The following is a 144,179-nucleotide window of genomic DNA, read 5'->3' as shown; positions in this document are numbered from 1 at the left end:
ATGTTTATCTGCTCCAGAGAGTCCTATTCTATTGGCAGTACTTTTCTACAGGGCCCAGACAAGCTGTGTGTGTGCATTTGCACATCTGTGTCAGCAATGGGCGCATAAACGTAAAGGAGCCGAATGCATTTGTTAAGAAGGGGCATCATCATCGCTGTACCAAGACAAGAACATACACTACCGCATGTGGCTCACTGCCAGGGTTTGAATAAGATGCCGTGCGCCACCTTCTTGAAAGCCGGTCGATCTTTTAACCATTAAGCAAACTGCGATGCTGGGCAGTCAGCTTTTCATCTAAATCGAGCCTTAAATGAAACCTAATTTGCTTCACTGTTATGATGGATGCGGTTCCCCGTGAGGCCTTCATTAGCACTGCCCGCTTCAAAAGGAGATATCGACGTGTTCTGCAGCCTTAAAACAACAACGCTTCAGTGAACAAGCACCAACACCTCAGTCTAATCGTCTTTACCGCGATTATTCAGACTGGCTGCCGTCCTTTTTTTTTTTTTTTTTTTTAAGCCCCTTCCAATAAATTGTGCTCCAACTGTAATAAAACCACCATGACAGTCATTGGAGGTCCTGACAGGAGGTCCAGTCACAGTTTAATCATATGACTCTGAATACTGCGTTAATAACCCTGCTGAAAAATCCAGCTTCTGCTGGTAGCTGGTTTCAGATGGCTGAAATCAGTCCTTTAGGGTCAAGCTCTTGACCAGCACAGGGCACAGGGTTTTATCTCGAGTGTAATGGATTAGCTGGTCTATCAGCCAGTTTTCAAGCTGGTCACACTGGTTGACCAGTTTGGTACAGCTGGTCCCACTGGTGGATCATCATATTCAGTTTGGTCATTATTTACTATTTGGACAAAAGTAATGGGACACCACTTCCAAACTTGGTGGTACACTGGTCCACAGCTCAATGCTGGGGGGCTTTATACCCCTCTAGCCCACGACTGGCATTAGGCAGCATAGTGCCAATAGGCTCTTGATTCTTATCTGCTGATAAGAGTCCTGAGTCCTATTCTATCGGCAGTACTTCACGACAGGGACTAGACAAGCTGTGAATAAACTGGGGAGGGGTGAAGACATTGAGCATGAGATAGCGTTTTCTAACCGATCTGTCAGTCTGGCTCCTCTGCCTTCAGTTTTATGTGGAGCAGTGAGCCTCACTGTATTACATCAGCAGGCCCCTGCTACGTTCCACATGGTACAGTCCAAAAATACAGGCAGAAAGCTCCAGCAGGGCCTGCGGGGCCACTGTGTACTTGGCCCTGGTGCACTATGGGCTGAGCGAAATTCTGCTGAGCCAAACATAAAGAGCTGATTAAAAGAGACAGAGCAATCCGGATACACTCTCCACAGTTATCTGTAAACACAGATAATAAAGTACATGGTTTGTTTGGTGCTAAAATAAATGAGAGGTTCTTTAAAAAAGCCTTAATAAAATAGCCTTAATAGCATATATAAACTAGTTTAGCTGACTGTTTACCATAAGGCTACACGACACCCACATCAGACCTCCATGACAACTGAAATACGCCTACAAACATTTAAACAGGCTTATTAAAATACATATCAGCTGTCTTTAAAGTATTTTTTTTATGCTGATAATTGTTTATATGCTGTACAACATGACCCCAGCAGCCAGTCGTTGGCTAGAGGGGTATAAAGCCCCCAGCGTTAAGCTGTGGAGCTGGAATGATGGTTGGTGCTCCATCCAGTACTTCTGGGAAGTGCTGGGGAGTTGGGGATGATGATGTGGGGTGGTGATCATCCAGTATCCTAACCAAATCCTCACAACAATAGTTGCTCTAGAATCTTGGAAAGCCTTCTTTCCTGGACAGTAGGGACAGTTACACCAACAAAAGCAGTACAAGAAACAATAAATGGACGAATGAGCAAGTGTCCCAATACTTTTGTCCCTGTAGCGTGCCCAATATCTAGTCAGACTGAGTTTGACTCTTGTATTAAAGCAACACTATGAGAAATTGACATTTCTTGCTCACATCCTTGCTCCCCCTACAGTCGGAAGGTGGAGTTTGCGTCTCGACCCACCCATAAAGGACATATTTTTCTGGACGAGCTGAGAGATACAGGACCATCACTGAAAGGTAGAGAAGCATGTGGACCGAGGCGGTACAGGTGGTAGGCTAAATCCTGTAGTGTAGAGTAAAAATGCCACATAATGTTGCTTTAAGTAGTCTGGCCTACAACAGCTCTCGTTAAGGATAACCTCCGGGTGGCTTTGATAGCTGATGTAGTTTGGTAGAATCGTTATGTCCTTGAGTGAGTATCAGTCTGCACACTAACATCATGCAGTGTGGAATTAGGCCCCACAGGGGAGGAACCTGTCACCTAATGTGACACACCCGATCCATTCTAATCCCCTTTGATAGCAGGACAGCAGGTCATGTTTACAGTCATGTGGTATAATGCAAGCTCCATCTGGGAGACATGTAGTATGAGTGTTTACATGTATAGCTCCATAACTGCATATGAACACAAATCACCGATTGCACTTGTGCTGTTCAGGTTTAGTTCTTAAACACACCGGCCAGCCGTAACATTAAAACCACTGACGGTGGTTGTGAAGTGAATAACATTGATTGGTTCCAAATGCCCAGTTCTTAAGGGTGATTAAATAGTGTTAACAGCAGGAATACTGGGTTAATACTTTGACAAGATCCAAACTGTGATGTCTAGACGACTGAGTCAGAACATCTCCCAAACATAAGGCAGGTCTTACGTGGTGTTCCCATGGTATGCAGTGGTCAATACCTACCAAAAGAGCTCCATAGGAGGACAACTGGTGACCTGGGCTCCTAAGGCTCACCAATGCAATCTATGGAGGCTCCAACTCACAACTTATTGGACTTAAAGGATCTGCTCAGTACATCTTGGTGACAGATACCACAAAGCACCTTCAGAGGGCTTGTGGAGTCCATGTCTCAATGGAGTTGGGCTGCACAAGGTTTTGGTAGCACAAAAGGGATCTACTCAATATTAGGGAGGTGGTTATAATATTTTGGCATTTGCCCTAATAAATATAGGCTAAATATCAACAACAGCATGAATCTAATGTCATCCTAATGTAATAGTCATGTGCATGTTAATTAATTCATATAATTACAAATAATTAATAAGACTGCCTGAACTTTAGTCCATTCCTCATGGTCAGTGGCCTCCACTTCACTAATCTTCCTAGGTTTGCGGCTGCAGCTGCCTTCTTCAAACCCACCCAAGATTTACTATAGAGTTTAAGTCAGGCCACTGTGAAGGCCACTCCAGAATTATTTAGGTCTTCTTCTGAAACCAAGCCTTGGTGGACTTTGAGGTAGGCTTGCGGGGTCACTGTCCTGTTGCAAGGTCCAGTGATGCCCAAGCTTCAGCTTCCTCAAGGAAGGCTGAATTGTTTTCTCCTATTGAGATCATTGTCCTGTTGCAAGGTCCAGTGATGCCCAAGCTTTAGCTTCCTCACAGAAGGCTAAATTGTTTTCTCCTATTGAGATCATTGTCCTGTTGCAAGGTCCAGTGATGCCCATGCTTCAGCTTTCTCACAGAAGGCTGAATGATGTTTTCACCTTTTGGGATCATTGTCCTGTTGCAAGGTCCAGTGATGCCTAGGCTTCAGCTTCCTCACAGAAGGCTGAATGATTATTTCTCCCTTTGGGATCATTGTCCTGTTGCAAGGTCCAGTGATGCCTAGGCTTCAGCTTCCTCACAGAAGGCTGAATGATGTTTTCTCCTATTGGGATCATTGTCCTGTTGCAAGGTCCAGTGATGCCCAAACTTCAGCTTCCTCACAGAACACTGAACAACGTTTTTGCCTAGGGTTTAATTCGCTAGGCTTTATTCGTCCTCCTCCAGACATATCGCTAATCCATAGACCTGGAGAGTTACAGGTTTGTTTCAGATTGAAGGGGCTAAATAATGGGACTGCAGTCGTCATTAAAAGCAGCATTTCTGTTGAATTTAGCATTTCTGTTGCAATAGGTGTTGAATACTTTTGAGTGTAACTCTAGATACAGAAAGTCTCCCTCTCTCTAAATATACTGTACACACAGCATTCCTCCAAAGACTTTGTATTTGTGTTACCATGTGGAATGAACAAAGATCTCCAGCGCTGGAGGGGATTGAGGAGAATTGAGCACGTGGCTATTTGGGTCACTTCGGGCTAGCAGTGCTAGAAGCGCTTAGCAAGCAATGCAGCAGGAGAGGAAGCAGCACTGCTACAAAGGCTAAGTAAACCGTTTAGTAAAGTAAATCAAATGACAAAGTGTACTGACTGCTGCATTAATGGGAACGAACAGGACAGCAGCTGCTAGATGCTAACAACAGGTCAACACAATGGATCTACTGAACATTGAGCATGTTAGCATTCTGTTAGCATAGATTGGACATCCAATACAGCATACTCATTACTGTTCAACAGCCGATTGCTATGTACCGACATGCCTCGGACACAATCTAACTTAGAGTGGTCTCTAATCATTGCTGAGTAAGCCGATTCCTTTTAGAAGGCAGGGTTACGACGGTGAGCTTGACAGTGGATTAGCTCTAATTGCCCGGAATCCAAGACGGCAGCACAGGCGATTCCCTCATGGCTAAGTTTCTATATTCAGCCGTAAAGAGAGAAAATACTTAAGTAATTGTAGTGTTTTCATCACTACTTGTACTTTACTCAAGTATTTCTGAAATTGAATACTTGTACTTTTACTCAATTACATTTCCAAGAGGAAAATAAAAACCCACATTTTTTACATTTAAGCTTTGCTGTTTGGAGACTAGATAATTTATCTGTTTTTCTTGTGAAATTAAATTATATTGCAAAATTATTAACATCCAACCAAATTAAATGTGTAAAATGTAGCTTCACTATGCTAGGCTTGTTCATCATTGTTTATGTATCAATACTGCCCGTTAATTACTATATCCCCACCAAATATTAAAATATATAATATTATATAATTCTATATAATATAATTAATTTATAATAAATCAATATAACATAATTAATATATATAGTGTATAATTAATAATTAATATAAAATTAATTTATTACAATATACCCTTTTTACTTTTACGTGAATACTGTTGTATATTTGTAAATTTATACTTCCACTTTACCTTAATTTAGTGTAAATAGAGTTAAACTGAATTTTAATTTGAATTTTATTACATTACAGTAAAATGTGCTGTGCTAACACTCTTAAAAAGGCCATAATAGAACCACTTTGGGTTCCTTAAAGAACCATGGTTGCAATAAAAATGTTTAAGTGTGAAGAACCTTTTAAAGTTTTAAATAAAATTTACTCCCACACATTTCTATTACACCCACAGTTCTTTATAGAACCAAAAGTGGTTCTTCTATGGTCTCATTTCTGTAAGCACAGCATATTTACTGCACTTTAAGCACTGCACTTTTAAGTTAATCATTATAAATATATAAAAGTATTGATATTTAAACATACAGTACTTAAGCTGAAGAGCCGTTAGTAAAATTTACTTGTAAGAGTGTACATACCGTTTTTCCACCCCGTTCAGCCGAAACTACTTGCAAATGCATCATGAGAGCGAGACATGTAGAACCACTCAAACAAATGTTGACAAGCCAACACCCATAAAGAAGCAGAGGTAACCATAACTGAAGCTTCTGCAAACAGTTAACCACAAAGTTCTTTTTGTGTGAACTACAGATTCACAAGGAGATCTGCAGGTGATCTTTTTACACAAAGATGTTCCAGATATTATGTCGTTATCTAGCACCAAAGATATCACCACGTATCTATTTAAAGCAAGTGAACACATGAAATGCTCCAAACCGTCCAGAGCAGAACATTCAGGCAGATTCACAATCCTGTTGCATAACAGCTAAATTCACTCATCGTACCCGGAAAAACAAAACGGTAGGAAACACCGTTAGGTACATTCCTACCCCAGCCAGCAGCCCAGGAGAAGGGCCTTCACTTAGTATTAGTAACACTCTGCACATTCCATACACTTACCCACAGCGAACCCATCCAAAAGGTGTGATATGGCCTTAATAAAAGAAAAATATGGAAAAATGCCCCCAAAAACCCTCCAGGTGAAGTTTCTTATGGAGTCTAATTTCTGTTGTTTGAGACCTTCAGTATAGGCGCTGTGTGTCTTTGTGAGGCTTTGGCTGATTTAGTTGGAACCTAGGCACCAGAGAACCCCTCTGAATGGAGGAGGGATAATCCGGCAATGTTCTACTTGAATGGCTTATACAAGGCAAGGGGTTGGGGGAGGGAAGAGCAAAGAAGAAGGGGGTAAGAGAGAGAGAGCGAGAGAGAGAGAGAGAGAAATTCAAAGTTTGAAACAAGCAGCCACTTTACAGACAGATAGACAGACAGATAGATAGATAGATAGACAGGCAGATAGACAGACAGATAGATAGATAGATAGATAGATAGATAGATAGATAGATAGACAGACAGACAGACAGACAGACAGACAGATAGATAGACAGACAGACAGACAGACAGACAGACAGATAGATAGATAGATAGATAGATAGACAGAGAGGCAGACAGACAGATATACAGAGAGACAGACAGATAGATGTGTGGGCGGATGGATAGGAACACAGACAGACAGATATACAGAAAGACAGATGGATGGATAAGTAGGCAGAAAGAGAGACAGACAGAAAGACGGATAGATAGATAGATAGATAGATAGATAGATAGACCAATAGAGAAAGACGGATGGACAGAAAGACAGACAGACAGACAAATGGATGGATGGATGGATAGGTACACAGACAGACAGATAGAGACAGATAGACAGACGGATGGTTAGGTAGACAGATGGATGGGCGGACAGTCAGACAGACAGACACATAGATAGATGGTGGATGGATAGATACACAGACAGACAGAGAGAGAGATAGAGACAGATAGACAGACAGATGAATGGATAGACAGACAGACGGACGGAAGAAAGAAAAGCACAGAATGGTTAACAGATAAACTGAGAGAGAGTGATGAAGGTAGGCAGAATGAGAGAGAACAAGAGACTGAAAGGAAGGATGGGAGAGAGAGACAAACAAGGAGAGCGGTTAGAGAGAGAAAGAGGGGAGCTGACAGAGTGAGAGACAATGAGACAGAGAGACTGAGAGGGACAGAGAAACAGAGAGGAGACAGGATAGAGATAGAGACAGAATATAGAATGAGAGAGAGAGAGAGAGAGAGAGAGAGAGGGGGACGGATAGAGAGAGAGAGAGAGGGGTAAGTGTTTGGTAGATCCAAGTGAAGGAGAGATAACACTCCTCTGTTGAGGGCATGTGAGCACAGGCTGATTGGTTGCCATGGTAAAGGGAGAGGCTGTGAATTGTGGGCTTTCTCTGAAAGGACAGCAGAAGTGCCTGTGTGTGTATGTGTGTGTGTATGTGTGTGTTTTAGATGGCACTCATCAGCTAGTGCACATTGAGAGAGAGAGAGAGAGCGAGAGAGAGCGAGCGAGGGAGGCGACAAGCAAGAAAATGAAGAGGCAGGCGGAGAAGGCATTCCATTATATGATGTATTATTGCATTACAGCTCCTGCGTACTGATGCGGGCCCTGGAAAGGCCCTGAAGACGTGATGGACGACAAACACAACACACACACACATACACACTTTACACAAGTAAATCACAGAGACCACCAGTAAAATCTGTGATGCACTGAAGAGCACGGAGATAATGAATATACAAAGACCTCTGATAGCAAACAGACTGCTGTTCTTATTAAATCATGGCCTGCAATGTGTGTGTGTGTGTGTTTCTGTGTGTGTGTTTGTGTGTGTGTGCCCAATCCCTGTTAATTGGATCTCATTGGGCCTGTGTTGACCAATCAGAGCAGAGGAAAATGACATCATGTTATACGCATGGCCGTCAGCTGGCGACGACAGTCACAGTCATTGGTGGAGCTGATGGCAAAGCAGCTCTTTCACCGTGAGGCTGTCCCCCTCTCTCTCGCTCTCTCTCTCGCACACTCTCGTTGCTGCCCTCATTAGCTACATCTATATTTAAATATGGTGTCTTTTCTCTCCACCCTGAATGAGGTGGCAGTCATTATTCTGACTGCTGCTTCCTCCAAAACTGATAACTCGCCACAAAACCACCACCACCAGGTCAGCAACTTCAGTATGCAATAATGCAACAACGCAATAGCGCGATAACGCAACAACTGGCAACACCCCAGAGCTGTGATACAACCCAGATAGCATGCTCATGTGGGGCCTGTATGGGTAGCCCGACTGGGAACCAAAAAGTTTTGTCCATGGGTTCCATGTTGGCCCCATGTATGCATGCCCACCATCCATAAGCGGGGCCAACGGGTATACACATATGCAACAACCAGCCATAACATTAGCACCACTGACAAGCAGAAGGATCTGAGCCACTTCACCCAGGGCCAGATTTGTCATTTGTCTCACAGCATTTTGTGAGACCTAGACGACTAAGCCAGAACATCTCCAAAGCATCAGGCAGGTCTTGAGGGGTGCTTCCAGTATGAAGGTGGTCAGTACCTACCAAAGGCGCTCCAAGGAAGGATAGCCTATAGGGTCATAGGCAGCTAAGGCTCACTGATGTGATCTATGGAGGTCCCACCTCACCACTTACGGGACTTAAAGAAAGAAGATCTGCTGCTAATGTTAGTCTTGCTGAGACGAGTCAGATCTGTTGTGGCGGCACAAGGAGTCAGGTGTTACTAATGTTATGGCTATATATATATATATATATATATATATATATATATATATATATATATATATATATATTGGGAGGGAATATACATATATATATATATATATACAGATCGGAGGGAAAAAACTGGATGGGGACATCACTGCTTATCGTGCAGCTCCTGCTGTCACATCCCGCCGGACTCACACCTGCATTACACTGAACAGAGAGGACGGCGGAGGCAGCAGCGGATGCCCTGTCACTTCTGGCTAGAATGAAGAAGAGCTGAATGGAGTACAGAGATGATTTTTTAGTCATGAACTCTGACGCTTACGAAAATAACAGCATAACTCCTGCAGCTTTTCCATTTCTGTATTCGTACAGCGCTCTGTACAGCAGACACGGTCCCAGACAAGCAGCTTCCGAGCCCTCTAATGAGCATCACAGAGGGTAACACTAGAAATACTAGCGTTAACCAGTCACACTAGCCTGCACCAGTGTTGGTACAAGGCTGTCATGGTAACCACGTAGCACCAAAGTACGAAACAAGCTACTGAGAGGGACCAGCACTGCTATTAGGATTAGGGCCTGAGTCATTCTACATTCTGCCGCTTGCGTCCCTGATGTCTGATGAGACGCGTTAAGAAAACATGGGCCGAAGTGTGTTCCCTAAGCTGAAAGTTATTAAATCAAATGTTCTAGTTAACAGAATTTTCTTTTAAATATAATATATAAATATAATTAATGAAATATAATATATATATATATATATTGTTATTTTTAATTTTCAATATTATTTATGAGTTTAAAATTGTAATAAATATTTATAACACGTATAAATAATATAAATAATGTATAATTATTTATAATACAATTTTTAATCATTTTTCATGAATACATGGCCATTTTCAAATATATTCCATATTGACCAACATGACATTATAAATTAATTAATTAAATAAATACAATTATTTGTTTAAAAAAATATTTAAATATAAATATTAATTACATAAGACACATTTATCCAAAATAAAAACCTTTAATTTTGTGTAAAGATTTTATTATTTTTCTCCATGCCTCAGTTGGACTTACCACCCCGTCACACTCCAACTTTTGTCTGTAACTACTATAATGGTACATTACAAAGAGGAAGTGACATCATTTGAGCATACACTGTTTATTCATAGCTATTTCATGTTATTGACAGGGCCCGTCAAGCTCGACCCAACCACCCTGTCACGCAAAATACATACATTTTTGTACACTATTAATGCAAAGAGAACAATATTTCAAACTGACTGACGTGTGCGAGGTCAAGCGCTGGACCACATGAATACACCATACCATACACATACCACCCCCTCATGTTTTATTGTAAAAATGGCTCCCATGTCTGAAACAAAATAGATATTAATAAGGATTTTATGCCTGAGGCATAAAAGGCCTGTTCACTGGCCTATATGCTATGCCTATATGCTCTGGGGCCTTTACGAATGGACTTGGAGGCGTCAAATACATTATATGTCCAAAAGTTTGTGGACACTCCTTCTACTGAATGCGTTTACTCGAATATCATGTACATGTGGGGCCTGTATGGGTAGCCCAACTGGGAACCAGAAAGTTTTGTCCATGGGTTCCATGTTTGCCCGACATATGGATGCCAACAAGGGTCCCACCAGGGTCAGTGATTGGACAATGAGGGGTTGGACATGGGCCTTATCTGGGCTGTACACTGAGATTAAGGCGAGCTGTAACGATGGGGCTCAACCGGGTCCCAGTATCAACACATGTACAAATCTATTCAGAGCCTATGCCCATGAGCATGTCGGCTGGGCAGCTACTTTAAGTTGCACCCACTGCTGACACAGATGTGCAAATGCACACACACATCTTGTCAAGTCCATGTAAAGAAGTATTGCCAATAGAATAGGACTAGAATAGGACCATTCTATATCATACCCTTTACACTTTAAAGAGCAATATGCAACAACCAGCGTTCCAGTGTGATGCGAGCATCTGACTTGTGTGGTTTGTTGCCTAGCCAATAAGGACACACACACACACACACACACACACACATACACATGCAAACACACACAAACACATGTAAACCTATTATAGTAAGCAGATTTCAGAGCCGGTTTCTAAGTTTACTACTCCCATCCCCCAACAGTGACGGTGCTCGGAAGACAAAGGTTTCCTTCCCAGGTAGATTATCCAGCCAATCAAGAGGCTTTCCTGCACTGGTGGCTCACTATTTCTAAAGCATCCAAGGGCGTTTTCACACCTGACAATCTGTACCGAGCTTCATGTTTTTGTTCCATTGTTTAGATTAGATAGATCTACGTCCTGTGGTCATCACCTATGTGGGCTGTGTCTCCCTGTACTTGGCACTGATTGGTCTGTAGAGGGTCATACATCTGATGCAGTGTGTTGTCATGTGGGCTGGTGTCGCCATTCCCAGAAAAAATGAATGACCAGATTGATCTGGTTCCACTAAACTGCTGATATTACAGCGGTACTACCAGCAGCATCAACCTCAAGCCCAAATTACCAACCGTTATATCATCTTTAACAGATACAATCGTCCCCATCTGCTCCAGACACTCATTTTTACATTATTTAATGGGTGAAGATAGCCTGCCTTAGATTTCACACTCCAATCTAAATATACTATGGTTTAGTTTGATCCAAATTTGGTTCCGTGCTCCGTATCGTGGTCCGAGGTACCTTTAATACCTGCTATTTTATCTCATACTAAACTGAAACATGATTCAGAACAAACAGGGTAGGTATGAAAGCAACCAGAGAGATCAGAAATTAAAGCAGCATTATGCAATAACTGATATTTTATGCTCCTTGGCTCCCTCTAATGTTCGGAAGTGTGAATTATGTTTTTTAACATGCATTTCTGGACAAGCTGAGAGATACAGAACCGTCACTGAAAGTGAAAAAGCATGTGGACTGTGGAGGTGGTAGATTATTATCACAGGATTTTACACAAAATAGGACTTGGGTTAGGCAGCATTACGCAGTCCTGCCCACTTCTCCAGAGTTACATAGTGCAGTTAGCTTGGAATAGCAACAATATCTGCGTTATTCTCCCTATTCCAGGTCAGTGTAGCGTCACCATGATTTTGCAGCTGTTACTGTAAGGTACAAATACTACATAAAGCTGCTTTAAGCCTTTAAACAAGTGTCTGACAAAGATACTGTACATGAAAAATCAGAAGCAGCTCTTCTAAATGATAGTAAACGTCACCCTGTTTTTCATTTAGGAATGCTACTGACAAACTCAAGGCCAAATTTGAAATACTACAGTGTTCTTTACTGAAGAGCCCCAGTTGTGATGAGTTCAGAGGCAGGAATGAAGACTATGAGGCAGAAAGTGAGTGAGTAGAGCCACAAACAAAGAGCGTATATGAGAGCAAGAGAGAAGCCAGGCTGTGTGATTGTGAACGTGGAGGTGTAGCAGGTGCTCTCGCTGTTGGAAGCTGTGGAGGACAAAGAGAGAGAGTGAAAGAGAGAGAGAGAGAGTGATACCGAGAGAGAGGGGGCGGATACAGAGCAGGCAAATGAGTAGGCTTGTGTTTGACCACTAAACAACTACAGCAGAGCATGTAATCACTTCAGCTCAGAGCGTGTCAGAAGGAAATGGTGAAGGCCACCATGTACAGGGTTAGAAAAACAGGGGCTACAATCTGACAAGTACACAAAAACACAGTCACTGGAATATGGAGTAATGCCCTACGTCACTGAAAGCTCATGTGACGTCTCTGAGTGGCTCTTTAGATTAGGATCAGAGGACTGCGTATTCAAATCCTAGGCCACACTGCTTTGACATCAGCAGCCGGAGCCTAAGAGCGCACAATATATGGATGGGTAGCAGGCGCTGCTGTGATGCTGGTGGAAACAGTTGTCTATTGGCTGATGCTGCATTGCCAGCAGACAAACTTTTAGGGGTTCTTCAATTTGAAACCTTGGAGGAACCTTTTTCTTTAAAAAAAAATTCTTGAATGTTCCTTTAGGGTTCCTCCAGGGTTTTAAACTGAAGAACCTCCAATGGTTCCACAAGAAACTTATACTTTTAGCAGAGTGCTTGTCCTCAACCTCCTAACCTGTTAAAGATATGAGTTCCTTGAGGAACTTTTAGGGGGTCTTCAGTTTGAAACTGTAGAGGAACTTAAGATGTTCCTCCACAGTTTTAAATGGAAGAACCTCTAAATGTTCCACAAGAAACTTATACTTTTAGCAGAGTGCTTGTCCTCAACCTCCTAAACTGTTAAAGGTATGAGTTCCTTAAGGAACGTTTAGGGGTTCCTCAATTTGAAACTGTAGAGGAACTTCTTAAGGTGCTCTGAAGATCTTAAGGGGTTACTCCACAGTTTCAAATGAAGGAACCTCCAAAGGTTCCACAAGAAACTTATACTTTTAGCAGTGTGCTTGTCCTCAACCTCCTAACCTGTTAAAGATATGAGTTCCTTGTGGAACGTTTAGGGGTTTCTCAATTTGAAACTGTAGATGGACTTCTTGAGGTGATCTGAGGATCTTAAGATGTTCCTCCACAGTTTCAAACTGAAGAACCTCCAAAGGTTCCACAAGAAACATACTTTTAACAGTGTAGTGTCGGGAGCATTGCTAGTGATAGGGGAAGCCCTAGTGAGTGGGTGGGTTAATTGGTTCAGCTAAATTAAGGAGAAAATTGGGCAAAAATGAAAAATTACATATTGAGAAAATATCATTATAAATATAAAACCTACTGAAGGTGTCTTAATCCACTGGCAGATCACTTTGCTTGTTTCAAGCATTATTTCTTAAGAAAAGAAGCCTAAATTATTAGTTATTTAATCAGTTATTTAAAGCAAAATTATAGAATAAGACACTTTCAGTAAATAAAACAACTTCAAAAAGTCAATATCAGTTAATAAATCTTAAAATGAGAAATTCCTGAGGATTTCACGCATTTTCTGCAGTGAACTGCTTGGCAACCGTTGTCTACTTTAAACAACTGCCTTGCTTGGTTGGTTACTGTGATCATTATTCAACTAAATCTGGAGATTGCATCTTTTTTTATCAGGCCCTGTGTACACATGCAGGGAGATGCACCATGGGCCTAACAACATCCCTCACAGCCTCTCATGGCTTTGTTAGAAATCCAGCAGTATTCTTAGCTTAGCCAGATATACATACAGTAAGTGCAGGCACAGCACACACGAGTACGCCTAAAATGAGCGTCTGATTTGCTAAGCCTGTAGTTAGTCAGCTAAACAGTGTGCAGGACTGCAAGGCTGGAGCCATGAGTTAAACACTGGGGGGATGAGATCTGTAATATTCGCAGGAAGAGATACAGGTTTTGCAAGAGAGCCTGAGATCGATACGAATTACGGGAGTCTCCCGGCCAACTGCTCATTTGAGGCTGACCAAAAACTGAGGAATGTCAATGCCACCCTTGCTCTCGCTCAGGACCCACTTACATGATCTGTATCTGCTGTCTCTGTCAATAAGATGTACATAATATAATGTAATGTAATGAGTAACATCTTCAATCCTCCTAAAAGGGGGTTCTTTGACACCTTCCTATAAAAGACCCATGTGCAAGAGGTTTCCCACCATAGAGAAGAACCACTTATCCAGGCAAAAAAAACAACAACTAAGCATTCCAATCATTCATGGTCCTACATGGAACATTATCTCTGTGAAGAACCTCTGAAGAACTCTCTAAGATTGAATGTGCTGTGCAATCCCACCCAGGTCCTCCACGCTCACAGCCCATAAGCTGCACTTCAGAGCCCCACATGATGAATTCAGCTGCAGAAATGAAAAAATGTCAGAGTGAACTACTGAGCATTGTAAGAAGATGCTGCTGGAGCAGAACGGACACAGCCTGACAGACAGCGCTGTGGCTAAGCCAGTCATGTGACCACGGGCTCTAGAGGTCAGATGTGATGAGATAGCTGTGGGAAGCTGGCCATTAAAGGGGATTAATCAACCTGGAGAGAGAGGGGGCTATCTATACCACACTGAGATCATATGCCGTCCAAATGATTTGCTCGTATGTCTACTGTTTTATCACATGCAAAGCCCTACACTGAATAGACAAAAGTATTGGGACGCCTGCTCAGGTTCAATTCATTGCTTCTTCTATAATCAAGGGTATTAAAAAAAGAGCTTACCCTGTTTATTTGGCTGGAGGAACTGTCTCTACTGTCCAGGGAAAAAGGCCTTCTACGACATTTTGGAAGAGCATTGCTGTGAGGATTGCTTTGATTGCATTCAGCTATGAGAGCGTTAGTGAGATCAGGATGTTGGATAATGATGATCACCACCACACCTCACCATCTGCAACTATGCAAGTATTGGATGGAGCTCCATCATCCATCATTCCAGAGAACACAGTTCTTCCACTGCTCCACAAGCTCCTCAATGATGGGGGGCTTTATACCCCTCTAGCCCACACCTAGCGTTAGGCAGCCTGGTGCCAATACTAGGTTCATGTTGGTCATATTTGATCCAGAGAGTCCTATTCTATTGGCAGTACTTCTCTACAGGGACTAGACAACTTAAAGTAGCTGAATGCATTTATTAGAAGAGGTGTTTGGACATAAATATTTGGACATATAGTGTGTTTCAAAGCATGGACAGCCAAACGGTTGAATGTAAGAACTGTCATTTTTGTCCATATTATCAGCTGGTATATGAAACCCAACAATCACATCTCTGACTGCCGAACGGACAGGATCATGAATCCACCAGCAGCGAGGAGAAAGGAGTCATGGGTGGAGATTAAGATGGCTGCGTTTTGTTTGTGAACAGGGAGCGGGATGCCCTGGGCTTTTTCTCCTCTGCTTGCTGATGTGGAAGGCTGAAACAAATCCAAACTGACGTGCACGCGCCCAGAGATGGGGGATTCGACCGCCCTGGTTCAGAGAAAAACACACTGTCCCCAGCTCCTCCTCCTTCTTCTCCTCTTCTTCCTCTTCTTATTCTTCTGTGATCATTTCACCAAATCAAGCCCTTCCTTAACCCACATTTCTCTCCACTTCACAAACCCTGCCGACATTACAACAATATTAGACATGTGCTGACTTTCAGAAGCAGCTCAGGCTTCACAAGCCCTTCACAAGCCCCCTCTATGCTGCCCCGCTGTGATCCCATGCTTCACTGGATGTTTGTGCAGCTGTTTTACTGTGGTATTGGGCCAAGCACCTTCACAGCTCAGTGCTGTCCTTTTAATGTGCTATCTAAAACACCAAGGGCCCGATCTTACACCCTGCGCAAGGCACGTAGAGATGCTCATTACTATCCTCCACCCGGCCAACAGTCTATTTTCCTGCATTGTTTAAACAGCAGCTCATGAATATCTCTACGCTAACTCGAAATGAGGGGTGTTCGGGTCAATTTCTGCCGTATTGCTACGTATCTCGGCAATGGAAAACACAGGAGGAGCTCCACTGCCTGAAAACAGCCTAGACAGACATTCGTCAACAGTCAGACGTTCGTTCATTGCTATCTTGGCAGTGAATTGTCAACACAGGCACGTGCAGCCCGACGCTCGTACACCCCCATTGAAATAGCAACCCGCCAAAGTCAGACCGCACCTGGCTCCTAAAAGGAACGGCGAGAGACACGCTGATTGGTTTATTACTGCATGTTACGCCCAAACAAACACACCCATGATTCATTAAGAGACTCAGTACGTGACTTTTGAGCATTTTGAGACCTGCAAGGCGAACTTTTCCCGGTGTTACCATAGCGAAGACACACCGACACGCCCCCTAAATCAAGCTGTGCAGTGCACGATTGACGGCTCGCCTAGGGTTCTATCATCCAGTCTGGATACAATAGGAGAAACCAAAGACATGATGCCCATTCAGACAGCCAATCATAAGCAACTAACGGCTCTTTTTCTAACTGTCTAATGATAAAATAGAGATGTTGACTATTAAGGAAGCCCTTGCTCCTCCAAGCTTGGCCAAAGCCAGGGTTACGCTATGCGATTATTACCCCGATTTTAGCCCCAATCTGGTAGGTTCTAGTCTGCAGATTGTTCTGAGTCTCCAGTTGAATTTTTTTGACCCAACTCTAAGCGTAATCTGGTGTATACTGGTCGGCGACTTTAAAGGATAAAGGATAAAGGATAAAGGTGCACGTATTCGTCACTGTACAGCGTGGACTGTACAGCGAAATGTGTCCTCCGCATTTAACCCATCTGGTAGTGAACACACACTCACGTGTTAGGGGCAGTGAGTACACACACACACACCCAGAGCGGTGGGCAGCCAACTCCAGCGCCCAGGGAGCAGAGAGGGTAAAGGGCCTTGCTCAAGGGCCCAACAGTGGCAGCTTGCCGAGCCCAGGAATCGAACCCACAACCCTGTTATCGATATCCCGGCGCTCTAACCGCTGAGCCACCACTGCCCCTTTATAACCGTGGAGGCCGACCACTGGCCGAAATATGAACGGGAGTTCTCGTAACGCTTAACTCCTGCCCTTCAACAAAAAGAGCCAATCAGCTTGCTGATTACGCCACGAGAGGAGGCGGGTCGACTGTATTGTGGCTTTGGCCAGGCTGTGTCAAAATAAAAGTCACTAATAGAAATGTAGCAGCAGCACAACATGCTTTCAGACTGAAGCAGAAATTACTCTCAAATTTTTGCAAATCAAACATTTTTTTTTATATTTTATTATTAGTAATTATTAGTTATATTTTTATGCTGCTACTTTGCAGCAATTACATTTTTATTTATAAAGGGAAATGTTTTAGCAGGAATGGTAAATCTTTGTATTACACAGCTTCTTTGACATGCTTGGTGTCTAAAATGTTCCTCTTATGCTTTGGACTGGGAGCAAAATGCTAATGTAGCTAACACTTAATGGAAGCTGGTAGCTAACAGTTAGCATTGTGCAGACTGCTCGAATCATCACAATTTGGGACGTCAAAGGATGTCCAATCATCTCAGAAAGACTTGCCTATGTGGGTTCTGACAATAGGTGTGAAACTTTGACAAGGGGAAGTTACACTATAAGGACAAAAGTATTGGGACACCTGCTTGTGCATTGTTTCTTCTGAAATCAAGGCTATAAAAAATATTACACAGATTATCCTGCTTTTGCTGGAGTCACTGTCTCTACTGTCCAGAGAGGGGAAGATTTTGCAGCACTGCTGTGAGGATTTGATGGATTTGGTAGATTATACGACTATTAAGACAGTTGGCCCAATATTGCCATGACATTCATGTCCTTGATGTCCAAAAGTATTATCTTACACATGTTGTGTGATGTCAGATTTGTATATCAGCTCATGCCCAGGCAATACTATCCAATGAGAACATTATGAGCTGACCAGCTGACCTTCAGGACTGTTATGGTTGGTATTACTGTCATCATTGAATCAGTACCATACCGAGCGCTTGACATTTCCATGCTGAGGTAAAGCCATCCCTCTTCTGTGAAGTGATAAGAAAGTGAAAAGCAGAGAACAACAAAGCAACCTTGAATTTACACCACCTTCTCAGCCTCTACCCCCCCTCGCTTCTCAAACACGCTTGCCGGTGAGCCGGAAAAGCTGGCATCCCGTATCAAATATCCTTTCACTGATTTGCCGTGCTTCAGTGGAAATGCACTGTGCTTTGTCATCCCAGCCAATGCGACCTGACGTGTTCATCGATAAGAAAACCCTTCCATTTCGTCCCAGAGACGTGAACAAGTGAGTCACGGGCCTTCCCCACCACCGGGTCACCATTCAAACTCGAAGCCTCGGTGGAGGACGCCCTCTTCAGAGGGCCAAACGCAGTGACATCTCAAATGAAGCACGTCGGTGGTGTGTGGAGGTTGGCAAATAGCCCTCAGTGGTCCTGCTGATGCTGCTGGTCCAGCTAAATTCCAGCGAATAAGGTTTAGCTTGTCAAACATGTCAAACTTCCTTGGCATGCTTGGTGTCTAAAATATTCCTCTTACGCTTTGGACTGGGAGCAAAAGGCTAATGTAGCTAACATCACAGTGAATCATCACAGTTTGGGGCGTCAAAGCATGTCCGATCATCTCAGAAAGACTTGCCTGTGTGGTTTCCGACACTGGGTGTGAATCTAAACAAGCAAACTTTGAAAACCACACAAGGAAATAAAAGGACAAAAGTATTGAGACACCATCTCATCCATTGATTCTTCTGAAATCAAGGGTATTAAAAAAGAGTTTATCCTGCTTTTGTTGGAGTAACTGTTCTGAACTCTACTGTCCAGGCAAAGGAAGATTTTGGAGAGTCGCTGTGAGGATTTGATTGCATTTAGCGATTGCAAGAGCGTTAGTGAGTTACTCATCCCAAAAGTATTGGATGGAGCTCCACCATCTATCATTCCAGAGAATACAATTCTTCCACTGCTCCACAGCTCAGTGCTGGGGGGCTTTATACCCCTCTAGCCCACGCCTTGCAGTAGGCAGCATGGTGCCAATAGGTTCATGTTTGTTTATCTGCTCCAGAGAGAGTCCTATTCTATTGGCAGTACTTTTCTACAGGGACTAGACAAGCTGTGTGTGTATGCATATGTGGAGGCTGTAAAGTCCTCTAGCTCACACCTGGCATTGGGCATAGTGCCAATGGGTTCTACTGACAATACTTCTCTACAGAGACTAGATAAGCTGTGTGTGTGTGTGTGCATTTGCACATCTGTGCCAGCAATGGGTGCAACCTAATGCTGAATGCTAATGCTAATGCAGAGTGTCTGTCTGTCTGTTTCTACAAGGACCCCAGGGTGTGTTGGAGAAACAGCGGTGGTGGATGATGTTTGCTCACACTCCAGAAACGCCGTCTCCCTCCTGGTGTTCCTCACTTTACACATTCCTCATCCTGGCTTGGTCTCTGACCTTCAAGATAGGGCAGAGACTGTCCATTTATTTGATAACATAGCACCTCAATGGCCTCCCACCATTTCCTAGATTTCAATATCCCAAAAATAGCACATCACACGAGTGTAGCTTTACTCGAAGGTCATGAGCATGACTGCCTCTGCATGGCGAGGAATTCTGAGCAGTCTTTGCCTTCCCCTTCCTTCTGCACAGGCAACCTTCTGTCTTTGAGACCGCTTAAAGAAGTGATATAGGCCTGTCACTAGAGCTGGGCGATATGATACGATAATATTTTATCATATCGTGATAAATTTTGTGTATCGTGAATATCGTCAGTGCCGAAAGAGCACTGATTATCTGCACGATTGATTACAAAGAGTGTAATCAATCTTATTTAATCCAATGGTAAGAATCACGGTACTCAGTATGGGAGAGTATTTGGATAGCAGGTTTTAAAGATTTGACGCTATTGGTGCATTTTGTCTATGTGACGAAATATTGTGATAAATATCGAAAAAAATGTAGTTAAATATCGTAATATTACATTTTTCACCTGAACACAATTAATGCATTACCTTTCACAATCATATTGTCACATATGCAAAAACCTTGTATCTCCAAAATTTACAGATTTACAGGAGAAGGGAAAAAAAATCTTCCTAACTTTCAATGGAAGTCGATGGAAAAAAAGATCTGATTCCAGGTCATTTCTATTCCATTGGTCCATTGATAAATTGAAATTTTACCACAATGTAAAAAACAACAGCCACGTTCAAGTCAAAACGTGAAACACGGCAAAATGTGGACAAAAGTATTGGGACATCTGCTTATTTATTGTTTCTGCAGAAATCAAAGGTATTAAATGAGCTGACGCTGCTTTTGTTGGAGTCTATATAACTGTCTATAAGGTCAGGATGTTGGATAATGATCACCACCCCACCTCATCATCCCCACCTGCACCATCCATCCATCATTCCAGAGAACACAGTTCTTCCACTGCTCCACAGCTCAATGCTGGGGGGCTTTATACCCCTCTACTAGCCCACGCCTGGCATTAGGCAGCATGGTGCCAATAGGTTCATAAGATTGATCTACTCCAGAGGGTCCTATTCTATTGGCAGTATGTCTCTACAGGGAATGCACAGGCGGTGTGTGTGTGTATGTGTGTATGCATGCATTGGCACATCTGTATCAGTACAATAGGTGCAACCTAAAGTAGCTGAACGCATTCGTTAAAAAGGATGTCCACAAACATTTGGACATATAGGTCTATTTTGGAGGGTCTAAAGGAGAGAGCTACACAGCAGATCAGTATGAAAATATAATAATTCAACTGCTATTTATTAAACGTAATATATTAAAATAATTATTCATTGATGTCATTTAATTATGCACCATTTATAGAAAATCTAACACCTAATGTGCAGACTAGGTCTCTCTCTCTCTCTCGCTGGTGAAGGAAGCTGGTGACCACTCGGCTGCATGGTGAGTCATCCAATCACAGTCATTTTCAACCACATTTTGTGCTTTTCGCAGCGACTCGCTCGGCACCTGTAATGCACAGTCTCGCTCATCGCCGGGCTCTTTCTGTTAAACGAGGTGTGCCGGCCTTTACCTGCCTCTTATGTCTGAATGGTTGCTGCTCTGTGGGTGAAAACACTCAACAGAGCTCACAGGACACTCTGCGCTGTAACACAACAAGTACTGACACATACACTTATCAGCCATAACATTAAAACCACCCGCCTAATACTGCACAGGTCCCCATTCGTTCCACCAAAGCAGCTCTGAAGGTGTCCTGTGGGATCCAGCACCAAAACTATCGCTAGCAGCAGATCCTGTAAGTTGTGAGGTGGGACCTCCATGAGCATCAGTGAGCCTTGTGTGCCCGTGACCCTGCTGCTGGTTCACTGGTTGTCCAGTGAACCAGCTACTACTAGAAAATAAGCAAGTTCAGCCCAAGAGCAGACCGGCAAGATACTGTGTGTAAAGAAGTCTCCAACACTCTTAAAATATCACCAGGAGCTCTCTCTTAGCCCAAGTGATGTCAAAGTACAGCATCCACCATCAGAAAGGGACCAAACGGGGAGGGAGGTGAGCAAGGAGGGCCCAATAATAAATAAATAGGGTTAGGCCAGAAAACACCATGACAAAGACCAGGACTTCTGGAACGGCAGATGAATCTTTAGCCTTGCCCTAGTTCAAAGACACCTCTAAGCGTAGACATTACTAAGCCAAGTCAATAAGGTGACCATAGTACTCTCAGAAGAGGAGGGTCCACAGTCTGGGTTATAGGACAGCGAGCGTTGGACTCTGCTGTTCGGACACCCATGGGAAGCTCGTTCCACCACTTCGGTGCAGGACAGAAAAAAGTCTGCAGATTTGCGGGTCGAGCCGAGCCGTACTTGAAGCTGGAAGGGCTCTTGGTGCAGATCGGATTTTGACCATTGCCATCAAGTACGGAGGGGCTGGCTGGTCCAGTCTCTGCTTTGTAGACCAGAGTCAGGGGTCTGAATCTGATGCAGGCAGCAGCTACAGGAAGCTACAGTGAAGAGAGAACGCAGCAGTGGAGAGACATTGCTGAACTTAGGAACGTTGAAGACGACCCGACCCGTGCCGCTGCATTCAGGATAAGTTGCCTGATGGTGCGCAGAGGGAGACCAGCCAGAAAAGAGCTGCAATAGTCAAGTCTGGAAGTGTCGAGAGACTGAACAAGCCCCTGGAACAAAAGGCTTCCACCTTGCTGAGCTTGGGCTGACCTTGCTGGGACGTCCTGACCTGGCAATGCTGGCAGTCGTATTAAATGTTCTCCACTGGTCGACAGTGGAACGGCTGAGCTCTACATGTTCAGAGATCTTTTTAAACCCCTTCCTGGACTCCCCCTCCTCAGAGAGCTCTTTGGAGCATCTGCAGCTGATTGTGTGTGTTCAGCTGAATGACCTCCATCTCTCAGTTTTGTTCAAATGAAGATCAGATATGCAGGTTGTCATGGGGTGCCATCTCACCCTAGAGGAGGTCAGATGATTCAGACGGCTTTAGCCCTACTGGTCCTTTCTTCTTTCTATCCTTAAAGGCAGAAAGGTGTTCAAGTGCCTGAACCCTCAGATATTACAACATAGTCTGTACACAGAAAATACAGAAAACACACACACACACAAATACTATTATTAATATATTATTATTATTGTTGTTGTTGTTGTTGTTGTTATTAGTAGTAGTATTATTGTTATTATTGTGATTATTATTATCATGTATTCTCATTATTGAGAATACTAAGGGTTGCTATGGTGTTGCCATGTGCTGTCTATGGACACACACACGTATACATTCTCGCTCACATTCCAGTCACATCCTCTCCATTGAAAGCACATGGCAACTCCATAGCAACCACATAGCAACACACCACAGCCACCCCTTAGCAATAATGAGAAAACATTCTAATAATAATAATAATAATCATAATAATAATAATAAGTGCCTGAACCCTCAGATATTACAACACAGTCTGTAAACAGAACATACAGAAAACACACACACACACACACACACACACACACACACATATACATTCTACAAACACATTCCAGTCCCATCCTCTCCTATCTACTCGCAGTTTCGAAACCCATTCACAGAGTCGCCATAGCAACAGGGAATACCTCCCTAGTAACATACAGACCATATACACACACAAGCACACGTGTGTATGCATGTGTGTGTGTTTGTGCGTTTGATCTCACACTCATGCCTCACGCAGTCAGTTGCTTTCATTCAAACACACACACACTCACACTCACACAAACACACACACACACACACACACACAAACAAACTGGCCTGTCGTCTTCGCTCAGCACTGAGGAGACTGCGTTACATTTCAGTGCACATATACAAACACACACACACACACACACACACACAACTGTAAATGAGAAAACACTAGAAATAGAAAGACAGAGAGAAAGAGAGAGAGAAAGCTTTATAATAAATATTAAATAATTATTATTATTATTGTTGTTGTTGTTGTTGTTGATTTTGTAGTAGTATTATTGTTATTATTGTGATTATTATTATCATGTATTCTCATTATTGAGAATACTAAGGGTTGCTATGGTGTTGCCATGTGCTTTCTATGGAGTTGTGTAGTGGTTGCTAGGGTGCTTGATTTGGAGTTACTTACTCACAAACTAAATTATATCAATAAGCCCTTTAAAATGAGCCAAAATGAGACTCCTATGCCAAAATCATAGAGGGGTCCAACCCCCCCCCCCCTACTTTTGGGATGAGTTGGGGATGATGAGGTAGAGTGGTGATCATCCAACATCCTGACCTCTCTAACGCTCTTGTCGCTGAATGCAACCAAATCCTCACAGCAATGCTCCTCCAAAATCTAGCAGAAAGCCTTCTTTCCTGGACAGTAGAGACAGATACCCCAACAGAAGCGGGAGAAACTCTTTTTAATACCTTTGATTTCAGAAAAAGCAATAAATAAGCAGGCGTCCCAATACTTTTGTCCATTCAGCTTGCAAACCAGCACTCTTAAAGGGTAAAATTATCACTAGGCTATTAAACGTGGTCACCAGCCGAGGTCTAAGCCAAACACATGCAGACAGTGGGGGTTGGATGTGTACATTCAGCCAGCGGACACAGGCGCTGAGTAACGCTGTGCTCAGGTCAGTGCAGTGCTTATGTAACCTCATCCCTCCTAGTGACAGTGACAGAGCGAGAGAGCGAGAGAGAGAGAGGGGGAGAGAGAGAGAGAGGGAGCTACATGTATATAAATATATATATATATATATGTGTGTGTAGAGAGAGAGAGATATAATAATAGAGAGCTATATACACTATGTCCAAATGTTTGTGGACACCCATTGCTAAATACAGATGTGCAAATGCACACACACAGCTTGTCTAGTCCCTGTAGAGAAGTACTGTCAATAGAATAGGACTCTCTGGAGCTGATAAACATCATCAACCTACTGGCACCATGCTGCCTAACGCCAGCCGTGGGCTAGAGGGGTATAAAGCCCCCCAGTATTGAGCTGTGAAGCAGTGGAGGAATGCGCGAGAGAGAAAGCGAGAGAGATAATCTGCTCGCAAATGGTCAGTTCATTTATTCCTGCACCCACCCGAGCTACAATGCTGCCTCTCTCGCTTTCCATCTTTCTCCCTCACCCGCTCCCTCCATCTGCCTCTCCATCTCTCTCGCTCGCCCATTCTGTCTTTTAGCACTCCCAATCACAGCGTACAAGAAACATGGAGAAGGGGGGGGGGGGGGGGGGCTGCTGGGGGCGTTTGGTTGGTGTGATAATAAATCCACAAGCCTACCATCATCTCTCTCCCTCTCTCTCTCTCTCTCTGTGTCTCTCGCTCTCCCTCTCCTTCTCTCTCTTTTCTCCATTTAGCTAAGCTTCAGTACAGAATACAAATGGAGTCTCTTCAAAGGCAAGGAGAGCTGCTATGACTTTGGCTGACTGCTCTAATCTGTTTCTCTGCTTATTTATTTATTTATTTGTTTGTTTGTTTGTTTATTTGGAGTATTTTAAATATATGAATGCTCAACCAAAATTCAACCGTGTTTCCTGTCATGCACAGAGAAAGAGAGAGAGAGAGAGAGAGAGAGAGAGAGAGAGAGAGAGAGAGAGAGAGATGACCGTAAGTAATGTGTGTGTGTGTGTGTGTGTGTGTGTGTGTGTGGCTAAGGCCAAGGCTCAGTGCTGCCTGTCTCTGAAGTGCAAATCTTACTTATGACTCAGACACCAAACATTACAGAAACACCCCCAAACCCACCCACCCACACCCACCCAGCCAGCCCGGCTCAGCTCGGCTCAGCCCGGCTCAGCTCGGCTCAGCTCGGCTCTTCGGGGCTGTTTAACTGTTCGAGGGCACTGACAACATTTGACAAGGGTTCCACGAGTTAGCTACAGTACCTGGACATAAATATTGGGACACCTGCTCATTCACAGTGTATTCAAACAGTTCGTCCTGCTTTTGCTGGAGTCTCTACTGTCTCTATTGCCCATGGACGAACTGTCCAGGAGATAACTTCAGAAGGAAGGCTTGGAGGAGCATTGCTGTGAGAATTTGGTTGCATTCTGCCACAAGAGTGTTGGTGATCATCCTCAACTCCCCAACGTATCCCAAAAGTACTGAATGGAGCTCCACCATCCATCATTCCAGAGAACACAGTTCCTCCACTGCTCCACAGCTCAATGCTGGGGGGCTTTATACCCCTCTACTAGCCCACGCCTGGCATTAGGCAGCATGGTGCCAATTGGTTGATGTCTCTGGTTGATATCTGCTTCAGGGAGTCCTATTCAATTGGCATATGGGTGCAACTGAAAGAGGTGTCTACAAACTTTTGGACATGTAGTGTAGTGTATTCTGGCGTTTCTGTCCATGCCTGGCTTCACTTTTCCAAAAGCATTGCACTGCTCAGATCATGTTCTCGGGGTTGAAGGCGATGCTCGCTCTAGCATTTTACAATGTTCTTCATGCTCTGATGCTTTTTTGAAACTCGCCCGTGTGCAATCAGCGAGAGAGAGCATGGCTGTGGATCCGCACTGGCTCACAGGCTAAAAAAAGAAGCGATGGGACACCAATAACTCTTTTTATACATCTTATAAGCCGGTAGGCCAATTAGTCTGTGGGAGTAAGGACAAACTCTTTAGGAACACTGCAGATGTTCTTGGATTTTTTAATAAAGGACTGTAAGGAAGTCAATAGCAGCAACACAGTCTCCAGCCTGTATAGAGAGTCAGTTGCTAACGTTAAAGCTAACAGCTGACCCAGGCATTGGACCAGTTGCACTAGTACCAGTACTATAGGCTTATGTCACTCTTATCACTGCAGTCAGCAATGCTATCATTTAATTCCACCTACTCTGTAGGGACAAAAGTATTGGGACACACACTTATGCATTGCTTCTTCTGAAATCAAAAGTTCCTTAAAGGAGTTCATTCTGCTTTTGTAGAAGTAACTGTCTCTACTGTCCTAGATTTTGGAGGAGCATTGCTGTAAGGATTTGATTGCATTCTGTAACAAGAGCGTTAGTGAGGTCAGGATGTTGGAAGATCACCATCCCACCTCATCATCCTCAACTCATCCCAAAAGTATTAGATGGAGCACCAACCATCCATCATTCCAGAGAACACAGCTCTTCCTGGGGGGCTTTATACCCCTCTAGTCCACTCCTGGCCTTTAGGCATGGTTCCAATGGTCCTACAAGGACTAGACAAGCTGTGTGTACATTTGCACATCAGTGTCAGCATTAGGTGCACCTTAAAATAGCTGAATGCAGTCATACGAAGTGTGTCCACAAAGATTTGGACAGACGGTGTACATCTATTGTGCACTATAATCAAAACAGTAAAGAAATTCATGGGCAGATTGCTCATTAGTTAAATATGAAGGCCGATTCTCACAAACCCACACACGCCGTTCGCTGGTTTGGCTCTGGGGAAGGGTCTTACAGAACAGGGACGGCGATAGATGCGTTCTGAGACTTCCCTGTACAAACACTCGTCTCTGGAACTCAAACAGAGAGCCCTTATTACTCTGGAGGGCCAGCTCACTGTCGTAATACACTGTTTTTAAACTGATGTCAGTAAATCCTGTGAAATCATTACATCGCTCTTTTTTCGGCAGGGATGGCAGGGGACTGCGGTAAAAAAAAAAAACTAACAGGGGGTATATTTCACCCAGCTTTTTAATATAGTTAGCCCTTAGGGCAGATGGAAAAGTGGGGCTAGTGGGGCTGCGGTTCAATCTACTCCTCTATGTTAACACATAAAAAACCACAGCAGCACACAGAACAGCTCCAGTCCCACCAACTGGACTGGTGGCAGATTTACATGAGTCGCTGAATGGACTGCCAAGGCAAAGTACAGCCTCCATCAAACAGCTTAGCTTTAACTAACCTAGGGGAACTCCACCAGTTCCTTTATAAAAACTATGAGGTTTAGAGGCTGAAATAGTGAGTTTAGTGTGTTATTAGCCCCCTTTGACCCTGTTCTTCAATGCTCAGGACCCCACAGGACTGACCACCACAGAGCAGACTGTAGTATTGGGGTGGTGGGTCATTCTCAGCACTGCCGTGACACTGACTGACTCACATGGTGGAGGCGAGTGTGTTAGTAGTTTGTGTAGATCAGACACAGCAGTGCTGCTGGAGTGCTTAAACACTGTGTCTGTCCACTCACTGTCCATTCCTACGTAGTCAGTCCACCCTGTAGAGACAGTAAAGTCAAAGACAAAAGCTCTAGTCCTTCATCAGTGCTGACAGGACGCTGTTGGCTGGATGTTCCTGGTTGGTGGGCTGATCTCAGTCCAGCAGAGAGAGAAGCTGAGGTGTTTAAGCACTCCAGCAGCACTGCTGTGTCTGATCTACCACTCGTACCACCAGCAGCGCAATACACACTACTAACACACCACAACACATCACTGTTACTGCAGAGCTGAGAATGACCCACCACCCAGATAACACCTGCTCTGTGGTGGTCAGTGCTGTGGGGTCCTGGCCATTGAAGAACAGGGGGAAAGGAAGCTAACAACGAATGCAGAGAAACAGATGGATGCAGTCTGGAATTGTTCTGCGTCTGAATTGCCACGTTAGCTCAACCAAAAAGCTGCAAGGTCCAGCCGAGTTCAGAGCACAAACCGTGTAATTACTGTTTAACCATCAGTAACTGATCATGGGAATGACCTTCCTGTATTTTGCACATGCTAACTCCTTAATAAAAGATATTTCTAAAAGAATAATTAAGCTTGTTTGCTCACCATACAGGTTTCCCTGTAATAACCTGTAATGACAGGCTGCAAATGTAAGTTCAATCTAATGGAACTGTTCTTTTTTTAGTTTAATTAGGAGCCAAGTAATTATACACTCAAGTTAATAATGGATTATTAGAAACCATTAAACCATCCAGTCACACAGGAGCGCGTCTTAGCCGTGAACAACAGCTGGAGAGATGTTATTGTGGCTGAAGCTCTTATCCAGAATGCCTCTCATTTCATCTGAATTATGCTACACAGGTAGGAGAATGCAGCATTAGGTGTCTTGCCCATTATCGGTCAGAATCGGCAGAATGGTGCTCTTGCTCTTTCTCTGCCAGGGGAATAGTGGTGATGTTATCCACTACACTACACCACACTTATCTTGTAGACCATCAGTTCATTCGGCTTCTGTCTGTATAGAGATGTCATAATACCATAAATTTGGTAGTCAGTACCAATAAATAAAACCACTAAAATGAATTAATTCTCCATACCAATTTTGATACAACAAAATAAATAAATAAATAAATAAATAAATATCAATATAAAATAAATTACAAAATATTTATAGGAGAATGTCCCACATGCCAGATATTATTTTCAGGAGAATGTACGCTACTGAAATATGATCATTTGAAATATTAATTAGTACATATTAACAGAATTTAGGCCTTTACGGCCTTTACGCCTGTATTTTTCATTTTGTTGGCTAATAAGAACTGCAATACACAGTTCATATCTCATAGTTCTTGTTAGAAATAAATAATCTAGTGTGTTTTTTAGCAGATATTTCCATTGATTAGACTAATAAGGACATTTATAATATAAATTAATATATATATATATATATATATATATATATATATATATATATATATATATATATATATAAATATTATAATAAAAAATATAAAAAAATGAAAAATAATGAAATTTGAACTCAGAGCCCCTCCCTTCTCGCTTTTCCTCACATCTGATCGCCCCTCCCACCTTGGGCTCGTTCATTGCAGGCACGAGCCTATTACTGAGCAGTGTGGATTGTCTTATTTGCTCAAAAACGTCAGAAACAGTTAAAATATGGGATTTAAATCTGATATTTCTTCTGCTATTTACTGAGGAAACATGTCATTTGTTGATTTTGGTCAGTTTTGGGGCTCAGGAGCAAGTTATGGTAGCTTCGGCACCATATACAACAAGTACCGAAAGAATATTAGAATTTTAGCATTTACTGAAGCACCGGTTCTTCTGACATCCCTTTTTCAGTGTCAGTCATACAATATGTCGTACTGCATGATTCCTGTATTATTGTGCATCTCCAGGACCTTCATATTTAAGTGTGTTAAATAAAATAACCACAAAAGACTCAAATAAATTGGAATTTGTGTCAGTCATATCATTCCCAGATGACTGGAATCAAGCTTGAAGAACATCAGAGAGCAACAGGCAAAACCCTCCATCTGTTGATGCTGCTCCTCTGTAGCTCCCTGAAGCGTCTTAGATGAAGCGAGAGCGCACTGGGTGATGTAAAGAGAGCAAAGTGACCTACCTTCTCCACCTGAGGACAAACCAGCTTCCCATACACCCAACAGAGTGAGCGAGCGAGACAGAGGCAGACAGAGAGAGAGAGAGAACTGCCGGTCTGTCAGTGGACTCTACAGGAGATTACCTGGGAGAATAAAGAAAAGAGAACAGTGGAAAACAGAAAGTGGTCAGATTCTTCTCTTTTCCGCGTTCGCTCCTTTGTGGGAGCCCTAGATTTACTGTCTGAAAGGGCCTGTTATCCCCCCCCTCCTCCTCCTCCTCACTCTCACTGGTATTTGACCTTGACAAGATGTATAATTGGAAGAGCCAGTTTGGGCCACCTGAAGAGATAATGGAGCTAATCATCTCTGTATACTCTTCTGCTCGGAGCTCGGCGCAAGAAGCTGAGAAATGGCTGACCTGTTAACATCTCTGTAATAAATGGGAACATTTTACACTAAAGGTGTCCTAGAATGGAAAACTCTATTCATCTTGGCTGTGTTCTGTCGCTCAGTCAGAATCCAACGTAAGTACGCTCTCCATAAATCCATTCAGAACTAACTCTGTCTCTTTACCTTCTCCTAGTAAACGATCGCCCACTCATCCAGCCCAAGACCAGCTGGAAGACTGACCGCTGGGAGTCCCTTCCACCTGCGTCAGACCAGCTACCACCTTCCAGTCCGACAACCAGACCCGCCCCCCATCGCCACCACCACCACCCATGCCAGACCGGCGGCACACCCTCCTACCACTGCTACCTGCCTAATGTTCTACCATGTTTAAACCTAAATGGATTCTATTAATATCTGCCTCTATTAATATCACCACTATTACTCATCCTTACTCTGAACATCACCGCTATGACTATATTAAGCTATATGACACCATGATTATTATATTATGATTATGAATATGTTGCACACCAGAGCAGTTCAATGGTTTCAGTGGTTTAGTGACTTTTATCAATAATTAATAAATAGTTCTGATCAGAGGAGGACGGGTCAGGTCCCACTTGTGAGTCTTGGTTCCTCCCAGGGTTTCTTCCTCCAGCTCTGAGGGAGTTTTTCCTTGCCACTGTCGCCGTTGGCTGCTCACTGGGGGTCTTAATTAATTAATTTATTGTCTTTTACTAATTACGGATGGTGTAAAGCTGCTTTCTTACAACACCAGTTGTAAAAAGCTACTCAAATAAATTTGATTTGATTTGATATGAAGTAAAACAGGCCAATTCTGAAACCCCCAAACTGTTACACAACAGTCTTGACTCATTATATTTACACCACCAAAATATACGTACGCCCAACCCACCAGTGAAAGCCATTCAAGGGTAAGTACAGAATCAAGGCTAAAAAAGAAAGCTTATGCTAGCCATGAAACATCACTCAGGCCCACTGCAGGTTTAGGGAGCACCGTACGCCCCAGGGAAGTCGGTGAAGCAAGTATCAGGCATCAGTACTAGGCTAAAAGCTAACTCTAGGAGAGCTTACTACAGCTCCTCAGCTAGCTAACCAAACACCACACTGACTGAGGACACCAAGAGAACACCAAGAGGACACAGAGACAACCACAAGACTATTCAGTGAGACTTTATAGTTATATAATGATTTTAATTATTATAATAACCACGGACATGAATGAATCTAAAAGTCTTCTTACAGGTCTAAAAACCAGGCTATGCTATGCTAGGCTAAGCTATGTGGCTCCTGTGAGCCATCACGGTGCCGTAAACCAGCCGATCGTTTTCTTTCACACGCCCTCCCTAAAACAGCACCATAAAAAATCAGCATTCGTCATGGTGAGGTAACGTAACGGGGTGGTAAATGTGCTTGTAAACCCACATCTACACATTTTTCATTCAAATAAATGCATTCTATGGTACTGAAGAGAGCATCGCTGTCTAAAACAAACTGTGCAGCAGCTGTACATCTGTAGACCAGCATGGTGAAGCCACAAGAGATGGAAGGCGGACAGGGGCGGGGGCCTGATAACGTGGCCTTCTACTAAAATATTGCACACTAATCCTTTAACGAATGCTTCTAGGTTTGTGTGCAAGTCAGCATTCTTAATCCAAATGAGATCTGCCCTTTGTGTCCTGTCTGACCAGCCTGAGGACACGTGGCAGTCTGAGACAACCTGTCCGCTCTGTTCACCTCTAACACCCCCACACACACACACAGTCAGACTCACTGTTTTGTCTGAGGAGACACAGCGGCTGGGCAGGACGAGGGGAATGGAGGAACAGGGCTTTGGTATCACGCACTTCAATCTCACAGTCTGGTAGAAATGCTAAATCAGTCCACTTTCAGACCAAAAACTACTTGTGAACGTTGGCAGTGCAAACAGATGAGGATGATGATGATGATGATGATGGACATCATCTTCAGATATATGTACCTAATGGCGAGCATGTACATATATGTAGTGGTAGTAGTCATACTTCTGCTGGCACTGCTAAACTACTACTGCTACTTCTATTTTACTACTGCTATGACTAGGCTAGTATCACTAATAGCAGTATTACTAGACTACTACCACTGCTAAAAGTAGTAATAGGCTACTCTTACTAGTATTACTACACTACCACTGCTACTACTACTACTACTATTACTAAAAGGCTTTGATGGTTTCTACAATTATTACTTGTACTACCAGACTTCATACCGATACTACTGCTACTAGGCCAGTACTACTACTAGTAGCACTACTAGACAACTACCACTACTAGGCTACCACTACTACTACTACTACTCCCAGGCTACTACTAGTACTGCTACTTCTTCTACTAGGCTTGTACTACTAGATTACTATCACTACTAATAGTACTAGTAAGCTACCAAGGCTACTTCATGCTTCTACTATGACTACTACTACTACTAATAATAATAATATTACTACTACTACTACAACTAGACTATGGCGGGTACTAGTAGTAATATTACCACTACTAGGCTACTATTATTATTATTATTGCTGCTGCTACTAGCTGTACTACTATAGTACTACTACTAGTAGTAGTACTACTAGACTGTGGCAGCTACTACTACTACTATAACTACTAGGCTAATAGTATCACTGTTACTATGACTATTAGACACTACCAATAGTACTACTAAGCTACTACCACTAGTACTAGTACTAGGCTACTGCTGCTACTACTTCTTCTACTACTAGTGCTGATACTAGACTATGGCAGGTGCTACTACTACTACTACTCAGAGGCTACTACTTTTCCTTTGGAGATACAATGTTCCAACAGCAACAAAACATCAGTAAGCATCTTTATTGTCTTTCTATGCTTTACTGTATACTTTTACACAGTGATGAATGAAAGTATATTTTATTTTATACATGCATATCACATGTTAAAATGCTGGGGTCAAAGCCTTGCAGCAGGGGGAGTCAAGGGCCTTGCTTAGGCTGGCAGCTTATGGGACCCAGGTATAGAATATATGATAATATTCCCCAATATTTATTACAATTATGTAAGTAGTGGACTATAATTACTACTACTTCTAGTCTACTGCCACTACTAGGCTTCTGCTGCTACTACTACTACTACTAATGCTACTACTGCTATTTGGCTACTACTACTATCACTTCTAGTAGACTACTGTTACTGTTACTACTCTTAGGCTACTACTGCTACTATTACTACTACTTCTACTAGGCTATTACTACTACTAGTAGTACTACATGGCTACGTTCGTCCCTCAGGACATCACACAAACCCTGGTTCCATCAGCCAGCAGTCTAGCAGTCTATGATCCTGATATATAATATAATATACAATAATATTTCCCTAATATCTATAACAAATATGGAAGTACCTAAATTATATATGTTTTCAGGACATTATTGTTCATGGTGTCCTGAAAATGTATGAAAACAAGCACATCAGCTTAAACACGAGCAATATCCAGCTTTGTGTTTTCTCCTCCTCGCCTCCTCCCAGCGTGGAAGAAACACACCTACACACGAGTGCATAATAATCACTGAGCTCCATTATTCACAACAACAGCCTTTCTCAGAGGCTCTGGCCATATCTAGATGGCTGATGTTTAAGCCTGAGCAGTCCCTCAGAGCCTCACACACTCACACACACTTAGCTACAGCTAATTATTAATACACTTGACTGAACTTTGAGATCTGGACAATGAACAGTCAAACATCTCAAAAATCAATATGATATTTCTACAGAGTGGATCAGTTGTGGAGCGATCTTCCCTCTGAGAGTAATTATTTTATGACTTTCAACACATTGCTATGCTCTATGTTTTACTTGTTTTATGTAAGTCTGCTTGTTTTAGCTGGGATTTGCAGTGTAGTGTAAATACATCTAGGCTACAACTACTACTAGTAGTAGTGGACTACTACTACTGATATTAGGCTACTACTACTACTGGGCTGCTACTACTACTACTAGGCTACTACTACTACTGATATTAGGCTACTACTACTACTGATATTAGGCTACTACTACTACTGGGCTGCTACTATTACTGCTAATAGGCTACTACTAAACTACTACTACTACTGATATTAGACTACTACTATTGGACTGCTACTACTACTAGGCTACTACTACTACTGATATTAGGCTACTACTATTGGACTGCTACTACTACTAGGCTACTACTACTACTGATATTAGGCTATTACTATTACTGCTAATAGGCTACTACTACTACTACTAAACTACTACTACTACTGATAGACTACTACTATTACTGCTAATAGGCTACTACTACTACTAAACTACTACTACTACTGATATTAGACTACTACTACTGAGCTGCTGCTACTACTACTAGGCTACTACTACTACTGATATTAGACTACTACTATTACTGCTAATAGGCTACTACTACTACTACTAAACTACTACTACTACTGATACTAGACTACTACTACTGAGCTGCTGCTACTACTACTAGGCTACTACTACTATTGATATTAGACTACTACTATTGCTGCTAATAGGCTACTATGAATACTACTACTACTAAACTACTACTACTACTGATAGTAGACTACTACTACTGGGCTGATACTACTACAAGGCTACTACTACTACTGATATTAGACTACTACTACTACTGATATTAGACTACTACTACTGCTATTGTGCTGTTACTACTAGGCTAGTACTACTACTGGGCTGCTACTACTAGTACTAGGCTACTACTACTGCTATAAGGCTACTGCTACAACTATCACTTCTTGGCAATTACTGCTACTACTATTGGGCTATAGCTGGTCGACAACTACTATTATGCGGCCACTACTACTACTACTATTACCACTACTTAATGTTACTAGTAGCAAAACTCCGAGGCTGATGCTTCTGTACTACTATTACTACTACTAGAGGACAACTACTACTGCTACTACTACTTCTAGGCTACTACAACTAACAGACATTCGCTACTACTACTACTACTGTTATTAGGCTACAACTACTATTATTACTAGCCTACTACAGTTGCTACCTCCAATACTACCAGACTAACACTGCTACTTCTACTACTATTACCTCTAGGCTTCTACCACTACCAGGCTACGTTTACTACAACTGCTCTTAGGCTACCACTAATTCTACCACTAGCCCACTACTGTTACTACTACTCCTAGGCTACTACCAATACTACTTGACTAGCACTGCTACTATTACTACTACTACTAGGCTACTACAACTACTACTGATGCTACTTGCTAGATGCTAGATGTTCGTCCCTCTGGACATCACACAAACCCTGGTTTTATCAGCTGGGATTTTATTTTTGCTGTGGTGTAAATGCATACAGCCCGTTCTGAGATTACATCAGAGTTTAATAGTTCAGTGACCCTGGAAACCACAAGTTGTGAGTGTTTCTTAATTGAATGTACTCTGGTGGAGCTCATTCCCAGCAGTCTTCTTCTGTTTTGTGGTTGCTTTACTCTCACAGATCTGATTCGCTCTCCCTGCTGACCGCTGGTTCTTCTTCAGGCAGGTTTGGGTGATGCTCTTCTCTCTCAGAAGTAAACGTAGTTAATTTTGGGATGAATAAGGATGACATAGTATGACATACTTCAAGACACTGTTGTTGGATGATCACCACCCAACTCATCCCAATAGTACTGGATGGAGCAACAACCACAGTTCTTCCACTGCTCCACAGCTCAATGCTGGGGGGCTTCACACCCTTCTAGCCCATGCCTGGTATTAGCAAGCATAGTGCAATAGGTTCATGTTTATCTGCTCCAGAGAGTCCTATTCTATTGGCAGTACTTCTCTACAGGGACTAGACCAGCTGTGTGTGTGTGTCTGTGCATTGGCACAACTGAAAGTAGCTGAATGCATTCATTAGACAGGGTGTCCACAAACATTTGGACATATTGCGTAACCTTTTCATTGGTGCATGTTTAGTGTTTTGCAACCACACTGTTTAATAGAATCTGGATAGTGGTGTTTAGTCTGTATGACGCAGCACTATTAAAGACTATTTGCAAGCTGCAGGGTGCGTCTGGTCCGAGATCAGCAGTTTGTGCGAGAGAGGTGTACGGGTGGTTCTCTCACAGGGCCGTATAGGTGTGCGGCAGGCTGTGAAAATGGGAGGAGGGTGAGGACGACATGTTCAAAGGGCGCAGTCACTGTCTCCTCGCTCAAGCGAACGTGTAAACGCCGCTAAAGATGGAGAGCACACAGAGCAACAGAGTGAAAAGCTCTGTGGGGAAACTGGCGATGTAGGCTAACTCTCCAACACACACACAGGGGCAGACCATCTGAGAGGCAGTAAGAGACGCTGCTCGATGCCTAAAAATGATGTTTTTTGTAAGGCACTTTTAAGGGCTATGAGACTGGTGATTGCAAGGATAGTGTTTATTGATAATATTATGAATCAGTACTGTTAAAATATGTGAATAAAACTATATTAAAATAAAAACTAAAAACTATATTAAAAGAGTTATATATATGTATATATAGCTACTACTACTGCTAATAGGCTGCTGCTACTACTACTGCTACTAAACTACTACTACTACTACTACAAGGCTACTACTACTACTACTACTGATATTAGACTACTACTACTACTTTTGGGCTGCTACTACTAGTACTAGGCTACTACTACTGCTAATAGGCTGCTGCTACTACTACTACTACTAAACTACTACTACTTCTGCTGTAGGGCTACTGCTGCAACTATCACTTCTTGGCAATTACTGCTACTACTATTGGGCTATAGCTATAACTTCTACTACTGGTCAACAGCTACTATTATGCAGCCACTACTACTATTACCACTACTGAATGTTACTAGAGGCAAATCTCCCAGGCTGATGCTTCTGTACTACTATTACTACTACTAGAGGACAACTACTACTGCTACTACTACTTCTAAGCTACTACCACTAATAGATGTCTGCTACTTCTACTACTACTATTAGACTACTATAATATCATGAATCAGTACTGTTAAAAACTATTAAAAGACAGTTATAATATATATACATATATATATATGTATATATAACTACTACTATTGCTAATAGGCTGCTGTTACTACTACTACTACTAAACGACTACTACTACTGTTATAAGCCTACTGCTACAACTATCACTTCTTGGCAATTACTGCTACTACTATTAAAATACTGTACTGTACTGTTAAAATATGTGAATAAAACTATATTAAAATAAAAACTAAAAACTATATTAAAAGACAGCAGCAGACTTATTTCCTATATACATACACCACATGTCCAAATATTTGTGGACACCCCTTCTAATAATTGCATTCAGCTACTTTAAGTTGCACCCATTGCTGAACACAGATGTGCAAATGCACACACACACACACACAGACAGCTTTCCTAGCCCCTGTAGAGAAGTACCAGCAATAGAGTAGGACTCTCTGCACGTGCAGATTAACATAGGTCCACAGTCACCATGCTGCCTAACGCCAGGCGTGGTCTAGAGGGGTATAAAGCCCCCCAGCATTGAGCTGTGGAGCAGTGGACAAACTGTGATCTCTGGAAGGATGGATGGTTGGTGCTGAATCGAGTGAGGTGGGGTGGTGATCATCCAACATCCTGACCTCACTAACCCTCTTGTTGCTGAATGCAACCAAATCCTCACAGCAATGCTCCTCCAAAATCTAGTAGAAAGCCTTCTTCTTCTTCTTCTCCTTCTGGACAGTGGAGGCAGTTACTTCAGCAAATAGACTCTTTTAATACTCTTAATTCAGAAGAGCAGGTGTCCCAATACTTTTGTCACTATAGTGTATATATTTCTTTGGATTCTACACAGGAATTAGCAGTAAACAGATCGAGGAGGCGGAGCCACAGAGTGAACCGCTTTCCCAGGGTTGTGTTTGAGTGGTCCCCTACAATCTCTCATTACACTGAACCTGCATTTGTTAGCCAGCGTGGCAACAGTTGCTACAAAGAAAGAAGCATTTGTGGGAGGAGCTCATCTCTCATCTGTGTTGCAGGAGTGATGTCATGCTGAGGGACGAGAAAGCAGCCGTGGAAAAAAAAAAAAAAAAAAGAAAAGCTCATTATAATCTATCTATGGCGCTGCATGACTCCTCTGGATGCTGAAAAGCCATCGCAGTCACCTCCGCTTCAGTGCCAGCGTTCACGCTCGTCTGATACCAGCGAGTCCCATTACTGGCAAAATCACATCCCTTGCTATGCGGCCACACAGAGACCTGCCAATTGTGTGTTGCAAAATGAACTCCACGTAACCTCACACCCAACATTCATACAAGTGTTTCCGATATTTCCAGAATAGTCGATTACCTTCATCAGTGTGTGTGTGTGTGTGTGGGGGGGGGGGGGTGCAGGGACAGGGGGAGGTCACAATGAGGGACAAACCTCAAAGGGCAACAAGATAGCAAAGGATGTCTCTCTCACTCTCTATTCTCTCTCTCTCTCTCAAATAGTTATCTCATGTCGTACCCAAACAACCCGAGACATTGACGCCGCATCCCAATAAATCTCCATCTGAACCTTCTGCCTGGACCAGTCTGGAAGCACCACCTTGTCGTTAACTTGGACAAATCAAGGACAAGCACGTATACAACCACACGTGAATGACAAACAGGGAAGTAAACCATGCCCCGGACTTAACCCATGCCATGCCTCCTCCTCCTCCTCCTCCTCCTCCATGTAAAGCCAGCCACCACTCCTTTTCATGGTCGGAGTAAAGCTCTGGGTCCACCGCACCACCAGCTAACAGATACCTGTGCCGGCCAACATCGCTCAAGAGTGATTGAGGGGTGAGAGCGCCATCTACCCACCCGGAGAGAACCCGGCCGATTGCGCTCTCCCAGACTCTGGCAGCTGATGGCAAAAAGGGCATGGCTCGGGATTCGAACCCACGACCCCTTTGGACACAGTGGACGACTATGCCCACATTAGACTGCTGAGCCACTCGGCCAGGAATCCATCAGGTCTTCTCTCTATACATCTCACTCACTGTGAGAACGGAAAAGCTGCACATTCAAGTATCACAAGCAGTTCATGTGCAATTCCTCAGATAACTGGAGAAGGCATTTACAGATCACATATCAGTGGAAAACGACAGAAATGCCTTTAGCAAAGCTCATTTTCGAGGCATCTCTGCTTTGATTGCTCATGATTTCAGTGCTCTTATTTGGCTGCTAAGCGCAGGAATACATCAGATGTTTGTAGGCTGGCTCAGGAAATTAATCAGACCTAATTAAACACCAAGGAAGGAACCTCTTAGATTGAAATGATGACAAATGAATAGTTCCAGTAATTATTCACATTATTTCACAGTTGGCGTTCTTCTTTCTTTTCAGCCCTCGAATACGCCGGAGGAAAGTCAAGCTAAACAGACGAAGCTTTTCTGGGGGTTTTCCAGACGTTTTTTTTCTGGTAGTTCAATGAAAATCCATCTCATAGACTATTGGGAACTTTTTAAAGCATGGTGCTTTCAAACACCATATCTGTACATGTGTTTATAAGGGGTCTACAACAGCTACAGCTATAAGGGTTCTACAACAGCTACAGCTATAAGGGTTCTACAACAGCTACAGCTATAAGGGTTCTACAACAGCTACAGGGGAAATTTGGTAATGGCAAGGAGAGGCTCTGCACTGATACTCCCCTCAGTCTCTTTCAATGGAGTCTTTCATGGAGACCACTGTCACTGACCAAATGTTCATCCTATAAGAGTAAAACGGGCAGAGAGGGGTGTGGCTTATACTAACTTAAAAATGACATTTTCATGCATATTCAATGTTATTTGAGGCTGGAATAACAAGATCTCGTAAAATCTGTACATGTACGACGACAAGTATTGAAAAAAAATTTTAAAAGTGGCTCCCATCCACTGGTGGCACTGTTTTGCAGATATTGGAACATACTGTACCATTCACAAGGTTGGGTTAATGATAGAATTAGATTCAGGTGTAGTAGGTTACCTTTATGTTGAAGTTTAGGTGTAGTAGGTTAAGTTTAGGTTTAGGTTGATGTGTAGGTTAGGTTATGCTTAGGTTAGCTTAAGGTTAGAGTTAGGTTTAGGTGTAGAAGGCCAAGTTTAGGTTTAGGCTGAGATAGTAGTAGGTTTAGGTTCAGGTGTAGTAGGTTATCTTTATGGTGAGGTTTAGGTGTAGTAGTTTAAGTTTAGGTTTAGGTTAAGGTTAGAATTAGGTTTTGGTTTAGTAGGTTAAATTTAGATTAAGGTGTAGGTTAGGCTATGGTTAAAATTAGGTTTAGGTGTAGTAGGTTAATTTAGGTTTAGGCTGAGGTGTAGTAGATTAGGTTATGTTTAGGTTAGGGTAAGGTTTAGGTATAGTAGGTTACCTTTATGTTGAGGTTAAGGGGTAGTGGGTTAGATTTAGGTTAAAGTGTAGGTGTAGGTTGGGTTAAATTTAGGTTAGGTAAAGGTTAGAGTTAGGTTGAGGTGCTGTAGGTTAGGTTTAGGTGTAGGTTGGGTTAGGTTTAGGTTAGGTAAAGGTTAGAGTTAGGTTGAGGTGCTGTAGGTTAGGTTAGGTTTAGGTTAGGTAAAGGTTAGAGTTAGGTTGAGGTGCTATAGGTTAGGTTTAGGTGTAGGTTGGGTTAGGTTTAGGTTAGGTAAAGGTTAGAGTTAGGTTGAGGTGCTGTATGTTAAGTTTAGGTGTAGGTTGGGTTAGGTTTAGGTTAGGTAAAGGTTAGAGTTAGGTTGAGGTGCTATAGGTTAGGTTTAGGTGTAGGTTGGGTTAGGTTTAGGTTAGGTAAAGGTTAGAGTTAGGTTGAGGTGCTGTAGGTTAGGTTAAGTTTAGGTTAGGTAAAGGTTGGAGCTAGGTTGAGGTGCTGTAGGTTAGGTTAGGTTTAGGTTAGGTAAAGGTTGGAGTTAGGTTGAGGTGCTGTAGGTTAGGTTAGGTTTAGGTTAGGTAAAGGTTAGAGTTAGGTTGAGGTGCTGTAAGTTAGGTTTAGGTGTAGGTTGGGTTAGGTTTAGGTTAGGTAAAGGTTAGAGTTAGGTTGAGGTGCTGTAAGTTAGGTTTAGGTGTAGGTTGGGTTAGGTTTAGGTTAGGTAAAGGTTGGAGCTAGGTTGAGGTGCTGTAGGTTAGGTTTAGGTGTAGGTTAGGTTAGGTTTAGGTTATGTAAAGGTTAGAGTTAGGTTGAGGTGCTGTAAGTTAGGTTTAGGTGTAGGTTAGGTTAGGTTTAGGTTAGGTAAAGGTTGGAGCTAGGTTGAGGTGCTGTAAGTTAGGTTTAGGTGTAGGTTGGGTTAGGTTTAGGTTAGAGTTAGGTTGAGGTGCTGTAGGTTAGGTTTAGGTGTAGGTTAGGTTAGGTTTAGGTTAGGTAAAGGTTGGAGCTAGGTTTAGGTGTAGGTTAGGTTAGGTTTAGGTTAGGTAAAGGTTGGAGCTAGGTTGAGGTGCTGTAAGTTAGGTTTAGGTGTAGGTTGGGTTAGGTTTAGGTTAGGTAAAGGTTGGAGCTAGGTTGAGGTGCTGTAGGTTAGGTTTAGGTGTAGGTTAGGTTTAGGTTAGGTAAAGGTTAGAGTTAGGTTGAGTTGCTGTAAGTTAGGTTTAGGTGTAGGTTGGGTTAAGTTTAGGTTAGGTAAAGGTTAGAGTTAGGTTGAGGTGCTGTAAGTTAGGTTTAGGTGTAGGTTGGGTTAAGTTTAGGTTAGGTAAAGGTTAGAGTTAGGTTGAGGTGCTGTAAGTTAGGTTTAGGTGTAGGTTGGGTTAAGTTTAGGTTAGGTAAAGGTTAGAGTTAGGTTGAGGTGCTGTAAGTTAGGTTTAGGTGTAGGTTAGGTTAGGTTTAGGTTAGGTAAAGGTTGGAGCTAGGTTGAGGTGCTGTAGGTTAGGTTTAGGTGTACCTGAACCTGAGTACCTGGAGGAACCCCAAGACATGTGGAACAAGGATCGAACCCCTAAGAGTTCTTTCCACATTATTCATTTTCACATGACTGTTACCTTAGGCTCCCTTCACCTTCCTCAGTCTTTCTGCCAACCCTGCCTTTCTCCAGCCCATTACAGAAGCCCTGCTGACAGGTAGTCAGTCCAGCTCATGCTGAGAGGTCAATACTGACTTCAGCACCCCGGACAGCTCTCAAACAACACCACGAACTGAACAACCTACAAGCCACAGCGTAGCAGCTCGGAGCAAACCACGCATAGCCAAGCTTACCAGCCAGGCCAAAGAGCGTCGTCCTATTGACCATCACATTTTAAGTGCATAACATGTTCAATGGTTTTCTTAAAATGTGTTTAATACCACAGACAGATGATTCTTGGATCAATAGGAGTGAGTCACTGGCATTCATTGTAGTATTCTCAGAGCTCATATTCTAGCGAAAGTAAACACCAGCAACTTCAACCTTCATCTTAAGCTCAATTATATTTTAATCTCTTAAAATCGGTGGCTTATTACATCCTAATGCTAATTATTCAGAAATGATGTGGTCTACAGGGCAAACTGGCTGAGATGTGCTTATGTTATAAACGGGGGTTTTGGCTTTGGCTGGATTTTGGAAAATCTTGGAGAATCAGATCACATGCGCTCTTAGGAGTAAATTCAGGACCTTGACTTGGACTAGGACTCAGGATCTAACACTAGGACTGATATAGAACCCTTACATTATGCATGGAGGTTCTTTACACCCTATAAAAGTCCACCCATTCAGAAGCATTCAAGGTCCATTATGGAAATAAATGGTTTTTGGATAAGCAAGAACCAAAGAACCCTGTTCTGTACCGCTTGGTTCTTTGAATTGACATGATTCAGATGAGTCAAGTGGTTGCACATGAGTCGAATACGCTACGTCCACACAATTACTGCCAAAACAAGCCAGGCTGATGGAACAGATGTTTTTCAGAGCACCGTATCATTCAGAAGGGTCCGAAATCACTGAAAAACTACAGGTTTTTGAGTTTTTGATCAGGACTTTGTACAGTAAAGATAGATGCCTTTAAATACTGTGTGTTCAGGAGTCTAAAACCTCGGCACAGTGCTTGCACAGTCCTGCTGAAGACCTGCTGAACAGCCAGACTGGCCAGCTGTGTGTCCTGTGGCGCGTGCAGAAGGATAAAGATATCTGAGGCTCTTTGATGCGTCGACTGCCATGTGTATTATGACAAAGTGTTACATAACCGAGTCAGGATGTCCTCACTGGCGTTCAGCTCGACATCGAAGCAAATACACAGTGCTAGTGTCTCCAGTGCCAGCTCCCATCAGTGTGTTTACCTATTCTCCTCTAAGATAACAGTGCTGGGAATGTACCAGAGCAAGAGCAGAGCAAGGACCAATCAAACACGCTTCTACCAGGAATTGTGGTGTTGACCTGCCCTTAAACAGGACATTACGACGCACTGTCACAGTAGAGGTGGTCCCAAGCATCAAGACCACCACACATGACGCTATACGTGTCCGTTTGTTGTGCTGGACAGCAGCTGGCCATTTTCTGGCCATTTTTCTGGGCAGCAGACCTACAGTAGCAGTGCTACAGATGACAGTTTACAGAGGACCGTTTACAGCATCTCCTGACCAAGCTGCTGACTTTGGGCATCCTTGCAGTGACGAGGGGGCTGAGCTTCTGGGCTTCTCTCGCTCGAATGCCTCGTTCCACCTTAAACGGTGCAGCAGAACGGGGCTACTGCACCATTTAAGGTGGAATGGCGAGTTAGAAACGAGGACTTGAGCTTTAGCTTAATCGGTTAAACATTACGACACAACACACCATAAAGACTAAGGAGAAGCAAAGAAATCAATCAATCAATCAATCAATCAATAACGACTCAATCTGCTGGATTTTGTGAGGAATATAGGACACGAGAGCATCTCCTACCCTGCTGTGCAGTAAAAGGCAGCAGCTTCCTCCTCCTGCTGCAGCAGAAACGGGTGGAAGGTGACCCCTGTGCGCGTGCGGCTCCTTCTGCATCCGAGAGATCACGATGCAACGATGGAGGGGGGCGGTGGTGATGGTGGGGGTGGGGATGAGCATGTGTGTGTATGTGTGTGTGTGTGTGTGTGTGTGTGTGTGTGTTGGAGAGGTGGGAGGAGACTCAGAGGAACACCGTGCATGCTGTAGGCTTTGTTTACGTCAACATGCAACGTATTAGTAGCAGGAGCACGAGACGTGATTGGATGCTGTTGGGTTTATATGGCTTTTTAATGGATACCCAAGCCTTAATGTGTGTTGACACATTATATTCTTCATCATCATCATCATCATCATCGTTTGATTGCAACTGTAAAAGGCAGCATTGTGCTTCTTTGTTTACCTATCAATAATGCATCATGTCTGTTATGCAGCTGATAATGGAGTGTCTTGTTTACCTGTAAATAATTGATGTCTAATGACTTTTGGCTAGTTGAACATATTGGCTGCGTCCCAGTTGCATACATTGCTGGTTGGTGTGGTGCAATGGATAACACCACCATCTGCCAGTGAGCTACCCCACCATTCCTGGTCTGGGTGATTATGTCCTTGGGCAAGACTCCTAACACTACATTGGCCCACCATACGAGTTCCACTTGAAAGTTGCTGGGTGAGTGAGAGCGTCAGCAAAAAGCCGTAAATGTAAATGTATGGGCTGCGTCCCAATTGCATACCACATACTAATACTAGGAGGTGTAGTGTGCACTAATTACTAATACTGTCGTATAGATAAAACTGCCAAAGATGAGTATTCTCAAATATCCAAGAGGTAGCTAGCTGACTTGTTCACACTGTCTCAGAAGGCAAGTGTAGTGATGAAGCAGTGTCTCACTGCTAGCTGTGCTGTCATTTGCTAATAGCTGTTAGCTGTTAGCCCAATAAAATATAAGGCTAGATTACTGAACTTGTCTAGATGACTGCATGTCTTCCTGCCTCAGAGTCCTGTCTGAGCAGGCAGCATTCCTTACATTTCAGACACAGTCTTTGATTGTGGCTACAAGGGACACTATTATCCCACAATGCAATGCAAGAAAAGGAGGTTAGGACACCCAGTGCTGACACAGATGTGCAAAAGCGCACATGAAGCTTGTTTGTTCCCTGTAGAGAAGTAGTACCGCCAATAGAATAGGACTCTCTGGAGCTGATAAACATCATGAACATATTGGCACCATGCTGCCTAATACCAGGAGTGGGCTAGAAGGGGTATAAAGCCCCCCAGGATTGAGCTGTGGAGCACTGTGTTCTCCGGAATGATGGACGGTGGTGCTCCATCCAGGACCCAGTTCGGGAGCTGGGGATGAGGTGGGGTGGTGGTCATCCAACATCCTGACCTTACTAGTGCTCTTGCAGTGCTCCAAAATCCAGAAAAAATGATACATGAGCAGGTGTCCCAATACTTTTGTCCATATAGTGTATGGTATTTAATATGGTCCTGCACTGTACCCCTATTATACTATCATTAACCCATATCGGCAGCTGCTCAAGAGGGCCTGCCTGGTGCCCTTAAGCCAGATTTGTTTGTATTATGATGATTTTTTTATTATTTATTTAACCTTTCATTTGACCAGGCAAGTTCATAAGTCATATTTGCAGGGGCAGCCTGGCAAGCAACAGAGGCTACTTGAGATGGAGGGGGAATAGAAAGGGGTTTGTGCCTCAATCAGGTCTCCAAACTTATGGTCCTACACTGTACCCAACCCATCATTAACCTGAATGGGCTGCCGCTCAAGGCACCTGCACTGAGACTGAGGACAAAATGAGTCAGGTCCAAAATGGGTCATCTTGTTGGGGCCCATCATTTAGCCCACTCTAAACCCACATGGGGCCCATATGGATATGCTGGATTATGTTGGATAGTATGGAAGTATGATGGATGAAAGTAGGCCTCAGTGATGTAATGTGCTTCCTCATTCACCCCAAAACGAATGCATATTTCATCACAGTGACCCATTACTTTGTCTTACTGAGCTTTCCCAGGACGTTTCCTCGCTTTACTGCGGTATACACATCTTCAGGAAAGAAAGAAATGAGTAATTCTGCAAAAAAATAAAAATAAACCTTGACCGTCAATCATCACCTCATTTCCAGTGTCACTAAAATGTATACTGTACTTCCTTGTTTACCTATAATTCATTATATTTCATGCACAACAATGAATGACTTACACAGATCATCAGCCATAAGCTTAGCACCACCTGCCTAATATTGTAAACGCCACAGCAGATCTGACCATTCGAGGCATGGCCTTCACAAGACTTCTGAAGGTTCTCTGTGGCACCAAGACTAACATTAGCAGCAGATCTTTAGATTTTTTAGTCCTGTAAGTTTTGAGAGATGGGGCCTCCATTGATTGTCATCGGTTCACCGGTTGTCCTTTCTTGGAGCACTTTTGGTAGATGCTGACCACTGCAGACCAGAAAAGCCCCACAAGACCTGTCTGGAGATGTTCCGACCCAGTCATCTAGAACATCACTGGGTCTCACGTCTGGTTCTTGTCAAAGCGGCTCAGATTCTTACACTCGCCCATTTTTCTGCTTCAACTTCACACACCACCTTCAAGAACTGGCTGTTCACTTAGTTGCTGCCTAATATGTCCACCCCTTGAGAGATGCCACTGTAGATGAAGATGATCAATACAATCAGCGTTTTTCACATCACCTGGTAGTCAGTAGGTGGTATTAATGTTATGGCTGATTGTTGCAACGGCGACAGTGGCAGAAAAAAACTTCCCTAGGAGCTGGAGGAAGAAACCTTGGGAGGAATCAAGACTCACATGGGGGACCCGACCCGTCCTCCTCTGATCAGAACTATTTATTAATTATTGATAAAAAATTACCAAACCAGATACAGCAGATATTAATAGTGTGATATTAATAGTGGCAGATAGTCACAGAGTCCATTTAGGTTTTAACATGGTCACTAAACAGGTAGCAGCGGTAGGAGGGTGTGCCGCTGGTCTGCTATGGGTGGTGGTGGGTTGGGGGCCTGATGGTCGGACTGGTAGGTGGCAGCTGGTCTGACGCAGGTAGAGGGGACCTCTGCGGGCAATCTTCCAGCAGGTCGGGCCACAACCCACAGTGGTTATTTACTCGGAGAAGGTAAAAAGAGAGAGAGTTAGTTTTGAGAGGATTTTATGGAGAGCAGAGAATGTTAAGCAGTATTAGAGTGTGTCTGATGACTCTGGCAGGTCTGACTATAACAGCCTAATTAAAAGAAGAGAGCCAGAAGGTAACACAGACAGGGAAGCACTCTGAAAACGGCAGTATCCATCTGCTCCACCGTCCACAAACCTGAGTGATTGCGTGTAAGCAGCGAGACGACAGCTCCAGCATCTCAGTGTACTACAATTCCGTGTGTCTGCGAACCCCTTCAATATGTCCCTTACACTGATTTCTAGTACAAACATGGTTCTTTATGGAACCAACGGTGGTTCTTCTATGGCATCACTCATATTACCATTTAAGAATGCACCAAAAATACCTTCTCTCTCTCTCTCTTTCTTTCACTGTCTCTCAACATCTCTCAACCAGACACACACAAACCACAAACACACACACACATATAGAAGAGGCAATTTCATGTTGCAGTGAAAAGGACAAATAGTTCATCAGCTCGACGTTGGGGGGAGAGATTTGTCTTTCGCTGGCCCATGAGTGTCCTCTCAGTCAGCGTCATTTTTCTTCCTTAAATAGAAATGAAGATGTAACAGGTGCAGAGGAAATCACAAAGACTGAAGTTGCAACATGATGACATACATCCAATATCTGCAGCGCATCTCATTCATCACATAAAAATCTGGATATTAATAAAGTGAGAACATGGAGACAATAATAGGACAGAAATGAACATGTGTAAGATATTTTGTCCTGGTTTATCAAATAATCTGACTCTTATGTTCTAGGCATTAACATTTTGAGAATTGACCATTCATGGCCAGTGTGGAAAGGTCTCTGGAAGACGAACAAAGATGAAGAAGAACAAAGAGGAAACTGTTGTCATGAGAATCCATGCTTTAGAGAAGCTGTTGAGATGCCTTTGTCTAAAAAAAGAGTCATTGAACGATCATTAGCTAGGATAGAAGACCTTTACTCAAGAAGGACATCAGACGAACGTACCCGTGGAAGGGCCACTGAGAGTCCATGATCTGAACGAGTCATTGAAAGACCAGTTTCTAGGCAGAAAGGCCTTGATATAAGACGGGCATTAGAAGAACATGTTCATGGGAGGACCATTGTATAAAAAAAGTCACTGAAAGGTCATTATCTGGAAAGGATGGACATCTTGACATTAGAGGAACATTAAAAGAACGTTCTCCTGAAAGGACCATTGAAAGACCATCACCCAGAACGGACATCGGAAGACTGTTTAGAAGGACATGCTCGTTGAGAGGCCATCGTCTAAATGAGATACTAAACAAACATTATCTAGAAAGGAAGGCCCTCACGTTAGAGAGACAATAAAAGAACATGCTCTGGTATGGTCAATAAGAGGCACTTGTCTTAAAGAGTCATTGAAAGGTCATTATCTAGAGAGGATGCCCTTGATATAAGAGAGACATTGGACAACCATGCTCTAGTAGGGCCACTGAGAGACCTTTGTCTGAAAGAGTCACTGAAAGGTCACTATCTAGAATGGAAGGCCTTGACATTAGAGGAACATTAGAAGAACATGTTCCTGGAAGGACCATTGAAAGGCCATCACCCAGAAAGGACATCTGGAAGACTGTTGTCTAGAAAGGATGACCTTGATATTAGAGAGACATTGGAAGGATGCTAAAAGAAGGCCAATGAGAGGCTTTTGTCAAAATGAGACACTAAACAACCATCATCTAGAAAGGAAGGCCCTCATATAAGAGGAACATTAGAAGACCATGCTCTGGTATGGTCAATTAGAAGGCACTTGTCTAAAATTGTCACTGAACGGTCATTATCTAGAATGAAAGGCCTTGACATTAGAGGAACATTAGAAGAACATGCTCCTGAAAGGTCCATTGAATGAAAGGCTATCACCTAGAATGTACATCTGGAAGACTGTTGTCTAGAAAGGATTGGTTTTAGAGAGACATTAGAAGAACATGCTCTAGTAGAGCCACAGAGAGACCTTCTAAAAGAGTCACTATAAGATCATTATCTAGAATGGAAGGCCTTGACATTAGAGAACCATTAGAAGAACATGCTTGAGTAGGGTCATTGAGAGGCCCTTGTCTATAACAACAATCTTTGAAAGACTATTATCTAGACTGTAAGGCACTGGGAAAAGAAGAACATGCATTAGAAGAACATGTTCCTGGAAGGACAATTGAAAGGCCATCAGCCAGAATTGACAATGGTAGACATTATCAAGAAGGTCTTCATATAAGAGGGATGTTAGAACATGCCATTATCTGAACAAGTTATCTAGAAGGGAATGCTTTTCTATAAAAAGAACCAATAGAAGAACATGCTCTAGAAAGGTCATTGAGCATTCATGATCTAAACAATGTAGACATGTAGAGCTTCTGAAATGCTGCAGTGGTCCATTTGCAAGCAGAAAAGGACAATGATGGTCATGGGAGAAAATGTCTTACAGCACATTGCAGCGCCCCCTGCTGCACAGTGGGTTGTGTAACCACAGACTGGTCAAAGTCATGTTAACCCCTGTCCACCATCAAAAGCTCCTACAATGGACACGTGAGTAGTGGAACAGGATCTTGGAGCAATGGAAGAAGGCAGCTTGATCTAACTAGTCTTTGAGTATGAAGTGTCAAAGTTGAGTATACTCAAATATCCAAGACGCCATTATCCCACAATGCAGTGCGCAACGGAAAGGGAGGAGCTACTTTTGTGAAATTATAAAAAAATATGGCAGATAATGATGCTGCAATGGCAGCTGGAGAACTTACAGTGATGTATGTTGCCATAGCAACACTTAATCACTCCCTGTTAGTGCAAATAACCGGGTATGTTAATATAGTGTGTACTTACCTGCCAAACCCGCACTATTAAGATTAGTATGTAGTCTATACCTTATAGTGTAGTACACAAATGGGACACAGCCCTGGTTTTTGGGATCTTGTGGACTGCTCGGCACATGTGGGTCATTACCTGTAGAAAACAATGGTACCTGGAAGCACTGTGGAATAAAGGCAAGCTTGGTGCAGGCAGTGTGATCTTCTGGGTAATGTTCTGCTATCACAGATATCTGTATTTTATACCCTGAAAATAAAATATCTGTGGCATCACTCGTTTATTTTCTTGATCACATCCTTAATTATACTTAAATATAATATATATGAATATAAGACCATGCATTTACAAAATTGTAACCTTAAAAAAACCTTAAATAAAGTAAATAAAGAAATTGGGTTTTTATTTTTTTTCCAAAGGCATTTCTTGAAATATTGACTTAATAATATTAAAAAATAACAAATAGGTGCTGGATATTTATTTGTTTTTATTATTATAGTGGCAGGACTGGGCTTCCATAAACAGATGATTTAATTGGCTTCTGCCAATTTTTCTTCTTAAGGCACGGTGGCGCCACTCACTGGCAGCAGTGGGAAGATTTTTTATTTATTTTGTATTTATTTATTATTTATCTTAATGTTTTATCTAGTGGTGTATTTTTTAGTGCCCATATCATAAAAACAAGCTTTTTTTTTTTTATTTTAATAACATAATTTAATGTAGTCTGCAAACACTGGTAATGTTTTTAGATGTATGCAGTTCCCCAGTCCACTCAGTCCTCTTAAATTAAGTGTCTTTGTGACCATCAGTTTTTGTCATTCATGTCCAAAAGTTTGTGGATGCCCCTTCTATTTTGCATATGTCTGCGTAACCCAGTAGCTAAGATGCAAACAGTGTCATCCAGAGTAGGGCTTGGTGTAAAATTGCTCATTTCTTTACAGCAATGTTTAATAGCACCAGGCATTACCATGACAACACAGATAAAATATCCAAATGTCCAAATATTTGTGGACGCTCCTTCTAACACATGCATTCAGCTACTTTCATTTGCACCAATTGCTGACACAGATAAGCAAATGTATAAAGCCAGACATGAGCTAGAGGTGTATAAAGCCAGCCCTCCCCCCCCCCCCCCCCCCCCCCCCCCGCCCGCATTGTGAAGCTGTGGAGCAGTGGAAGAACTATGTTCTCTGGAACGGTGGCTGGTGCTCCACCAAATACTTTTGGGATGAGTTTATTTGGTCATCTTCCAACATCCTGACCACAAACTCTCTTATCGCTGAATGCAATCAAAACCTTGCAGCAATGCGCCTTTAAAATCTAGTAGAAACCCTTGTCCTTCCCTAGGCAGTAGAGACAGTTCCTCCAGGCAGCTATAAAAGCAGGATAAAGTCTTTTTTTAATCCCATTGATTTTGTAGGAAACAATGAATGAGTAGGTGTCCCAATACTTTTGTCCACATTGTGCATTCACCTATGCAGCCTGTACCTGCCAACTCTGATTTCTTTCCACTGGTGGTGAATGGACCCAGGGGTCAAGATGTCCACCCCACAACTACATACATGGTTAGAATGCACTAGTCCACCATGAGTGTGTTCAAAAATGCCAATTTCGGCCAAAGCCTTCTCCAAGCGGTCATAAACAGAGTGTGCCAGGCATCAGGGAGAGCTTCAGCCGTTTAGGTGACAGACGATCAGAACACAGACTTCACCCAACACTCCACACACTCATGTTTTTCATGTGCCTTTATTGTTTCATATCATTTAAAGTCATACATCTGTTTAATTCCATTTGTTTAAGAGGACATTAGGTACTGTTCACACACTAGTTTTCAGAGAAGACCCCAAGGGCCGACTACTCATCAGTCATATTACATCATGTTAGGTCAGTCAAAAGAGAGAGACAGAGAGAGATTGTGTCACGGTGGATTTTCTGCTTGTCCTACTAAACCAAAGAACGTGGCACCAAGCAAATCTTCTTCTTTTCTTATCAATTAAATAAATAGAAATCAATGGGTTATCAAGAAATTAACGCAAGTATGGCCAACACAATCCCAAAAGCAGCTTTTATGAGAAACATTAAGAAAAAGTAAACAAACAAACAAAAAAAACCCCTAAGAAGCTTTAGTTTCCAGTCATTTGAGTCCATCTCCAGGCACATAGTCTCCATACACTGACCCCACCCACAATGACAGGACCACTCTCTCCCAGGTAAACACAGACCAAGTTAAGACCTTTACAAAGTGCAACAAAGAGGCTCGCCTTTTTTCAGAGAAGGTATTCATGTGTGAGTGTGTAAGTGTGAGTAAGATCATAGGTCAGTATGGGTTGATGGAGACTGGTGCTCATGTTATGTCATAATGGTCCAGTTTTAAGGCAAGGTTAAAGGGGGATTCCACCAAACGTCCCGACTCTGATTGTAAAAGAACACAAAAATGATCAATGCTTAGCAAATTCAATGCCATCGTAACACCAATGGTTCCTAATGCCGCTCTTGGAGGACTGCTAAACCCCCCCCTGTCCTGCATAGTCTAGTGGTTTCCTGCTCTGACATGCAGCCTTCAGCTCAGAAAAGGCTTGTTAATGATCTGATAAGCTGGATCAAGAGTGCTGGGAGCAGGGTAGACACTAAAATGGCCTGGAAGTGTGCATTTTCAGCCAGCTGATACTAACTCAGAGGTGTGGTGTAGCAAGAACAACAGAAGGTTGTGGGTTGCAGCCTTTTCTAAGCTTAAAAAAATGTAAAATAAAAAATTTAACCCTAACAATAATGTTTATTAACATGTTATTATCATAATGCAGAAACTATGATTAGTTGGAATCATTTGGTTTGGTGGTATCAGTTTAGCATTTTATTTGGAGTCCCACAGGGCTCTATTATAGGGTCTGTGGAGTGCTGCAGTTAATAAGGTGAAGTGTGGGCCTATGTACAAGGTTGAAGGTAAAGCTAAATAAGGTTGATTAAAGGCTATGTATATAATCAATACTGGACGACAATCCCACAATCATTAGGACGTAACAGGGTTGTCATTCAGAATTTCACAATGTCGTATTTCAGTGGAATTCCCCTTTAAGATCAGACTGTGACAAATAACGAAAGCCGCAGGTGCATCGCTTGGCATATGTGGAATGTATCCGAGGTCGATGTTCAGAGATTCTACATCACAAGAACCCACAAGGACGATCACTTTGCAATACATTGTGCAATACAGGCTAGTTGCGAATGATCAATAACTCAGTTATCTTGTCCTACAACTCCAACGATGTAAACTCAAGCTACAAATGCGTGACGTACAGTATGCAGAGAAGAACTATGGGATGGAAAGCAGCGTGACAGTGGAAAAGCAGTGTCAGAGTGTCAGGATGAAAATAGAGACCTATAGAGAGCTATATTCCCAAAGGTTGGTCTGGAACACTGTGGCAGTGTTGTTAATAGGCACACAAATCTCTGAGTGATTTGACTGTTAGGGGTTGATCTGGGGGTTATTCCCAATGCATTAAAGAATGTGAGCAGCCCATCATCCCCTACAGGCCACAACAGCACTTCCACAGCAGCTTTTAATATTGCACAGGTACCATCTGTAGTTCATCTTACTTTAAAGAAAGTTTTAAAGGAGTTTCCAGAGCCGCACTGAAAAAGAAGTGATGCATTGAATTTACTTAATTTTATTAATTTAATTTGTACCTAATTTTCTTCCCAAATTAGCACTCATTAGTACTCCCCCTGTCAGTAGGAGCATGCCTCCTCCGATACATCTGAAGTCAGCTGTCGCCTTTTTTCAAACTACCAATGCTGCATCAATAGGCAGCCAATGCACTCTGAGGAAAGCACCGGATCCACTGCATCACAATGGGATTGATGAGGGGAGAGAGCGGCATTCCCCCACCCAGAGAGAGCATGGCTGATTGTGCTCTATCAGACTCCGGCTGCTGATGGTAAAGCAGAATGACTTGGGATTCGAACTTTCCGTACAGTCAGCGCCTCATTCCACTGAGCCGCTCGGAGCCCCTTATTATACACTCTGAAAAATAAAGGTGCTTCAGAAGACTCTTTGAGGTTTGTAAGTGAGGTCCCACTTACAAACATGGTTCTTCATGGAAGCAAAAGTGGTTATTTTATGGTACTGCTAAAAAAAACACTTCCTAAGGTACTGAAGATTAAGGTTTCTTATGGATATTCACATCTTAATTATTCTATTTTCAATGTATTGGCAGTTTATTTTTGACATTATAAAAGTAGAATATTGTATAATAATATGTTAGCCTCAAGCTAATACCTGCTTATGATTTTTTATGCTTTTTGAGAGCCTCCTGCTCTATGTAAATATGATCAGTATTAAAATGAGCCTTTTTTCATTTGCTGTTGAATGTATTATTCATACTTAACAATACAATCTAATGAGATGAGTACTGTTTACATTAGCAATCATAGCCTTTCAGTTAATATACATATGGCAGTAATTTAATTCATTTCATATCTAATCAAATTTTATTAATATATATCTACATCCATACATTTCAACTAAGTAAATTCACGGCAGCACTTTTCTTCAGTGTGTGATTTACATTTGGAAAACTGGTCTTCCAGCCAACGCCAAGGGCACAGCCAAAGTGTCTCTAACAGCCAGGGATGACAGAGGGTGTTTTTACTGTAATGTGGGACTGGACAAGTCTCGTCCAGTTGGCAACTAATTGTAAACCCTCACAGTTCACAGTTTAAGTTCCGTTACGGGGCTGACAATGAGGGGATTGATGCCGCACAACTATATCGGTCACTTATATACCAATTACACCAATTACGACTCCATTCCCATCTCCACCGCTTCACATTTCACTTTCCTACCACATATCTGTATTTCTCTCAGTCTTACTGCCTCCCTTACATTCCCAGAAACATCGCAACATCCTCCTCACACAGTTTCTGCTGCTTCCGCTCCTAAACCAGGGCTAATATCAGTTAACCTTCACCGTAACCATACTGTGGACCACCGAACAATCCTGATCTGTGCATCTCACTCAACATGCTTCAAGTTTTCAAGATCCTTTCTGTCACTACAGCTGGTCACACCAACAGCAAAGGCTTCCCTCCAGTACAGTGATGCAGTACAAGCACAGCAACTGGGCTTGTGCATGGAGAAAATGGGTGAAATCGTAAACACATGACTTTCCAGGACTGAAGGCCAGTGCTTTCCCAGGAAAAGCCAACTCCAACTGGCGTGAAGAGTCGTGTAACATTATTCACTGAGTCTTTATTTGGAGGGTTCCTACATAGGGACTTTATAACATGTGCATAAGCACCGAGTGATGTATGTAAAAAAGCAATAAGCTCAAGTAGTTATGAACAGCTTATGTGAGTTTATAAGATGACAAAAGGTGTTTCGGGATGTAATGGATGGTCAAAGACCCTTAAACTGCAGTGACGGACATGTGTTTAGTTAGGCCTTGTCTATTACTGGGGAATTAGACTTTATAACATTGTTATAGATGTAATTTAACCTGCATTTACATCACGACACACCTTATGTAATGTGCTAACGAGATATTTACTGATGTTGCTGCTGTTTATAAATATAAATAACTACTGCATTATAATGATTATGAATTATAATATTTATATTATTATAATTACATTATAATTAAAATAATGATATTTTTTGTGTCATTATTAATAAATAAAAAATATTCTTGCTATAATAATAATAATCATTATTATTATTATTTAGAACTGTTAGTATTAATATGTAATGCATATGTCTTCAAGTCTCTATGTAGGCAGTCTTCAAAAAAAGAGCCACAGAATTTTCTATTTTGTCCACAATCTTCATAACCTTTCTTTTTCTCGCTTCCCAAATAGTTAAGATAGCTTAAAACTTGTAGTTTAAATAAATAATAACAATAAAATACAAATTTTAATTGTACCCCATTTTTCTACACCGTTTGGACGGTCAATTACCCAATCCCTGTTCATGTGAACTCCACCTATCACTAGTAACGCCCCCAGCACTAAAAGAGTAAAGACTAGCACGCACTCCTCCGATACATCCGATACAGTCAGCCGCCTCTTTCGAACTTCCACTGATGCAGCATCTATAGGCAGCTCCGATTCAACAGCTAGCAGACCCCCGTGCTGACCGACACTACAATAAGAGTGATGTGGGGAGGAAATGTCATCGACCCACCCCTGAGAGAGCAAGGCCAATTGTGCTCTCTCTGACTCTGGCTGCTGATGGCGAGCACCAGCGAACCAGCAATGCTCTGATCATAGTGGCAGTGGCTTAGTCCACTCCGAGCCCTAGGTTAAGTGTGTTCAGTTGCTTAAAACAGGTTAAATTTGATTGAGGTCAGCAATGAAACGCTGTATGACCTTATGGAGGTTATTATAAAATTTTATATATTTAAATATATTGCATAATTTTATGCATCTCTATTAGAATGTGCTGCGTATCAGCTGTTCAGACTAAAGTCAGCCACTTCAGAGACGATACATGCAAACGATGTCCAGTTTAAACTAACCAAATATGTCGACGCAGCTTCATCCAGAGCCACCCGGCACATTCTGCTCCGCGGTGCACTAAGGAGCGCTCAAACCACAAGGAACTAAACAGAACGGAAATGGAAATGGCGGAAATGTACAGCATGAAAAGTGCAGCGCAGACAGGCAGAAGATGTAAAAGGGAAGGTTTCAGAGAGAAGGCTATGTGTTTGTGTCTGTGTGTGCATGTGTGAGGTGAAGGTAGAACCGGGTGGGCTGCAGGGGGGGTCCCAGGGTTGACAACAGCAATATTGGGTTTAACTACAGGTTCAAACCTCAATCTTTCCTTAATTCCATCAATGCTTTCCAGAGATGACCCTGTGCCCTGCCCCCTCGCCTCACCCCGCTCGACCTGTCACTCCCACACACACTGCGGCCCGCACCCTCATTGCTCGTCTTCCCCGAACACGTCGTTCTGTTTCCGCTTCATGTTCTCAAAGTCAAAGTCAGTTCCCGTCATGCGCTTGTAGATGTCCTTGATGTCGTTGCAGGTTGTCTCAAAGTGGGTGGTGGCATCATACGCTCTAGAGCAGAAGACCTGTGGAGACGAAGGGCCAAAAAGGGTGGAATTTATCCTTAGGGCCCCAAACACTGTGATAGCCATACAGATTACAATAGAAAATACCACCCTGTTACAGTACACTAACTCAGTAATCTAACAGAATAAAAATAATTCAATAATAATATTAATACATAAAAACAACCAGCAGATGATTATATGAAGATTAAATTATATTACAGTAAATGGACAAAAGTATTGGGACACCTGCTCATTCATTGTTTCTTCTGATATTAAAGGTATTAAAAAGAACTGATCCTGCTTTTGTTGGAGTATCTGTCTCTACTGTCCAGGGAGCAAGGCTTTCTACTACATTTTGGAGGAGCTTTGCTGTGAGGATTTGATTGCATTCAGCGACAAGGGCATTAGTGATATCTTGGATGATCTCAACACCACCTCATCCCAAACTCCCCAAATCATCCCAGAAGTACTGGATGGAGCTCCACCATCTATCATTCCAGAGAGCACAGTTCTTCAACTGCTCCACAGCTCAATGCTGGGGGGCTTTATACCCCTCTATAGCCCACGCCTGGCATTAGACATGCTGCCAATACGTTCGCAAATCGGTGTCAGCAATGGGTGTAACGTAAAGTAGCTGAATGCATGTATTGTAAGGGGTGTCCACAAACATTTGGACATACAGTGTATATATTTTTGGTAAACACTCTGATGATGCCAAAAGTACCGGGGGGGGCTTTTTAACCCTTTAGCCCATCTGTCTATCTAAAGCCATGCCAGATAAGCTCTTTTTTAACCCCCCTGATTTCAGAAGAAAAAATGGTTAAGCAGATGTCCCAAAAGTACAAAAGTATTGGGACACCTTAGGATAAAGCATGACTGCTCCTTTTTAAACTCAACAGCGGTTCTCAAACAGAACCGTGGGACCACAGCTCAGGATTCTCCAAACCCAGTGCCTACTGGTTTATTCATTCACCTTTATGGTTCCTGCTGCTGGCTGTGGTACATTTTCCTAAACAGGCCGATTCGGATAATGATTAATAAGGATTGTGACACTGACCTGACTCTCCGACCCATCATCTGATGGCTCATACAGATCGCTGATGGCCACAAACCTGCAGAACCAATCAAACAGAGCAACGTGTGAGGGGAACAAAGGAAATCCCCAGAGGCAATGTCACTTGACTCTCTATGACCCAGTCTGGTTTATGAGAGTCCCCAAGGAACCACAGGCTTTAGACACACTTTGTTTTTCTCTTTTAAGGACAGATCCTGACTTGTAATCAGCCTTATAAACATAAGTCTCTGATCTGTGACCAGTTTTAGCTTTCATATTGCCGTAAATGTTGTCCCTTATATCGCTTAATAACTAAAGGTGCTTTAAATCTGCAGGATTTAAGGGTGTCAAGCTTTACTTTTTGTATTTTACATGAAGAAAATCTATTACATCAACCTCTATTGCTCTCTGTTTATTTACATTTTGCAGTAACTGTGTTATTTTTATATGTTTTATTCATATTTTATATTATTCATATTCATATATATATATATATATATATATACATATATATATATATATATATATATATATATATATATTCATATTTTACTCACATGCAAAATCTCACATTTATTTTTCCACTAGTTGACATGGATAAAGCCCCTGAGAACACATTTTAATATATTAGATTTTTATATATTTTATTATTTTGCAGAAATCTAATAAAACAACTCTCAAAAATCACCACAATCCACTCCTTACACCTCTCTGAGAACAGTCTGGTGGTCTTAATATTCTAATGAATGTACATGACTGACAGCACTCTCTCACTGAAGAGTGAAGGGTGTGCAGTGGTCAGCGTCGGGACCTCCCATCTGTCCCAGCACCTGGCCAATAAATTTGGAGGTGGCACTGGACGTGAGGGACGACGACACACATGGGCCACAGATCTTTAGGCTTTACTGAGGTTCTGATATCTGGAACCGAGTTACCAGCCCATATATAGATACAGGCTCGTCGTCCCCCCTGTTCGGCACTTGGCACCTCTCCGCTTCTCCACTTTGGCGGCCGGTTTGTGTCGGTTTGGGCAGGGTAGGGGTGTGCGGTGGTCAGCGTTAGGACCTGAGATCTGTCCCAAGCACCTAGCCACTAATTTTGGCGTCGGAACTGGACGCGGGGGACGACGGGAAACGTGAGGCAGTCGTTCCCTCAGCTCACCAGGTTTACCCTTGGTTTTAGCTTGCTAGGTTGCTCAGACTTAAAGAGAGGGTGGAGCCATGCTAGCCTTGTGATTTTAGGACCTACCATTCCACATGGAGAGGAGAGCAGTACTGGTGAAATACAGCAGACGTTTATTAGAGTTTAGGAAGATCTTCATAAGACCTACTGTGTACATTTAGACCGGGGGCCCCGAGAAGCCAGATTTCTAACTTCATTAGAAAGAAAGGTTCCTGGGGCTTTGAATGGGCATGAAAGGGGCTTGTGTTTTTGTAAAGGCAGCACATTTTCTGCAGATGTTAATGGAAAAGAGTCTTTTTAGTTCACTAAGTTGTTGTAGAAACACAAATGAGTAAAGCAGCTGTTAATAGAATAATCAGAATCAGAGGTATGAAAGACTGACTTCTGGTCAATGGGCTCCAGCAGCTCCAGAGCGGGTTGGATCTCAGCCTCCGGGTCGCTGGTCTCGACAGTGGTGCTGGCTATGGCAATGTACTTGCCCTGAGCTGCCACATTATGGGCATAGGAGATCATACACACATATATATCTGGAGGAGAGAGAAAAACAGATGCTCGTCAATTCTTCTTAATTATAGTTTTCAAAAGAATTTTATATATAACATTTTTATTATATAAAATTATATTTCTTTTTTAATATTTATTTAATATTTATTATATAAAAAAGACATATCATCAACCCAGGATCACCTAAGAGTAAAAATAAGAGGCAGGGAAATGGGGGTGGAAAAAAATAAGTATAATAAATAAATAAGTAAACACATGTTCTACTAGGAGCACAGAGTCACTCACCAGAGTTGCGGTTCACTTGGTTCTGAGGAATGATGATCTGGCAGGAGTTGGCGTCATTGGTGTTCTTGATTGGATGGTTGAGGATACAGATGACACGGATCACCTGACCAGCTTTACGTACGCGGTCCTGAATGTAACTGGGGTCGCAGATGAGCTGCTTGCAGCGAGCGACCTGGGAAAGACAAGCCAGAGGAAATGGTCCATCAACTGGCAAATCAGCAATCAGCAACCCTTGGTTTTACACCCCTGTCCACTGTAAGTTTATTCTACACATTTGCAAATACTTCAAATATTTTTTTAGCACACTTAATCATGCAAAAATCTTTAATAATCTTTGTACATTGACTCCACTGACAGTTAAAAAGGTTTTTTCCTTCTCTTGTAAAGCTGCCATTTAGGAGATGCAAGTTTTTGTGCAATATTTACAGTATATTAAAAATATGGATGGACAGTTGGATGGACAGGAAGGGTTTGGCTGAATGGGTTGTCCCATGGGTGGACAATCTAGCAGATTGGACAGAAGGTAATGTAAGCTTTTTGGGTGAACGTGCCCTCAAGAAGGGTTGTTCACATATGAGAGTGCCAAGGGGATCCTGATTGGGATCATGGGGACATGGATGCTGGTCTAGTAAAATGGTGTAAAAATGAAAGTGTACATCATCAAAACCAGGTTCATATTTTTTTTACTGATTCATTTTGGTTTTCATTCTATTTTTACTTAATTAACATTTACATTATTTTACTTTACATAATACTTCTAACTTATTTTAATTGTTATGACTTGTATCATTTTTTATTGTTTATTTTATTATCATACTTCTATCGTCTTTTGTATTTTTTGTCATTTTTAATGTATTTATTAGTTTATTTTTAGTTTTTTTATATTTTTTATTTTTATATTTTAAATATTTTTAAATTTAAGTCAATCGTTCTCTGAAAGTTGTCTGAACAGTGCTACATAAATAAAGTCTGATTGATCGAATGGCTTTAATCATGGCTCAGATTTCACTTGGCTTTACATTTCTACTTTAATCCTGCATGAATAAATTTGACCTTTCTGTGAATAGAAAGATGTGACATTACCTCTCCCTCAGACTTCACTCCCACCACACGTCCATTCTCCATAACGATCTCATCCACCGGCTTGTTGAGCATGTAGGTCCCTCCATAGATTGCACTTAATCTGATAGAATAAGAAAAGCGAATGCCAAAGGATGAATGTGAAGGTGTGTGTCTGTGATAGAAGTGTGTGTGTCCGTGAAAAAAAGAAGACAACTGTGTGATTACCTGGCGAAACCCTGAGGCAGCTCTCCCAGCCCATACAGAGGGTACAGATATGGGCTCTTCCCATAGCGAGCCAGTGATTCACTGTATAGCTTAATACGGTTAATGGTCTCAAGACAAGGCTGGTCCAGGTAACTGAAAGAGAGGGAGGAAAGGAGGGTGAGAGAGGTTACTTCTACTATAGTATGCATATATATATAGTATAGTAAGTACATATACAAATGTGATTATCATAATAAAAAAATGTACACTATATGTCCAAATGTTTGTGGACACCCCTTCAAAATGAATGCATTCGGCTACTTTAAGTTGCACCCATTTCTGATTCTCTGGAGCAGATAAACATTAACCTATTGGCACCATGCTGCCTACCGCCAGGCGTGGGCTAGAGGGGAATAAAGCCCCCCAGCATTGAGCTATGGAGCAGTGGAAGAACTTTGTTCTCTGGAATGATGGATGGTGGAGCTCCATCCAGTACTTTTGGGATAAGTTGGGGATTTTGGGATGAGATGGGGTGGTGATCATCCAACATCCTGACCTCACTAACGCTCTTGTTGCTGAATGCAATCAATCCTCCCTGGACAGCAGAGTCAGTTTCTCCAACAAAAGCAATATCAACTCATTTGAATCCCCTTCATTTCAGAAGAAACCATGAATGAGCAGGTGTCCCAATACTTTTGTCCATATAGTGTATTAAAGTGTGTATATTATGCAATGTGGACATTCTCCTCTGCTGGACGCACTTACTCATCTGTCCTGTAGAGGGCCAGGGCATGACCCGTGAAATCAATCACATCCTGTCCCAGATCGAACTTCTTATACACGTCTCGCATGGTGGTGGTTTTAGGGTCCACTCCCTCAAAGGTTTTGGGGTCATTCTCATCAAAGTTGGCCACAAAAACCAGGAACTTCCGGAATCTCCTTTTCTCAAACATGCCCATCAGATCTGACACAGACAGACGGAAAAAGAACATCAGAGGATTCAGGCTGAGCAAAATGGCTTTTTTGCTGGGCCTACTCAACAGCTGAGGACTTCCAGAACTGGATCAGCTGTGTTGGGTCAGGGAACAGCTGAAACCATGCAGTGCTGTGGTTCATTTGTTTATTAGTGTATTACAGCGCAGCTGTAACGAGTAAATAAATGAAGGGAATGAATAGGGCTGCACGATTTTGGATATACTGATATTGCTGATTTTTTTTTGCGATATTAAAAATACAGCGGTTTTCACCAAATTTCACCACAAGCCAATAATTCAGCATGTCATGATATTATTAATGCACTCTGTGTATCCAATATTGCAGTAAAATAAACAGTATTAGGCAGATATAATCACACATCCTGCAATATGCATGTGCATATTGCAATAACAGCACTAAAAAGATATATCGTGCAGCCCTACATCACAATATTTGGGGGGTCCCCTGTGGATTATCTACAGATCTGCTAAAACTCTGTTGATTTAAATATTTTACAGTTCATTTAAAGTCTTAAATTTTAACTTAATTTAATAATAAGATGATCATCAGATCATCTATAAACCACTAGCAGGGGCCCCAGGTGTGCTGGGTTGCAGATTCATGGAAAACGTCCTGGAACCAATGGCTTGAAAATTCAAATAAACAATTTTCCATGCAAAGTGAACGTCATCATAGGCACCAGGCCAACTCACTGGAAGCCAGAGCCTCTGACTCTGTGGAGGGCACCTTATAGATCTTCCCTCCTTTATACACAAAACTGCCCTCTACCACCTTGAAGTCCAGGTAGCGAGTCACCTCTGTGTACAGCAGCATCTTCACCAGCTGGCCTGCAGAGAGAAACACACAGAGGTAGAAACATGCATGTCGTCACGGTCTTGCATCTCCTTGCATCTCCTTTTTTGCTAAAAGGACAAAAGTATTGGGACACCTGCACATTCGTTCTTTCATCCAAAATCATCACAATTGCACTACTCCACAGGTCCATAGTAGGGGGCTTTATACCCTTCTAGCCCATGCGTGACATTAGTCATGGTGCCAATAGGTTCATGATTATCTGCTCCAGAAAGGCCTATTCCCATCCTTCTAATGAATGCATTCAGCTCTTTTAAGTCACACCCATTGCTGACAAAGATGTGCAAATGCACACACACAGCTTGTCTAGTACCTGTAGAGAAGTATTGCCAATAGAACAGGACTCTCTGTACAGTAGAGACAGAAACAGATATTTTTTAACAAATAATAAATGAGCAGGTGTCCCAATACTTTTGACCATATAGTATAAATGCACTATTCACGTCATTATTGTTCATTTATTACATTTTGAAGCATTGCAGTTGCAATTGGGTCAGGATGTTGGAGGATCACAACGCCACCTTATCCCCAGCTCCCCAAAAGTATTGGATGGAGGTATTCTACTGGCTGTATGTGTTTGTGTGTGTGTGCATTTGCACATCTTTGTCAGCAACGGGTGTGTTCATTAGAAGGTGTGTCCACAAACATTTATAGAGCTAAGCTCAACCACTGATTAACATGAACACAAGTGCACACTCGAATGAATGACTGACCCCCACTCACCATTAGCCATGAGAAATTTGGGGATGAGGTCGACGTTCCAGTCTCTGCCTCTGCCCATGGACTCTGGTGGGCTGTCCGGCAGGTCAAAGCGCTTGTAGAGCTGTGGAGCAAATGCAACGTCAGCCACAAGAGACGGGAACTAGGCTACGAGCCAAAGCAGGAGCTGTGCATCAAAGCAGGCCGTCCTCCTGGCACACAGTCAGGCTCCACAGCCTCTATGACACCACTGCTCTCTCTCTCTCTCTCTCTCTCTCTCTGTCTCCTTGACTTTGGCCTCATACCAACGTCAGAAAACACGGCCTAGCTTGGGTTGCAGTTAATCCAACACTTTTACCCAACACACTAATCTATAAACTACCACAATAGTATGAGATAGTATTTTTTTATTTATTGGACATTGGATTTTATACTAGGGCTGTGTATTGGCACGGACCCACAATACAGGGGTTTCCGTTCAATATACTGAGCTATACTGCAATACCGTAAGCCAAAAAATACCAATTTTTTTATATAAACACACCATCGTTTGCAAAGAATCTGAGTAAAAGAAAAGTATTTTTTTTTATCCAATCAGAACAGTGAGATCTGAAGACAAGAGTACAACACTGCCATCTAGCTGCCAGAGGTTTACACACCATAGAAAATGAACCACTGTCTGCCGCCAATCTTTACAGTACAATAGTGGGATAATTTAATACACAATAGTGGGATAATTTAATATACTGATGATATTTTCCTGTTGGATACTGTCACCCCTTGCTGAAAGGTGATGGTAGGGGTGCTTCAAAAAGGCTGGGAGTTGCTTCAAAAAATTATGGAAAGCCACCATAGCAGTATAAGTTGAGTTCAGTCAGGACAGCGCAGACACATGAGTCTTGGTCTGCCTCAGTGAAAGGTGTGAGACACATGAGTCTTGGTCTGCCTCAGTGAAAGGTGTGAGACACATGAGTGTTGGTTTGCCTCAGTGAAAGGTGTGAGACACATGAGTGTTGGTTTGCCTCAGTGAAAGGTGTGAGACACATGAGTGTTGGTTTGCCTCAGTGAAAGGTGTGAGACACATGAGTGTTGGTTTGCCTCAGTGAAAGGTGTGAGACACATGAGTGTTGGTTTGCCTCAGTGAAAGGTGTGAGACACATGAGTGTTGGTCTGCCTCAGTGAAAGGTGTGAGACACATAAGCCTTGGTCTGCCTCAGTGAAAAGTGTGAGACACCCCAAGTGTTGGTCTGCCTCAGTGAAAGGTGTGAGACACATGAGTGTAGGTCTGCCTCAGTGAAAGGTGTGAGACACATGAGTGTTGGTCTGCCTCAGTGAAAGGTGTGAGACACATAAGTCTTGGTCTGCCTCAGTGAAAAGTGTGAGACACCCCAAGTGTTGGTCTGCCTCAGTAAAAGGTGTGAGACACATAAGCCTTGGTCTGCCTCAGTGAAAGGTGTGAGACACATGAGTCTTGGTCTGCCTCAGTGAAAAGTGTGAGACACTCCAAGTGTTGGTCTGCCTCAGTGAAAGGTGTGAGACACATAAGCCTTGGTCTGCCTCAGTGAAAGGTGTGAGACACATGAGTGTTGGTCTGCCTCAGTGAAAGGTGTGAGACACATGAGTCTTGGTCTGTCACAGTGAAAGGTGTGAGACACGCCGAGTGCTGTTCTGCCTCAGTGAAAGGTGTGAGACACGCCGAGTGCTGTTCTGCCTCAGTGAAAGGTGTGAGACAAGCCGAGTGCTGTTCTGCCTCAGTGAAAGATGTGAGACACGCCGAGTGCTGTTCTGCCTCAGTGAAAGGTGTGAGACAAGCCGAGTGCTGTTCTGCCTCAGTGAAAGTCTTGGTCTGCCTCAGTGAAAGGTGTGAGACACCCGGAGTCTTGGTCTGCCTATTCAGTTCCTCGTCATCTGCTCTGGAATGTTCTTCAGACGTTTAGAGAGGTCTATCTGAGGACGCTGCTTGTTTACTAATAAACAGCACAGATGTGTTTTGTGTACATACCTCCTCCAGTGGGGTGATGGAGGAGCTTTCTCCACCATAATAAGGGTTCCGGTCCATGTGCAAGACCTTCTTTCCATTCACAGACATGATCCCGGACAGGATACACTCCTGAACACACACACACACACACACACACACACACACAAGGGAAAATAAACACTATAAGCTCACTAAGAAGTTATAGGACTGGTGAAGTTAATGAATAATATTAAACTGCTTATAATAATAATAATAATAATCTTTATTTACATGTAAACTAGCACATTATTAGGAACACCTGTACACCAACTCACTCATGCAATTATCTAATCAGCCAATAGTATCATAACATCATGCAGATACGGGTCAGCAGCTTCAGGTCACTTTCACATCAGCCATCAGAACAGTGATTTTGAGCGTGGCATGATTCTTGGTGCCAGAAGTGATGGTTCGAGGATTGCTGGTTAATATAGACCAGAATCATAAAGGAGAACTGAAGCTTTCGTGAGCACAAAGTGAGGCACTACCCAGTATTACAGTGCATCGCAGAGCTCTGTAGTGCTGAAATGGTTCTTTAAGGAACCATATACATACAGATTTCCCATTTATCCAGGCAAAGAACCCTTAAAGAACCCTCTTTTTTAAGGGTGTATCACTTCTACGTGCTTTACAAAGAAAGATTATAAAGGAAGCCCTTTTGAGAAGTACTAATTTCAGAAGGGTTAGTAGTTTAATGAATACACCCTCAGCACCAAAACACCATGCCCACACTCACATCCCACATCCACAACGCAGAAGCCATGTTAGACAGACTAAAGGCTGAGATAGAGGAACTTGGGGAAGTACTCTGCACTGCGCAGGCAGCACAGAATGGCTCCCAGACCACAGATCAGCTGGCAAACGGCGCCAAAAGAGGTGCACCCTGGGATAAGGCCAGCCCCCCTGAACCCCACCCTTAGAATTGCATGCATAGAGCAAAGCTGGCAGCTTTCTCCACCGCTACCCTACAATCTAAAGCTCATGTCCTATAATCTGTCCTGGGCTTTGCATACCAGAGAGGGCACTGTAGCAAAAGTAGTCCAGTTTCCACTGCGCTGGGTCCATCAATTATTGATTATGAGTGTGTTGCTGACTAATGTTACTCATCAGCAATGTGATGCACATAAAAGGGCCCGAAGGGTCTGCAACAGGGTTGCAGCGGTATGCGATTTTCATGGTACGATACCGTCAGAAAAGATCATGGGTTTGGATCATAGTATACTGCATTTCACAATTCTTCTTGTTATTGTTGTTCTTCTTCTTCTTCTGATTATTATTATTATTGTTCTTATTGTTATCAATTACAATGACCCTTAAAGCATTAAAAAAGTTTTGTTTTTGCTGTTGATAAACTCTACAATTGTTATTTTTTATTTTTATGGAAGTATATGTAAATTGTATTTGGAAAAATGATTATTTATGAAAATATAATAATAATAATAAATCTCTATATATATTAAATAACACAAAAAGAATACATAATAATATTATAAATTCAATGTTTTCTAATGTATTTAAATACAATAATTATATATTAGATATTATTGTATTTTCATAAATATTTTCCTTAAAAAAGTCTAGCAAAGTAAATATTTCCATATTTATTTATTCATAAAAACAAATGCTGAACATACAGTTGAACTCTCTAATGACTAATTATTTTTTTTTATTTTATTTTCTCCATTAATTGGTTGATTTTTTGGTTTTCACACTCAAAATAGTGAGAAACTGGCGAGATTCTCTGTTTGATTGCATTTTTTGTTTAATACCATATTTACATGTTATGATAACCATCAAATTTCATACCATGATATACCTAAAACTGGTATTTAAAAGGTCAAGGAGGGCACAGTACTGGCTTAATGCAAGAAACGAGTGCTGCAATTGCCCCCAGTCTCCCCTCCTATACAGCACAGGCTTTTTGTTTCTACACAGCCTATGGGAACTGGACCCAGGTATTACAATACAACCACCCTGAGTGGATTTGGCACATACATAAAAGACCATTGATGACAGCTACTGTATTGTGTACAGACAGTGCATTGAACTAGACTGCAGAGGAAAATGAAGGGCGTGTTAGGGGCCTTAGCAGCACCACGTAGCATCTTCAATGGAGCTGTGCCTAGGCCTGATCGAGCTGCCAGCCATGGGAAACCTCCATTATATAAGCAATTCTGAATGGAAAAGCATGCAAAGTGTCAAAATCACTCAAGCAGTGGTGCTGAAGACCCAGGCCCAGCGCAGAAGGCATCAACCCCATGCATAATGTCATTGAAACCCCAATAAACTGTAGCAGCAGCCGTGCACTGTGCATCAAAGCTCGTGTATTTATAACTAATCAGCCTCGTTTTGTCGTTTTAAGAGTCCAGCATCTGCATGAGTGTCGACATTACATAATGCACGGTGGCGGCTGCATTATGGAGGCTGGCAAGATGGGCTTCAGCGCGAGACGTGATGCAGATGTCCTCGTGCTTTAAGACTATTCCATGTAACGTGCACGTGCTCGTTTTGCAAGGCTGCAAACGCAGTGCTGTGCTTTCTGATGATCAGCTGGCTTACCGTGAGTCCAGTGCCCAAAACGATCACATCATACTCCTCATCCATTATGACCGTGTGTATTCGTGTGTGTGTGTGTGTGAGAGAGAGTGAGTGAGTGTGTGTGAGCGTGTCTTCCTGTCCTTCCTGCAAGAAAGTGTCCAGATCTGGGTGACACTTCAGCAAATGTCAGAAAAGCCCGATCCTAATTTTAATCCCGTGAGATGATCGTTTTAATCTCCGGAAAATAAGCAGATATAAAGCCGTAGTTCGTCCTGCCTCGACGTCGCGTAACGGCGCTGCTCCCAACACAGATCCTTCCGCGTCGACAAATAGGGCGCCGCCCTAATTCCCCCTCCCTTCCCTGCTGAATCCCTTCCTTTTTGTGGATGTGTGTGTGTGTGTGTGTGTGTGTGTGTATGTGTGTGTGTGTGTGAGTGTGTGTGTGTGTGTGTGTGGCAAGCCCTGGCAATGCTTTTTCTTTGCTGTTTTCTTTTCCCTAACAGCTCAAATATAATCTGCCATGTGGGGTATGAGGTAATATCAGAATTGCACAACTTTAGTTTTTGCAGTTTGTCCATTTTTATTTTCCTCTTTTTGACCCAAATCATGTGATCTTTTGGAGTTTCACCTTACTATATATATATATATAACAAATGACAATTATATATAAACAAATTATATATTCCAGATCATATATATATATATATGATCTGAAATATCTAATTATTTGTTAATATATAATAAACATTTGTTATATATATAATACATGTATATATATGATCTGGAATATATAATAATTTGTTTATATATAATTATCATTTGTTATATATATAATACATATATATATATTATATATAACAAATTATAATTATATATAAACAAATTATATATTCCAGATCATATATATACATGTATTATATATATAACAAATGTTTATTATATATTAACAAATAATTAGATATTTCAGATCATATATATATATATATATATATATATATATATATATATATATATATATATATATATATATATATATATATATATGATCTGGAATATATAATTATTTGTTTATATATGATTATTAACAATGCGATGCCTAAGTAGTTGCAGTGGTGTTGCTATGTTTCCTGTGGTATCTCAGGTGGTTGCTATGGCATTGCTAAGTGGTTTCTAAGTAGAGATTTGTTATGGCATCTCAGGCGGTTGCTATGGTGTTGCTAAGTAGTTGCTATAATGTTGCTTGGTGGTTCCTATGGAATTTCAGGCGCTTGCTGTGGTGTTGCTAGGTAGCTGCAGTCATATTGGTATGTTTACTATATATATATGATCTGGTACATAATTAATTATTTGTTTAGATATAACTCATTTATTATAATTGTTAACAATGTGATGCCTAATAATAATGACAATAATAAAAAATAATAATAGCAGTAAAAATTCACCTTCTTATCCACTTCTTAGTGGTCAGGGTCGCAGAGAAGCCAGAATGGTTGCAATAGGTGGTTGTATGGTGTTGCTAAGTGTTTGCTGATAGTATTGCTAGGTTGTTGATAGGATGTTGCTAGATGGTTGCACTGATGTTGCTATTTTTCCTGTGGTATCCCAGGTAGTTGCTATGGCATTGCTAAGTGGTTTCTAAGTAGTGATTTGCTATGGCATCCCAGGTGGTTGCTATGGTGTTGCTAAGTAGTTGCTATAATGTTGCTATGTGGTTGCTATGGAATTTCAGGTGCTTGCTGTGGTGTTGCTAGGTAGCTGCAGTAGTATTTGTATGTTCGGTATGGTATCCAGGTGGTTGTTAAGGTATTGCTAAGTGGTTGCTGATAGTATTGCTAGGTAGTTGCAGTGGTGTTGGTATGTTCACTGTGGTATCCAGGTGGTTGTTATGGAATTGCTAAGTGGTTTCTAAGTAGTGATTTGCTATGGTATCCCAGGTGGTTGCAATGGTGTTGCTAAGTAGTTGCTATAATGTTGCTATGTGGTTGCTATGAAATTTCAGGCGCTTACTGTGATGTTGCTAGGTAGCTGCAGTCATATTGGTATGTTCACTATGGTATCCAGGTGGTTGTTATGGTATTGCTAAATGGTTGCTGATAGTATTGCTAGGTAGTTGCAGTGGTGTTGGTATGTTCACTATGGTATCCAGGTGGTTGTTATGGTATTGCTAAGTGGTTGCTAATAGTATTGCTAGGTAGTTGCAGTGGTGTTGGTATGTTCACTGTGGTATCCAGGTGGTTGTTATGGAATTGCTAAGTGATTTCTAAGTAGTGATTTGCTATGGTATCCCAGGTGGTTGCTATGGTGTTGCTAAGTAGTTGCTATGTGGTTGCTATGGAATTTCAGACGCTTACTGTGATGTTGCTAGGTAGCTGCAGTCATATTGGTATGTTCACTATGGTCTCCAGGTGGTTGTTATGGTATTGCTAAATGGTTGCTGATAGTATTGCTAGGTAGTTGCAGTGGTGTTGGTATGTTCACTATGGTATCCAGGTGGTTGTTATGGTATTGCTAAGTGGTTGCTAATAGTATTGCTAGGTAGTTGCAGTGGTGTTAGTATATTTGCCATGGTATCCAGGTGGTTGTTATGGAATTGCTAAGTGATTGCTACATAGTGATTTTCTGTGCTATCCCAGGTGGTTGCTAGGGTATTGCTAAGTAGTTGCTATAGTATTGCTAGGTAGTTGCAGAGTGATTGGTAGTAGAAGGATGCTCTAATGTCGCTAGGTGGTTGCTCTAGAATTTAAGGTGATTGCTGTGGCGTTGCTAGTTGGTTGCCAGGCAGTTGCTATGGTGTCCCAGGACTCCAATGACAATATATATATATATATATATATCAAGGCTGTAAACTTTAAACCGCCATGCTGTCAACCTGTCAATCAACAGGTTAGGACTTCAGCACCATGGACAGAGAGCACGTGACGCTTCATTATCATCTGCGTTGCACTTTATTAGTTATAACTATTTTTTTTTAATCGTTGTGCTGTATATTAGCACTTAAACGAAACCAGTGACATCATCAATCATTATGCGCCTATTCCTAATTATTATTTTTAATTATTCTTTTTTATTTACATTAATATTTGATCGAGTGAAGCACGTGCAAACGCCATGTTTGATCACGAGAGGGACAGCCGCTGTTGCATAGTGCAGTGAGGGCTGCAGTACACGGGCTTGACCGACAGGGGCTGCTGTTGCTGCAGCGTTGATGGAAAGACGCCTCGGGGCATTAACTTCTTGGCGCTGGATCTTCTGAGCTTAGCACAATGGAGTTAAAGGTCCAGCTGGAGCAGATTTACGGGCAGGAGAAGATGACAGGGGTGTGTGTCAGAGGGAGGCGTGACTTTCGAGGCCTCTACGGATGTAACCTCCCTCTGGGAAGTTCACAGAGGCAGTAAACAGGTTTCTCTACATAGGGTGGAGAAGAGCGCGCTATGGGAGACGCACCGGCGCTGGAGGGACGGGTCTCCCCGCTGAAGAACTTCATGGCTGGGGGAGTCGGAGGAGCCTGCCTTTTATTCGCCGGACACCCGCTTGATACCATCAAGGTGACAGCTGCCTGATCACAGCGGTGGGGTGTCAGACCATGGTGAAGCCACAGGTCTGAGTAGAAGTTTGAGAAGAAACCAGATGGTCCAGTTGGGAAGCTGACTGATTTCAGCTGATTGTTTGAGGTTAGGTGTTTCCTGGAACAGTCCAGGCACAGTCCAGGCACAGTCCAGGAACAGTCCAGGAACAGTCCAGTTGGATAAAGCCTAGCTAGTTGAGTCATTAGCTAACAGTCATTTCAGATGTTCAGGCAATTGCAGTTCCTCCTATGTGGGACAACCCAACTGAGACAGAAGGAAAAAAGGAACGATCTTAAATTAACCCATTGATCACATTATTTATTGATTATAGATTGACCGTTGTACGTTAGATAGCTGTATGCTACTATAGAGAAAGGTGGTACGTGCTTACCACTGAGGTGGTCCTCCCAAGGATACGCCTTCAGTACCCATAGCGCTTTTGCCCTAAAATAACAGATAAATATATAATAGGGAGACGAGCGGCGCTATCCTTGCTGCTCCAGGCTCGAGCTGCACAATGATTGTACATCTGGTGAAGTGTAAAATCCTGTAGTCATGGTTCTGCAGCTCTTCTGCAGCTTGTCCAGAAATGCATGTGTAAAGCGTGTCCTTTGGAGGAGATTGTATTGTGAATTCTACCACCTGGCTGTAGGGGGAGCTACAATTGGTTCTTTGAGCGATACCATAGAAGAACGATTGTTGGGTCCATAAAGAACCATTTGTCTATAAGTGATGCAGGTGTGAAGAACCTTCCAACCTTCATTTAGCAGATGCTCTTCCCCATAAGACCGTAATACTCTACCATAATACTCTACTCTTCGCCCAAGTCCTCTCAGAAGAGGAGGGTCTTCAGTCTGGGTTTGAGGACAGTGAGCGTTGGACTCTGCTGTTCGGACACCCAGGGGAAGCTCGTTCCACCACTTCGGTGCAGGACAGAAAAAAGTCTGGACGCTCGTCTTCCGTGGATCTTAAAGGATGGCGGGTCGAGCCGAGCCGTACTTGAAGCTGGAAGGGCTCTCGGTGCAGATCGGCTTTTGACCATCGCCATCAAGTGTACACATCTCTACATACCTCCATCCATTCATTCATCCATTCATTCTTTATTTTCGCAAAAATGCATCTCTTTATGGAACCCAGAACGGTTCTCCTATGGCATCGCTCAAGAACCCTGTGTAGCAGCTTTATGTTAATGAGCAGAGCTGGGCAGAACTCAAGTAAAAGTACTGTTACTTCAAAATATTACCTACTCAAGTAAAGTAAAAGTAAAAGTAGGCATTTCAATTATTGCGAAAAAGTACTCAATAAAAAAACTACTGAAGTATTGAGTTACTTCCTCGATCTCTTTTAATAATCAATATAAAACTGCGATATCAGTCAGAAATACAGTTTTTCTTCAAAATAATACCTACTCAAGTAAAGTAAAAGTAGAAAGTACTCATTTATTATTATTATTAATTATTATTAATTATTAATTATTGCATGAGTAAAAGTAAGAAGAACTACTCAGGTATCGAGAATAATCAAAATAGAACTGCGATATCAGTCAGAAACGCCCATAACACAGTTTTTCCTCAAAATAATTGTAATAAAATGTAAACTAGTCATTTGAAAACCCAAATTAGGACTAATTTACAACAACAAAAAAACAACAATAAATAATAATAATAAATGAACATTGTGAGACAAAGTAGAGCACCGGGATATCGATAACAGGGTTGTGGGTTTGATTCCCGGGCTCGGCAAGCTGCCACTGTTGGGCCCTGGAGCAAGGCCCTTTACCCTCTCTGCTCCCCGGGCGCTGGAGTTGGCTGCCCACCGCTCTGGGTGTGTGGGTACTCACTGCCCCTAGTTCACTTGTGTGTGTGTGTTTGTGTGTTCACTACCACAGATGGGTTAAATGGGGAGGAAACATTTCGCTGTACAGTGACAAAAACATGCACCTTTACTTTACCTCTTCAACAGCATCGCCCGTTTGTGCCATCGCAGTCCTGCCTGCACTGTGCTGAAATCAGTGGTCCCACCCACCAAGCCCACAGTGTTATGACTTGGTACCTGCAGCTGTCAGTATATAGGTATATATAGGTATAAATGCATATATATATATATATATATATATATATGCATTTGATTGGTCAAACGAAGTCCTGTACGATGATTTTGATAGGAAGGGAAATTATACCAATGAAAAAACAAACAAAACGAATTAAAAACGTAACATAAAAAGGAACGTAAATGAATAACGGAGTAAAAGTACATTTTTACCTCACAAATTTACTCAAGTAAAGTATAAAGTACTTTTGGCTTTTAAAACAACTCTAATTACTACCCACCTCTGTTAATATGTGAGGGGAACAGAAGGGTATCATATCCTCTTGCCCCGTTACTCTTTGGCATTAGTTGTCTCCATTTCTTGGGGGAAATTAATGTAGTTCAGTATTAAGGTTCTAGATTGAACCCTAATAAAGTACATTGCCATAGTTTGTACCTTAAGGAACCAAGTTGTACCTGTAGTGCAGAAACCACCTGGCCCCAGCCCAAGTGAACACTGAATAAATACTAGAATAAATAAAATTAAATAGATTTAAATAAAGAACTACTGAAATAGTCTCTGATTGCAATGGGAATTTATGATGGTCCAGACTCATCTTACCTCGAGACTGCAGAACAGTGCAGTTGAATCCGCAACCACTGAAAACGAATAATCAGCTATTATTAATTTATTATTCCATGTAGGTACAGGTTGTTCAACTTTACTGAAGCCGTGTGAATATAGCAGGCCTGAGAAAGCCATGCTGAACATCTCAGTTTTTGCTCAGTTGGGTTTGAACCCTGTAGCTGCTTCTGTAGACTGTGTAAATCATTCTGGATGAATGGACCAATGGAGATGCTCTAAACTCCTGTTTCACATTGACCGCCATTCAGAGCCCTCTCCTGTAACACCAGCGTTGGAATGGCAGGTTAATTAGTAGTTAATTAGAGCTGTACTATGAAAGCTGGGCCCGGAGGACAGTTTGCAGTGGAAATATCCCAGTTCCAGGGACAAACCATTAAGCAGCCAGTTGAATGCAATGAAATGCCAGTGGAGCTGAAATGGTGTATACTGATAATCCTGTGTGTTGATCAATCTGCTGAGCACTAAACTAGTGTGATGCGCCTGTTTCACCCTTTCCCTCGACCATATGCTCTTGGGTCAGATCCTAATCCTCCTCGATCAGGGAGGCCCAGGCCATCCTGAGATTAATTGTGAGGTAAAGGAATTATCTTCTGCCACCACAGATATCGGTGTATTGTAATAACGGTAGAGCATTAATAAACCAGCCAATGTGAAAAAATGACTTATAACCTGAAATAATAGGCAAATATATCATATTTTAATATGCAGATTTAATTCAAATGAAAGTCCACTTAGTCCTGGAGTGTGTCAGATGCTCCTAGACTGACTGCAGTATTTTCTAAGGTCAGTGGTAACTTGAAAAGAGGCCTCCAGAGGAGAGGGTACACCTTCTCTTATCTGTATTCATGCAGTGCAATAGAGACCACTCCTTAACAGACCAATGCCACATGTTTTCCTGACATTTATGAGGGTTTGTGTGCAAAAAAAGCCCTTAGAATTACATGTTACTGCTTGCAACTGTGCCTTTTAACTGTACAGTAGCAGTCAAAAGTTTGGGCACACCTAAAATTTAATGTTTTTTCATTATTAGATTTTTTTCTGCATTGTAGATGAATACTAAAGTCACCCAAACCAGACTATGGTTTACATTTTAAAGTAGTCTTCTAAAGTAGGCACCTCTTGCTTAGATGACATTACAATTGTATATATTTTCTATAACATACATTTTATATATTTATTTTATTCATTTTTATTATTTCTTCCTTTCTTTTAATGATTTATTTTTGAATTTTTTCTTCTAATAATTTCATGTTTTCTTTCTTTTAATTATTTCTTTTAATGAATATTTTCATTTTTTTTTCTATCTTTCTTTTAATGCGTTCTTTAAATTTCTTTCTTTCTTTCTCAGCTTTGCATATCTTGGCATTTTTTCAGTCAGCTTTATGAGGCAGTCACCTGGAATGGCTTTGAGTTAACAGCTGTGCCTCATCAAGAATCAATTCCTTGAATTTCTTGCCATGTTGTAAAGAGGTAGAGTTGGTATACAGTGAATAGCCCTATCTGAGTAATGTTCTAATCCATATTATGGCTCCTCAACTAAGAAAATCTAAACAACAGTCTATCATAACTTTAACTTTTAAAGAAGGTCAGTCAGTCAAAAAGAATAATTTCAAGAACTTAGAAAGTTTGAACGCACCCCAAAAAAGAAAAAAAAAAGAAAAACATTGAATGAGAAGGTGTCTCCAAACTTTTGACTGGCACTGCCATCAGCAGCCGGAGCCTGAGAGAGCACAATTGGCCCTGTTGGCCCTGTATGGCAATCCCTAAACAGAAAAAAAAAAACATTGAATAAGAAGGTGTGTTCAAACTTTTGACTGACACTGTATATGTAAATGAGGTATTTTCTGATTGGGTTCTCTGTATTGGGTGTGATTCAAAATGCAGCCCGGGATGAAATACTCCTTTATAACTTAGTTAAAACGTATGAGTGGGCAAAGCTAAACTGCTGTAGGGCGGATGGGCGGGTCTATGTAAATGCATTGGTATTTGTGATGTCACAAAATGGACTTTCCTCACAGCTTAATTCTCAAATATGTGTTATACGATTTGCTTTTCATTTTTTAAATTAGTTTATAATAGTAATAGTTTATACATAATCTATAAAAGTAGTTTATTAAAATTAAAATTAAAAATGAGAAAAATGTGGGATGTGGGATATGGACGCTTTAAGACCCTTTAAGTCTCATTAAAACTCAGCTGTTCCTAAACGTCCCGGTCTGTGGAGGGCCTGGGTCTGTTGGGTCAGGTTAAATAAACGAGGTTGTGCTTGGGAACTCTGTTAGCATGCCTGTGGCTGTGAGAACTTTCCAGAACAATAAAGACAGTTTACTGCGAGAGACACAGGAAGTAGATAATCCACACTCTGCCCCCTCCCTGGAAGACCCTCCTTATCAATCAGGCCATATTTCCCCTGTGTTTGCAGACTCATGCCATATCTGTGTGTGTGTGTGTGTGTGTGTGTGTGTGTGTGTGTGTGTGTGCGCTCAGTTTGCTACATTCATGTGTGTGTCCTAATCTTCCCACAGGTTCGTCTTCAAACACAGCCCAAAGTCTCGAGTAGTCGGTATGTGGTCTACACAGGAACGTACGACTGCTTCTGCAAGACCGTGTCCAGAGAGGTCAGAGTTCACTTCATCCTGATTTAGCTGAACAGCGGCAGATCGATCGTCCAGTTCAACAACAAATACGATTTACTGACGTACTGAGCCGACCCACAGATCTGCCCTCCTGCCTTTCTTTCCTTCCTTCCTTCTGTCTTTCTTTCTCTCTGCTGTCCTCCATCCATACATCCATCCATCCATCCATCCATTCTTCCATCTGTTCATCCATTCATCAATTCATCCATCCATCCATTCATCTATCATCCATCCATTCATCCATTCATTTATTATTTTAATTTATTTATTTATTTATTTATTTATTTATTCATCCATTCATCCATTCATCCATCCATTCATTCATTCATTCATTCATTCATTCATTCATTCATTCGTTCATTTATTCATTCATTCATTTATTTATGTATTCATTCATTCATTCGTCCATGTATTTATTAAATCATTTATGTATTCATTCATTTATTTATTCATTCTTTTCATTTCTTTTTTCTGTCTTTCTTACTTTAATTATTTGTTTATTTATTTATTTTTCTTATTTATTTTCTTTTCTCCCTTTTAAATATGTTCTTTTAATTCTTGATTTATTTGAATTATTTCTTTTAATTATTTCTTTTAATTAATATTTTCATAATTTTTTTCTATCTTTCTTTTAATGCTTTCTTCATCTTTCTGTCTTTCTTCTAATTCGCTTTTTAAATTTCTTTCTTTCTTTTCTTCCTTTTAATTTTTTTTTTCTCTTTGCTTCCCTCCATTCATTCATTAATTCTCTCTTTCTCAGTATCTTCTTCACACCGTTTTCTTTTTTTCTTTTTTTTCCTCTCTCTCTCCTCCTTTCTACCCCCCGGTCCCCGTCTCTAACCCCTCTGTTTTTTGTGTTTTCTCGGCTGTCAGGGAGTGCTGGGGCTGTATAAAGGGATGGGAGCTCCGCTGGCTGGAGTTGCTCCGATGATGGCGATCAGCTTCTTTGGATTCGGGCTGGGGAAGCAGCTGCTGCAGAGTGACCCAGCCATTCCACACACGTCAGTATAAGGGAAAAGGGGGCAACAACATGGTTGAACATGGACTGCAGAGTTAAGTGCATTTGGGGGGACCACCACCCAAATAATATCTGGACAGAAGTGGTCCTATGGTGGGCCCTGTCCATTGGTAAATGCTGTAGAGGGGCAACACGAGATTAAGATACTTTCTTCCATTTCCATTGCAAGCTGCCTGTGTCTCACAGTTCTGTCTCTCTGCCAGGTACACACAGATCTACCTGGCTGGGATGTTGGCAGGGGTCTTCACAACTGTGATCGTAGCTCCTGGAGAGAGAATCAAGTGTCTACTTCAGGTAAGAAACCACTCAAGATGCCAAATCAGCTCTACTGGCCATCAGATCAGTGCATGACTGATCGATCTGTAATCAATTATTGTGTGAATTCTTAGAGGTCAAAATCCTGGGGGGCTCTGAGTGGTCCAGCAAGCTCTGGCACTGCTATTATGACCCAATGAGGATTGCTGGGTTACATGCCATCAGCAGCCAGAGCCAGAGAGAGCACAACTGGCCCTGCTATATGGCACTCTCTAGGTAGATGGCTCGCTCTCTCTCCCCACATCATGTCAGTGTGATGCTGGTCGGCACAGGCGTGAGCTGGGCAGCCAGTGCTTTCCTCTGAGCGTGTTGGTTACCTGGTGAAGATTTTCGGTGGCAGTCCGAAAAGAGGCGGTGGCTCAGTCCTCACCCTCCCGGAGCAATAAATGTGACCAGAGAAGACTACTAAAGGGTGGGCTGGGTTATTGACTAATTAAGATTGGAGAGGAAAATTAGGTAGGAATTGGGTAAAAAAACTTTTATACTTTTTGTATAAACAATTGTACATTCTAATGAAAACCATGTATCTCCATTTTTGTCAGTTTTTAGTTTTCTCCATGAACCCTGTAGCTGCTTCTGTAGACTGTGTAAATAATTCTGGATGAATGGACCAATAGAAATGCTCTAAATTACTTGGAATAAACTCTCGTTTTACTATATATATATATATATATATATATATATATATATATATATATATATATATATATATATATATATATACAGCTCTGTAAAAAAATAAAAGACCATTTAACTTTTCTTAATTTTGCATCTGTACGTGTTTGGCAGCCATTATATTCCAGGCATTTCATCAAACAAAGCTGAGTTATCTAAATCTGCAGACTATGAATAACATAAAGTCCCAACAGCACTGTGAAAGACTAGTGGAGATGCCGGCCGAGACATAAGAGTTGTGATTGGCAGTCAAGGTTATTTCACCATAGTGATTTCTGAATGCTCTCAAAGTTTAGAAATTAGTACTGTGATTAAATCTGAATAATAACTTCTTTACATTATAATTATTATAATAATTTATTTCCATTATTCGAGCAGCTGTTTTGAGCAGTTGTCATTTCTGCAAATAAATAAATGCTCTAAATATTAATATTTTATTTGGAATTTAGGGGAAATGTTGTCCATGATTTATGAAATACAACGCAAATGTTAATTCTTCTTAAACACACTGCCTATAAACAGTAAAACCAGAGAAACGGATCATGTAGGGTGGTCTCTTAATTTTTTTCAGAGCTGTATATATATATATATATATATACAGTATATATATATTTATATATATGCGTGTGTGTGTCTGTTATCTGAATGTACTCACAGCCTGTGTGTTACTCTTCTAGGTGCAGTCCACCACCGGCCAGCTAAAGTATGCTGGGCCTATGGACTGTGCAGTGAGACTTTACAAGGAACAGGGGATTCGTAGTGTTTACAAGGGGACTATCCTTACTCTTATCAGAGGTATGTGTGTGTTCATACAGTTTCAGGACATAAATATGCTACTTATTTAAAAAAAAAAAACAACAACAAAAACAAGGCCCCTGGTTGAGGACCCCTCCTCAACTCCCCAGCTCTCCAGAGAACACATGCTGGGGGCTTTATACCCCTCTAGCCCAAACCTGGCCTAAAGCACGGTGCCTTTAGCTCCATGGTTATCTTCTCCACAGAGTCCTATTCTGTTGGCAATACATCTCTAAAGGGACTAGACAAGCTGTGTGTGTGTATGCCTTTGCACATCTGTGTCAGCAATGGGTGCGGTGGTGTCCACAAACATTTGGACATGTTGTGTCATATGAATCTGAAAGTTGTTCTGTAAATTATATTAATATTTAATCATAAACGGACCAATAGAAATGCTCCAAATTGACTTGGAGTCATTTATTTTTTCATTGACTTCCATTGACAGTTAAGAAGGTTTTTTCCTTCTCCTGTAAAGTTGCCATTTCGGAGAAGGCCTTGAGGCGACAGTGGCGATATTCATATGTAATACATGTGGGTCATATCTATGACCTTATGTGCTGACACACGCATGTGTGTGTGTATTAGTGTCTCACAGCGGTCACACAAATATCTGATCGATATGGCACTCTCTGCCCTTTGATAACGCCGTCCTGCACGAACCACACCTGATTTCCCAACCCCATTCCCCATTCCATGTCTGCAGCGTGTTGCACCAGGCCACCCCTGACCGAAGTGTGGTTGTGTGAGCGTGCTGATCAAGCACCTTTCAGCTTTGTTCTCTTATCTCTTCAGATGTGCCTTCCAGCGGCCTGTACTTTCTCACCTACGAGTACCTAAAACATGTCCTGACTCCCGAGGGTCAAAGGTAAGAGTCAGCTTTGCCTAATCTCGTGACGACGCAGACTTGTAGACGTTATCACCGTTGAGCACTCTGTCTTTTTGCCCCTCCCCCATGCCCTTAACCACACATGCCCATACATGCAGCGTTCAGCAACTGAGCACGCCCAGAATTCTTCTGGCTGGGGGCACTGCTGGGATTTTGAACTGGGTGATAGCGCTTCCTCCTGATGTGCTCAAGTCCAACTTCCAAACAGGTAAATTCTAAAGGGAATTGGGACTTTTTCATTGGATTTAATGCAACAAAATATCGTTTTCCATATATTGTGTATTGTGATATTTCTTTATCCTCCTTTTTAAGTGCTAATACATACAGAATAGTATACATAGTCTTTTAGTCTGATCTTGCCATTAAGCAGCACCGATTAGGCATTATGCATTATGGTCCAATGCTGCCTCCTAGTGGTGGAGAAGTACTGTTACCTGCACAAGCACAAGGCCTTAACCGCATGAGTTAGTGCCTTGGGGTAATCCTGAGGTCTTCAGTGAAGGCATACTAGTCTGTTTACCTCTTCTGCAGCTGCTGACGGACGTTATAAAGGCTTAGTAGATGTTCTACGAACTCTGATAAGGGAGGAAGGAGCCAGGGCTCTTTATAAAGGCTTAAGTGCTGTCATGCTACGGGCGTTTCCAGCGAATGCGGTAAGACCTCCAGAACACAGACGCCTCACCACACACGTTCATTCACTTATTCATTTATTAAATTCCATATTCAGCTATAATTAATGCATTATTAGATTGTAATATAATACACAAGGTTATTATAATACTATGACAACATTGACAACAACACAAATACACTATATGTCCAAATGTTTGTGGACACCCCTTATAATGGATGCATTCAGCTACTTTAAGCTGCACCCATTGCTGACACAGTTGTGCAAATGCACACAAACACAGCTGAGAAGAGATGCCATTAGCATAGGACTCTCTGGAGCAGATTATAAACATGAACCTAGTATAGGCACCATGCTGCCTAATTCCAGATGTGGTCTTGAGGGGTATAAAGCCCCCCAGCATTGAGCTGTGGAGCAGTGGAAGAGCAGGGAACTCTGGAATTATGGATTTTGGGATGAGTTTGGGGAGTTGGGGATGAGGAGAGGTGGGGTGGTGATCATCCAACATCCTGACCTCACTGACACTCTTGTCGCCGAATGCAGTCAAATCCTCACAGCAATGCTCCTCCAAACTCTAGTAGAAAGCCCCCAGTAGAGACAGGTCCTCCAACAAAAGCAGAAGCCCTCTTTTTTAAATATCCTTAATCTTTTTTGAATAATAATGATTTTAGAAGAAACAATGAATGAGCAGATGTCCAAATACTTTTGTCCATTTAGTATAGAAGCAGACAATAGAGGCAGAAAGCCACAATAGAGCCTACAGGTGCCTTTTAAGATTTATGTGTAATGGTAATAATGGTAAAATAATGGTTTGGCCTCCACTATGAACAAATCTCAGCATTTCACACCAGTTTTTTTTCCTTCATGGCTCCTTCTTGTGTTCTCAGGCTTGTTTTCTAGGTTTTGAGGTAGCTCTGAAGTGCTTGAACTGGCTGGCCCCAACCTGGTGACCTCTACACCTGTGTGGACTGTGCTGCTGATCACTTGCTAACGGAGCTTTATTGGACGGCTTTATTTAAGTGACCTCACTCAAATCCGCAGTTTGTGGATCTTTACAACTCAGTTTAAGGTCTTTAAGGCCTGGACAGAGTAATCAGTATGGAACTAGCTACACTGACGGGACTAGCTACACATGGGACATTGGGACATTGCTAGTAGCTGGAACTGCTAGCTGATATCAATGCTAGCAATATAGCATATTTAAGTAAAGTAAACAGGGGCAGTATCCAGTGCGGTGTAGTTTCTGACGTTAGCTAGGTTTACTCTTTTAAATGGGATTATCTGTTCAGTTGGCGACACATCTAAATAATGTCCGTCATGGGATGAATGATTTGAGTATGCTGTTTTATTATTATATTACTAATAGTGTATGTTCATACCCTTTGTAACAATATACAGATAATATTTTAAAAAAATAGTCATATTAAATGATTAGAAATTGTAATTATGTGCTATTTGACAAGGCGATTATTTAAAATGTGTATCTTTTTTAAAAAACAAAACTGTGTTATTGTTTTTTAATAAAACTGTGATTTTGTGGTGATTAATTTCTGGTTTATCTTGCCATTTTTGCTAGAATACATTTTTATACAAGAGGATGAAAGCATTGATGAACGTTAAAGTGCTTAATCTGACTAATGACTTTTCAGCAGGATAGGTGCGCTAACATCACAATGTTGCTATAGTGTTGACACAAAATTGTCACAACCTCATTATTAAGTAAGATCGCCTCCAAAATCTAAAATCTGTATGATTTTGATAACAGAACATCATATATTTTAGAGCATTACATAAAATCATTAAAACAGTAGTACACAGTACAGCTAGCAGTGAAGTGCTTTGATGGCACATGAAAGAATAAGACAGTAAAAAAGATCAAATGTATAGAATGTAAGATCAAAGCACAACAGAATAATAGGCATATACATACATATACACACCACTGACTTAGCGGTTCTGAGCTATCGATGGCAGGGTTGTGGGTTCGATTCCTGGGCTCGGCAACCCGGGCCACTGTTGGGCCCTTGAGCAAGGCCCTTTACCCTCTCTGCTCCCCGGGCGCTGGAGTTGGCTGCCCACCACTGTAGGTGTGTGTGTAGTCACTGCCCCTAGTTCACTAGTGTGTGTGTGTTCACTACCACAGATGGGTCACATGCAGAGAACACATTTCACACTCACACACACACACACACACACATATATATATATATATATATATATATATTCACACAGTCTATATGTGTGTGTGTTTGTGTGTGTCTGTGTGTGTGTGTGTGTGTGTGTGTGTGTGCAAACTAAATATACACAGTACAGAAGTATGAAACAATGAAAAAGATAATTGCATGAGCATTATGTAAAATGCTAAATGTGCAAAAGTGAATGTGCAACATTATGATGTGCAAATGAGCAGGAAGGTAATCTAATGAATTTTTAAATAATATTAAATACCATATTGACCACTTAATGTTGAATGTCCAGTGAAAAGCCCTGTGTGTTAAGAACATACTGTACTGAATGTTTTCCGGAAGCAACTAAGTACTATAACACTAAATAACACCAATAATAACCACAATAATGTATTTTAGTAATATTATCATGATTATTGGTATTAATATAATGATAATTTGAGCCAAATGGTACCACCCCATTCATATAAATACACTGTTCTGTATTATAGTGTAGAAAACATATTCGCTGTGAAGACTAGGGAACATATAGGACATATTGACCTCTTTTATGAGTATAAATCTGCAGGAAATGTCGTTTTGTTGTTAAACGGACCGTTCAAGGCATCTTGCTTCGCCCTTTTGACCTTTCCTAAGGCCTTGTGTCCATTTTGTGACCAAGGTAAAGCTCAAATCATGGCTGCAGTGGCAGAGACGCTAAAAACTACACTTCCCATAATGCACTGCGGCGGTGGATTTCTTCCTATGTCGGTCCGTCTCTTTGCCTGACCCAGCAGCGGACAGGGCAGAGAAGGTGAGAGGGTTTTAATCTGTATTTTAGAGCATTTTTAGGGGGGTTTTGTAGGCATGGCCTCCACTGAGGTGCTGCTGAGCTGGAAGGATAGGAGCATGCTGCGGTGCCCCTGTTAAGGCTACCGTGTGCCGGTGTGTGTGTGTGTGTGTGTGTGTGTGTGTGTGTGTAGGGGGGGGGGGGGCTGGCAGGTCTGACCACTGTGTGTGTATCTAGAAACTTTCTGGAAGCCTGTCTTTACTCTCCAGCTGCAGTGTATTTATCAGGGATATCCTTCATACTCAACCTCGGTACACCTCTTACTTTACCCTGCAGTTTAAGGGTCTAAACCAGGCCTGGTTCCTGGTCTAGTCCTGGTCTAGTCCTGGTCTGGTCCTGGTCTGAGCTCCATTCATTGACCCAGTGTCTGAATGGCTGAGTTTCAGGTTGCTGCCACTTAAATACTGCTTAAATATGAACTATAGTCTTTGGGGGCATATTTTGGGGGCATTTCAGAGGCTGCACATGTTTAGGGACCCCTCAAGTCAATAGTTACGTCCATAATACCTTCAGTCTTTAGGCAAGATTAAGGTTATTATATTTGTTTTGTACAATTTTAGAGTGAGCTAGGTAAGTTCCGGCACCCCCGAGGATTTGAGCTCTTGGACAAGGCCAAATGATGCAACGCCATCGACTCCTCGAACCGTGTCCTAACAATCGGCAGCCGTGGGCTCGTCTAAGCAGCTGCATAGTACTCTGATGAAGCTCCTGTCATGTATAACCACTATTGTCTGTCAGCTACTGTGTGTAAGAACGAACGAATGAATGAATATCTTTTAATATCGAAATGAAGGTGGAAAAACTGCAGTGTCCCAATTCTAGCGTCTTCTGGATGAGCACAGCAGCTCTGTCTAATGGGATTGTGGCTACATTTACATTTATGGCATTTAGCTGATGCTCATATCCTTGCCTTATTGGTGTAGTGCAGTAAGGCCACCCAGACTGGCAATCGAACCCCAGTCTCCAACATGGTGTCAGTAAGGCCACCCAGACTGGCAATCGAACCCCAGTCTTCAACATGGTGTCAGTAAGGCCACCCAGACTGGGAATCGAACCCCAGTCTCCAACATGGTGTCAGTAAGGCCACCCAGACTTGGAATCGAACCCCAGTCTTCAACATGGTGTCAGTAAGGCCACCCAGACTGGGAATCGAACCCCAGTCTCCAACATGGTGTGGTAGCTCACTGGCAGGTAGTGGTGTTATCTGTTGCGCCACACCAACCACCGGCTAATTTGTCCAGTTGTTGGTTAGGGCTGGGCAGTAGGCTGATGTTCTGTTGAATCGTGATGGATTTTGTTATTGTGAGACACAATAGGCTTTTCTAAGCATATCGATTCCCTTGTATTGTTAGTAGCGCTTAAAGAACCCTGATCAACGGCAGGTTTTATTACCAGCAGTGTAATTGGACTGGTTTAACTGGATGAAGTTAATGGGTACGGTATTCGCATAGTAGTTTTTAAAAATCTGCCACATACGATGCATTTTGTCTGCGATCATGTGTCATAAATATTGAGTATTGTAAAAATGTCTTTACATATTGTGATGATCAATTTTTTCACCATATCGACCAGCCCTAAAGCCACCGTTTAGCAGCTTAGCACCTTCAGGAAGGTTCACCAGACTCATTCAGACTCAATCTTTAGATTTCTGTAGGTATGTTTTAAAGAATGCTACACAGTCATAATGTAACTTTCCCCCCTTATTTAACCACCCCGTCAACCATATGTTTTAGGTGTTGGATGGCATCCATCAGGTAAAATGGAAAGCATGTGTGAAAGTCATGAACATGGACATGATTGATTCTCTTTCTGTCTTTTTCCATGTCTCTGTAGTCTGAATGAAAGCTGTGGTGCGCTTGCAATGCCCCTGGAGGTGAAATGGCCGTTTCCACAGTGCCCCCGCCTGGGCTGGAGGATATCCAGCTCACTGGTCATGGGCATGGTGGGCTCATACAGCTACCTCTGGACCAGTAAGTTCTTCTTCTTCTTGTACTCTTGAATTGGGCTCCATCTTGTTCTAGCTGGACCTCATACCATGGTTTTCTGTTCTGTAGAGTACCTGAACTCTTTGTCCGTGCACAACCAAGACGTGTTGTTGAACTTGGTCGAGAAACGTCCTCAGAACACGCCCCTGATCACTGTGTCCAATCACCAGTCCTGCATGGATGACCCACATATCTGGGGTAGGTGGAGTCTCATTTAGAGTTACAGATGTTACATTTAAAAAAAAAAAAAACATTGTAGGAACGATGGACCAGTTGAAGTGGTCCTGAATGACTTGGAATAACATCTTTGATCTTTGAACAGCAACAAGGTTTTATTGATATGCTAAGGAGATGAGATACCAGGAATTTGTGTAAACATTCCCAGAGACACCTTTATTTATATATATGCATTAGTTTACAGTCTTAAAACAATAAAGGTGCTTGAAACGTGTTATATTATATGTGTATGTAATAGATCCGCAGGGTTTTGTTTGTGGAATCAAAGACAAAACATGGTTTTAATAGATATTCCCAGATTCAAAAGTACACTGTACAATGAAATCCTTACTTTGCAGTCCCTCCATTTACAGACAGTCTTATAAATATCTCTATAAACGGTGAGTAAATATAATACTATATATATATATATATATGTATGTATATATATATATTTGTATGATAAGAGTACAGTAGAGGATGGATGTGCATGTGTAAAGTGCATTGTGCAAGTACAAAAGTAAACAGTATTGTAAAACGGTAGCAGTGATAGATGCAGTAGGCTTATACTAATGTGTGCAAGTCAGAGTTAATGAAGCTTTCCATAAACTTAGGGTTCCTTATACTCACAAGGTTCTTGACTGAACCAAAAATGGCCCTTTACACCTATTGTTATTTTTAGAGTGTGTGTAATTTTTATTTTTATGATTTTATGGTGATCTACTTTGTATTACTGCTGAACATTAAGGACAGTGGAATACTCTGATGCTCTTTTTTTCAGGGGTGTTGAAGCTTCGGCAGCTATGGAACTGGAATATAATGAGGTGGTGAGTGCACACTCTGAGCTGGCCGGAGCTATCCATTCAGATCCGTTTAGGTGGTTGTCTTTCCACTTTGTCAAACTTCAGGTTTAATTTGAAGGATTTTTGCCTTTTGGACCATTTCTTTTGTCCATTCGTCAAGAAATGTTCACACAGTAGTAGACAAGACGAGACCGACATATTCACCATTAGTGTTGGACACAGGTGGAATTTGGCCTCTGCCTTTAACCCACCCATGCAGTGAACACATACACGCACACACAGTGACAGAGGGCAGCCATTGCTGCATTGCCTGGGGAGCAGAGAGGGCGGAGGACCTTGCTCAATGGCCCAACAGCGGCAGATTGCAGAGCCCGGGTATCGAACCCACAACCCTGTCATCAATAGCCAGGTGCTCTAACCACCCGGCACTGAGCCACCTCTCCCAAGTAGCAAGTCCCTGGATAGATGTGCTGTCTGTGTTTTCAAATGGCATAAAAAAAAGAGATATACAGTCAAAAGTTTGGACACACCTGGTTAAATGGGTACTGATCATCATCGTCTTATGTAAAAAAGCAAAAATATGGCCACCCTAGCATTGAGATCAGATGTTTCTAAGATGATGATGATGATGATTATGATGGTCAGCACACCTTCAACCAGGTGTGTCCAAGCTTTTGACGGGTATTGTATGTCACATTGTGGTCACCTGTTCTAATAATGGCATTCAGCTGCTCCCATTGCTGACACAGATGTGCAAATCCACACACACAGCTTGTCTAGTGAATATAGAGAAGTACAGCCAATAGAATAGGGCTCTCTGGAGCAGATAAGAAACATGAACCTATTGGCACCATGCTGCCTAATGCCAGGCGTGGGATAGAGAGGGGTATAAAGCCCCCCAGCATTGAGCTGTGGAGGAGTGGAAGAACTGTGTTCTCTGGAATGATGGATGGTGGAGCTCCGTCCATTACTTTTGGAATGAGGTGGGTGGTGATCATCATCCAACATCCTGACCTCACTAACGCTCTTGTTGTTGAAGGCAGCCAAAAGAGCAATGCTCCAAAATCTAGCAGAAAACCTTCTTCTCTGGACAGTAGAGACAGTAACTCCTCTTCAATACCCTTGAGTTGGGAAGAAACAGTTGTCTGTAGAGTGTATTCGTATGTGATTAAGCTCATTGGCTCGTCAGTTGAGGTTCACTGTGTGTTGTTTTTCTGTGCAGGACCCCGACTGCCTCTGACATTTGCTTCACAAAGGAATTCCATTCTCTGTTCTTCAGCAGGGGAAAGTGTGTGCCGGTAGTTCGGGGTACGTTCTCTTACTGTGACTACAGCTTTATCCACACAAGTCCAGAGCATAGGATCAAAACCTTTTTTATAGCATCTTCATTACTGTGACGACACTGCGATTAGTGTCAGTCAGGGCCTTTCATGCAATGACCTCGTCATGCTGTTCGAACTCAGTGATCCTATGCTCTGGACATGTGAAATCAACGGCATTAACATACACACTGCAATGTGACAAAAGGTTTTATGGCTCTGTCTTTATAGTAAGTAATATTTTCAGTTGTCTAAACAGATAGTAAATTGCAAAGTTATTATAAGTCAAATTTAAGTCAACAATAAAAAAAAAAAATACAATGCATTTAACAATGAGTTGCTTTGCAAAATGAGTTACACCAGTAACACACCATTTGTCACATTGCAGTGTGTATGTTAATGCCGTTGATTTCACAAGCCCAGAGCATAGGATCACTGAGTTCGAACAGCATGACGAGGTCATTGCATGAAAGGCCCTGACTGACACTAATCGCAGTGTCGTCACAGTAATGAAGATGCTATAAAAGCACAATAAAGAGTCAAACCGAGGTTAATACACCATTCAGGGAGTCTTTCTACCCTCTATACATCTTTAATTAAAACACATTAGTCACAAAGTTATTATTTTTTAATTTTCTCTGCCAGTTCAGAGTACATTCTTCACAACTATAGATCATAGTTAGGAGAGAATCATGTACAGGAGTAGACTGGGGCTTTAACAAATTCTTTGAGTGCAAAGGGCTCAAATCTGAGGCTTGTTAAAAGAAGGGAAGCAACTTCTAAAAGTTGGAATCTCATTAAAAAGCTTTTATGGCTCTGTCTTTATAGTAAGTAATTACTATACCACATATTACCTTGGGAACTTTTAATTGTAATTGTTAAATTCATCCAATAATTGAACTTTTAATATGAACGTTTAATTATAGAGACTAAATATGTATGTGTGTGTATATGTGTATATATATATATATATATATATATATATATATATATATATATATATATATATATATGTATATGTATATGTATGTATGTGTGTGTGTGTGTGTGTGTGTGTGTGTGTGTGTGTGTGTGTGTGTATATGTAAAGTTATAGTTCTCTAACAGCACTTTTAACTCATATAAGTGTTCTAATTTTTTAGGTGACGGAGTTTATCAGAAGGGAATGGACTTCCTCGTGGAGAGGCTCAATCAAGGGGACTGGGTACACGTGTTTCCAGAAGGTGAGAAGGCTCAGAGGAGAGTGTTTGCTGTTCACACCAGACACCGTTCCGAGGTCTCATACATTTTCTCTGATTTCAGGGAAAGTGAACATGACCGAGGAGTTTATCAGGTTCAAGTGGGGTAAGACTTCACAGCTGTGCTTCACACTCTGATTTACTCAGAGTTTACAGTGAAGGAAAGTGCCTCTGTTCTGTTTGTCTGGCAGGAATTGGTCGTTTGATTGCAGAATGCTCCCTTCACCCAATCATTTTACCTCTGTGGCACGTGGGTGAGTACTGATAAACTGCTTGTAGTAGTAATACAAATACTAAAACATAATTAAAAAACAGCTATATATGAAGTTTACACATCGAACAGTGTAAATAAAGTTGTGTAGTAAAAAGACATAATAAAAAAAAAGTATCATGTCAGATAGTAAAAGTTATTATAAGTCAAATTTAAGTCAACAATAAAAAAAAAAAAAATACAATGCATTTAACAATGAGTTGCTTTACACCAGTAACACACCATTTGTCACATTGCAGTGTGTATGTTAATGCCGTTGATTTCACATGTATCAAACTGACCGTTTTGGTTGCTGCTTAAGTGCAGCTTTATATAGACTGCTGACACTGTGGCCCGAGGATCATGAGTTGAAATCTTGCTTCGCCATCAGCAGCTGGAGCCTGAGAGAGCACAATTGGCCATGCTCTCTCTGGGTGGGTAGATAGCGTTCTCTCTCCCCTCATCTATCCTATTGTGATGCTGGCCAGCACAGGTGTCTGCTGGCTGATGTATCGGAGCTGGGGACCCTACACTTTCCTCCGAGCGCTTTGGCTGTCTAGTGATGCTGCATCTGCAGCAGCTGGAAAAATAGGTGGTGGCTGACTCCACATGTATCGGAGGAGACATGGGCTTGTCTTTACCCTCCTAGTGTTGGAAGTGATGGGGGAAGTCCTAGTAAGTGGGTGGGTTAATTAAATCATACATTGGGTAAAAATAATCAATTAAATAAATAATAAATAAAAAAAATGTGCATCCTAAACCTGTTGTGGAGGTCCACGCCCAACCCATGCAGAGTTTTCATAGAGCTGTGCTTCATACATTCAAGGTTTTTTTTTTTTTGCACATTGGAAATAACTTTTGAATGTGCAACCTGTGAACTGTGAGAACTGTGCTATGCGAAATAAATTCATCCATTTATTTATTGATATATAAATAAATAAATAAGTAAATAAATAAATAAATACTCATTATAATGTTTTCCAATCCTACTCTTTATCTTGTCCTGCTGTGTGGCTACCTACACCTCTTTGTAACCGGACTTTAGGACAGTATTTTGGAAATCTGTCTGACCGATACTCCAACCAATCTTTTCTTTCCGTAGGTTTAAATGATGTTCTTCCAAATGAAACCCCGTACATCCCTCGGACAGGAAAGGTGAACACAGAACTTCATCAAGGCCTCATTGTTTTAATGTAACCTTAATACATAATACATAATGTATTCATTTGTTTGTTTGTTTGTCTTTTTTACAGAAAATAACGGTCTTAGTTGGAAAGCCCTTCACAGTCAAGCCCTTGGTGGATGCCCTGAGAGCAGAAGACAAAAATCCAGTAAGTAAAGAACCATCAAACAAATGCATAGTGTCACATTTAGCGCTTAAACAAGTGTGTGTCTGAAAGAGGGTCCTGAGGGTGTTTAGTAAAAGAAAAGAAGTGGAGCTGTGGTTCAGTAGAATCATGACAGTTCCATGACCAGGACCACCTGGGGCCAGTTTCCCAAAAGTGTCTTAATATTAAGATCATCTAAATTGGTAAAGAGAGTGTTCATTGTGATGCTCACTCGTCCATTTAAGCATCATCTTTGGGCCCCGTGTCATAATGCCATAATGCCCATCTCTACTCTCAGCCCAGGTCTTCTTTCTAGAAGGTGAGGGTTCAGTGCAGCTGCCCCCAAGGTTAAACTCTGCTTCTGTTCCTACCACTAGATGGAAATGAGGAAGGCGCTGACGGACTTCATTCAGGCCGAGTTTCAGAGTCTGAAATCCCAGGCAGAAGCTCTTCATCAAAGGATGCACGCCGGCCGGTGATCCGCTCGTCAAGAGCCTCTTTCCTCAGGCAAAATGCTGGATGGGAACTGAACCACAGAGTACACACACCTGCCTCAACCGACAGCGAGTAGGCCATGGACTTCGTCCAGCCAGAGAGAAGCAATAGTTGTATCTCTGGAGTGGCTTTACTGTATTTGGTGAATGATCAGACGGATCAGTACTGTCCATTTATCAAGTCCCTCCTGGTCAACACTTCATCCATCCAGGGTCTGTCTTAGTCTTTAGAATTGAACCCGGGCCTCGGGGCCTATGTGACTCAGTGTGGAAACAGAAGCCCTCGGTTTTCCTCACATATGAAGAGAATAGCTTTCTAGCTGTGCGGTGGCCTGAGCCGTATTTGGAATAAATGTTTTGATTATATTGATTTTAGACTTTTTAGGATGCTAATTTGCCAATTAATGCTAATTTCCAGATGTAATTTATCTCACATGGCAACTGCAGTTTGTGTGCAGTCTGAACTATTTATGGAATTGCTTTCTTACAGCACATTTTTCTACGAGTGGCAGTGTTCTTCAGAGTAAAGGCCTTTTGAGAGAGGTCATAGGCATTTAGAGTAGCTTTAGACAGTCATTTCTGTTTCGGTTAAACTGCAGGAGCAGGATAATCGAGCATTTAGAGCAATCGGTACTGGTTTTGTCAGAAAATGATTCCGTTTTTGTTGATCATGACCCCCTTATGCTAATTACAACTGAACTGTTTGCTTCCTAAGATGTAGACTAACCCCTCAAACCCTAGGCTAATTAATCAGTTTAATAATTTATCCTAAAGCAAGAGCTATTGTATAGCTATTTTGTGTGCCAGAGTTAGTGGCATCCCACAGGGTTCTATTTTAGGGCCTATTAAAAGGGAGGTAAATTATAATAGTAAAGAAGTGTGGGCCTACATGCAAGGTTTACAAGGTTTAAGGGGTTAAGCCTAGTCTTGGAGTCTAAACTGCAGTGGCAATGGGGGATTACCGCTGGAAATTAGTTTTAGTGTAGGATTAGCCTTAATTTAGGTCTGGGGAACCTGCCTGACAGGTACTATTGGTTTTAAATTTTGCATTATGATCTTCAGTGTTTATTTGTTTGTTTGTTTTTTGTTTTAAGTATAAAATAGCTTTAGCATTTTTTGGCAGCTGAATGTGAAAGAACAACATTTCCTCTTCTTCATCTGTCTTCATCAGCAGTGCTTAAATCATGAAGTTCATGTATTCGTTCCTCTCGGATGCCTTCTCTGCCTTTCTATATTTCCATACCTTTTCCATGTGTCATGGGTTGATCACCATGTACAAGCCAACCTGTGAAAAACTGCCTTACTGAGACAAGCTGTACCCTTACCTGTGGTCTGTATGCCAATAACTGTCCGTAAGAAGGCCTGGGAAAAACGGTTTCGTGCTTTTAGATGGTTTTATTGGGAGGGCACAAGTGGCCTACTTTTGTGTATTGCCGAATTACTGCCGGATGCCAGTTACAGGACCAGTCAGAAGTTTGGACACACCTGGTTATACAACTTACAACATCTGATCCAAATGCTAGTGTGGCTGTATTTGCATTTTCCAAAAAGGCCTGAGTTATAAGTTGAACTGAAAGGAGGTGATCTGGTCTTATAGGCTGTTAAGGCTATTTATTGGTCTTTTGCTAAGTGAGGAAATATGTATGTATGGCTTGAGAGGCATTTCCACCCTCACACATACATGCACCAGACCCCCTGTCCTCTTTTTAAAATAAATAAATCAATCAATTAATTAATGAGTTGATATATATAATGTATGATCACCTTAGCATTTAGATACATTTGAAATAAACATGATTAAGCAGACAATGATCAACACAGGTGTGTCCAAACTTTTGACTGGTACTGTATATGAAACGTAGTTTGGCTTTAAACAGTACACACACTTTCACTGTGCTATGCAACCGTTTCTGTCCAGCACCTTCTCTGTAATTAATGACCTATGTTTGGTAAATCTGATTAAATGATTCACTTGTATGAGATGAGTGGTGTCGAGAAATACGCTGCACGTCATTGGCTTAAAGGGTGGTCATGTGGTCTGTATCATAAATGCGGCCAGCTCAGACCACTTCGACGGGTGAAGCGACCAACCTGTGGATACTATGCTCCCATCATCGCTGACCCCAGATGTGCCTTGTTCAGAAAGCAGTCTTATGCAAAAATGTGGACAACCATATTAACATTACATGTAAATTAAACAAACATAAAGATAAGATTATCCTTTATTAGTCCCGCAGTGGGGAAATTCTCCAAACCACTGCAATGTAGAAAAGTAATGACACATTAAATACATTACATTACAAGTTTTACCAATATGTTATAATCAGAAAATAAATAGGAATTATGTAAAAAAAAAATAATAATATTTAAAGCAATAGTCCAAAGCAAAGTGTGTGTAGGGGAATTTGGGGTTTTAGAGACCTCTCTGGTGAAAATGTGTAACTGCATCCAGCATGCAGAGAAGTGCTTTAAAATGTGGACTTCTTTCAGATCGGATGAATCTCAACATTGCAAGTTTGCATTTAGTCATTGCATGAGCAGATGACGACTGAGTTTGCAGCTCTGATATCTCTACGTTTGCAATAGCCGCTCAGTTTGTATCAGCAAACGGTGCTGGGTCCTCTTTGACATAGCCAGGCCAGGCTAATACTCCCAGGAACCTACCAGACCACTTTGTTATTAAAATGAATAAATGAGGCTTTTGCAGGGATGGCCATGCCACACACTGATACCCTTTATTACATTATTTGTGCCCCTCTTCACTCAGGAGACTGCTTTCAGTTCAAATGAAAAAAAAAAAATGTAAGGACTGCTGCTTTAATTTGTATTATTTCTTATTTATTATTTTCTAATAAATATGTTTGTTATATAAGTTAAATATATTTTGGCTTATTTCCAATTGAAAAAATCCTAAAAATCCTGCACCAATATATAAAATATATTATTTTTTTATTTTTATTTATTATTATAATATATAAATAGATAAATAAATAAAATAGCAGTTCTTGAATGCTGTGTGAAATTGTGTGATGGTGTATTAGTGGTTCCTTTGCCAGTATCAAGCTCTACTTGCTGCACATTGAACTAGCAACTAGCAAGACTAACAGACATGTGAGGTTAGATGTGGGTCAGCGGTCAGTGATCTGGGCTATTGACGACAGGGTTGTGGGTTCGATACCCGGGCTTGGCAAGCTGCCACAGTTGGGCCCTTGAACAAGGCCTTTCACCCTCTCTGCTCCCTGGGTGCCACAGCAATGGCTGCCCACAGCTCACTGGTGTGTATGTGTGCGTGTTCACTAGGCCGAAGCCCAAATTCCATCTGTGTCTGACACATTTTTTTAAATGTATTTATTTATTATATAAAATTATTATAATTATTATAATTGTAATTGTGAGGAACCAGAGCAATTACAAAAAAATATGCCCTTAAAATACTCAAAAATGTGATTTGTATTCATTATTCGCATAGAGGAAACGAGCATAGACCGGACTTCCTAATATGGGCATGGAAGACGCATGACGAGTTCTATGCACACTCCGGCGTAGGGCTTAGGGCTTAGGGCGTAGGGACCACACGTTCTGAATGGAACGCGCCCACGCCACGGACAGCTACCGAGCTGAAGATGCTGAAGATGGCGAAGATGGCCGTTATGAGGATGTCTGTTGGCCGCTTGGCTGCGACTGTAGCTCTTTTGCTTTGCGTTTTGGCTTCGGGGACATGCAACGAGCAGGTTCCCCTGCTAATGTGGGCCAGCAATGGGTATTTATCGGCTTCTGCTTAAACGCTGTTGGTGTTTATTGGTGGCATATAGCGCTAGCTCGCTATCTAGGGTCCCTCAAGCTATCCGGTTACGGTGCTAAGCTAAGCTAAGCTAGTGACCGCTAGCGCCACGTTTCTTCAATTTTTGAGATATTTGGTCGGTTTAGACACAAATTAGAGGGCTGATGTGGAGTGAAATCGCTTTGACACATTTTCAGGAGTATTTTAAGCCTTCAGTTGTGCTAAAATACGGACTTATTCGTGACCAAAATATTACCAGCTAGCTTTCTAGGTGTAGGACGGATGGACACGACGGTGTTTTTGTGTTTAAGAAGCATTTTATTTGTTAATTTATTAATATTGTGTGATTAATAATGTGTAAGAATGAATAAGGCAGCTTTAATGTCGAAATGAAGGTGTGAAAACTGCAGTGTCCCAATTCGAGCACAGCAGCTCTAGTAGAAGCATCCCAGGCAGCTGTGGCTAAGAGGACAGAAGCTCCAGTTTGGGGATTAAAATAGATCTATTATTCTTATATTTTGTCTTGTATATTAAATTTAATAGACTTTACAGGCTAATTAAGCTGTACTACTTGACTACCTGCATTTACCCTGTGTTATTAATAATAATGCATAATATCTACAGCATGGTCTGTGCATGTGAAAAAATTACCCTCATCATTTTATTTAAATAATTGTTGGTTATTTTATTCAGATCATTGGTGGAATTTCCTGTGGTGATAAAATGGTTAAAAAAAACCATCTGAAACATACATATATAAATAATTACATTGGTTTTATTCCTCTGGTATAAGCCCAAGCTGGTCAAACAGCTGGGCTTGGTGCTTGGTGACCAGCATGACCAGCCTTATCACAGAGGTTCACCACTATGATCAACCTGACCAGCTTGACGACCAGCTTGATCAAGTTGGTCATGCTGGAAGACCAGCTTGTCCATCAAACTCAAATGAAAACGTACGCCATCCTGGTCTACAGCTAAGCTGGTTGGCCAGCTTGACCAGCTGATTTTCCACCACTTTGACCACCGGCTACCAGCAAAGGCTGGTCTTGAGTTGCTTTTTGCAGAAAATAAAAGCAGCAAGTTTTCAGCATCACTGAAAATAAATTGACAGGGTTTTTATAGTGATGGTATCGTTAGAGCTGGGCAGTATGATGATATTTTATCGTATCGTGATTAATTTTGTTATCGTGATACACAATATGCTTTTCTGTTCTGCACCTTCACTTATGAGAACATTACGGTGGCCGTTTCTTCTCCAGGTATCCCCTGGCCTCTCAGAATGCCCCGGCCTCCGGTCACATCGTCTCCAGCAATCAGCTGCAGTCCTACCTGAGTGCAGCACTCCGCTCTGCACCTCATAACGTCCTGCTCTTCCTTCAGGATAAGGTCAGTTTAACCAGTTTTTACCACCTCACCTCAACTACATCACACACAGCGACTAGGTTTGGGAGTCTACGGTGCATTTGTTGAAGTCCTCCTGAGTCAAAACTATGCACGGGTTTACGACCGTAATCCGGAGAAGTGTACCACTTGGGTGTGACCGGCAAGGTTCTACATTCCACGCTCCTAGTCCAGTCTGTACATTGCACTAATCACTAATTACGCTAATATTTGTACATAGTAAGAATGTGATGGTATAAACCTTAACTTTCATGTTTTCAGTGGCCAGTTTCATGATGGTTTTTGGAATTATATATTAATTATATTATTATATTTGGTAATATATCTCAAATTATGAAATAAAAACACTAATACATCATAGATCATTTCCCTACAAGACTTTTTTTGATTGATTTGATATATTGATTGACTTTTTATTAAACATTTAACATATTTATATATATTTTTAACAATAAATTCAATTTAGCATGACTTTCAAGAGCACTACTCCAGTTTATGACTATATAACATGCAGGAAAACTCTAGCAGTGAGCTGTTTCTTTGACGTTGTAACGTCATTTAGTGAAAATACTGCATTTTTAAAAAGGTATAATTTATCTAAAGTCTAATCCTAGAGGTATCTTTATTTTTTTTTATTTATTATTTATTTATTTATTTATTTATTCTTGCCTATTCAAACTAAGGATATCCTTGGGTAAATAGACCAGGAGCTTTAGTGCATAGATTTTTCTAAGTAAGTTATGCTAGTGTCCGATATTCCCATTGTTGTCTTAAGTGAAGCACTGTAAGCTTGATGCACTGCTAAAAGGGACGGTAAATAACAGTTACAGGGTGGGCGATATGCTTAAAATATTAAATTTCAATATTTAAAGACATTCTGACGATACACAACATAAACAGTGATGTACATGACTGTACACAAAATGCATCAGAAGCTGCAGATTCATAAAAACTACTAAACAAATACTCTCCCATACTGAGTACCGAATCCGCTGCACTAATTACATTGTTTGTAATGAAACATGCAGTGGATCAGTGTTCTTCAAGCACCAATGATATCCTTGTGTATCATGATATGCTAAAACCGTCATATTGCTCTGATAATTTAGGAGATGTTCAGCAGTGAATAATGAGGTTGGTGTATGAATGATATCTCTCTCTCTCTCTTGCTCAGCTGAGTGTTGATGACTTCACCATGTATGCTGGTGTCTTCGGGAACAAACAGGACAGTGCTTTCCCTAACCTTGAGGTGAGTTTATACTTCAGGAACAGTCCATATTGCCTCCTTGCTCTGTACACTTTCTTTTTCTGAAGCACTACTGCTGGAAGGCTTATAAGCCCAAACGGATCACTGTGCATCGGTTGAGATTATTTCCCTAGAGTCTAAAGCCCTGTTTGGCTGGGATTAGTTTTACGTAGGGAGGTAAAGTAATTACTGAGTTTCTCAGTGGTTTTAGTCCTGTGATTCGACATGTGGGTAAAAATCGTACAAATCCTGTGGAGAGTTTTTGTGTGTTTTCTAAAGTATTGAGACGCTCAAGGAGGCTTTTAGTTTCGTCCTGCGTGGCACAGATACCTCGGCTTGTTCAAGTCTGTGGCAAACCATAGGAAGTCATGGTGTAGCGTAGCCAATAGCTTACATATGTGTTATGAACATGTAGCTGCTCATTTTCACACACAAATAACACGTACAGTAATAATCAAAAATGTAAGTACCTTTTTTGGAGGTGAGGGCAGTGCGTTAATTGAGTAGCCACTCACATCTCAGTCATTTATGCTGAGGTTTCTAATCCCATGCAGATCGGTCATAGGTTTTACAGACATCCTGTAAATGAAATTACATTACTCCACCTCCCAAAGGAAACCCAGTCCCGAATAGGGCTTTTTTTCTGTGAAAGGAAATGTTCTAGTTTTTTTTGTCAGACACCATCTTTTCTGTTCTATCACCAGGCGGCTCTGCAGTCATCCTCTTCTCTACTGCTGCCGTCAGTGTCCTCCTCGGCCAGCGCAGCACTCCCTGCGCTCCTCCAGGAGCAGCTCGATACAGCTCCGCTCTACATGGACCCAGACACCCTAGCCCAGCTGCGGCTGAATGCCTCCCTGCCTGCACTGCTGATTTTCCGCCTCCCCTACAGCTCCGGGTCAGTGTCTAGCACTCACTCGGCTGCTCTTATACAGTTGAGACCAGCACTGATGGTCATCTATGTTCCATTTATGGAGCAAAAGAGAGCAGGAGTCATACATTTCATAGAGTTCAGAGATGTAACACACATTAGGACAGTTGCTGGACTATGCCGGATCAGTAGTCGGGTCATGATTGAGTGTTCCTGCTTTCTTCTCTGTTATGCTGACTGGCCACTTTGAGCTAAACCTGCCTTATAGGTCCACTCTATAGACCTACAATAGACAGTAGCCCAGAGTTCTTTGATTTCAGTACTGGAGGCTCTGTGCCTTTTCTGCTCAAACACTCTTGGCAATTTAGAGAAATTTTAAATCTCCAGTTGGGCTGGGCACTGTACTGTTCATTGGTCTCGGACTATACACCATGAAGGTGGAGTTTGATGCTGTGTAGTGCATGTTGCTTATAATGGCTTTTCATTGTTTGGTGCTAAACAGACTCTCTGTCTCTGTTTCTGTGTGATAGGGCTGATATGATGTCTGCCAAGGAGGTGCTCAGTGGTAACGGTGAGTGTGCTGTGGATTTCTTACACACTGTATTTGAAGGGCTTGTAATGCTCAGATTACATAACTTCTATAGTTGGTTCATTCACTAATGTCAGGGCTCAGTTTTTACATGATTTTCACGTGTGTGTTTCAGATGAGGTGATTGGTCAGGTGCTGAATATCATGAAAGGCCAGTCTGTCCCTTACATGGCCGTGTACACTGCTCTCAGACCATCGCGGGTAAGCAACAACCCTAAACACTTCAGTAGAAGGTATTTACAAAGCAGATTCAGGGGTTAAACATGCAGGAAGTGAATGTGCAGAACATTCAACCCTCTACCCCACACCTGGTCTAATTCATGGTGCCAGTGGATTCATGTTTATTGGCTCCAGAGAGTCCTATACTGTTGGCAGTACTTCTTTTCTACAGGGACTAGACCAGCTGTGTGTGCATTTGTGATTCTGTGTCAGAAATGGGTATGGGAGTGTCCACAAACATTTGGACATATTGAGTTATTTGAATCTGAAAGTTGTTCTTTACATTATATCAATTTTTTTTACTTTGGAGATGCATGTTAATTGCATGACAGCAATGATATGTTAAGGCCCTCCTTTGCCGTGGCAGGTAATTGAGGAGCCCTCTCTGGCAGTGCTTTCTGTGGGGACTCGCTCCCTGCTGCAGTCCCAGCGGGGTGGCCCTCCTCCTCCATATGCTCCTGTGGAGTTTAAGGAACGCGGCTCCACCTGTATCCTAATGTGGGCTGAGAACCTGACCGTGAGCCAGTTCCGCTCAGGAAAGTGGGAGAGGCACGACCTTGCCCCCAAAACCTTTGGGGAGGGGGTCTCTCCGAGACTGGAAGGCTCCTCCTGTAATGAGACACACTCCAGGTGAGTTCAAGATGATTGTTCAAACATATGGAGTTAAATGTACTGGATTTTACTTATTTTTATTGTGTAATTACTTTGAATTGATTTTGTCATTTCAACACACCAGATATGTTTTATTTATATTGTGTGAACATTTCATGATGAATTGACCAAAAGAAATGATCCTAAGCTGTGAAAAATAAAATGCGGATATATATTCTCTTTATTTATTTAATAACGTTCATAAAAAGTTAAGGATGTTTGGTTTTTAACTGTGTTGTAACTATATACAAAGTTAAAACACAACATGGACCTAAATATTGTCCACTAGATGCTAGGGCTGGGCAGCTTCTAAGCGACTTAATATTGCCCACGTCAATTATTTATTTATTTGTCTATAAATTCTGTAGTTTTTCCACTGTGTGTGTTCATGTACTGTCCCCTTAAAAACATACTACTGTCTACGGCATTGAAGAAACATGGAGGACTCATAGAGCCTAATGAGCAATGCAAGCAGCTGATGCCAAAGAAAAATGCTGTGGCTTTTGTTTATTAAAATAATCATTTTTTTAAATCATAATTTAGATAAAATCTTAAATTAATCGTGATCTTGATTTGAGGTCATATCGCCCAGCTCTACTAGATGCTTTCAACACATTTTAAGATTACTTTTATTCAGGATTTTACAGGATTTTTATTTACAATAGGCAAATTTTTTTTTTTTCACCAGGACTTTTAGGTATTATTTTAGTTGAAGTTCATTCTGGGAACATTTTACAATCATTCACTGTTCTGAATTTTAAGGAAAAAATTGTTTCTACTAATTTGAAACCTCTGGAATTGCAGCTTATCGAAATTAAAATTGGTTTAATATGAATCTGACTCAAACTTCTAACAGTGCTTCCAATCCTTTATCCTCAAATAATGCAAACATTCATAAATACGTTTCTTTAAGAGCCCATTTCATTATATAGTTAGAAGAATAGATAGATTTGACTCCATCACAGTTCAGAAACATGCTTCTGTTTTGTTGTTTTTACAGACTGGTCCTGAACTACGAGAACGTGTTGAGTTATCGCTCTTTCAAACTCATGTAAGTAACCCTCAGAATCCTCAATACTCTTCTGTGTAGCATGCACACTCCCGCAGCGTGTTACAGCTCTGCTGTCTCTGCAGTTTTATCATGAGGCAGCGGCACTATAAGGTGTCGGCCCGCCGCTGGTTCACCATGGACACGGTGCAGCTGGAGTACGATGGCAAAAAGGCTTCCTTCAACGGCAGCCGCAGCATCTACGCCCCTGCCGAGTACTCATACCGGTGCGACTCTGTCACCAGCTTCCGCTACGCCCAGCTTACCCCTCGCTCAGCCAAGGACAACGCCAATGACTGGAGGATCTCCTTCGATGATTTCCAGGTAGATTTCAGTGTAAAGCACAAATCAGTCAAGTGTCATAGTAAAATGACCAAAAGAGGCCAGACTTGATCCGCAAAGTGGATTTTATTAGTGCTTATTAGAGAGGTCCTGATACAGCGTTATGGCTTCCTGATCCGGACTGAATACCCGAATACTAAGGATCGGCAAGTACTGATCCGATCTTTATGATTCTATCGATAATTTAATTTAAATCAGAGGGAAGCAAAGCGTGTCAGAGTTCAGAACAGTTTGCCGATTTCCCTGCTCTAACATGCCTACTAAACCTGGCAGTTAACATGTGAGTTGAATCAGGTGTGCTTGAGCAGGAAAGCACAAAATCGTGCCAGAATCTGGTCCTCCAGGACCGGAGTTGCCTACCCCTGATTTATGTATGCTGCTAATTACTACTGAGGTAAAATCCTTTTAACTTCAGTTTATTTAGTAAACAATTTTGATAGTGGCATTCTGGACTGATTTATTTATTTATTTTTATTGCGTTTGATATCTTTTACAGTCTGAGTGTCCTTCCTGGTCATCCAGTTAATTTAAAATGCTGCAGGGAAATCAGTTCATATTTAATGCATGTGTGTTTTTGTTTGTTTTATTTTTCTTTCCACCAACACACCATAAACGAATGAGATTTCAGTGGAGTATAGACACAACACCATTACGAGCATGCCGCATTAAGCTTTAGAGCAACATTATGTAGCATTTACACCTTTTAAAATAGCATGTTGAGGCTCCACTGACTGTAATAGGGAGAATAGCACCGCTGTCGCTGCTACTCTGGGTTCGACATGCTAAATATTTGTGTAAAGTCCTGTGATACTGCTCTTCTGCCTCAGTCCACATTCCTTCTTTAGTTCGGTATCTCTCAGCTCGTCCAGAAAAACACGTTCTTTGTTGGGGTCTCAAGGTGCATATTTCACTTCCTGACTGTAAGGGGAGGTCAGGAGCATGAAATGCCAATTTTGCATACTGTTGCTGTATCTTAATGTAGAAAATCTGTAGTGTTGCGTTTTGAGACATAACATCATAAAGCCTTATGAATAATAAATAAATAATTGCAGTGAGCTTGATCTGTATCCCCAAATTTAACTAGAAAAATAATTAAGCGATGGAAAAACCAGAGAGACCATCTTGGCATAAACAAAAAATAAATATAATGTATATGTATGTATGTGTGTGTATATATTTTTTTTCCAAAATAAAAGAAGTATCATTTCAATATAATTTCGAATACAGATGTTTAACACCAGTTAAATACTTTTTCTTAAAAAAAATCTAATTGTTTTGATCAGAACTGTTGGATAATATCATTTAAAGGATACCATCATTTCATGGTGGTAGTGAAGGTTTGCCATGATGTATTTCCCAAAAACTATTTTTTTATTGTAATATGTGTAGAGTGTTATTGAGTGTGTAAAATTCACTGTATTCAGTCCATAGCTATTTTATTATGGCCCTAATATAGCACCATTTAAAACAGGCAGGATGAAGTACAGCCCTGCACTAGGGTTTTAACACACTGTTACAACTAAGGCAGTATTCCCAGTATCTCCTCCCCCCTACCTCCCCCATACACACTCTGGGCAGTTAATTTTTTCGTTGGTGCCCCATTCTCCCCTGTGCAGTATGAGGTCGTTTTCCCCCCAATCACGGCCTCTCTCGCTTTCCCCGTAGATCCAAGGCTTCAACGTGAGTGGGAAGGACTTTTCGTATGCTAGTGACTGCGCAGGCTTCTTCACACCAGGCATCTGGATGGGTCTTCTCACGTCCTTGCTGATGGTGCTGGTGCTGACCTACGGCCTGCACATGATCATGCAGCTGCACACCATGGACCGCTTCGATGACCCCAAAGGCCCTGCCATCTCTGTCCCCCAGACAGAGTAATTTCACCCTAAATTCCATGTTCCTGTATTCCTTTACTCTGTTTTCCCAGGTTCAGCTCCATCAATGGCCGCGTGGTCTTTTTGACCGCTCGTGTCTGCATGATCATCATCGTTAGAATGAGTTGAAGCTAGTCCATTCCACTCATCACTTGCAGGTACAGGAGTCTGTTTGTGTTTCTTTTGTTTTTGTTTGTGTATTTATTACTATTAATGTCCTCCTCTGCATTTGAGTCAGTGTTATTTGGAATAACTGTGTTTACATTTTCACTTCAAGGACAAAAGCTTATTCTAAGAGGTTTATGTCCGACTGTTTTCATTCCACCTTATTTTGCTTTTGTGTTTTGTGTAGGTGAGAACTGGAGAATTAGACTATAGTCACTGAGTGAGGGTGTATTATACTTGAATTTTAGAAAAGAATTCTAGGAATTAAGACCTAGAGTGCAAATGTTCTGTGTTTTTGTGTCCTAAGGCGCTTGATTTAGGCATCAAGTCCTTATCCTTAACTATTTGTCAGCTAAAGCTGCGGGGAAAAGCATGAAACAGAGTCTGAGTGCTACCACTAGAGGGCAGCAGTTGTTACTGGGAACAGTCAAATGCTTGTTTGCCGTAAATACACTTCAGGTTCAGGTTTATGAGCCATTGACTAATAAATGATTTACAGGTCACACTACATAAACCACATTTCTGTTTCTCACTGCTAGAGCTACTCATGTAAAAACCTCAAATCTCCAAAATTCAGACTCCAGCAGGGGAATAAAGCTTCCTAAATTTCAATGAAAGTTGGCATTTTGGAGCATTTCTATTGTTCCATTCATTGTTAAAGTGACACCAATTGATTCAAGAAGTAAAAAACGAAAAGAAACTAAAATTATATATATATATATATATGTGTGTGTATATTACACACGCACACTATATGGACACCTATTCACCTCCTTTATTCCTATTGATCTCCCATTCTAACCCCATAGGCATTATTAATATTAACTGCTCTAAGCTCTACCAGCAGCAGCAGCAGGTCTGGAGCTCTGCTGCAGTTACTGAGTCAGTTGGGGGCTTTTCTGCACTCTGCTCTAAGCTCAGCACTCGGCCCTGACCCCGTCTGTAGCTTTCCGTGGTCTGACAGACACTCGGTGGCTGAGCTGCTCTCTGTGAGCTGTTCCTCCTAAACTCTTCCACTGTTCAATAATAACACCACTCAGAGCTGATGGAGGAAGATCTAGGAGAGAAGGTCTAAATTTCACCAGCTGACTTGTTGTTGTTGGTGGTGCAGCGGTGTCTCCTATTACATACAGAACCACACTGGAGTTCAGTGAGCTCTTCAGAACCGACCGTTCTTTCACTGATGTGTGGAAAAGCAGACTGCATTATTAGGAGCCTGATTTTATACAGCTGAGGCAGTGAGACTGAATGAATGAAACACCTGAATTCAACGAGGTGTGTCTCAATACCGTGCTGTTCAGAGAGTGGGGAGTAGAAATGTGGTTTAAGTGGGTGAACAGAACAGAACAAAGGGATCTGTGTACAACATTGTTACCTTAGGCAAAGGGATTATATGGAAGAGGTTTGTTCGTTAAATATTTCTGTCATAAGACTTTATTTATATATTGAGTTATTTTGTTTAAAAACATGATGAACACTCTTTAAGTGGAGCAATCTGAATAATTGTACATATAATAAGATGAAAATATTGCTGTTCAGTAACTAGATGATATTTATTTGTGGCATGTGTGCATTTGTGGAGTTGTGTGAATTGACTGATGTTTGTTAACTGTAAGCTATTCACAGGGAGGCAGTTTACTGGAAAATTACTGGAGAGCATTTGAGTATGTATGCACTAAACATCGGTAAGAAGCAGTGATGTGAAGTTGAACAAATCCATGCAGAAGTGTTGAAGTCTGCATTGTGTGAATGGACCCGGTCTCTTATATGTTGCACTACGCCGTTACTAAGTTGAAGGGACAAACTTTATACATTCTGGTACAAAATGTAGTTTTATTTTTCAAAGGGAAGCAGAATAAGCTTTTTTTCTCGTATTGAGGTTCTCCGTTACTGTGATTTTGCTTTTTTGTGCACATTGATTCATAACTAGCTGGATATAAATAAAAAATGTATTAAAGATAGTGTCTAGAAATATTCTCAGTTCATTATCATTAAAGAGCCCATATGAAAAAAAAAATATTTTCTCTTGCTGTATTGAAGTAAAATAGCTTGAAATAATAAATATATTAGTATTAAAGTAACTTCAGCCTACCACAATCTATCAGGACAGAATCCATGTATCTTTTATTCGTCCTAAATGTGCAGTAATACAAACAGCCTGAAAAATGAATTCGGATCATTTTTTGAACATAAAGTCACACAGATGTTGTAAATGGACCTCAAGAAAAAATCTAAAATGCTAACAAAATGTCAGATATGGGCTCTTTAAAGATAAGTCTAATATATATTTATGGAAACAATACTTTAGCATTATGCCACTATTATACTAAATAATGAATATTATATATTAAAAAGCTCACAACTAAGAAAAACAATGCATTAAGGTACTCTTGAATGTCATGTGAATCATTTTAGTGTGAAATAAAATATGTGGGGAAACGTTCTTTAATTGTCCTGTGTGGTTTTGGGTTTTTTGGTGTTAGAATATGAATGTTTAACTTCTATACTCCCAAATTATTAATTTGTTGAAAATGTAAGTGCGTACGTTCTAACTTGTCTGGTAAATAGTTCAAAATGCTCTGCAACCGCTATGACGATACTATCATTATTATGATATTTACTCAATACTTTTCACACAGTATCACACATGAGCACCAGCAGTACTTTACTTCATGTATGTGTATTTGTATGTATTCGTATGTATTCCACTGTCTAACTGTCTAAAGCAGGGCTGTTCAATCCTGGTCCTGGAGATCTACCACCCTACAGAGTTGCTCCTGAAGGCCTTCATTATCTGCATCAGGTGTGTTAAATTCAGGTTTGAGCTAAACTCTGCAGGACCAGGATTGAACAGCCCTGGTCTAGTGTTTTATAGGCATAAACACCACCAAACAATTAATTTGGGTGTCCAGGCTTTTGCAAAGTAATGCTGTGTGCAGAAACCGGCACCTTTTTGTAGGCTAGGCGTCTTTAACGCATTTGTGAGGGCTCTGGAAGGACTACTGCATTACTAAACACAGCAGTGAAATCTGCTTAAATGATGTCAGTTGTTGCTCTTGTTTCTGTAGATGGATGCAGTGGAACAATCAGCAGTGGTGGCCCGATATTGAGATCTCTCTAATATCATCTTTGTTCATGTTCACCCCTGTTAAAATGGTGCAAAATATGTCCTTGGTTATGGGCGGGGCTTTTGACATGTTGGGTAAAAGCTAATGTATTTAGAAGCTACATAAATTCAGTGGATTTTTGGTGTATTAGAAATATGGGTCCTGTTAATGTGTGATGTGTGTATGGGTAGCGATCTTTTCTGAGGAAAGAAGGAGTGTAAATTGGGGGGCTGTAAATAGTTAAAAAGAATTCTTGTTCTTGGCTTTTCTATAAAACAGGCGGCTATTTAAAAGACAAGACACTTCTTTCCAGGCTTATAGAAACTGCTGCTTGCAACGATCACTTTCATCATAAGTGAAACTGGTATGTTTGATTCAAGCAAGGTTTTGTGTGTATTTGCTTAGAAAAAAAATATATATAAATAATATATATAAATAAACTTATTGGTCAGTAATCTGGCCTTGAATAGAGCCTTACTAATATTTTCATAATGATACACATCCGTACAATTTGTTTACATTTTAGTCAGTATTTTATTTTTATTTTTTTTTGTATATTTTTTTTTAATTTTGTCTAATATTTGTATATTTCATGTGCTTATGTCCACCTGTTATACCATTTTTCATACATCTCATATAATCCACCAGTCAAAACACTGCATTGCTATAAACTACATTTTGCTGATTTTTTAATTATATATATTTTAATTTGAGATATTTTAGCTAGTAAATTGCATATTTCTTTTAATTGCATTATACAACTTCATTTAAAGACATTTCATCAGTTACTTCCATCTCCCAATATTGATTTAAATGACCAGATGTTTAAATGTGTTCAAAAAGACAAAGGTTTTCCAGGGGTGTCCTCATATTTTCACTAGACTGTATAATATCTGAGTATCGTGATCTCACAATTCCAGCCTATCCCAATACCACCCTTACATGCTGGTGTGTGTCTCGATCACGGCCGGAGGTTTTTCACAACTGGTCAGAATATCTCTCTCCATCGTTGCTAAGCAACCACCAGCCAATCAAACGTGTCCAAATGTGTCGTATGTGCTTGGCCTTTGCTTTGGCACGGAGTTCAATGGGGGCTACACTGATGCAATGGCTGTCAGTCAGAGTCAGTGGCGGAGGGGAAGAATCTGGCTGGGTTTTGTCCTCTTCAGCCGAACCTCAGGAGGCCTCTGTGTCCGAGCTAGCTCCCTCAGAGTTGGGCCCCAGATCAGCTTCCTTCTGATTGGTGTGGAAAACACACACTTCTTTACAGGAGAAGAAAAAACCTTGACTTTGAATGGAAGTCAATGTAAAAAGTATCATTTCACGTCTTTTTGGAGCATTTCTATTGGTCTGTTCATCAAGAATGTTTGAACAGATTCCAGATTATCTTAAAAAGTGACAGCAGTTTAGCCCCGCCCATTTACACGGAAGCCAATTATAATAGAATTTATTTACATATCTCTGCATTAAAGCAGCATTATGATTTTTTTTTTTTTTTTTTTTTTTTTTCCCCCCTCTCTCTCGGGCTCCCCCTACAGTTGGTGTTTTGTTCACTCCACTGCCATACATACAGATCAGGCTTTGAGCGCCCCCTCATGGACAGCTGTGCACACATTTCTGGACGAGATGAGAGATCCAGAAGAAGCATGTGGGCTGAGGCGGTAGAGTGATACTACAGGATCTTACACTAATATGACTCGGGTTATGCAGCATTGCACTGACCATTCTAGAGAGTTAGTCATTGTGCAGCTCCACCAAAGTCCACAGTGCAGCGAGAGCCTCATCGTGATTCTGAAGCTGCTGTTTTAAGGTTGCATACTGTTGCTTTAAAATGTTACTTATAGACCCTTTAAACACTACTTATTACGCTCATCTCTTTCCTTAAGTGTCTCATTAAATCCCTGCAGTCACACTCACACACTCAGTCTCTTGTTCTAAGGTCACAGGAGTGTTTGAGATAAGGTGGGAACGTTTTCACCACACATTTCCCCTGAGAACCGCAGACTCGATGCACTTCTGCAGAGATTAGACGACAGACGCGGACTTAGAGTACGATGTTTTACTGCTGTTCTTGACCCTGAATATTTTATCCATCGCTCATTTCAACAAGCTAAGAATGCTAAGACACCTTCCGCTCTGGTCCAGCCCTGAACATAAATCCTATTAAATCTGACAGTATTATTATAGAGGCCAACTTTTGGCGCTGTCGGACAAAAACCCTTGGATCCTCATCAAATTTTTTGACATAATGTAAATCTTCTCTCCTAGATCTTCCTCCATCAGCTGTGAGTGGTGTTATTATTTAACAGTGGAAGAGTTTAGGAGGAACAGCTCACAGAGAGCAGCTCAGCCACCGAGTGTCTGTCAGACCACGTAAAGTTACAGAGCGGGGTCAGGGCCGAGTGCTGAGCTCAGAGCAGAGTGCAGAAAAGCCTCCAACTGACTCAGTAACTGCAGCAGATCTCCAGACCTGCTGCTGCTGGCAGAGCTTAGAGCAAAGAGGGACCAGCTCCATATTAATAATGCCTATGGGTTTAGAATGGGACGTCCTATAAAAGCTCCTATAGGTGTGATGTGTAGGTGTCCCAATACTTTTATTGGTCCATATAAAGTATACATGCATGTATTAGTTGCATAATGTTGCTGCAGTTTTTTACTTTTGGACATAATTGAAATCTTCCAGTTGCTCTGCAAACTTTCCTGACGAACAGACAGAACAGTCAAGTTGCTGTGTTGGAGATGCAAGGTTTTTGCTGACCGTGACTGTGATTTGCAGGTATGATCTGCTATCAGATTGCTAATTTCCCTGCTTTGACACACTGACTAAACTAGCAATGAACTGGTGAGTAGAGTCAGGAGGGCTTGGGCCGGACATGTGGCCCAACGCTGTCTTAAAGGAATGTTGACTATCCTGCCTCCTGGTGGTGAGATGCAGAAACATGGTTTCACAGTGGTGTCAATCGATTAAAAAGTTGAATGGCTTTAATCACAACAATATTCAGAATTAATCACAAGCTAAAATGCTAGCTAGCAATAAATGTTACAAATATTCCTAATAAACTGACTAGAGGAGTCCGCTTATTTATTTATTTTTTTATAATATGAGTTTAGAGAGCTTTAGCCTGGAACATGACGAAGCTCGGACACAGAAGCTTTAATAGAGAAAATGCTTCAGCCACTTTTTTTTTTTTTAAGAGATAAATTGATGATCAGTCATTGGGCCGGATTAAGCTAAGAGAGGAGCAGCTGTGTGTGTGTGTGAGAGAGAATGAGAGTTAGTTATTATATTAATCCATATTTCAGCATTAATAAAGTGCTGAAATCTACCCTCTGACAGCTCAACAGCAGCTACAGAAAACTGCTAATACGTCACTAGCCTCTGCACAGTGACACCTACAGGTGGAAGTTGGGCCAAACTTCGTGAGTTAATTAATTTGCGTTAATCATGACCTCAAGGTTATTGCATTAGAGTGTGCAGATTAACGCATTGCCAGCATGATTTCTAACACACTCCGCTGTGTTTCAGTGCTTCCAGATCGTCCGTTTCAGCGTAAATAAACCAGTAAACGCCCTTTATTTGTATCCACTCACAGCCTTACGTTCTTTTCCATCGAATGCTGCTTGCTCTGACTGTGCTTACATAAGCAAACCTGCACATGAATCCACAACAAGATCCTTATACTATGAACCCGACCCATCCTGTCACTCTCCCCACCTTGATGGATGTGAATGTTAAAAAAAAAAGAGGCAGATGTCATGGTCCCTTTAAAACCACCTGTCCACTGTGTTGTCTTGTCCTGTTCTGTCAAGGTTTCAACAAATGGTTTGTGCACACTCCCCTTAAGGACCCTTCATGATGCCAATACACTAGCTACACTCTCCCCTGTTGCATACAAGTGGCGTACCAAAGCAACCACTGAGCCATGCACATGGAGATACAAGTTTTTCAATGGACAGCGATGATATACTGAATTTATTTCTTCTTATTGGGCTATTATTAAATGGGATTAGATCTGACAGTGATATTACTGTGATCGGTTGACTAGAGAGAAAGACTTTTTGATGTTCTAGATTTAGGCAATAATTATGAGTTTTATTTTTATATATATATATATATATATATATATACTCACTCGAGCGGTGGAGTGTGTATCATCTTCTGTACATATATATATATATATATATATATATATATATATATATATATATATATATATATAAAATGTATGTATATATATATATATATATATATATATATATATATATATATATATAAAATGTATACATTATTATTGTTTATTATTATATATATATACATATATATATACATATACATAATCATCACATCATTATATTATTATATGATACTAGACCCAACTCTGATGCTCTAGCACCTCCCCCACCACACACACACTAGCATTCCTGTCTTTGTGGGGTATTCCCATTAGTTCCTGTATAACTACAGTATAGCCGCCACTGGAACCAAAGGCTAATCTTTGGCCTCTTTGACTATTTGTAATAAAAATAACATTAAAAAAATAATAATAATGACACCCATTGCTGACACAGATGTGCAAATGCATACGCACCGCAGATAAACACAAACCTACTGCCCCCATGCTGCCTAATGCTAGGCGTGGGCTAGAGCAGTATAAAGCCCCCCAAGCACTGAGCTGTGGAGCAGTGTGTTCCACATGTGTTCTCTGGATTTTTGGGATGTGTTTGGGGATCTGAATGCAACAATCAAATCCTCACAGCAATGCTCTTCCAAAATCTAGTAGAAAGCCTTCCTCCCTGGACAGTAGAGACAGTTACTCCAACAAAAGCAAGATAAACAATAAATTTTAAGGTTACTGCAGGTGTCCAAATACTTTTGTCAATTGACTTTAGCAGTGACCTGGGATAGCATAGCTGTATATTGGCCATAGAAAGGCACTGACCAATAGAATGACCATGTGAGGTCCATCATATGGGGTCACCTGTGCCCATTGGGCTAGGGGGTTCTCTGGAGTGATGGAAGGTGAAGGTGTCCCAATACTTTTTTTTTTTTTCACATAGTGTATGTAGTCCCTGCAAAGACCTAAATACGCACACCCTCAAACACACACACACACACACACACGCACACACTTCATTTCCCCTGCTGCTCCGCATTACTATCCGGTGCTGTGGGTGTGATATGCTGCCCGTAGCTATAAAACAGCGGTGGTGCTTTCCGGTTCCACTCTGCACTAATCCTCCCAGCACGCCACATCTGTGTCTCCACTCACGTGCAGCAGCAGATGATACACACTCCACCGCTCGTACACTCTCTGCTCACTGAAGCCATCACTCCTTCCATAATCTGCCAAACAGTGATGAAGCTATCAGTCAAGCTCACCACACACACACACACACACTCACCACACACTCTCGGCCTCATTCGCAGCACACAGTACAGTACAGGATGGCCTCGGTGAGAGATGTATGGAAACCACAGGAAGTGAAATGCAGCACGCTGTGCCTTCTCCGTATCCCAACAGCATCTGTTTTGTCTTGTCATGTTTAACAGGCCGTAAGGCAGTTCCGGCCTACTTCCTGATCCAGGAGCTCTGAAGATGATGGATCTTCATGCTGGGTCAGTAGGCTGGGGGCAGGAGGGTTGATAGAGTGCTGTAATCTAACACATGTACGGCATGTCGTCTGGTTTTGTTGTCTCCCTCTGCAGAAATGTCTTTATCAGAGACGTCTTGCCCACCGAGGACAGACATGAGGACGGGCGGCTGGATCAGCTGGGATACGGGTTGTCCGTTTTTGTCCCCATAGGAATGCATGGAAAGACGTCCGTAAACTTTTCATAAAAAATTCGAACTTCTCTACTGTCTGTGCTTGGAGGCGCTGTTCAACAAACCGTCTTCCGGGCAAGTTTTGGCATCCCACATTTTAGCCAAAAGTTTGTGGACACAGCTGAACAGCCAAACATATTGGAGGAGCTGTTGGACCAACCATCTGTTGAGCAAAGGTTTTAGGCACTCAACAGAACTTTAACCAGACACCTATACCATAGCAACATCTTGGCAACCACTTCAATGCCTTAGCAGCCGACATCTATTCCATGGCCACCTGGGATACCATAGCAACATCTTGGCAACCACTTCAATGCCTTAGCAGCCGACATCTATTCCATGGCCACCTGGGATACCATAGCAACACCTTGGCAACCACTTAGCAACGCCTTAGCAGCCAACATCTATTCCATGGCCAGCTGGGATACCATAGCAACACCTTGGCAACCACTTAGCAATGCCTTAGCAGCCGACATCTATTTCATGGCCACCTGGGATACCATAGCAACAGTTTGGCAACCACTTAGCAATGCCTTAGCAGCCGACATCTATTCCATGGCCACCTGGGATACCATAGCAACACCTTGGCAACCACTTAGCAACGCCTTAGCAGCCAACATCTATTCCATGGCCAGCTGGGATACCATAGCAACACCTTGGCAACCACTTAGCAATGCCTTAGCAGCCGACATCTATTTCATTGCCACCTGGGATACCATAACAACACTTTGGCAACCACTTAGCAATGCCTTTGCAGCCGACATCTATTCCATGGCCACCTGGGATACCATAGCAACCAATTTCTCCACTACCAATAAGTTTCTCCCAACAATCAGCAGCCATGGGTGCCTCTAAGCAGCTGCAGAGCACTCTGAATATTCAAATAACCGAAGCCCACGAAGCAGATATGGAGGTTATAAGAAGATAGCAAAGTGCACTAGCTCCCGTTTCTTCATCAATAAAGGTGAGGTTGAGGTCTGGAAGACCAAGAATACTTCCAAAAGCACTGCTTGAAGTATTGATAGAAAGGTAAATCTAAACCCCTGTCTGGCTGCAAAAGACCTTCAGGAAGATTTAGCAGACTGTGGAGTGGTGGTGCATGAATATGACCTTCATTAAAGAGAGATTGGAGAAAATATGGTGCTGCATTTCCAACTGTGAAGCCTGGGAAGCCATGCTCTGGACTTGTGCTGCAGTCAGAGTCCAGGAGAGCATTTCACTGGTAGAGGGAAGAATAGATTCAGTGAAATTCCAGCAGCAAATTCTGGAAGCAAACATCACAGCATCTGTAAAATCTGTAAAATAAATAAATAAATAAATAAAATAAAGCTGAAGAAGAATGGGGGATGGCTTCTACAGCAGGATAATGATCCTAAACATGCCTCAAACTCCACAACGGACTACTTCAAGAGGTACAAGCGGAAGATTTTGCCATGGTCCTCATGGTCGAAAAAATCTATGGATAGACCACAAAAAAAAACAGCACAGCAAGACGGCCCATGAGTTTCCCAGAACTAGAAGCCTAAAAATGTTAGATTTCAGTGACAAATCGAACCCTAACCGTTTGATTATTAAATAATGGTAAGGCCTTCACAGTTACTCAGTTCATTCACAGTTCATTAAAGTGGTTGGTGTGGCGCAACTGTTAACACCACTACCTGCCACTAGACTGTGGTTTAATTCCCGGTCTGGGAGGCTATGCTGTGCTACACCAATAAGAGTCCCTGGGCAAGACTCCTAACACTACATTGACCCACCTCTGTAATACGAGTAACCTTGTAAGTCGCTCTGGATAAGAGCGTCAGCCAAATGTCCTAAAGGTATATATATATATATATATATATATATATATATATCGATATATATACATACACATATTGTGTATTATATATATATATATATATATATATATATATATATATATATATATATATGGTTGAATGTAATGTTTCAGAACCTCTCTCAATCCCCCAATCTCTTAAATTATCGTGTATCATTAGTTATTTGTTTGTATGCATTTAAGACCCAATAACTATTTGATCACAAACAACAACAACAACAAAACTGGAAGAATGGCTGAAAATCCCCCTAATCCTCCTAAACAGACCTTTATAAAGTTACAAGACAAGTTCAACTTAGATGCCTTTTAACTTTTTGCTTTTCAGGAATCAGGTCATCCTTTACTTGCTTAACTATTCACAGTAACAGATATAATGAGCAGAGGTGCCCAAACTTTTGCACCCCACTGTATTTATAATTAACAATGTGTCTGAGTAATAATGAACATGTAAGATCTTTAGTTTCCTTTGATGTTCTGCATAACAACATACAGTGTTTGGAAATCCAGGCCTTTGATATGTGGTGTAGCTGCTCTGCAGTCTGCACAGAGGCCCAGAGGAAGAGGGCGCGGTGGGTGAAAGGTGTGCAGGTGTGGAAGGACTGCTCTCTGAACTCCCTCTGATCACCTGTCACTTTTTTCTTTTTTTTGTTGCAACACCATGAAACACTTAGAAACGTTCTCAGAAAGACTCCCATGCGACCCTTCTTTCACCCAATTTCATCATGGAGCAAAGTTCGCTCACCCTTATTTTTAGAGTTTTTACTGAGGCAGATGCTTTCAGGTGAGTCCAGGTGAGTAGCGTCTGGGCTTAGCCGACGGTGAGGAACTGAGCGAGCCTGTGCAGACTAAAGGACATCCACTTCTACTGTTATATACACTACACGTCCTAATGTTTGTGGACACCTCTTCCAATGAATGCATTCAGCTACTTCAAGCAGATACACATAAACTTACTGGCACCATGCTGCCTAACACCAGGTGTGGGCTAGTAGATGGCTATGAAGCCCCCCAGCAATGAGCTGTGGAGCAGTGGAAGAACTGTGATCTCTGGAATGATGGACGGTGGTGCTCCATCAAAAGCTTTTGGGATGAGTTGGAGGAAAGTTGGAGATGAGTTGGGGTGATGATCATCCACATCATTCACATCCTGATCTCACACACGCTCTTGACGCTGAATGCAATCAAATCTTCACAGCAATGCTCTTTCAAAAACCTAGTAGAAAGCCTTCTTCATCTCTGGACAGTAGAGACAGTTACTCCAACAGAACCTGATTTAGCAGGTGTCCCTATACTTTTGTCATTGTAGTGTACCTTCTTGGTGTTAGCCTACAGAGCTAAAAAATAATAATTATTATGAAATCTTTATTATATTATTATAAAATTATAATTATTATAAAAATCATTATCAAAATCTAGTAGAAAGCCTTCTTCTTCCCTGGGCTGTAGAAACAGGTACTCCAACAAAAGCAGGACAAGCTCTTTTTTTAATGATTAAGCAGGTGTCCCAATACTTTTGTCCATATAGGGTACCTTCTTTGTGTTAGCCTACAGAGCTAAAAATAATGGTTATTATCATGAATAATAATTAAAAACTCCAATATTAATATAAACAATATTAATTAGTATATTTTCAAATATGAAAAACAGTCAATATAACTCCAATTTTAAGGTCAATATTAATTTGGTATTAAATAAAAAGTCTATAATTCATTATAATTCATTCATTCATAAGAAAAAAAAGTTTAAAAAAAATTTAGTTTTAGTTTTGTATAATTATTATATTTCATTATATATATTTAATAGGTATTATGATGAATAATAATTACAAACTCCAATATTAATTAGTACAAATATGAAAAACAATCAAGTCAATTTTAAGGTAAATATGAATGAATATTAATTGATATTAAATATAAATTCTATAATTATTTAAGACATTGAAAGACACATGTTTTTTAAATATATATTAAGTTTTAGTTTTGTATAATTATTATATTTTATTATAATATAATATGTATTATGAGAAATAATTAAAAACTTTAATATTAATTAGTACAAATATGAAAAACAATCAAGTCAATATAACTCCAATTTTAGGGTGAATATTAATTAATATTTTAAAATATTTATTTTTAATAAAATATTTAGTTTTAGTTTTGTATAATTATTATATTTTATTATAAATATATAAATATATAATTATTATATAATTAATGATTATACATAAGAAAATGACCCAGTCCTCTGACCTAAGAGTTTTTGAGGTTTACTGATGAAATTATTGCTTTTCTTCATTTAAACTCAATAAAATTCAGATGAATTGACTGAAAGTGTTGATTTTTGGGGGGAAATCCAGTTTAAAGTGTATAAAACTGCCCCTTTAGGCTGAAACTGACCCAGCAGCTGAAAACACTGGATGCAAATGTGAGGCTTCTTCACTTCCAGCGTGTGTGAGGGAGTGAGTGAGCTGCGGACCCCTCCCTCAGCTCCAGCTCTGCGTCTGAGCCGCAACTTCAGTCCGGAGGTCAGTCCGAGTGTGAGGACAGACCAGGGGAACCTGAGGATCAGCTTCCAGCGCGTTCTGGGTCGTATGGTTTCAACAACCCAAGAAGCACAATAGCGAGATCCACAGGGGCTCCTCTCGGTCCACACAGCACGTGAAGTCGTCAACCCCATCCTAACCCGGGACAGAAGATGATTTGCGAGGTTTCTGGGTCCACGCCCGGTCCACAGTGATGGCCAGCAGAAGCGCAGGATGGCTGCAGATGGAGCTGGACTCCGGTTCTTTGCTCTTGCTGGACTGTCGAGCCCACATGCTGTACCAGTCAGCCCGGATAGAGACAGCCATCAGCCTGGCCATCCCTGGGATCCTGCTGAGGAGGTTGAGGAAGGGGAACCTGCCCATCCGAGCCGTGATTCCGAACAAAGAGGACAGGGAGAAGTTCCTGAGGCGCTGCAGGACGGACACGGTGGTTCTGTACGACGAGTCCAGCGTGGAGCTCCAGCACAGCGGCTCTGTCCTCGCTCTGGTCCTGCAGAAGCTGTGGGACGATGGGTGTAAGGCGTTTTTCCTTGAAGGTAACCCCCCCCCCCCCACACACACACACACACACACCTTTCACTTATGAGTTTGTGTAAGACCACCATGATCATCTTTAACCTGATGGCAGTCAGCACTCGACGTGGCCAAAAGTTTGTGGACACCCCTTTGAGTTGCACTCATTGCTGACACAGGTGTGCAAATAGAATAGGACGATAGAATAGGACTCTTAAGCAGACAAGCATGATCCTAATGGCCCTCGGCATTGAGCTGTGGAGCAGTGGAATGATGGATGGTGTAGCTCCGTTCAATACTTCTGGATGAGTTGGGGGTTAGGGACGAAGTGGGGTGGTGGTCATCCAGCATCCTGACCTCACCTTAACACTCTTTGTCACTGAATGCAATCAAATCCTCACAGCAGCGCTCCTCCAAAATCTAGCAGAAAGCCCTCTTCCGTATACAGTTACTTCAGGAAGTTATGAAAGCAGGAGAAACTATTTTTAATAGCCTTGATTTCAAAAGAAACAAAAAATGAGCAGGTGTCCCAATATTTTTGTCAATGTAGTGTAGTTGGAAAGCCCTCTTCCCTAGATAGTTACTCCTGGCAGTTACGAAAGCAGGGAAAACTATTTTAATAGCCTTGATTTCAAAAGAAACAAGAAATGAGCAGATGTCCCAATATTTTTGTCAATGTAGTGTCATTTAAAAGCCCTGTTCCCTAGACAGTTACTCCTGGCGGTTACGAAAGCAGGGAAAACTATTTTTAATAGCCTTGATTTCAAAAGAAACAAAAAATGAGCAGGTGTCCCAATATTTTTGTCAATGTAGTAGCCTTGATTTAAAAAGGAAACAAGAAATGAGCAGATGTCCCAATACTTTTGTCAATGTAGTGTAGTTGGAAAGACCTCTTCCTTAGATAGTTACTCCAGGCGGTTACGAAAGCAGGGAAAACTATTTTAATAGCCTTGATTTTGAAAGAAACAAGAAATGAGCAGATGTCCCAATACTTTTGTCAATGTCAGTGTTCATGTTCTTTGCATAGGAGGCTTCGTCAAGTTCCAGATGGATTACCCTGAGCATTGTGAGACTTTTCTGGACACTTCCACTGCCGACTCCTCTCCACCCCTGTCAGTGCTCGGACTCAGCGGCCTCCGCCTCAGTTCGGACTGTTCCGATGGGGAATCGGACCGAGAGCTTTGCGGTTCTACTGAGCTCGACTACAGCCCCTTATCCGGCGACCAGCCAGCTTTTCCAGTCCAGATCCTGCCCTACCTTTACCTGGGCTGTGCCAAAGACTCAGCCAACCTGGATGTGCTCGGCCAGTATAACATCAGATACATCCTGAATGTGACCCCCAATCTGCCCAACGTGTTTGAGCAGGGCGGTTACTTCAGGTACAAGCAGATCCCCATAGCCGACCACTGGAGTCAGAACCTGTGCCAGTTCTTCCCGGAGGCTATCTCTTTCATTGGTAAGCGGCTTTTCATATTTATTACACATCACCTGCTTCTGACGGGCTTCTGTCGGGCCCTGTCTCTCTTAAGCAGATAACATTGAACCTAATGGTGCCCAGCATTGAGCTGTGGAGCAGTGGAAGAACTGTGTTCTCTGGAATGATGGATGGTGGTGGAGCTCCATCCAATACTTTTGGGATGAGTTGGGAGTTAGGTGGGGTAGGGGATGAGGTGGGGTGGTGGTCATTCAGCATCCTGACCTCTATCAGTCACCCTGGATAGAGACAGCCATCAGCCTGGCCATCCCTGGGGTCCTGCTGATGGGGTTGAGGAAGGGGAATCTGAGAAATAGAGTTTCTATATATATATATATATATATATATATATATATATATATATATATATATATATAATATATCTAACCAGGCAAACAACCATTTAACCATGAAATCATATCATGATTCTATATAGAACCACTGCTTTTACTGAAGAACCCTTAAAGAGAACCCCTGTAACATAGCAGAACAACAGTTGTAGCTCAGTACAGAACTTTTACACAGTTATTTAACCTGGATGTTAATAGAAATACAGAGCAGGTAGAGTCTTATGCAAAAGTTTGTGCAGTGTTTGTGGATCGTCTAAATGAATAATGAGTTACTAATATATCATTTTCAATGTATTTATTTATTTATTTAATTATCAGAATTTATTATTTTAAATAAGGTTAAATTAAACAAATAAATAGTGATTGTGCTTTAGAATGTGCCAAAGTCACCATATTCATCAGCACTATATGTAATTTGGTCTGGGGTGTCCAAGCTTTTGCAAATGACTGTAAGACTTTAATGGAAAGTATAAACACCAATATTGTGTATTTTCACTATATACTACTGTATATACACTATATACTACTATATACACACTATATACACTATATACTACTATATACACACTATATACTACTGTATAATGTAAAATTACTATGTGCAACACCCCCCCACATGTGCAATTAAGAGTCATTTGCAATAACCTGTAAATAATATTGTTATTGCTTTTTAATTATTATTTATATTGTGTATATAGTGTAAATTATTTATCTATGTTTTTTGTAACTGAGTGTCTTGCTATCCTGTTCTAATGTGACACTGAGAATTTCCCCTCTGTGGGACTAATAAAGGATTATCTTATCTTATCTTATAGGCGTCAGGAAAACTGTTATGTTTAAATTTTGAGATGAATCTACGGTCCACATACATCCAGAACCGTGCATGATGATGACATCACCAACTAATCGGCGATTAAATTAGTTGCCAATAGTTGCACCCCTAAAGTATGGCCCTGCCTCTCCTGCTCTGTTGCTTTAGAGCAGAGGTCACTAATAGGCAGGCCATGCTTTGAGTCCCGACCCAGACTAGCCTATAAACCACTGAGAGGTATTTCATTTTTGTGTTTATTTTAACTGGCGTACCTTCTAAAGCCTGTATGGAACAGGTTTAGTGGCCCAGAATACTCACATTTTAATTGAAATTAGTATTTAATTAGTATTCATCCAGTTCAGTGTGAAAACTGACCATAAATATTGCTGAAATTAACTGAATCATAATTGTACTTGTAATTGATGGCTACATAAAACATTGATAGAACTTCTAGGCTGCTCCAGTATACCGGATCTGAGCCTGAATCATAACGCAGGTTAGCCGTTATGATGATCTGGAAATTTTGTCCAACCAGACCTTATTGAATTTGAATGAAACACCCCTGCTTTACAGTAAAGTCCTTCTCCTTTGCTTTGCAGATGAAGCTCGGTCCAAACAGTGCGGAGTGCTGGTGCACTGCCTGGCAGGGATAAGCCGTTCTGTGACTGTTACTGTGGCATACCTCATGCAGAAGCTCAACCTGTCCCTCAACGACGCGTACGACTTTGTCAAACGGAAGAAAACCAACATCTCTCCGAACTTCAGCTTCATGGGGCAGCTGTTAGACTTTGAGAGGACACTCCGAGTAAGTAGCCCGTATGAGGGACAGGTGTCCAACGGCCAGTTCTGCTTCAGTCCTCCGACCACTGCCGTTTTCCGGCTGGACAGGCTGGATAACTGAGGATAATGGTGGACGTCTTCTTGATTGGTTGAGATTAGGACTGGGCTTCCTTCTTAACGACAAAACGGTAAAATGTGGCTCAACGGACTACGGATAATTACTGAGTGTAAATGGTTAAACCAGGGGTTTAATCAAGTAATACTGGCAGAGATCTTCTCAACATTAATAAAGGGCTCAAGACTTTATTAAGCCAAAATATTACTCACATTCAACCTTAATTTTTCATAACTGAGAGCAGTTCCAGTCTAGAGCAGCCTTAATACTTATGTTTATATATTACCAGTACATATTTTATGTCAAATCAATGGTTTTGACAGTGCCAACAGTGCCAATCCAGGCATATTGTAGTTGATAACGAATAAATATCAACCTCTGGGCACCATGCTGCCTAATGCCAGGTGTGGGCTAGAGGGGTATAAAGCCCCCCAGCATTGAGCTGTGGAGCAGTGGAAGAACTGTGCGCCATCCAGTACCCAGAATCTTCAAGATTACAGTTGACTATTGACTACAGATGATTCCCAAAGCACAAGCCAATCAGGATGCCACGTGGTGCCTTCAGTGTGTTTTCCTATGTCAGATTTTTTAAGACCTCTGTATGAATATACTGTTTGTACTAAAGAGCTTATAATAAAGACTTCATAAGACAATGTGAATGAAGTGTGAATATTCATAAATGGTGCCATAGAGAAAATCACGCTGTCTGCCTTATGTTGGCAGTATGGGTGCAGTGAATTGTGTTACCCCACCATATTCAGCCTAATCATTAGTGATCTCTGTTTACGCTGCAAGTCTTGCTGTTTCTAGCCTCGCTTCCAAGCCATGCATAAATTCAGCTCATTCACTCGTAAGATTCAATTTGGACTCTCTTCCAAGTTCACTGGCCTTCTCGCTGGAAAATGGAATTCCTTTCCTATGGCTAATTTCAGATCTTGCTTGACATCATGGTATCATATCAAAGGTCTTCTCCCTGCCTCAGAAATGGATGACCCATGCAAACAAGTAAAATATGAAGGTATTATTTACATTATAGCTTTTTAACACGTAGAAGTGATGAACCGTACTGTACAGAAGTTTTCTGCATCTTATCACATTATTCTACCCACCCGTACGTAACTCCCCCTAGCACTAGCAATGCTCCCGACACTAAGAGGGTAAGAACTCTCCTCCAATAAATGTAAAGCCAGCCACCACCTCTATTAGTACTGCTGCGACATGCCCTGAGGAAAACGCCTGTGCTGGCCAACATCGTATAAGAGTGATGAGGAGAATGAGCGCCATCTACTCGTCCCATTGTGCTCTCTCAGATTTTGGATGCTGATGGCGAAGTGGCAACAAGAGAGTCTCTGCCTGTAGAAGCTCCAGATCCCATTAGATCAAATGCAGGTGAAGATAAATCCAGTAAAAAGGAGAAACAAGAGCTTCTCACTCTGAAGAAAGAAAGCAGTGAGATCTTGTCGGTGAGCTAGTCTGAAGAACAGAGCTCGGTTCTCAGGTTTCTCCTGGACGCCCCCCAGTGCAGCCAGCACAGCGTGGAGGATGTGTTCAACTCCATCATCAGCAGCAGCTCACCCGATCATTAAGCCCTGATTTACCACCAAACCAGGTGTTTATCTGAGGAGAACTCTCAATAATACTAGACTCTATGACGAGAACTTTGAGAGGAGATGTTCTAATGATGAACACAGTGATGGAGAACCACCACCACATCTAATTTCTAAAAGCTTGATTTGTTTGTGAGTCAATATTAAGTTTAAACTAGCATTCATTTACTGAATAATAATTGTGGACTTTTTTTGCTTGAATGGTTTGTGCGCTCGAGTGGTTCCCAGTTGTGCTGTGGGTGTGGTTAGCTCTCCTCCCGTACGCTCTGTGGCCCCTTTGGCTTCCTGTTCCTCTGGGCCTGTGATCTGTAAAGCCATATGGTCTACTGAGATCTCTAAAACCACCAACAGCCCACTTCCCCCCTTAGCCACCAACTCACTCCTCTGCTCCCACGAGACTCACAGCCACAAACAAAAATAGCTCCCAGTGTACTTTTAAAGGGACTTACTTCAAATGTAGTTGATCAGCCAAGACATGTTTAGTGTGTGAAGTTTGCCTCTGTAGTTTTGCACTTTAGCTTCAAGGCAAACATAGCTAAAGTTAAGGAAGCTTTAACCTGAGCATGTAGCATTGTGCTAACTGCATCTAGTTGTCAAACAGCATGAACCAAAATACAGGAGTTCTGGAATCATCACCAGAACGTTAGCACATCTGTGAAGGTGTGGTGATATCGTACACAACAGAATCGACATACAAATGGCTACAGAGCCAGAACAGATAGAACAATGAACATGTGGCAGCTGTAAGAAGAGGGGTGGGGCAAGATACTGATAACACATGGATATAACAAGGAGAAGATGTGAAACAGGGAGGAGCCAGGTAATGTTAATGACGAGACATGCAATGGGCTAATAAATACACCCCTCCCCATCTCCTACTTCTCAGTTGAAGACCTAATCATAGCGTCCCGATGACTGTAGAAAACATGGACACCATGGTCACGTTCCCTTCCGTTCTATAGAAATGAAGCCAAACCTATCCACCATGTTGTCAAACCAGAGGCAGAGCCAGACTCGCCTCCTCCTTTGCTAGGCCCGCCCCCATATTCCTAGAGCAAGCGTGTCTCAGACCGTCTTCACTGAGCTTCCACTGCAGAAGCTCCTCCATGGAATGAAGAGAAAGGCGGCATTCAGGTCCTGCAGATGACCGGTTGTCAATCACTTCATTCCTAAGTGTAGCCCCGCCTTCTTTACAAATTGATTTCTGGGGAAAAATAAAAATGGGCTGATATTAGCACAGGGAAAACTAACATTTGGAATTTGGAGACAATGGGGCTGGAAAGACAAGTTTAGACGAGGAAAATTTGATGGAAAATGGACGGTGCTGTTTTGTCTTTGAAACATATGGAGATAGGCGGAGTTACATATCATACTGCAACTCCAACCAGCCAGCAGAGGCACTAGACCTGTAATTGCTTCACTTTCAAGAGACGTACTGTACTTGTTTTCTACAGTCATTGGGGGTGGCCAAATCTGACAAGGTCACATGGTGATATCGTTGACGTAACATGAAAAATCTCCATTCCAATTTTTTTTAGTGGTTGCCTTATGTTGCCCTCCCCCAGCGAGATGCCACCCTGGACAACCACCTACCGTCACCCACACCTAAATCCACCATTGGTTTTAGAGATCATACTTCGTGGTCAAATCTCAGAATTTGCCAGATATGCCAAACTAAGCACTAAGAATAGATCCACACCTCTAGTTTGTAACATGTACAATACGGGCATCCAGGAGATTCACTGGAGGGTTCACTCTCACATCTTTCCTGACAAACGTAAACAAACAGCAGAGTGGCCGCGGGGCTTCGCTCAGTTGTTTTGCTGGTTGTGCACATTTGAAAACCTCCTAGTTCAAATTCTAGCTGGAGGCATTTTCCAGTCTACCACATCCCCAGAGTGACCACTGCCCCCAAGTTCTTTATAAATGTGTACATAAACAATAAAAGGGACAGTACAGTTAGGATTGCTTGAAATAGCACTGTGCTACTCGATAGTTGTATAATTAGTGTGGTTCACAGGTGAGTCAGTCAATCACCTTGACCAATGACCTTGATATACCCTACACTTTTTTAATGGTTGTCAGTATTTTCTAATATATGGATTGACAAAAAGAGAGATCCCTGATCATTTCCTCAGTAAACACCTTTCAAATCAAATTTCAGTTCCAGAAAATATGTAAATGCATTATAAATATTTGCATATTTAAACACAAAATCCAAAAATAATAAATGTTGAAATGTAAGTAATCAACTGGGGAAGTTTGATATACCCTACACTTTTAGCAAAAAGGGTTCTATATAGTGCTGAGAAAGATTCTTTGAACAGTGGTGCTATAGAGAACCCATGTTCTTTAAATATCCATATATCACAGGTTTTCCATCATAGGAGAGAACCGTGCAACCAGGCAAAGAGCTGAAATAGCTTACTGAATGTTCACGGTTCTGTACATAACCAGTGTCTTCTCTCAGGAACTCTCAAAGCTCTATTCTTAGTATACGTATATGGTATGGGATTTTATCAAAGTGTCAAGAAAAGCTGTTTGAACCACCTTGGGTTCTCTAGTCACTGGCAGTGCTGGTTACGTTAAAGGAAAAGTTCTTGCTGGAGGACACTGAAGCAGACAGCCTTAAGAAAGGTGCAGTCTAGCAGAAAAAAACACTTTGCATGCTGAAGACAAGCTACGATAAGCCATCTCAGCTCTAAACGCTTGGCCATGTGGAGATCGTAGTGAGCTTCCTAATAATGGCGTGATAATACTATCACAGAAGCCTCTGTCAAGAGGAGTGAAATGATGGTCTCTCTGTTTTAAAGAACGACAGTTGGTCTACATATCAATTAGCACTTCCTCTACAGCACTGACTCAGCAGGGCTGTGAGGTTTCCTCGTAAGATAGGTTTTTATTTCTGTGGCAAAACCACAAGATGTTGTTTTTAAGGGATAGAAATGTCTGTGAGAGCTGAACAGCTTTCTCGTGAATGAAGGTTTAGGTCGAGACATGTCAATCAAACCCCAGTTTTGACCCGTTTTTCATGTACTGAGACTACTGGAAAGAAAACGTCTGAAATATAAAGGTAGGTGTTTATTTTTCTGCCAAATATGGTCTCTCTCTTTATATCAGGAACCAGCCGGGAAGGAAACAAGGGTGAGATTCCAATACAAATGTTATAATACACACACCAAACATTAGCACCACCTGCCTAATATTGAGTAGGTCCCCCCTGTGCCACCACAACAGACCTAACCTGGCAAAGCATGGACTCTAGACTGTATAAGATCCTTGAGGAACTTTTGGAGGTTCTTCAATTTAAAACTGTAAAGCAATCTCTTAATGTGCTTTGAGGAACCTCCCAGGAACCCTTTTCTTTTTTTTAAAAAAAAACACTAGAATACTAGAATACACTAGAATAGCAGCCTGATGTTATGGAGATGTTTTGACCCAGTTGTCTAGAAGATCAGAGTTCTTACGCTTGCCCATTTGTTCTACGTTTAACACCTTCATCACCTTCAAGAACTGCCTAATATATTTTTTCTCACATTCTGAGCCAGAAATGTCCACGTCACTAGAACTTATATACACCAAATTTCCCTGTTTTATCTCTGTATATTATATATACGTGTATATACTGTATTACGAAGGTTTTTACAAAGCTGGTTGATTATTTTCATTCAGAGTTTTGCCTTAAAACATGATGAACATGGTCGTTGACAGTATTTTCTAATGTATGGAGTGACAAAAAGAGAGATCCCTGAGAATTTCCTCAGTAAAAACCTTATTAAATTTCTAAATTTCCGTTCCAGAAAATATGTAAATGCCTTATTTGCATATGCATGCAGTGCATACTTTTGCATATGCAAAAGTTTCAAAAATAACAAATGTTGAAATGTAAGTAATCAACTGGGGAAGTTTCATGGGGATCTCAATTAGTTAGATGTTTACTCTATTTACCTGTAGTGTCTTGCCTTAAGGCTGTTCATTGGAAGAGTTTGGAAAACTAGGAGTTCCCAAACATACGAACAGTTTCATCCAAACCCAAACTTTGCTTGGTTTCAAAGAACTGGCGATGTGGAGATGTTTTCTCGACCTTGTGCACAGTGAACAACCCTGGGAAAAGAAGCATGGATCATTAGATCACTGCTGACTAAGCACAATCAGGTCGGCCTTGGCCAACTGTGTTGGAGGTGCAGCTCAATGGGAGAAGCTGGAGAACATCTGCTGCGGGTTAAGGCTTATTCACCACATTCAGTACATAGCCTCACAATTAGAGCATTTCACAGCTGCCTTTGAGCCAGCATGCAGGAAATAGCTTGAACTGAAATCATCATTGGCCGCACTCTGCAGATATGACATGTGCACTTGGCTTAGGGATCGAGCTGAGTGTGGATTTTAATGGCCTCAGTTTATGAAGCCAAGTCACCTGAGGCCAGGTTGGATTGCTGAGAACTTTGGCTTGATGGGTCACATGACCAGAGAATGAAGACAGAATGAGGGAAGAAACTGTTTTCATTCATAGCATTTGTTATCTATATGGAACTGTTGTTAGAATGTTATTGACAAAAGTATTGGGACACCTGCTCTATCATTGTTTCTCCTGTATTAAAAATGTTTTCTCCTGCGTTTGTTGGAGTAACTGTCTGTACAGGAAAGAAGGTTTTCTACAAGATTTTGGAGGAGCATTGCTGTGAGGATTTGATTGCATTCAGCGGCAAGAGCTTTAGTGACATTCAGAATGTTGGATGATGATCACCACCCCACCTCATCCCCAACTCATCCAACTCAAGTATTGGATGGTGCATGCAGCATCATTCCAGAGAACACAGTTTTTCCACTGCTCCACAGCTCAATGCTGGGGGGGCTTTGTACCCCTCTAACCCACGCCTGGCATTAGGCAGCATGGTGCCAAAAGGTTCATGTTTATCTGCTCCAGATAGTCCTATTCTATTGGCAGTACTTCTCTACAGGGACTAGACCAGCTGTGTATGTGTTTGCACATGTGTCAGCAATGGGTGCAACTTGAAGTAGCTGAATGCATTCATTAGAATGGGGTGTCCACAAACATTTGGGTATATATTGGGCAGGCGTAAGAATATGAGTCACTGTTATAAGAACCAAACTGGATCATGGAGTGTTCCCAGTGTGCAGTGGTACCAGTACCTATCAATATTGCTCCAAAGAAGGACAACTGGTGAACTCGTGGAGGCCCCACCTTACAACTTACAGGACTTCAAGAAGGATCTGTTGCTAACGTCTTGGTGCCAGATATGACAGAACACCTTCAGAGGTCTTGTGAAGTTCATGGCTTTAGGGATCAGAGCTGTTTTGGCAGCACGATATTAGGCAGGTGTATTTAAAGTAAATTTATTGGCATTACAATTTCACCATGCCTCAAAATGTGAAATATTGGATGTATGGACTGGATTGGATATGGATTGGTAAGATTCTGACCTGGGATCAGCATCAATAAACAGTCTAAAAATATAGATGTTAGCAATAGATCAAGGAAAGAGTAACTTTAGGGAAGCAAAATGGTTCTTCAAGGCCTCGCTCTGAAAAAAACATTTTGGCACATTTGCTTGATTATATACCCAGGGCCTATCAAATGTAGGCAAACAGACTAGTGGGTCAAGAGTAAGGCAAAGACACATGGAATTATAAGGAGAGGAGAGGAGATACCATCTGTTGGAGCTGGAGGCTGAAGGAGCGAAGGCCAGACTCTCCACCCGGTGCCATACACAGCGTTCTGCTTTTTCTAAATGTCCAAAAAACTGGGTTAATAATGTGACAAAGATCAGAGAGAAAGTACAGAGGAAGTCAAAGGGCTAGTCAGGAAGACGTTTGTCTCCAAAAAAGCTTCAGAAAACTTCACAGAAGAGTCAAATGTGACCTGACTGTTAATTCCATTCCTACTATAACGGGCGAGGAACATCACTCACACAGGGATGCACCACAGCATGACTGTAAATTTGAGAAATGCACACTTCAGCGCTGTGATTTGTGGTACACCAAAACGTCCCGAGGCTTTTCCAGCCTTGTGAAACACAGTGCTGTTATCTGATTTGGCTTCTAAGCCGTTGCAGAGGGCTTCCTATGTTAAGCCTTAAAATCTGAACTAGCTGAATGCCACTCACATGATGTCACGGAGGCGGAAGTGTCCGCTTCTGGAGTCGGGTCCCGGTCACACATCTCAGCTTTCGTGAGCTGCCATTGTTTGAATGATTGAATCAGCCTTTAAAAGACGACCAAGGTGTAGAAATCCCTTTCAAGAGCGATCAAGTAGTGCTTGAGTCCTTATATCCCTCACTCTGGGGGTTATAATATGACACCACAGTCCTTCGTGGTCATTACATGGTTAGGGTGTCGTAGGGGAATCCCCGTGTCGTAGGGGGCTGGTGGGTCCAGGTTACATCGTCTGTCAGAAGCCCCTACCTTACTAGAGTACTCGCACTAGACCATTGGTTACCGAGGTTACCGAATGGGTCGGTGTTGGTGCCGTCACATGACTGAGCAATCAGCTGTGCTCGCTCTGGGTCAATCAATGAGGTGCATGACAGTCGGACGCTAATCAGGATGCCATGGCCTGTGGCAGCGTCTGCCTTTTCTCTGAGAAAACACAGGCCACCTCACAGCTGAGGAACAAGGCCATATTTAGCAGGATGAAGCCCGGGGTTCAGACCAGGCTGATCAGTGCAGCGCTACCGTTTCTTTCACTGTTACTACATTTATCTGTGATTTGACTGAAACACTAAGGTTCAGTTTAGTATTTGGAGGAGTGAGGTCAGGATGTTGGATGATCACCAAACTCCAAACTCCCAAAATAGCACCACCAGCACCACCAACCATCATTCCAGAGATCACAGTTCTTCCCCAGCTCCACAGCTCAACACCCGTATTCCTCCAGAGGGTCCTATTTTATTGGCAGAACTTCTCTACATGGACTAGACAAGCTGGGTGCGATGGGTGGGACTTACAGTAGCTTAGTATTCGGGTCAGTAAACCTTCTTTCTAGGCTAGTGGGGTTCTTTTACTTTATATTCTATGATTAAGTAATTATGCGTATACAATTCATAATAATGCTGTTATTTCAGGCATTTAATAAATGCGTTGGTTAGTTACTCTTTTAGATATTCATTAAATGCATTATATAGATAGTAAATAGTAAAAATAATATTACATAAATAGTAATTATTCTGACTTTGTTTGGGGTGAAAAATGCTCAGATGCAATTTTACAAGCCCGTTTACCACCCTGTTATTGTACCTCAGAATGAAACACACTGAGCGTCCTTTTACAGAGGGCCTGTGAAAGAAAAATGGCTGGTATTGGCTGGTATGCTGCACTGAGATGGCCAAACAGTAGCCACACAGCATAGCTTAGCTTAGCTTAGCCTAGCCTAGCCTAGCCTAACCTGGCCCAGCTTAGTGAAAAAAAGGTGCAAAAGGTGCACGTATTTGTCACTGTACAGTGTACAGCGAAATGTGTCCTCCGCATTTAACCCATCTGGTAGTGAACACACACTCACACGTGTTAGGGGCAGTGAGTACACACACACACACACACACACACACCCAGAGCGGTGGGCAGCCAACTCCAGCGCCCGGGGAGCAGAGAGGGTAAAGGGCCTTGCTCAAGGGCCCAACAGTGGCAGCTTGCCGAGCCCGGGAATCAAACCCACAACCCTGTTATCGATATCCCGGCGCTCTAACCGCTGAGCCACCACTGCCCCATAGTGTAGCATAGCCTAGCATTCTTTTTAGGCCTGTAACCACACAGTATAATTTTTTGGTAAATATTCCAGAAGATAGTGTTGCTGAATTCTCAGTGCAGTGAGAGATGCACAGGTGACCACTTGGTGATTAGCTTCTAGCCGATACCTGCGGTGCTGCCATGGCTGTTGGCTGTTCTCCTCATAGGCCAGCTTTCCGCAGCTGTGAGCTTATGTTATCTGTAAGCCTAGCACCTGCTAGCTTTTCCAGGGTTAGCTTCCTAGCTGGCAAAACTGATCTGATCATCTGCCGACACTGGTACTAGCAAAACAGCCGCCATGGCAACTAGCAAAGTCCGGGGGTGATGTGTATTGTGGGGTAATATTGCTTCGGCCATTGGGAATCAAAAGGCTTTCTCTAATGGGCTCGGTTTTAACTCTTTATGGACAAGAGTTTTGGGACACCTGCTTATTCATTCATTCATCTTCGTCCTACAAGATTTTGGAGGAGCATTGCTGTGAGGATTTGATTGCATTTAGTGATAAAAGATGTAGTGAGGTCAAGATGTTGGATGGAGCACCACCAACCATCATTCCAGAGATCACAGTTCTTCCACTGCTCCACAGCTCAATGCTGGGGGGGGGGGGGTTATACCCACCCATATTCCTCCAGAGGGTCCTATTTTACTGGCAGTACTTCTCTACAGGGACTAGACAAGCTGTGTGTATCTGTTTCAGCAATGGGTGCGACTTACAGTAGCTTAATGCATTCATTAGAAGGGGTGTCCATAAATGTTTGGACATATAGTGTATACCAAGTCAAGACTGTGATGTAACAGTTGTGTGGTTTTAGAATTGGCTCATTTTCCAGCTGTTTTGATTGGTCTGCTACATTTTTTTGTGTTTGAGGTTCTTGGTTTGTCACTTCTGGATTTTGGATGAACTGCTTATTAAATGAAGATTAGTAAGATGAGACATTTTTTATTTGGCGTGTGGTCACTCAGCCTCCTGGCGGGGTCAGGAAGCATCCACGGATGTTTGCTGAGCATGAGGGGAGCTTGCTTAATCAGGTCACATGAAGTAGACCCTGCCTCAGCCTGAGATTACTCAAGGCTCTTCGAGAATTGAGAGAGAGAGAGAGACAGAGAGAGAGAGAGAGGCAGAGAGAGAGAGAGAGAGAGGCAGAGAGAGAGAGAGAGAGAGAGAGAGAGAGAGAGAGAGAGAGAGAGACTGCAGTGTGTCTTAATGATGAGCAAAATGACTCATCCGTCAAGGCTTACATAACAACTCTCCGCCCCTATTTTTCTCCCCTTTTTGTTTTCTTTCTCTCTCTCACTGTCCCTCTCTGTCTCTCTCTCTCTCTCTCTCTCTCTCTCTCTCTGTCTCTCTCTCTCTCTCTCACTCTCGTGCACACTCCCTGAAGCATATGCACACTCCAGCATGTATCAGTGCACTAACACACACACACTCAGTCTGAAGCACTCTAATGTGAAAAGCTTCATATTATGATATCAGTTAATAAACGTATGCCTTTTCAGTAACAACACCACCCCTAACCTTAACCCTTATTCTAAACCTACACCTTAATCTACATCTTAATCTACTCCTAATCCTAACCTTAACACTTATTCTAAACCCACACCTTAATCTACACCTAAACCTAACCCTAATTTACACCTAAACCTAACTTTAAAAACTACAAACTACACCTTAACCTACACCTTAATCTATGCCTAACCCTAACCTTAACCTAACCTTAACCCACACCTTACTCTACACCTAAATCTAACCTTAACCATTATTCTAAACCTAACCTTAACCTACACCTTGACTTGGTATACACTATATGACTTGACTTGACTTGACTTGACACCTTAATCTACACCTAAACCTACGCCTTAATCTATTCCTTAACCCACACCTTAATCTACACCTAAACCTAACCTTAACCTACACCTTAATCTACACCTAAATCTAACCTTAACTATTATCCTAAACCTAACCTTAACCTACACCTTAATCTACACCTAAACCTAACCTTAACCATTATCCTAAACCCATTTTTAGCCTACACCTTAATCCACACCTAAACCTAACTGTAACCTACACCTTAATATACACCTAATTTAAAATAAACTCTTATTATTTCTATTTTATATCTCTTTTTATTTGCCACCTGTGGAGCTGACTTTTGATGTCACAGAATCCACCAAATGTACTTATCCCCTTATTCAGTCTATTAACCGATTTGCCAATTCATCCATTCATTCACTCATTCATTCATTCATCAATTAATAAATTTTCTTATCCAGTTTTTCTGGGTCAGGTGGTGCTGCAGGCAGTTGGCCCATATATATTTCTTTTGAACTTCTTCAAACAATTCATTTCATCTTGCAGTGCTTTTTAAACGAGGTAAGTGCAGGACACCAGTCAAAACAGAGATCATTTACATATACAGTACCAGTCTTAAAGGCACAGTACCAAAAAAAAAAGATTAAATTCTAACGACACATTGAAATTAATTATGACCACATAAAACCACACAAACTACCTCAGGAAACAAAACCCCCAGCAATGAAAAATGGGCCCTCGCCTCCAGTGGTCTGTCCACTTCTGCCCCCCGTAGGCTAATACAGTAACTACAGCATTGCAACAACAGCCTAAAGCAACATCAACACGGCAATTTCAAATGGTGCTCACATGCCGCTCGTTCACTCATGTTTTGTTTGGGTTTTAGAGCAATCTACACATTTCAGACGAGGTCATTAAGTGTGTAATCCTCCACAGCAGTATAAGAGGGGCGTAGATGAGATAAATGTCAGTTATTTGTCCTTGGTGGGAGTTAAGTCGCCCTCGTCCTGGCGGATCCGGTTGGGCCTACAGTATTTTGATGTGAATGGCTGTGACATGCGTGATGGTGAGATACAGATGCGAGGGCAATGAGTCTGATTAGCTCAGACTTCACTTTCAGAAGTTTATTTGTACGTGGGCATGTGCAGCCTACATAATCCGAGGCGAAGCAACAAGCTCGGCTCATCTTTGTTCATGACCCCGTTGACGGTGACTTCTGTCATCAGATTAGCTCTACAAACATGGGCACTGCGAGGATTAGCCATAAATAGCTCCTGTCTCAATACATTGTGTAACCAGATACAGGCTCTTAATCATACAACTACACACACACACACACACGCCTGCTACAGGCTCAGAGCTATGTAGTATAGGGCCTTTGGAATGGGCCTCATTCTGTGTAGCCTGGAAACTACAGCAGGCGTGTTACAGTGTAAAAGGGGTGGGTGATAAAATGCAGTATCACAATACTGCAATATTTTATTTGTCTAAGCCACATTTTCATAGAATACTAATAATATGTACAAGCAAAAACATGTGTGTGTAGTGTTTCACATAATATTTGGCACAAAAGCCATTTAAACAGGACTAATTATGCGCTCTTTGGAAGTTAAATTAATAATTTATAATAAATTAGTAAATGTGTAGCACTTTAAGCTCCTTATAGTAGTGCTGCCACTATGACCCCTGAGCCATGCTGCATGGCCATCAACCGTTAGCCGGAGTCTAAGAGAGCACAATTGGTGCCTGTTAGCTGGTGTGGTGGAGCTGGGGACCTGGCGCTTTCCTCTGAGTGTGCCGATACTGGAGATGGTGGCTGGCTTTGCATGTATTGGAGGAGACATATCAACACATTAAGCGCTCATCCTTCTAGTTTCGGGAACATTGCTGGTGTCGGGGGGCGCTATAAATGGTGGGTTAATTGATGGTACCAAAAAAAGTGATTTGACCAAAAATAGCCATTTTATGCTGATGAATTACACTAGGGGGCGCACTTCTGTTTGCAATTATGCATAAAAGCATTTAACAATCTTTAGCACAGCACAGCAAGAGGCTGAATGTGAAGATGCCTTTCACTACTAAGTGTAAATAGATGTGGTTAATATTGTATGGATCAGGATATGATCCAGATACTAGCCAGAAAAATTTACCAGGTGTAAATAGGGCCATTGTTAGCCCTGGACTCAGGACCCAGCCAACTTGCTCATGTTGGGCTCACATGCGTGGAACATGGGCCATGTGGGATCGAGGTAGGCATGGGCTCTGAGTGGGTTTGTACATGCGTTTTTAATGGGACACAGTTGGGCTTCCCAAAATGGGCTTCCCCATTTTTACAGCCCACCTTGGGCCCCATCTAGGCCCTGTATACAATATACAACCCACAGACCTATGTTTAATCCCTCTTAGTCCCATCACTGACCCTGGTATGCATCCATATGTGGGGCCAACGTGGAATCCGAGGACGAAACGTCCTGACTGCCATTCGGGCTACCCACCCAGACCCCACATTGGCATGTGAGCTAGGAAACTTCTCTGAATGACTTTGTTTACATCTTAATCTCTTCTCAGTTTCACATATATGAGTGTTCCCCAGAAACCTCTTGTGAAAAATTAGACAGAAAGACAAAATGTGCAGTTTTAGAGAACAGCGCACTTCTCCCAGGATGAAAGACTGAATACATTTCCGTCTCGGAGCAAAACAAACTCAAATCAATTTTAATTATTTCTGAGACACAGTTCAGCAAAGAAGAGCAGGCAGCTCAGAGCACTTTCCTCCCGATTCATTATTCCACATTTACACATCAGTTTTATTTCCCCAGTGAGTAGAATTTTGCTATTGGCCTCTGGGAATAAAAAAAAAAGCTTTAACAAACATACAGAGTGAAGTTAAGGCAAACTTTAAGGATTACAGAGCTTTGATTTTAAAATAGGCCGGCATGGATGCTTGGATGTTATCTCTGAGAGATTCCAGATAAAGGCAGCGTATCTAAAAGCCCCGACTTCACCTGAGGTAAAATGTTTTCTACACTGGTTGGATGCAGGAGATAAAAAAGCCACGACTCCTCTAGACTCTGGCTGCAAACCGTATGTACACAAATAGAAGAGATTCCAGAAATTTCATATAAAAAACAGGCTTTTAATCAATCATAAATATTGCATTAATATTGCATAAACTTTCCATTGACATGTTTGAGAAAAATAAACCACATCCCTCATTTCTTTTGGCGTCCCCTGAATCCGAGTGCGAGGTACTCGAGCCGAAATCCGACGAGGTCTTCTGTCAGCACTCTTATTCCACACCTTTCATGAAATCCAAGAACTCTGAAACCATATAATAAAATAAAAAACTCAATGCACCATAATGTCATACTAGCTACATATTGTGGACTAAAGTATAGGGACACCTACAGGAGCTTAAAGTAACTTGAAGTAGCTGAATACATTCATTAGATGGGGTGTCCACAAACACAATGGTGCTCCAGCCAATACTTTAGGGATGAGTAGTGGAGTTGGGGATAAGGTCATAACATCCTGACCTCACTAAAGCTCTTGTCGCTGAATGCAATCAAATCCTCAGAGCAATGCTCCTCAAAAATAAATGCAGGATAGCCTATTTTTTTAAGACACAATAAATAAGAAGGTGTCCCAATACTTTTTTTTCCACGTAGTGTATGCAGGTACAACATTAGGATAAAAATGTAGCAGATAGAGATCGGGTTCTAAGATTGTAAACACACACTGTAATCACACACAACCCACAGGCACACACACACACACACACACACCCACACACACACACACACACACACACACACACACACATATCAAGCTAATCTCATTACTTCAGGCTTTGACCTCCAGATGTGACCCTTACCGTCATAGTCAATTTTGCCGTCGTTGTTCTTGTCGCCATCCTTCATCAGTTCCTCGATGTCGTCCTCGGTGATGGTTTCCCCCGTGGCTTCTAACATCAGCTTCAGCTCATCCAGGTCAATATATCCGTCCTCATTCCTACTCACACACACACACACATATACACACACGTCAGCTGTCTTATATCTAGGGGAACTGGTCCCCAAGCCGTTCCCTCACTTTGTTTATACGAGCCGGCCGTACTTATCAAACATGCGGAAGAGTTCGGCCAGTTCTTCCTCGGATTTTCCTTTGCTGTCATCTTTCATACACCTCACCATCATGACCAAGAACTCTTCAAAGTCCACAGTGCCACTGCCTGTGGAAACAAATTCAGCACACCTTTAGCATTTCCTTTAAAGATGCAGTCTAAACACACAGAGATGTTCAGAGATGTTTCTTCATAAAGTTAAAGGACTGTTGATAAGTGATCAAATATGGAGTATGTCATATTTCCATTTGCATTTTCCCTCCCAGAAAATGACCTCACTAATCTCTGTGTTTCTTGTTTACCCAGTTTTTACCCAGTTGCCTAGTTTTAGTCATTTCCAATCCCCCCGCTATCTAGGACTTTTCAGCAAAGTGGTAGGAGTAACCCAGCTGCTTCTTTTTAAACTGCTGCTAACGACTGTGAAGAACCTCTGCCATCCCAACAACATCCCTACTTCTCTCTGCTACGCTCAGGAAAGCGATTTTGTATCCTGAAGACAAACATAGAGAGAATGAGGAGGAGCTTCTTTCCACAGGCCATCCGGGGCCTTAACCTGCACAACAGCTAGGACTACTTACACATATACTGTATATATATACTGTATATATATATATATACTCATCCTGACCTCACTAAAGCTTTTGTTGCTGAATGCAATTAAATCCTCATAGCAATGCTCTAGAAAGCCTTTTTTCCTGGACAGTAGAGACAGTTAATCCAACAGGATAACCTATTTTTAAAGACACAATTAATGAGAAGGTGTCCCAATACTTTTGTCCATTTAGTGTATGCAGGTAAAACATTAGCATAAGAATGTAGCAGATTGTAGCAGGTTGAAGAATACTGAAATATGCCTAAATGAAGTTCATTGAAGATTATAAACACACTGTAATCATAAACAATATATATATATATATATATGTATGTCTGTATATATATTATGACATTCTACATTCAACTGATTCAACTGATATTTTAATTTCAGTCATATTTTCAGTGTTTTATTATTATAGACGTGTTATGAAATAACAACAATTTGGGAGGTGGAACATGCCTTAAGCCCCTCTTCACAATCTAACGTCTTATAAATACTACCTCTACCTCTACCTCATCAATTTTAAAGACCTAAAATAGAACCCTGTGGGACTACACAAAATATGCTAGACTGCTACCAAATAATCATTTGTATTTCTGCATTAATAAAAGAATTGATAACAGTAACAAACCCCATTTTGCAGAAGCAGGAAGTGGATTTTGTCTATATATATATATATATATATATATATATATATATATATATATGTATAACATTAGTTAGCTATAGCTTCTTAGCTAGCTATAGTATCTGTAATCAATGGTGTAAAATAACAGCTAACAAACTACAGTCTGTAGTACTTTAACTCTGACTGAAAATACCAAGAAAACAGCGACAGCCAATCAAAATGCGGCAATAAAAGCTTATAGGCCTTTCTGCACCTAATAGTCTCATTAGGTCCCTCACACTATAAACCAATTAGAAGGCTAAGTTTATATTGATTGGGAAAATACAGTGCAGACCCACTGATCAAGATGAATAACCACCTGCAGTGCTTAAGAAAGCTTCTAGGGTCACTAAGGGGAGGGCCAGTAAGCGGCCTAGGGACTGATTGGGGTGTCCTTACCGTCTTCATCCACTTCATCAATCATCTCCTGGAGCTCCTCTGGAGTGGGGTTCTGCCCCAGCATCCTCATCACCTTCCCCAGCTCCTTGGTGCTGATGCAGCCATCCTCAGCGTCCTGCACGAAGATGTCGAAGGCCGCCCGGAACTCTGCAGCACAGCAGGTTTGGGTGAGTACAGCTCAAAGAGGGAGCTGCACTGAAGAGCACTTTGATTAAAGCCACACAGTGGTTTAGTGAGGGCCCATGTTTACTGCTGCTAACTACATGGCAAGCAATACAAACTGGCTGAGTAGTCGTGTGTAATAGTGTGGATTTCTATGAATTTAAGGGGGCCCAGTTCATGTTTAGCCACCCAGTTCATGTAAAGCAACCCTTCTAGTTCTAGTTCCCCACTATACCATTAGTGACCCATCAGCCGGGATGTGACCGGTATCCAAACTAGACCAAATTAGGCCTTAGAATTGTGTATAGCTGTCTAATGTACTTTAGTCCATGTTTATAGATAACAGTGAGTCCTGCATTTAGGACAAGGCCCAAATCATCACACACTGGCCTTAAACGAGTCAAGCTAGTAATCAAAACACATTCATTTACGTGGTTAAATAGACTTGTTTCTAACAGTATATGGTGCACTGTTGTTTATGTAGCCATACTGAAGTCTAGGTTTGGTCAAAAGCAGACTTCCAATATCATAGCTACTTTAAGAAAACCTTGTATTTCCATTTTTCTAATATTTAAGGCAGTTGGTCTTTACATTGTGTCAAACTGTCGTGATAATTGGACCCATAGAAATTCTGAAAATGACTTTTGATGTCTTTTTACTGAACAATGCACCAAATTTAAAAGCCAAGAAGCCTTTTTGCTTCTCCTGTAAGGTTTTTTGTTTTTTTTGACAGTGATGACATATTACACTGTGTGTGACCGGCTATGTCGGCCACTCCATTGATTGACAGATGGACTGATGAAGTAAGGAGTGAGGGTAGTAACATACCACTCTTCTGCTCATCTGTCAGCTGCTCTACCTATAAAGAATAAAGGCAAATTACACATGAACATATTCTACACATGTACACTGGTTTTCCTACCTTGTCAAGACATAAGGTTATACATCTGCCCCTATGTATATATATATATATATATATATATATATATATATATATATATATATATATATATATATATATATAGTATATAATAATAGCACATATATAATATAATATATTATAATAGCATAAAATATAATAATGCATATGACACAAATTACTGTCTGGGGTTCAAGATATCGGTTCAAGAGACCTTTAGACCACACCTGCCCTCAAACAATGTCTTCATTCTGGGCATAAAAATCTAAATGCACACCTACTTTGCCCACTATTAGTATTATTATCACATATAATAACACTAGCAGCAAACACCATCAACACATTTATGGCTTAATCATGAAGCCTTGTTCCAATAGTCTCAATGTCTCTAATAGTCATAGTGTATTAATTATAAAGGCTATATGTATTTTTAATAGTATGTCTTATTGTAGTATGTAAGCAAGAATAACAGTTATGATAATTACAAAAATACATTACAAAAACATAAACGTCATAGGCCCTAAAATAGAACTCTGTGGGACTCCACGAGATATGCTCAACCAAAGAATAGTTCCAATAGTTTCTGCATTGGGAATAATTACTGAATAACAACCGTAGGGTTCAAGAGGTTATGTAAAGTGCATTTCAGTGATTGTTGGTTGTAGATTGTAGGTTGTAGGCTAGTGGTGTTTTTCTTTGGTTTTCCTACAAAGAGCATTGCTGTTCTGACAATGAACACACACACACACACACACACACACACACACACAAAGAAAGCATCTAAAGCATGAAGTGCCACACTTATTTCCTTCCCCTCATAGATCTCCAGATATTCAGCCTACATTCTTCTATGCAAATCAGCGTGAAAGTTGTCTCCTCGTCAGTCAAGCACTTGTTTTTATTTTCCTCTCCTCCAATCCCAGCCCATATTTCATCCACGAGGGCAGCGTTATGATGGGAGCGTGAGTTAAAAATAACACAGCAGGCGGGTTAAGGAACCACAGATGAAGGAGACAATACAAAGTGCTCTGAATTAGCATAGCAGCGGATGGGCCTAAACAATGGGGTGGTAATCCTGAAAAAGCCACCGCGAATGAGCGAGCGTGACAGCTGCTTAAGTAAGAGTTATCATCTATCATCTGCAGGCCTGCTCAGATCCAGCCCCCAAACTATACGTCTGATGCTGACTCATAAATATGCCAGTCAAAAGTGTCCCTCTGCTTCACGCTCTAACACCCCCCATATGTGTTTTCAGGGGGAGATCAGTGGGAGATAGCACGAGGCACCCTCGTAAGCGCAGATAGTGAAGGAATTCTGGCTGTGGGTGTTTTATCTTAAGCTCTGCTGCTTCCCATCGTGTAAACACGTCCAGGGAGAGTGAAGAACTTGCCAAAATTAGCCTGGGAAAAGCGACGGCCACCCCATGTGTAGGCATGTAGCCACAGCATGGAAGAACTGGCCTTATCAAGTGCCTCCTATCAGCTCTGATAGTCTTCAAGAGTCAGTGTATTTAAAGACGGTTCTATCACGTCTCTTACGCATCAGGGCCGAGAAAAGCTTGAATGAAGATAAGGGAAGACAAGGGAATTGTGGGTAGATGCTGATAGTCGATATTTTCCTGGTACATGTGTAATAATAATACATAAATATTTTTATATACATAAACATTTATAGATGGCAGAAGCACCTCTTATGTGAGTTTACAACTGACCATCACCACTAGCGTTTTTAATAAGCTCCCTGGACAAAGAATTAGTTATTAGTTAATTGTGTCTGAAAGATGAAACTGAAGGACAGGGACCAACGTGTTTCATGGTTTTGCTTCCAGGCATGAATTGCTTCTAGAAGTCAGTGCAGGTCCTTCACCACCAACATCTGAAAGGACACTCCACATGGAACTGCATTTTCATTCACAAACCATGAAACCCTATCCGTCACTTTTGTCTTTCGGCCACAATTCGGCTCCAGATCTGATCAGAACAGATAAAGCAGGTGAAGATAAATCCAGTAAAAAGGAGAAACAAGAGCTTCTCATTCTGAAGAAAGAAAGTAGTGAGATCTTGTCTGTGAGCTAGTCTGAAGAACAGAGCTTGGTTCCTCCAGGTTTCTCCTGGACCCCCCCAGTCCAGCCAGCACAGCGTGGAGGATGTGTTCAACTCCATCATCATCATCATCATCAGCAGCAGCAGCAGCAGCAGCAGCAGCAGCTCACCTGATTTACCATCATTAAGCCCTGATTTACCATCAAACCAGGTGTTGATCTGAGGAGAACTCTAAATAATACTAGACTCCATGAGGAGAACTTTGAGAGGAGATGTTCTAATGATGAACACAGTGATGGAGAACCACCGCCACTTTCTGTGGGAATGTTATTATTAATGATTATTCTAATATCAGTGTTTTACTGAGGAGATCAACACTTACTGCCCAGATCAACTGTTTATATATAATTATTAATTAAAAAAAATAAAACCCTTAAAAAAGCATTACCTGTCCTGATAGTAGCGGATATCCTCATAATGCCAGTTTGTAGCATTTCTAATGTCATAGTGGTAATAATAATAATAATAATAATAATAATAATAATAATGATAATAATATTTAATCATTCAGTTTCAAGGGCCTGCATGTGGCCGACACTTAAATTCTGCAATTCCTCTTCTACAACCTACAGTGTCTACACCATCAAAACCGAGTAACATGCAGCGACTGCCGGCGGCGCTCCAGCGTGTGAACACTCACCGCAGCTTTGTAGATGTCGTTCATGGTGCCTGGACTGCGAGCCGCTTAGCAGACGAATGGCAGGACCTCAGGGACTCAGTGGAGAGGGAATGGCATCTGGGAGCTTTATAGCAGCGGCGCAGGTCGAGCCGCTCCCTCTCAGCCCCCTAATATGTGCGTGTGTGCGTGTGTTTGTCCATGCTCACTGCGTCCATCCATCACGGTCACTCGGGCTCAGATAAAAGCCCAGGGTGGCTCTGGAGGGAGCCCACTCTAGAATGGAATGAGGAGGAGTGGCACGGCGGCCTAATCTCTGACCAGAGTCCTCCGTACACACTCAACATTCCAGCAGGACGGGCCTGCAGAGCACAAGGGAGGTCAGAAAGGTCGACCGGTGGCAAAAGATGAACCAGTTAAAGCATGAAATGAAAAAGAATGTGGTGATATTAACCCCTTAAACTCTCATTCTTCAGTTATTAACAGTCCCAGGGCCTACAGGTAGATCCTATACAATCATGTGAAAGAATTTGGACACCGCATGAAAAGCTTTGTGGTTTACATATTACATATTTACATATTTAAACATCTGGATGTTTGATCTTCGTGTGATCAAATCTAACTAAACTCACACACCTGAGTAAATGTCTGTATTTATCATTTATAAAATGGAATTAATAGAAATGTAATTTTCCTATGAGGAAAAGTTTGACCCCCCCGCCCCCAGAACATGGTTAGAGAGGACTCTGGGAGTCTTATTTAAACCTCAGACGTTTGCATCTGCAAGACTGCAACTAGATTTCCCATCATGAACCCCTCAAGACACATTATTGGGCCCCGGGTGGTCCAGCAGACTAAGGCGCTGTCACTGTGATCAGTGGATCGCTGGTTCTAATCCCGATCACGCTACTACCCATGGGCAGCCGGGGCCCCAAAAGAGTTTTGGCCTTGCTCTCTCTAGGGTGGGTAGATGGCGCTCTCCCCCCCCTACATCACACTAGGGTGGCACTGGCCGGGTATACGGCGCTTCCCTCCAGGTGCGTTGGTTTCCTAGTGATGTTGCATCGGCGGCAGTTCGAAAAAGAGGTGTGGCTGGCTGCACAGGTGTCGGAGGGGTGTGTTGGTCTTGCCCTCACTAGTGTTGGGGGCATTGCATGTGAGGAGGGAGGGAGAGAATATGGGCAATGGGTAAAAAATCAGAAATAAGCTCACCTATTGGTTATTCACAATCTCCATGTCACAATTAGCATGAACCAAGACTAAAATATTAAAAACGGTTGCTTCAATCTGAACGTCAAGATGAGACAAAGACTAGGTTTAGACCACCTTCTACTGAGGAGATTATGGATAGGATTTAGAGTTAAGTTTGAGATTAGTCCCAAAATTAGGTTTACGGCAAGCAGAGAGGCTGCCAGGGATTTTGGGCCCCATGAAAATATATTACACTGGGGCCCACAACTCTATAAAAACT

At 41.6% G+C, this 144,179-nt stretch overlaps 7 protein-coding genes across 9 annotated transcripts in view; 4 read left to right on the top strand and 3 right to left on the bottom strand.

Annotated features, from left to right (window-relative positions):
• Positions 1-44,208, bottom strand: part of pacsin1a (protein kinase C and casein kinase substrate in neurons 1a) — a 70,145-nt gene extending 25,937 nt beyond the window's left edge. The window contains exons 1-2 of one of the 3 annotated variants that reach the window (XM_072696519.1): positions 44,100-44,205; positions 29,850-29,969 (exon numbers count right to left, since the gene is read on the bottom strand). The gene's annotated coding sequence lies outside the window, so the exon portion shown is untranslated. Of the gene's footprint in view, positions 1-6,004; positions 6,229-29,849; positions 29,970-44,099 lie in introns of those variants that run through there. The other 2 variants (XM_072696520.1, XM_072696521.1) reach the window with 2 other exon arrangements.
• A 7,659-nt stretch (positions 44,209-51,867) lies between these two features.
• LOC140576865 (rab GDP dissociation inhibitor alpha) lies at positions 51,868-68,922 on the bottom strand. The gene is made up of 11 exons (XM_072696526.1): positions 68,606-68,922; positions 66,029-66,136; positions 64,051-64,150; positions 63,168-63,302; positions 62,245-62,443; positions 61,501-61,632; positions 61,297-61,396; positions 60,214-60,385; positions 59,807-59,951; positions 58,246-58,300; positions 51,868-57,206 (listed from the first exon to the last, which is right to left on the bottom strand). Exons 1-11 carry the CDS (start codon positions 68,648-68,650, stop codon positions 57,054-57,056), a joined length of 1,344 nt encoding a protein of 447 aa, XP_072552627.1. The 5' UTR covers positions 68,651-68,922; the 3' UTR covers positions 51,868-57,053.
• A 3,086-nt stretch (positions 68,923-72,008) lies between these two features.
• Positions 72,009-83,321, top strand: LOC140577139 (mitochondrial carnitine/acylcarnitine carrier protein). The gene is made up of 9 exons (XM_072696972.1): positions 72,009-72,129; positions 77,350-77,442; positions 78,334-78,461; positions 78,682-78,772; positions 80,146-80,263; positions 81,056-81,128; positions 81,248-81,357; positions 81,681-81,802; positions 82,668-83,321. The coding sequence occupies exons 1-9, from the start codon at positions 72,016-72,018 to the stop codon at positions 82,728-82,730; spliced, it is 912 nt and encodes a 303-aa protein (XP_072553073.1). The 5' UTR covers positions 72,009-72,015; the 3' UTR covers positions 82,731-83,321.
• Positions 83,322-84,702: 1,381 nt separating this feature from the next.
• Positions 84,703-94,409, top strand: tafazzin (tafazzin, phospholipid-lysophospholipid transacylase). Its single transcript, XM_072697353.1, has 11 exons — positions 84,703-84,759; positions 86,629-86,765; positions 86,850-86,978; positions 87,778-87,823; positions 89,022-89,107; positions 90,260-90,340; positions 90,420-90,461; positions 90,547-90,609; positions 91,708-91,760; positions 91,859-91,936; positions 92,311-94,409. The coding sequence occupies exons 2-11, from the start codon at positions 86,657-86,659 to the stop codon at positions 92,410-92,412; spliced, it is 789 nt and encodes a 262-aa protein (XP_072553454.1). The 5' UTR covers positions 84,703-84,759; positions 86,629-86,656; the 3' UTR covers positions 92,413-94,409.
• Positions 94,410-96,013: 1,604 nt separating this feature from the next.
• On the top strand, positions 96,014-107,051 carry atp6ap1a (ATPase H+ transporting accessory protein 1a). The gene is made up of 10 exons (XM_072697356.1): positions 96,014-96,187; positions 97,468-97,594; positions 98,784-98,858; positions 99,560-99,750; positions 100,254-100,294; positions 100,428-100,513; positions 100,899-101,161; positions 102,183-102,233; positions 102,317-102,554; positions 104,238-107,051. Exons 1-10 carry the CDS (start codon positions 96,051-96,053, stop codon positions 104,445-104,447), a joined length of 1,419 nt encoding a protein of 472 aa, XP_072553457.1. The 5' UTR covers positions 96,014-96,050; the 3' UTR covers positions 104,448-107,051.
• Positions 107,052-117,770: 10,719 nt separating this feature from the next.
• Positions 117,771-122,618, top strand: LOC140577045 (dual specificity protein phosphatase 7-like). Its single transcript, XM_072696823.1, has 3 exons — positions 117,771-118,458; positions 119,463-119,891; positions 121,670-122,618. The coding sequence occupies exons 1-3, from the start codon at positions 118,116-118,118 to the stop codon at positions 121,969-121,971; spliced, it is 1,074 nt and encodes a 357-aa protein (XP_072552924.1). The 5' UTR covers positions 117,771-118,115; the 3' UTR covers positions 121,972-122,618.
• Positions 122,619-136,327: 13,709 nt separating this feature from the next.
• Positions 136,328-142,791, bottom strand: tnnc1a (troponin C type 1a (slow)). Its single transcript, XM_072696715.1, has 6 exons — positions 142,733-142,791; positions 139,900-139,930; positions 138,910-139,056; positions 137,242-137,356; positions 137,000-137,136; positions 136,328-136,446 (listed from the first exon to the last, which is right to left on the bottom strand). Exons 1-6 carry the CDS (start codon positions 142,754-142,756, stop codon positions 136,415-136,417), a joined length of 486 nt encoding a protein of 161 aa, XP_072552816.1. The 5' UTR covers positions 142,757-142,791; the 3' UTR covers positions 136,328-136,414.
• Between the last annotated feature and the right edge of the window lie 1,388 nt (positions 142,792-144,179).

The sequence above is a fragment of the Salminus brasiliensis genome, chromosome 14, assembly GCF_030463535.1.
Source record: "Salminus brasiliensis chromosome 14, fSalBra1.hap2, whole genome shotgun sequence".
NCBI classification, from domain to species: domain Eukaryota; kingdom Metazoa; phylum Chordata; class Actinopteri; order Characiformes; family Bryconidae; genus Salminus; species Salminus brasiliensis.
This window is presented reverse-complemented; position numbering and strand designations above follow the sequence as displayed.

What these genes read in the sequence shown, in the direction of transcription:
- LOC140576865 (XM_072696526.1), bottom strand. Translation starts at nt 68,650, where the DNA reads ATGGATGAGGAGTATGATGTGATCGTTTTGGGCACTGGACTCACG. An exon ending in TTTTGGGCACTGGACTCACG is followed by an intron (nt 66,137 to 68,605) that starts GTAAGCCAGCTG and finishes GTGTGTGTTCAG; the next exon opens with GAGTGTATCCTGTCCGGGAT. An exon ending in GTCAGAGGCTCTGGCTTCCA is followed by an intron (nt 62,444 to 63,167) that starts GTGAGTTGGCCT and finishes TGTCTGTGTCAG; the next exon opens with ATCTGATGGGCATGTTTGAG.
- LOC140577139 (XM_072696972.1), top strand. Translation starts at nt 72,016, where the DNA reads ATGGGAGACGCACCGGCGCTGGAGGGACGGGTCTCCCCGCTGAAGAAC. An exon ending in GCAAGACCGTGTCCAGAGAG is followed by an intron (nt 77,443 to 78,333) that starts GTCAGAGTTCAC and finishes CTCGGCTGTCAG; the next exon opens with GGAGTGCTGGGGCTGTATAA. An exon ending in GGGCGTTTCCAGCGAATGCG is followed by an intron (nt 81,803 to 82,667) that starts GTAAGACCTCCA and finishes TTGTGTTCTCAG; the next exon opens with GCTTGTTTTCTAGGTTTTGA.
- tafazzin (XM_072697353.1), top strand. Translation starts at nt 86,657, where the DNA reads ATGCCCCTGGAGGTGAAATGGCCGTTTCCACAGTGCCCCCGCCTGGGC. An exon ending in GGATGACCCACATATCTGGG is followed by an intron (nt 86,979 to 87,777) that starts GTAGGTGGAGTC and finishes TCTTTTTTTCAG; the next exon opens with GGGTGTTGAAGCTTCGGCAG. An exon ending in GTGTGTGCCGGTAGTTCGGG is followed by an intron (nt 89,108 to 90,259) that starts GTACGTTCTCTT and finishes CTAATTTTTTAG; the next exon opens with GTGACGGAGTTTATCAGAAG.
- atp6ap1a (XM_072697356.1), top strand. Translation starts at nt 96,051, where the DNA reads ATGCTGAAGATGGCGAAGATGGCCGTTATGAGGATGTCTGTTGGCCGC. An exon ending in CGCCTCCCCTACAGCTCCGG is followed by an intron (nt 99,751 to 100,253) that starts GTCAGTGTCTAG and finishes TCTGTGTGATAG; the next exon opens with GGCTGATATGATGTCTGCCA. An exon ending in TCTCCTTCGATGATTTCCAG is followed by an intron (nt 102,555 to 104,237) that starts GTAGATTTCAGT and finishes CTTTCCCCGTAG; the next exon opens with ATCCAAGGCTTCAACGTGAG.
- LOC140577045 (XM_072696823.1), top strand. Translation starts at nt 118,116, where the DNA reads ATGGCCAGCAGAAGCGCAGGATGGCTGCAGATGGAGCTGGACTCCGGT. An exon ending in TAAGGCGTTTTTCCTTGAAG is followed by an intron (nt 118,459 to 119,462) that starts GTAACCCCCCCC and finishes TTCTTTGCATAG; the next exon opens with GAGGCTTCGTCAAGTTCCAG. An exon ending in GGAGGCTATCTCTTTCATTG is followed by an intron (nt 119,892 to 121,669) that starts GTAAGCGGCTTT and finishes TTTGCTTTGCAG; the next exon opens with ATGAAGCTCGGTCCAAACAG.
- tnnc1a (XM_072696715.1), bottom strand. Translation starts at nt 142,756, where the DNA reads ATGAACGACATCTACAAAGCTGCG. An exon ending in ACGACATCTACAAAGCTGCG is followed by an intron (nt 139,931 to 142,732) that starts GTGAGTGTTCAC and finishes TATTCTTTATAG; the next exon opens with GTAGAGCAGCTGACAGATGA. An exon ending in CGGCAAAATTGACTATGACG is followed by an intron (nt 136,447 to 136,999) that starts GTAAGGGTCACA and finishes ATATGGTTTCAG; the next exon opens with AGTTCTTGGATTTCATGAAA.